The 144,179-nt window shown below is 32.0% G+C and overlaps 5 protein-coding genes across 9 annotated transcripts; 2 read left to right on the top strand and 3 right to left on the bottom strand.

Moving 5' to 3' along the window:
- Nucleotides 1-32,652: 32,652 nt before the first annotated feature.
- LOC113553145 (calcium-activated chloride channel regulator 1-like) lies at nucleotides 32,653-52,675 on the top strand. Its single transcript, XM_026956320.1, has 9 exons — nucleotides 32,653-33,246; nucleotides 47,949-48,382; nucleotides 48,459-48,656; nucleotides 48,768-48,876; nucleotides 48,970-49,203; nucleotides 49,289-49,852; nucleotides 49,946-50,222; nucleotides 50,331-50,498; nucleotides 50,576-52,675. The coding sequence occupies exons 1-9, from the start codon at nucleotides 33,082-33,084 to the stop codon at nucleotides 51,964-51,966; spliced, it is 3,540 nt and encodes a 1,179-aa protein (XP_026812121.1). The 5' UTR covers nucleotides 32,653-33,081; the 3' UTR covers nucleotides 51,967-52,675.
- A 148-nt stretch (nucleotides 52,676-52,823) lies between these two features.
- LOC113554368 lies at nucleotides 52,824-58,976 on the bottom strand. The gene is made up of 7 exons (XM_026958181.1): nucleotides 58,828-58,976; nucleotides 58,574-58,649; nucleotides 58,302-58,461; nucleotides 54,582-54,800; nucleotides 53,697-53,794; nucleotides 53,196-53,307; nucleotides 52,824-52,976 (listed from the first exon to the last, which is right to left on the bottom strand). Exons 2-7 carry the CDS (start codon nucleotides 58,631-58,633, stop codon nucleotides 52,912-52,914), a joined length of 714 nt encoding a protein of 237 aa, XP_026813982.1. The 5' UTR covers nucleotides 58,634-58,649; nucleotides 58,828-58,976; the 3' UTR covers nucleotides 52,824-52,911.
- Nucleotides 58,977-68,369: 9,393 nt separating this feature from the next.
- On the bottom strand, nucleotides 68,370-128,713 carry LOC113551904 (pro-neuregulin-3, membrane-bound isoform-like). Of its 2 annotated transcripts, none has more exons than XM_026954473.1 (7): nucleotides 128,552-128,713; nucleotides 99,813-99,959; nucleotides 75,722-75,893; nucleotides 72,496-72,557; nucleotides 70,673-70,817; nucleotides 70,465-70,561; nucleotides 68,370-69,597 (listed from the first exon to the last, which is right to left on the bottom strand). In XM_026954473.1, exons 1-7 carry the CDS (start codon nucleotides 128,676-128,678, stop codon nucleotides 69,523-69,525), a joined length of 825 nt encoding a protein of 274 aa, XP_026810274.1. In that variant the 5' UTR covers nucleotides 128,679-128,713; the 3' UTR covers nucleotides 68,370-69,522. The 2 variants fall into 2 exon arrangements, with proteins under 2 accessions (XP_026810274.1, XP_026810275.1); XM_026954474.1 differs by lacking the exon at nucleotides 128,552-128,713 and adding an exon at nucleotides 105,191-106,120.
- Nucleotides 128,714-132,148: 3,435 nt separating this feature from the next.
- LOC113551568 (CCR4-NOT transcription complex subunit 11) lies at nucleotides 132,149-134,541 on the top strand. Its single transcript, XM_026953869.1, has 9 exons — nucleotides 132,149-132,186; nucleotides 132,251-132,342; nucleotides 132,645-132,793; nucleotides 132,865-133,136; nucleotides 133,223-133,346; nucleotides 133,414-133,623; nucleotides 133,701-133,840; nucleotides 133,899-134,064; nucleotides 134,199-134,541. The coding sequence occupies exons 1-9, from the start codon at nucleotides 132,149-132,151 to the stop codon at nucleotides 134,400-134,402; spliced, it is 1,395 nt and encodes a 464-aa protein (XP_026809670.1). The 3' UTR covers nucleotides 134,403-134,541.
- Nucleotides 134,542-135,466: 925 nt separating this feature from the next.
- LOC113551569 (EF-hand calcium-binding domain-containing protein 1) lies at nucleotides 135,467-138,700 on the bottom strand. 4 transcript variants are annotated; one of them, XM_026953870.1, is made up of 5 exons: nucleotides 138,641-138,700; nucleotides 136,828-137,001; nucleotides 136,470-136,587; nucleotides 136,140-136,393; nucleotides 135,467-136,026 (listed from the first exon to the last, which is right to left on the bottom strand). In XM_026953870.1, the coding sequence occupies exons 1-5, from the start codon at nucleotides 138,682-138,684 to the stop codon at nucleotides 135,798-135,800; spliced, it is 819 nt and encodes a 272-aa protein (XP_026809671.1). In that variant the 5' UTR covers nucleotides 138,685-138,700; the 3' UTR covers nucleotides 135,467-135,797. The 4 variants fall into 4 exon arrangements, with proteins under 4 accessions (XP_026809671.1, XP_026809672.1, XP_026809675.1 ...); XM_026953871.1 differs by lacking the exon at nucleotides 138,641-138,700 and adding an exon at nucleotides 138,190-138,383; XM_026953874.1 differs by lacking the exon at nucleotides 138,641-138,700 and adding an exon at nucleotides 137,673-137,747.
- Between the last annotated feature and the right edge of the window lie 5,479 nt (nucleotides 138,701-144,179).

Below are 144,179 nucleotides of genomic sequence, written 5' to 3'. Positions count from 1 at the left end.
TATCCGATAAGGCTAACACGTGTTGGTTTGTCGGAAGATGACGGCGTCGTAGTCGGGAATCGACAAATACTGCATACGCCCACCACTGGATCCGTAGAAACGGGTTTCAGACGAATCAAATACCGGTCTTTCGGTGAACGTTTTAAGTCCTGAAAATTTTTTCGGGTCACAGGGTAAAATTTTTTGGGAACTTTTGTCCCATATAATTTTTTTAAATTTTGTTTCAGTATTTATAATAACTGATGCAAATTGTTTAAGACTTGTCAGCACACTGTCTGTTATATATTATATCTCTCTGGTCCTCGTGAAATCTTGAAAATTTAAATTCACCAATTTTGTGTTGTTAGAGTGAATTTATACTTATCATCAAACTTAAAGTCAAGTATATTATCTGCGTTTGTACGTTGAACATTTTACGGTATTTTAATTTGTATTAAAATCACAAGTATGTAAAATATTATAATACAAAATGACCATATATCGCAGAAAAATTTCAACCGTAAAAAGCCAACGTACAAGCACAAATAATGTTTTTTACTTTAAGTTTTATAATTGGTCAATTCACTGTAATAATCAAGGTATAATATAGGTTTATTATATACACAGATTAATAATACGCGATTTATTCTAATGGACACAAATCGTCTAATGTTGTGAGTGAGTCTGTATATGCAGAGAGAAAAAACAAATATTGCGCTAACATTCTCTAAGTACATATTATTATTTTGTACGTCACACACATATATATTATTCTTTATAATACTTAATATTGATTTATAGCATCCATTTTTAGTTCTATAGGGTAGGGTAATTCCTATACGAGCTACGTTAAAAGGTTACTGACACTTAACTAAAAATCAGTTGTATGACTGAAAGCAGTGAAAACCGATCCGACGTGGAGAGGCCCCTATAAGTCCTCCAATGTCACTAATAGAAATGACCGTTTCTTTCACATACTGTAATTATTTATTGACTATTATAATTTACCAATGTGTATATAGTGTATGTGTTATTTGACACATCAAATGAAAAATTTAACCACGTATTCGACATTCGTGTCATTCGCCAAATTCAAATCATTAGATGCCGTCAAACAGTGATCTTCGCTACAGTACGACGTATATATTTCTTCTTTAATATACTTTATAATATACTTAGTATTCGGTACTCATGATGATGACTTGATTTCGCTACGAATTTCCCCTAGTTTTGGTATGACGACATCGTTTATCACGGAAAACGTACACGACAAGAATATTAAATATTTTTTTGTGTATCCGGACGCAATCCGACTACCGCCGTTTCCGTCAATAACTCACAATAAATAAAACATGATCAGTGATCACCAACCATACTTACCCCCTTCCCATTTAGATGGATTATATATCAATCTATATCGCATTAATTCGATCAAATAGTGATTTTTGGAATTTTTATATATACCTAAATACTACAGAACACTATATTATCAAATACTCACATATGTTATGTACCATTTAAGTATATAAACTTGTTTTTTCAAACAAGAACTAACTTTTTTATTGCAAGTTATTAAGTAAATAATTATTTTGAATATTTGTATTTATCTAAATCAAAATTTAAATGAGTATAGGTACTTTGTATATTATTAAACATAATATGGATAATAATTCTTAAAATATATTTTACAAAAATAAAAAATAGAAAAATTAATCTAGTACTTATTACAAATTTTATATTATAATTAATCATAACATTATAAATTGTTCAAATTCCTTTAGAATCTATTATTGTAAAACCTTGATCCTTGTACATAAATTTTAATAACTCAAAAGCCAAAAGAGTTTACTTCAAAATTCTAAAAATAATGATTTGAATAAATTCATTACTGAAGAAAATTTTGGGTGAGCATGCTTGGTGAATTATACTGTGCAATAAAAGTTTTGTATACTATATATTATCCTTTAACGTTATTATGCACTTCTCGTCTGCCAGCAACAGAGCCTTTGGAAGGATGCCAAAACAGGGAGAAATAAAGTCGCATAATTGTAATTTATGTATAAGTATGTATACGAGTTGGTCACGTTGTCGTCGCATATATTTGCAATAAAAAACATAAAACATAGTACAATAATACATAATACAATAATATAATGGATTATTATCACTGTGCGGTTTTTGCAACAGACACGCGTTTAAATTATTTTGCAATAATATTATATATTTTTATATTTATATATTGTCTACGACGCGCGGCGTTATAATAATAAACATTACACCCGTGTATAATATAATATTATTTGACGCACTGACCGCAGCAGAATCTTGACTCGCGATAAATATAATACGATTATAATGCTACATCTCTAAGTACGTTTAATCTCCACACCGAGCGAGATTTTAGGATTTTCACAAATCGTACAATTTACGACTACTGCCAATGTCACGGCTGAATGTTTTACGTAGTTTTTCCTTCGTATTATAATGTGTAATTACGCGTATATACAAAAATGCAGTATGTAATGCAAACGCGGTAAAAACACTTGGCTAGTTCCGAATCCACATTATTATTTTATAATTTATAGTTATATTATTGTGTTACACGCTGAACATCATACAAAATAATTTATTTCGGAACGATACAAAATTTATTTAAACAATATCTTAGGTATGAGTTTTGCCGTATGTTTTATAAGTTTATATATATTCAATTATAAAATTTAGTTTACATTTTTAATAATATATGTAATACACAAAACATATTCTGTCAGTGTTGTTAAGTCAATTTGCCATTGATGTGTTATGTATAGTTATTACATTCTTGGATTCAGTCGTATATTCCATGTTAATGTGTTGTATTTAATGCAATTTATTAGGTACTTTGGTACTTATTACTTTTTAGATATTAATTGTTTTATTAATGATGAACATGTTCGAATATGCACTACTTCAGTCTTTGTATTATTGATATTTTTGTTAATTTAAAAAAAACTTTATGACGTGTAGAAATAAATATGAATTAATCACAACACTATGTCCATCGGCGTATAAAAAAATATATTATACAATATACTTTGTACATTTTGTGAGAAAAAAACATTTTTAAGAAAATCAATTCACGTTGCTATATTTAAAATAATGATTTGAAAATTGTGTACACGGTACTCCCATTTTGAAAACCTCTTTTTAATCCATATAACTCAGCTCGCGAGCTGTAATATTTAGTGATATATCTTAGTGTAAACACCGCAATATATACATTTTATATACGGCACGCCACTTAAAATATAATACTATATATACTTCTATCAACCTCTTGACCTTTCTGCGACCTACCATCATTCACTCGTGGACAAAAAAACTCACAGCATTACAGCAGTGCTGCAATAATACATATTTATATACATGTAGAGTAGTATAGATGTATAATATATATATATATATATATTATCTAATGTAAAAGTAAAAGGGTGAAAAACAATCAACGCGACTCGTTTCTTGATCTCATGAATGTTTAAAGACTATGTACTCTGTGTTACGTATATTATTATGAAGTCGCAATGTTTACACGCATTTCGATAAACAAATCTCGAGGTGAACACATGATATTCTAGATACTCTAATGTTTTATCATAAAAACGCGCTGTTTAATGGAATCTTTCGAGTGTTGGGTGCTCCGAATAAGTGGAATTCGGTAAGTGAGTAAAGGAAATTATTTTACTCCTTCCCGCCACAAGATATTCACAAAAAATTTAAATCTTTTTTTTATATCTTGTGAAGATTTTTAAAATATAATTTATAACATGAATTTTTTCAACATAACTAAACCCTTACGTACCTAACTCAATTATAATCACACTGCATGTAAATGCTAACAATTATTTATGTTTTAATATTTGTCATTAAAATAATATATGAATTTGATTAATAAAATACCATCTATATCTACTGGTATATTTATGGCTATTTTTTTTTATTTTAGCTGCTATCACTATTCCCTTATCGTTACTTTTTTTAAATCTTTTACACACTGTGTACTCTAATGGAGTAAAAATCACTATATTTTTTCTGGGTTAGTAGGTAATAAAAACAATGTATCACCAAAATACGACGTAAAACTGATGAGGCATAAAAAATTGTTAAAGGTATGCTTAAAAGATCGGTATGACGGTGATTCAACTGTTCACAAGTCGGTTTAGAATACGTTTGTTTATCTACCCAAAATAAAATTTAAATTTAGCTTATGTATGGGCATATGGCCCTCCGATTCGGTATGTAAACGTTCTCGTATACAAGGACGTAATATACTTGATTTTATACATGGCGACAAGCACGAATAATTACAATTCATATTATTATGTATTTATATAATATTAAAATAGCTAATATAAATAATATATTAAAATCACAATATAGGTAGACGGCCGTAATTATGTTCGGTTTTTAATCTACGCTACGCAAAAATAACGTATGGGTATTATGTGTGCATTGTAAAGCTATATATAAATTGGTTATAACGGTATTAACGGTGAACGTAGTTAAATCAGAGAGAAAAAAGCGTTCGATCGACAGCCGCATCCGAGAGACGCGTGGCGAGACGGATCCGGAGTATTAACATGATTTATTTCCCGGAAATCGCACCCATGCTATCGTCCCGCGAAAAATAATAATACCGAAAATTCATCAACCGAAACGCTACGGCGGCGACACAAACAGCGCAAATAAATTTAAAAGCATTATTATAATATATTATGCATAAGCTGTTGATGTTCTACATCCAAACCATAACAATTATTAATTCCTGTGCAAACTATCATGCAAACCATGTACATCAAAATGAAATACTAACATTATTTTAAATATTGTCAAAAAAAAAAAAACCGTTTTATTTAAAAATATGTTTGATATATTTAAGAAAAAAAATTGTATTTTAATTTATATGATTTATATTTATATATTTATTAATATTGATATGGTAAATAACTATTAAACTTATGATTTTAAGCTAACATTATATTTGGTGTGGAATGTGGATATCATAATATGAATTGTAGTTGTACGAAACGACGATAGGTTAGTTATAACTTAGGTATGAGTCTTTGAATTGAAACCATTCGTTTTAAATTCTTAAAGACAAATGAAAACCGATAAGACAATAATTAATAACATTAAAAAATATACAATCGTGAGTTCAGACTCAAGAGTCGTGACAAAAATTGCACATTAGTGTTTGACGTAATATATTTTATATTATTATATTATCGCCTACGGGCCACGATTATAGTATTGTCATTTACAAACATTACAGATACTAGCAGCAGGTGTATCTATAACCTAACCCAACAGTGAACCACAAGAAGAAAAGGTTCATTTTTTACATTTAATAAGGCTTTCGAATATCCACGAATAAGGTAATAGCGCGGCTACCGCGGATAGGTGAATTTCCGCGTTGGTATACAAAAACATGACAAAAACGGACGGTGTATTATCAACAGTATAATACGCACGGCTTTCTGGGACAAGTTTTGAGACTTGAGGTATTCTCTAAATATTCTCTGATGATTTATTGTATTTCGATTTTTATATGCAACACGCATACATAATTCTTATTACGTATTATAGCTTCGCGGATAATTGAGAGTTTACTGTACTCATATATACGAGATGGCGTAAATAGATACTGTATAGCCTATAACTACTTATTAGTATTCAGTAATATATTCGGATATAATATACGTTTTCTAATTATTTTTAAAAATTATTTTGCCAAAGACAGCAGCGCGCGCGTATAATACGTATTATAATATATATTATTATAAATATTATAATATGCCTTAGCCGCCGAATGGGACAGACTTCTGCTGCCGCGTCTGAAGAGATCAAAGTTCACGAATACGTTACTTTCCAACGACCGTGTTAGGTTCTGCACTGCGTATGCACACACACATACACATAACTTGTGTCTTGTACGTGTAATATTTGTGCGTATATGCCACGGTTGTTATTTCATTTCATTATAATAAATATACTTTCGCGCGGCCTCATGATATTTAAACGATTATAATAATATATACGCCCACGCGTGCTTATTGTACACACATACACACATATAATAATGTGAATGTATCTATAGTATATAGTCGGTATGCACATAATATCACATTGAAAATACGATATTATTATCAATGTTGTTATGACATTAACAGCTTGCGCGGGAACGGTAATGGACTTTACCGCAAATTCAAGGGCCTGTTGCTGCTGCAGTTGTCCTAATTATATTTAACTAAAATACCGTCAGATAATTGTTCAGACATAATATATATTATATTTTAGACTTAAGCGTTCGCAATAATAATGGATAAAAAAAACCAATTGTTTTTTTAATATTATATGATTAGTATATGATGTATATATATCAGCCTTATCAAAAAATTTAGAACAATATGACTATTAAACTTAAATACCTACATAAACATAAAAATAATAAACATTTCTTTTATTTACGTATTAAATTTATTTTAGGGTTTTATAATTTTAATACTAAACAGATTTCGTGTTCTGAAACGGAATATTTCATATAGTTATGCAATTTTCTAGCTATTTTGTATCTATCTCACTATATGTATAAAATACTAGACTATACTACAATATAAACAAACTAAATTTAGGTATACTTTATTAAATATAAATATTTTGTTTGACTATTTGAAAAATATTGTTTTCCATTTCACGTTGAAAAAATGACCCTACAATCATTACATCTATCGACGTCACAGACAAAAAACAGTAGATATCTCGTCGTTCATTATTTAAGAAGACGTAACTGAATACAATTTTTTTTTTGCAATGGTATATTTTTATACTCTTACACGTTTAAAAAATCCAAACTGTCAAGATTTCATAATTATATAATATAATGGCGTGTACATAAAAATATATATCACTGATGATTGTGCGTCAGCTGTTTTAGCTCATTCAACGGTTTTTTAATTTATTTATTTTTTTACTCTATAGTATATACCATCGCGGCTGCACACGCAAGTCACAACATTATTCGATTACATACATGTTTTACTCAAATTACCCACATCGGCAACATCATATATATTGTTTGCGTGGATGTGTGTTGGCTGTTGAGCGTGTGCGAACGTGGGTGATTCGCGTCGGTCGCAGTATCTTTATAATGCACATAGCGTTATGCGTTCGAAAAATATAATTAAACGGTTTTTCTAGCGGTGGCAGTGACTGTGCATGTGTTCATAGGTACAGTAATAATATAAGTTATTACACAAAATTCAGTTGTGGGTACTTGGAGAATATTGTTACATGGTGTACAGTAGTCGACCGTGTACGGCGGACCCCGAGCTTCAGTCGATAGACAGGTTTATCTTTTGCCGATTTCACAGCATACGATAATATTTACCAACGGCGATATATCTGGCCAACTGTACGCGGCACTGGGTGGTCTACGATCCGACATAACGTTTTTTTAAATGTGTTTAAAATGTTTAAATTTATAATGACTCGAGCCACTTGATTATATTGTAGGTACGTCGTATATAATATGCAGTTAACAGTGTGATATGTATATATAGTATCAGCATACTAACTATTCAGTGGCGTATCTGAACCTCCATCAAGAGAGGGGAGAGAAGGTGATTTAAATAAATATCGCGAGTCTTCGTGTGTACCAGCCCAATGACAAATTTATCTTTTAATAATTTTATCTTATTTTATAATAACAATCAAAACAAAAGAAATAATAATTTTTTAAAGTATAATAATATACATTTATTTCAATAACATATAACATCTACGATTGCTAGGACTTCCGCTTTAATATATAAACTTTCAGAAAACTACATCGGTTATACCTTACATACTAACAGTCTGAATCTCATATTTTTATCACCACTTTTTGTGAACACCGATAACAACCATCTTCATAATTTACGCCAACGGGCAATAAACTATTTATGAAATAACCACCTGTAAAAAAAATACTTCCTCAATTAACTCAACACATACGCCACTGGTTATAATCGTAATAGTTTTACATTTATATCAAATATAGTTAGTAATAATTTCTAATCTAACGAACAATATGTATAAACGTTTTGAATCCGTTCAAAACGTCACTGCCATTCATTATAGTATATATATAGTTATATAGATACTAAATACACGAAAACATTGTTTAATAAGTATACGAAATGTGTTTCAGAGTCTGTGTCACATATATATGTTGTTATCGCTTACAAATTATCATAGTAAATACTAAATAAACGTGCTATAATATTATGATAGTGCTGTTCTTTATATATATATATATATAGAATACCGGTAAAAAATAATAGTATACAGATAAACATTCACAAATTGTAAATGTGTTTTTTCTTTCGATAAATAATTCTCCGGTAGACGGTGGGGATAGACATTATTATTATTACCATTATATAACTTAGAATTGCGTGGAATAGGCTGAAAATAGGTACCTTAATAAAAATATATTTACCATAATTAATCTTTATTTTTTTTTTACTCCCGCTATAAATGCGTACACGTATAGATTGTAACCATTTTTTATTTTACGACTAACGCGCGCAACCGCAAATATAATTAATAAAATATGATATGTAATTACGAATTTTTTTTCGCGAAATTATGCGCCCGTCGTATAATAATAACTTTTCTGCGCCTGTGTTATAAGCTGTCGCCTCGCGTAAAATATTATGCTTGTCATAAAAATAACACAATATAAATAATAATAATAATAATAATAATAATAATGATAAAAATAGTAATAATATTAATAATTTTCATTGGCGGCGGCGGCAGCAAGTGATTTGTGTCCGGACAGACCGAACACGAGCAAATTATAATTGCGCGACTCGTTTCTATACACAATGATATTATACATATATATTATATACCTGTTCACGACGGCGCGCGCGGCTACCGCACTTACGTAACCTCGTCGTGTGTACAGATATAAAAAATACGACATGACGGTAATGTATTCAGATAGTGCATTTACGACGTTTCTTTCGTCTGAATGGCATACGAGCGTATATATATTACAATAACAATGTGTACCTATATATTACATTATAATATGTATATATGCGGTATACGGTACCTACTACACGTATACTTCTTTTTTATACCTATATGTACTAATTTGCACCAGTGACAAACGGTGTAAATAATATTATAATAATATATAAGCCGAGAAAGCACGCGGCATATGTTATAAATACCTATGTGCCTTTAAGCTTGGATAGACGTGCACATATTATATTAATTGTATACAGTATACACATGTATTACTCAAAGAAAATTAAAGTAATAATTACAACTCACAAAAATGATTAAATAAATATAGACAATCCACGGGTTTACAGTATAATATTACACATGCAAACAACAATAATCTAAATTGATGGTAACTGCGTTACACCGTCACTAAAAAGTAAAAATCACATAGAAATAGAATGCCATATACATTATACGATATCCGCTAACAACCCGTTACAGCAAAGGTTTTTTTAAACCGTGGCACCGCACACAGAATTACAGAACACTATGCGTGGTAGTACGACTAGTACGAGAAAAAATTATATGTAATATAATAATTATTATTATTCATAATGTTTAAATATATGCGGGCGCTGTGCATTAATTCTTGCCGCCAAACAATGAAAAGATACATTTTTTTTTATAATTCAATAACAGATATAGGACGCTTATCATATGGGTGTACATAAATAATTATAATAATATTTTAATGATTTATCATTTTCAATAGTTTTGGTTCAAGTCATTAGTGATCCGAGTGATAGTCGAAAGTAGTAAATAAACGAAGGTATAATATCATGCACGAAAAAAAGGTATGAAAATCTCTGCGTTAAACAAGAGCCTAGAACCTCATTAATACTACACAATATTATACGAGCGCTTTGAATATATATCGTCAATCGACTTATACCTATCTATACCTAACCATAATACACGCTTAACTAAAAAAAAAATTCGTGAAGAAGGGGGAGGGGGTCGGGACCTCGGGACCTTCCCAACAGTTACGGCTTTGCGCGTATGCCTTTTTAATAATATTATACTTAATATAATTCTAATACATCTCATTCAAAATTCAGGTTCCTAGTATTTTATATAAATTTATATAATATATACACACCTATAGTAAGTGTCGATATACCTACTATAGATGTACCATACATAATATGTTTATGAATTATGATATTTATGTGATGACTAATATTTCGAATTCCTGCGGCTTTTAATATACTCCCACGTATATCCTACGTCGATATAATATTACAACGTTGAAGAATATTGCACATCCACGTAGTGCATCTTTGTGCAATAGACACGTTATAATATATATATGTGTGCATAATTATAATATAAACGATATACAAATACATATGCATATGATAATCGATAATGATAGAACTACAAGGTTATTAAAAATAATTCATTCAATTTCAAATGATTATATATTTTAAACTTTTAAGTTTTATAAGTACTAATTAATGCACTAAATGAAAAAATAATACTTTAAATTTACTTTATAGTACACCTACTACACCTTATTACCTATTAGGTACTTACTTATAATTCATACGTTTTCTATATGACTTATTATCTTGGTCATTTAATCAAAAGTCAAATTCACTCCATTCTTGCTCAAGCATATACGTTGTAATTGACCACAAAATCTCTAACATAATCTCCAAATAAAGAAGTCACATGGTGTAAGATATCTAGGAGATCATGTTTCAAACAACAGATTAATTTACTTTGAAAAAAGCTGAATTAGAAACGTGCGAATCATAAACGATTATGGTGAAAATAATTGAATTCGTCGAAAACGCGCGAAACATATATATACTATATATATTTACTACATTACACGATCTTTTAAATCAATATAATATCAAATTATTTTCGGTATTCATAAATTATGTTACATTAATTGAAAACGTTTAGTACGAGATAGTAAGTATCTATATAAATAATAGCGCCCATTACCACAAATATTAATATGATATTATGTAATATAAATATTTAAAACCATATTACGCCAGCCATTCGATACGCACTGAATCCGTGTTCACGATTTTAATTCGTATCGATTTTATATGATTTATTTAATGTTTTATGGTTGTTGTCATTTTTTTTTTTTTTTTTTTTTTTTTTAATCGTATTCCCATCAAGTTTTACACTGCACTGTCGACTCGGTTGCGTATATAATTTATTACGTATACACCACAACGAACGACCAGCGGCTAAATATTATTATGTGGACAATGTGACCTTTGCCGGGAGCAATAATAACATCTCCGGCAATCCTCATATCATATTATACGCTGTTAATATTGCAGCAGCAGTAGTACTGTAGCAGAAACCAGTGTAAAGATTACACCAAGACATAACTGTCTCCACCAACGTCGCAGTCCACGTACTTACTATTCGATCGCCGCACCTATATAAGCATTATAAGCGACCAACGCATAATAAAATATAAGTAATATTATTATACTTAAACATGTCCAAACGATAGTAGTGTTGAATTCGCAAACATAATTTTATAATAGAAAATGTAATAATTTCGGTTAATTTTTTTTTTGAAAAATATAAAATTACTGAGTAATAAATGAGTGTACTTTACGGGTTAAAAAAAAAAATCAAGCAACATATATTATATATGACGCCAATATATGTATACCCGGTTAGCCATATAACTATATACGATACATTATTCAGTATAATTAGAAAGGAATTATTAAAAGAGTAATCAGGTATACAAAAGTAAAGTTTAAAAAGCTTCTAGCAGACAGCTGTTATAGTGTCCATCAAAATATTCTTCTATGATATATGTGTATTATATAAACTCTGTCGAAAGTCCAATAAAATAATTTTTTTTATATTTTATGACATGCATATATAATATCATAAACAATTCACGTTACGGAATCAGTGAAGATAGCAATCGAAATTAATGTAAATTCTATTAGGTTTATAATGCAAAATGTTTATGATTTTAAGTGTTGTGTAAATATATTATTAAATTAAAAACAATTAATTTTAATTAATCTTAGACAGTTACACGGCATCATAACTTCTCTCGCAAGAGTTTATACTATGCATAGTATATTATAGTATACAGAAATATATTTTATATAGTAGTCTTATTATTACCTACTGCAGATATTTTTCAAAATGCTACATCTGTATATAACTATCTATTGTTTGTTTACATTTTTAAAATGTCATCGTAATATACAACGTAAATAGGAGTTAAATCGAGTGCACAGATTATATATATATATATATATATATAAAATATTGCTTAATTAAATTTTTCATACAAGGCGTGACTGTATAACAATAAGCTGACTAATTTTTTAAGTATGATTTAATCATTTTTATTCATTCTTATCAATGTTTTAAAAAAAAATTTTAAATTCAAATATATAATTATTGTTAATTATATATATATTTAAAAAATGTATTGTTAATACGAAAAAAGTTATTATATATGGTCTGTTAACTAACTAATAACTGACAGTTATGGCAGTTCTTTCTTTTACACTCCGTAGGTATAATATACCTGAAATATAATAATTACTACGAGTATATTTGTTCCAGATTATAAGCACTCTATGACCTATGTGTATTATAGTACTAAATGTACCTACCTATTAAAAACCGCTGCATGACCGCAAATCAATAAAACAGTCAACTGAAATAAACACCGCAGCTATTAGAATTAGTGACTAAAAAATGTCGTATATAAAATATTAGTAGGTATAAGTGCCCAGGTTCCTATACCCATACTATGCCATTGTAGTATTAATAATAGTATCGCTGCTATTGTGTTATTTTATAAATATATACATTATACAACACACACACAGGCAAATGAACTTCCGAATCCAATAATAATGATTAGGGCGCACTTTTGATAATTTTCCTAGTGCGTAATTCGGGCTTTCTCACCTTTATGTATATTATATTATGTATAATATTGTCGCGCGATACATACCCCGAATATATAGTGTATTATACGGATATTATGTGTAATAGTTTCTGATACGTAATTGCGTATAAATATGGATTTTATTATTATTACTTACATTATTTATAGTAATTTGATCAAATATTTTTTTTTTAAATGTGCGTGAAATGAGTTTTGAGGAAGGAGGGACTTCATCACTAAATTCAGCACTTTTAGCAATATATACCAGTATGCAGCAGTGCTGCAACGATAAAATGAATAACAAAACAGAAATAGTGCATTTTAAATTCGACTAGACAAACTTGGAAGAATCAATAAGGTTGATTGCATGGTTACTTCGATTTTCTAGCAGCTGTACTTGCGTATTAATTTCTTTTATGTCATTCCCTTTCCCTATTCAATTTGTCTTAATACGCTAGTGGGGTAGTATATCCATAGGGGTAACTAAGGGGGGCTTGGGTGGGCTTTAACCCTCTCAGAATTTTTGGGTAAATGTATGTGCAAATAAACATATCATTATTAACTTTATTTTTGCCTACAATATAAAAAAAATATAATATTTCATATAAACTAATAATCATTCAAATCAGTTGTAAACACCAATAGAAACAATAAAAAATAACCAAATTAAAAAAAAATTGTTATAAAATATTTTTAGGAATTTAGCTCCCCTAACTAAAGGACTAGTTATGCCTATGAGTATATCAGTAGTATATCTACTACCTATTACTTATTTTCTAATCAATATTCAATTCACAGTAAATAATAATATAATTTTAGCAATTCATTTTTTTAAATATATAAGAAAAGATATCTCAACCTTCTTTTCATAAAACTTTTGAAACTTTTTGAAATCTACAAAGAAGGTATAATAATATACACAGACACTGTACAGAAACGTCGTCAATTGTGCACAACTCATAAGCTTTTAAAAATGGAAATTAGGTACGTGATCATGAACACTGCAGGCAAATTTAACAGCTGTTATGCTTGGGATTTTCCTTTCTAACCTTGAATATCCTATAATCAATATTATAATTTATAATACTGTACATACATATACCTATATTATATTACTGTGCCCTATAAAACTAGAAAATTAACGAGTTTTTTATGCAGCAAAGTCATACACCCTACACTAAAGTCAATAAGTATAGCGAATCCCATAATATCCAGACCTGCACATGCAGATATTAGCGCAGTGTACACACAACAACTTATAATAATTAATTGTTATCGTAGTAAGTGTATAGACGAATGCGGCAACCCACTCAGATGACCGAAAAGGGCGGATGTTTGTTTTGACACGCGCATTTATTCTGCGGCAAAACAGATAATAAAATCCGCGTGTATGCTGCGCTTATATCGTCTCTTCGTCTCTGATATTTTATGAGATATACAACTTAAGTCTTTTTTTTTCTTTTAAGAGAAAAAACTCGTTAATATATTTTATAGATCCATTTTAGTTGTATAATATTGTATTATAACATAACATTATTTCGAATACAAAACGTATAACATTAATGCGACCAACCCACAGGGCAGGCATAGGCTCTCCATTATAATATATATTATTTTCAATCGGTCTTCGCTTTTCCTTGGGTCGTCATTTCGAAATGTCACGGTTAATTGTTGTTGGAAGTCCTCGAACAGTCGAACCCAATGTCTCATCACGTCATTGTGTCACGCGTGTTTGTGAAACGAGGCACTCTTATTGATTAAAAACAGATGCATGCTTGTGTATGACCCGAATACACGTGAAGCTCTATACAGGAGAAAATAACACACGAATGATATTATTTTAACTGGCAATCTGTCGGGAGAAATAATTATATTTTCTGTTACTCTCGGGTGTTTTTAGTGGTTGTGGTATATTTTTGAAGCCAAACTGCAGTCAGCAGCATTTCCAAATGCTAAAAACCATCTGTTGTCAATAATTATTTATTACAATAATTCTCCTGTGCGTTAATGACCACGCGTTGACAAATTAATTAGATTTCGTGCATTCTGGGGTCTGAAAACGGTCGAAATAATTATAGACATGTGACATTTTCTAAAAACATTATAGTGCAATCATTCGTCACATTACACTTGCACATGATACCCCATTATACTTTTATACTACAGTAATATAATGAGAACACTCGGCCACTTTTCGTCAAAATCTCTCAACCCGGACCCAAGTAACAACCGCAACAAAATTCTAGATTGAGAAAAATTAATTAATAAAACTTATCAAACAAATATAATATAATATGTGTATTCGGGTAGGTAATTTAATATCATAATAAAATATCTATTACTAAATACTAATCATAAATAATATATTTCAAAAATATTACTTCCAATGGTCATAAATGACGTGGACAATATTTTAATAAAATAAAATATATTTAATTACACATGCAAATAATACATTTTTACTCGGTACCTTTATAGCCAAACATAGAATGTATATAAGTATATCAACACTTAATATTAATGTCATCAACTTTTATGCTGAAGAGTAATTTTATTTCCACAGCATAAATCTCCGATTTGCATTTTTCGATATAAGGTTATTATTTTACTTTTTTTTCGTTCACGTGACTATACGGCAGAGGGAGAAAAATCAAGTGTTTCAAGCCTTCAACGCCTTTATATAATAATACATAATATATGCTCGATAAAGTTCTTTAGATGTGCATTCAACGCGTGAAATAATATATCAGATGCGTTTAGTGTTTAAAATGTATTATTGATTTCATTTTAATACTATGCCCTTCGCCGTTTACAATATTATGTAGGTACGTACCTATAATATAGTATAATACCCGTTTTTCCCCTCCTTGAGTCGCGTCAATATATGAAAACGCTATGCAGTCGTCGCCGGTCTACGGGGTGCGCCGTTATACATAGTATAATATATTATTCGACTTGTGTGTACATGGTTACAAATCAGCGTAACTAAGGTCAACACAAATGTACGCTCCTGCGCCGCGATTAGCGAGTACGAAAAACCGAGCAATGACGATAACACAACATGAAAAATACACATATAACATTATATAATATATAAATTATTCACTGGAAACGGTGTTTGTTAGTTCTGGGGGAGTTTAATTTTTATTTTACTGACCGTTCGGTGGACTTCAACTAGTGCGCTGCAGAGAGGGGACAATCCAACTGCGCCGTTTTTTTCTGAAAATAAGTGCACAAATGCGTATCGTGCATATAATATTATATTATAATGCACTTGACAAAAAATCAACGTATTACATTATACACGCATCTATGTGCAATGCTGTAAAGTATGACAAGTTAACATATTTTGTTAAAATAATCAAATGAGTTTAAAAAAAAAAAATGATCAAATTGCGCGAACTAATTATTTATACAAAATATATGCACCCATTAGCAATTACTGACGTGTATTATAAAAATAATTATAGTTTTGAAACATTCTACCTGATTATTATGATCAAATGATCAATTTAACGACCAAAACCACATGAACCAACCATACCTATATATATATATATATATATATAGTATTAAACAGCTACTATAATTATAGATATGATTTTGTGGAATTGTATAATCGGACGATATGCAGTTTTGAAAGGCGCGGTGAAAAGTTTTCATTTTCGATCCTATTACATTTATCGATGATATGAAAATTAAATATATTATAAACACTTGACACAACAGACTCGGCTATTACGTCCAACAGATGCATGATAAATAACGAAAATAAAATTACGTAAAACCGCGATAGGAGCGGAAAGAGAATGTCGGTTCGCAAGACGGCTCGCGCTTATGCATAATACCATCGTAGACACTCGCGGTTGCAGTTTTCCGCGCGTCTCGTTAACTGCAACTATATAATAATAATAATAATACGCTTCGCGCAAGTACATGTTCGACCTAATGAACGTTATATATTGGTATAACTATAACCGATAGTTTATTATGCATTTAACGACTGACATATAATACCAAATAACATACTCGTCGTAGGTATGGTATTATATTACAACAAATAATATACATATACATTATACATTTATATTATTTATAATGTATATTAGGTATACTGTACGTCTTGTTGAGTACAGTATAGACAGATTTTCAGGTCTGTGCACGGTTGTAATTTGTCACGACGACAATAATATTCATATATATGAAAACGAACGCTCGTAAAATAATAGTCATCGGATGTAGGTATTACATGAAAGGTAATAACCATGAAACTGCAGTATTATTCAATATAATTATTATTTTAATATCAAAAACTCGTAATGACGAAAAAACATGAGATTAACCCAATTTTCACTTATCCGTTGCCCTTATTTTCGTAAGTGCAGAAATCAGTCAATTATTACACTTTAAAATTTAAATACATATACGTTTTTAAATTCTTTACCCATAATCCGTACCTACATAATACTTGTCTGAAAATATAAAGATGTATAAAATATTGAATGTATTTTACGAATGAACCAAAAATTATATGAGATTTTCCTTCTAGCTCTATAATCTCTATAATAAAATCAATATTATTAGAAAACTATTAATTCAATATTTATATACATATATTTTTTATTTTTTTATTTTACATTTTTTGGTGTTAAGTGCCGGGGGTGCCCCACTTTCAGATAAGGATTCAATATGTACACTATATGACAAGTTATAAAATATTAAAGGTAAATAATTTTATTAAAAAAAAAAATTTAAACATGTATATCTACAGGTAATGATTTTTTTTCATAAATTCAAATTATAGTAAATAAATTGCAAATTTTTCCAAAAATCCTAGTCCCTAAAACGTGAAACCCCCCTCTCCCACACACAACAAAACTAAAGGTAGGTATGTAAATTCTGAAAAATTGCATAGTTAACAAAATATAACTAAATATTATTTCAAGTGACTGAAAATACGGTGATGGGAACGCTTAAACGCATGCGTCATTTGTCGTGTATGGTATCATCATAAAATATATTAGTATAAATTTTGCAAACCGGCTACTGCAATGCGAATAATCTTTGCAGAAATCTTCCCGAGTTGTCGGCACCATCGCAGTCGTACGAGAATGATTAGCGGTTTGCGTAATTTCATAATAACCGCCTGAACTGAAGTTATAATTCATAATAATATATATTATAAATTACAATATACTTATGTACGTATGGCGCGATAACACCAACTTACGGCTTGTTCAATTAACGACGACATGTACCCGAGTCGTACACGGTGCCTATATGCGCCCATTATAATTATGTACCACGACTTGATATCAATACGCAGCAACGAAGAAATGTACACCGACAAATACGATTTAAGTTTGTACTAAGTACACAATATATAGGTATATCGTAACGATTGTCGTGTACTACTATTATATTAAATACGTTATAACGAGAAACGAAAACGATTAAATACCGTGTCCTCGCGTCGCATACACGACATCGTCGGAACGAATGAAAATCGATGTTTCGCAATATAACTTAGCATCCTTGGAAGTTGGAATTGTATAAAACAACAGCAGTTGCAATTGCAATTGTACAAGTCGAAACGAGCAGTGGCTTTTACGAGTAGATAACCGTTACATTCTCGAGTTTTATTATGTTTAAATATAGCTAAGTAGGTAATAAAGTACCTAATAATATATTATAATACATATATATAGTCACCGGATAGATTCAGTCGCGCGGTTAACGTTATATACTATATTATTAATATTATAAAATAAAGTGCCATTGATGGTGATTTTGTCGCTGTTAAAATCATCTACTACCAGCCTAACATATTATATATTATGTTCACATTATTCCTCATTGCTTTACTTAAAACAATATTAATCAAAACTGCAATAATTATTTACTTTACCTAATCTCTTGTACAAACTAATCAATTCTAGGTCAGTAGATCAGCTATATAAGTTCTAAGTTCAAATTTTACTCGATTCACTGCAGATATACTAAGACTGTACAAGGTTAGGTGACTACCTAGCACTGTTAACAAACAACCACGCACGTATGGTTCCCAATTGACATTTTCTTGGTTAATATTAGTACCAGAAAAAAAATATAATAGGTAAGTTGATGCAAATGAAAAACACTAATTATATCATTTTTAACTTCTAATACTCTAAATTTAGAAGTCAAATATTTAATAGGTACATTTTGTAACTATAATATGTAAGTGTCACAGGCGGTATAGCTAAATAAATATTAATTAACTAATCAAACTTAGTTTCTTGCACTTTTCAGTTAATAATATAATATTAATCAGAATACTTAACAAGACTCAGCTTACCACTTTCATAATATTATACGCAATTAATTTACTTAATTTACCTAGTCCTTTCAATAGGATATTACAACTTCAACTTACTATACAATTTAAGCTGAAGTTTTCAATGTTTATTATGCATAACTTTTTTCTTAGAATTTTAAACAGTATTTTTATTTCTGGGATTTTTCTGAATACCAAATTTTTATGAGTGTTTATATTTAAACCATAATGAAACTCAATTTCGTAATGAACACATCGAAACGCATATTGCGGGTTCACTTAAGAAGAAGTGCGCAACTTCTCGACAACTGACGTCATCGCAATACCTATAAAAATTATAAGGTAGTAACAATAACATTAAAATTTATTTGCATGTATGTAAATACGTAATTTACTTATTTAGGTTATCCTAGTTGAACGCACCCGATGGAACGATTTTTCATAAGTAATAATACATGTGCATTATTATTTTCGATATAGGCTATATATTATAATAGTATAATATAATACAAAAACATAATATTAAGACATTCATTTCCGGCGCTTTTCCAAAAGTCGCGTTCATATACGTCGTTACACAACAATCGAGTTTAGACGTTCCAATTGTGTATAATACATATAGGAATAGGAACGTTGTTCAAATATATATATATATATAAATGTATACATATAAGTACGAATACGCATAATTTTTTTTTAACGTAATCTCTGCGGTTCTTCTGAATAAAGAACAATACGTTTTTTTCGGTTGTGCACATTGTTTCTAACGACTTTTGAAAGCGGTGAAAGCAAGTACACGCAGGCGTCTCCTGCAAGAGGACTCGCAGACGAGGACGATTTAACCGACCTTAAATCCTGCGGCGAGACACGCGACACCGCAACGCTGTCGTGCAGAGCTTATATACTTCGCGCTCGCGACCTATTATTGTTTCCGATCTTTTCTCTCTCATTTCACTCTCTCTCTCTCTCTGCTCTGCGTGTTGTGTATAGGTGCGAATTCCTTTACTCGTACTTTTCCGAACCACAACATAGTTGCTTATAGATATATAATGTATTACAATGGCGTGAAAAAGTGTACAACATACAAGTGTAAATACTTACGTACGATATAGTATGTATATCCCGCGTGCATATAATATATCATAATATTATAATATAATACATATGTATATATAATTAGACGGGTACCTACTCTATTTGCAAGTGGTGGTCTCGTGAACAAGTGTGCGTTTTGTACTACGCGTATATAGCCATATAGGCCCGAGGCAATGTCTCATTGTTCGCGCGCACTGCAGCAGACCACATATGCATTCGATCGCGTGAGTGCGAGTGCGAGTGCCGACAACACACACAAACACTCACGTCAAGTCGAATAATAATAACGAAAAAAAGAAATTAAAAAAAAACAACACAACGGCCGCGAAATAAACGGAAAAAATAATATACATCAACAATTACAACGACGAGCTAGTGTATAATATTATAATATAATAAACCTCTACAGCGTGCACACAATGAAAACCGAAACGCCCGTGTAAAACACTAACAATGGTATGATATTATATATACGTGTTAATTAAATGTATCGTCGCGCACTTTTGTTTCAACAACGGTTGCGACTCCCCTGGGTAAACCACTCGAAAATAATATCGTCTATACAGAAAATTAGCGTGTTACTAAATAATAATAATATAATATACGCACTGTCCTGATTTGATTTGAGGCTTGAGCGAACACCTAGGTGACCTGCCCACGATATTTTGAAATGCCCCACAAAATGGCGTACACCTAATCGATTCTAATCATCACTTATATTATGATGTTTACAACTAATTTATGAGATATCTAAGATCTTTCTCATTACTGGCCGACAGGTGAACAGACTCAGAAACAAAACCTACTGCAACAAGTTCACCCAAAAAAATAATTTGGCTATAGTAAATAGTAGGATAATTTTTAGTTGACGAAACAATTAATTTAATTGTATCGAGAAAAGTGTTTAGTTGAGAGGACTAAAATCAATTAGTTCAAAAAATTATAGTAACACTAACTTATATTATAATAGTTTCAAGTTTCAACTATATTAAATAGTATCTAAAATTTAACTAAAATGGTTGATTTAATTTAATGGTTTATAAACATTTATTATCTACAGCAACTATCTCATGCAATACATGTTTAATAAAAGTATAATTAAATATATATTCAATGAAATATTGTGGAGTAGAATTTTATATATATTCAAAATCCCTAACTGTCTAAGGTCATATTCCTCAAATTGTAATCCTCTAGATTCATCTAGAATCATCTAGAACATCCAAACAATCAAAAGAACATTTAAATCTTCAATTTTTTTTTACACTCCTATAATATATTATATGTCCCTTCTATTTGTTCACCAATTCAAGCACTGTAAAAGTGTAAATCAATATAATATCGTATAGGCCGTATAGCTGCAGCTGTGTAGACGTGTATGTACTATAGCACAGCACACTGCAGTATGTACCTAAACACAAGACGTGACGTATCTATATGGTAAATCCGCAACGGATGTTAGATTTCCGTTTGGCGGTGCAGGTCACCGCCATCAACGGTCCGGCAAACCGACGATTGTCGTCGCGATATTGTCGAACGAGACCAAGACGTATAATATTGTGTATCGCCGACAAAAACAAACGAAATCAATCAAAGGGTGTTCACGCGCGCGATCGTCACATACAATCAGATCGACGCGCGTATATAATGTTATGCTACACCTATAGTATATATCTACACCGTCCGTGATTGGTTACGTGACTGATCGGCCGACAGCGGAATTCGTCGCGGCGGCACGTCCGTCGAACGTATATTATACCACATTATGTTCGCTGCCGTATACATATATTTATATATATTATATATAGCGTAATGTTCGTATATGTATATTATAATATACAGTGTGTAGGTATACGAATAGAGGTATAGTGGTTGGCGTAAGTGCAAGTGAAGAAATACTAGAGTGACCGTAATCAACATTTATTTTTTATAGCCCGATTATCGGAAAGAAAAAAATTCGAAATCTCTACTGAAACAACGGTTGCCGGTTTTTCGTTAAAAAAAGACGTTTTATCCGAAAATATAATATTAAGCCTGCCAACTAAAACGTAGGTAGTAGGTAGCCCCACTAGCCGCCCGCAATAGGTACGGGTAAGCGCGTAGACGAGTGAAGGTTTTTGTCTTATTATTTCACCGAATCGAATACAAACGGCAGTATAGGTACATTTGGAATTACCGACATTTTAAACAAAACAGATCCCAATATTTTTTCGGATAAATGCACACGGTTTAGGGGAGGATGGGTGAGATTTTAATAGGAAAAAGACAACCGACGATTTTTGAAGAAAAAAACTGGCCATCCGTGTAGTTCGGTCGTCCCTCTAGACCGATAATATTTTATCTCTCGGTTTCATCAAATATATATTATATTTTTAATATCAGTGTATATATCTGCAATATTTCTACCTAAAACATATTATAACGTGTATATAAAAACATAAATATTTATATATATATATATATACACTATTATATACCTGCTGTGTAGACCATTTCAAACCCTGGTCGTCAACAGTAGTGGGGGAGGAGGTGATCCCGGTGAAAATAATAATATTATAACGTTCACTTTTCATAAACCTGCCGAAAATCTCTGCGCGAAACAATGACTACTGCTACTACGACGCCTGTATACATTATTATCGTGCTACCTGTTTGCGTGCTACAATGTGTGCGTGCGTATGGCATTTGTGCGTGTTCGCAGCAGGTATGCCAGAGTCGGCAGACCCTTTTACGATTTTTTTTTCCACATGGGATTTTGCGTACAAAACTCATTTTTAACACCATCATCGAAATATAATATTGTACACACATATACGCTGCACATAGCACATGGCCATACTATAATATGTGTACGCGGTACGAATGTGACACATGTATACGCAGCACACCAAAATATCATAATACATAATAATAAATCACCGACGTATATTAATAAATATGTGTTAAAATATATTGAACAAGACCGAGACGATTTCATGTTCCAAGTATATTTGTGCATGTGTGATGATAAACGGTGGCGTCGATACTAGCGAACGTTTCGAGTAGGTACGTTAAAAATAAAATATAATAATGACTCGCGTGGATAATTGAATAACGAATCGAATTCTGATGTTGCGATGAACAATTTTATTATTACCTTTCGGTTGCGGAATAATAAAAAGTCGAACGTCAATCGTACGCAGCCTGGTACCCATGAGTCGCGTGTTCACCTGCAACGTCGACGGCTAATGAGTACGACGCGAGCGGATAACGATCGTCGACAAATAATCAGGCCCACAGGTCGCACCGACTGCTATATATAGTCGAGTAAATAATAATATTATTATCAAGTATAATATACAACTCAATTCGAAATTAACGATTTTTTTCAAATGTTCAGGTTTACGTTACATACCTATATAATAATATTATGTATACCGTGTGATTACTCGCCGCTCGTTATATAGGTATATTATCTACCGTTGCAGCAGCGGGTCTCATCGACAATCATCATCCTGCTTTAGTCGGACGGCGGCTCGTTCGTACCTACCTACGAATAATAATAATATATATATGTAATAACAGGTCGCTCCGCAGATACGCCGTCGCCTCGCCGGTGAAATGTGTGATAACTACTATATTAAAGCATATAATATATAAGTGCGTCAGTCTTCGTTTCGAAAAATATAGTAATTCCGTGCGCAAGAATCGTATTATGCACATTTACACATATTTTTTTCGTACGCGCGTATCATTATCGCGTAACGTAATTATACATACTATAAATATAGTGTTGGGTACTTGTGTGTAAACGCGCGGGCCGCACAAGCGATGGCGCGTGTAACATGGACGAATTTTATGACGATGATAATAATAATAGTCGTGACAAATTCCTACACATTATATAGTACGATCGGTACTACACACGACGTATACATCGCGGTTGTACGCGCGATAGTACCAGTTTATAATAATGATAATAATATGTACACTGTACACACACAACAGCGCCGCGGGGTGAACCCCCACAATATAGTTTCAATAACGCACTCGTACAATAATAACGGCGGCCACCGGATGTAGAGTATATACCTGCCTACGCGTATATATACATTGTCATGTGTATAAATTTAAACATATTTGTCTATATATATATACGCAGTATTATAGGTTTTATATACCTATACAACACGCATATGTTATATATGGTTTATTGTAACGGGTCGTAGAGAAACCCCTCCGATGTACGTATACAGACGACCGTCTATACTCTATACCCCCCGCGACGAGCGAACTCTGTGTTTAGATATAATATTATAATATATAATATGTGTACTGTGTGTACATTGCTACAGTACAATATATAAAATACGTATGATGACTTTATGCGGTCGTTCGGTACGCGTCAAAGTCGATTTCCAGCCCCTGCACGGTTGCACGTCACCTCTACGCGCATTGTATACTACTATATTCCCGCACGACATAAGATTATAGACGCGAGTTTTTCGAAAAACGTCAAGTGCACCGCCGCTAAGTCGATTGATTTCAGCGCGCACGAGTATTTACAATAAATAGCACGTACAACAGTGTACAATATATACAGTACAAGCTTTTATTCGAACACACATTCGCTGAAGTCTAGTTATTTTTGAAAAAAAAATACGGGGGAAAATAATTGTTATTTTTAAATCCAAAAAATGTGGAGTAAAAGATAGTTATTTTTGAAAAACACCGAAAGAAAAAAAGCTTTGCGTGTCGGATTACGGGAACAGGCACGTTAAACTCGTATTATTATAATATACCTACAGTGTCCTACACCGGTGGCGTTGCGTATTGTGTACGGCCGTGGTTGAAATATAGTTATTTCCCCCGTCAACAGTAATAATAACAATCGTACTGCCACCGCCGCATTCGTGTGTGTATATAGAAACGTCTTTTCACACGACAGTTGATTTTTTTTTTTTATTATTGTTTTCTTCTCTATCACCCTTTACGGCGTAAGAAAAAAAACTCGGACAGAAATATATTATACAGACTACAGACACAAAAATACGATCGGAACGGGGTGACACGGTACCTATATAAATGTTACCAACGAAACAGGATTATACTATTCTTAGAATCCGTGCATCCTGCTTAAAAAATAAGAATTATAGACTTAAATTTCTGTGTTTGGTTCGTTTTTCATACACACACATTTAAACAAGAAACGAGCATCGGGTCACCTGGCCCCTGCAGTAAATAGATGCACAGGGGTCGTTTTGACTTCCTTACGTATAAAAAAACCACACTTATATTTGTGTGTATGTGTCGTAAGCCGCTCGCACAACTAAGACATATTGGACGACCGCGTTAAATCCAATTACGGCACCTGGGCAATCTGCCGGGCGATTCGCATCGTCGGACCCGAACAAAAAGCGTTTAATTGAAAACGTGACCGAACACTGTTGCGTCGTGTGTATAATGTATATATATATATTCATAAACGCGCGTGCTGCGTACATACATAATATTATACAACTCGTACAAAGTTTTAGAAAAAATTCAAATACTTTTCATTGCAATTGTAGTATATACGTACTTATTAAATATACAGTATACATATTTTAATATTATATTGTATACACCGTTGTACGTGCGAATATAATAATATATTATGCACATTACAATGCACTGAGAAGGAAGTGAGAAGAGCTGATTTTTCGCTTACATACGACGGCTACAATCGACTATGGACAGAATGAACATCATCATCATCATCATCATTCATCATCATATTATTATTATAATGTACTAATATAACGTCGAAACGGTTTTTTAACAATAAAATAATGTAATATTTTTACCAGGGCAATATTTTATAATATATATTTTGAATACGTGTAATGCACGATCATAAGATTATGTTGTTTACGATACGATACAAACATGTTATATTAAGTATTTAAGTATTTTAATTATAATATTAGTGATTTCATATAATAATTTTTCCACGAGAGCTGATCAGGCAAGGACCACTTGTTTGTTATCCGACAAGTATGCTAGGTATACTACCTAAATTAATGTTTTAGAAAATTCAAATTAATTAAATTATCACTTTTATAATATATTACTTAATAGGCTATTAGGTTATTGTCAGATATTGTTTTACTGTCATATAAGTTTATATAAAATAATGTTTTATAACAAAACATTAAATCCTTGTCTTTTGGGCCAGGACACGAAAGAAATAATTGTTATTATCATACCTATTTATTAAGCTAATCACATAGAACTTAAATGAGAATTATGTTTAGGAAAGCAGCGACTGAGTTGTGAGTCGCATAAGCAAGAGTATTTGAGTATGGAAAATAGCTAAAGGAGGTAAAAAAGAATAATTAATGGAAAGTAATATCACGGCTAGCGGGGGAAACTATTTGAAATTAGTTTGGTAAATTAATATAAAAAATACTGTGGTCTGAAAAAAATAAGACAAATTTCATGCATGTTGCTAAAAATAACAAAAATGTTGCTAAATATTGATACAAATTTGGTGTTTCATATTAGTTAGAGGGCCAAGTTCATGAACACAAATTAAAATGTATGTTATATTTAATTTTTCCAAGCATGTCGTATATATGCAACCAAAATCACGTCAATAAATAATTTACTAATAATAATTAATAATTTATTATAAATCACGATGATAACAACGTGACATTACTATTTCGGAGAAATCAAATAAACCGTTTAACAATTTCTGAAAAATCAAACGACCCGTATACATAAACAATAAGAAAAACTTTGACGGCCGTTGCACATATTAATTTTATAATGAAATAATAATAATATGTATAAAGATTTAGAAAATATACGCCGACAATATTGGGTGTATTGACAGGCGGCGCGCGTGACTTAACAGCGGCGTCGTCTCAGTTCATTTGGCTTTAGGACGTGTTCGCGCGCGCCCGACGACTATACGGCGGTCGGCGAGTATACCGTTAAAACTGTCAACAAGTGCATGACAAAAATTAAAAATATTAAAAAAATGTGTTTCAAACGGGAGCATAGGATTGGCGGTGGCGGTGGAATAGGTGATAAAAAGAAATGAACGAAAAAACATCCGAAAAATAGCGACCACGTAATAATATGTTGTACATTCATAGACGTAGGTACTCGTATATAGCCCGTAATGTTACAGTAATGTACAGTCGGAACGCGTCGTGTTTCATTCGATTCACTCGCGAATTATAATACGTACAGACTATGACAACGACCACGAGCTGGCGTCCGCGACCGTGAAAATCGGTTAAATCGACGACACGACACGACACGATAATGAAGTATAAAAATAATGTGTTTTAAGATATCCACCTATACGCACATATATACATACAATGGTGAAAAGCGTACGCATACACCTGGATCGTATAGGTATAGGTCTGAACTCGTCACGGGACGGTCATTGTTTTTTTTTCGCCGCAATTACCTCCAAATGCGCATAGTGTTTGTTTTAAATCGGAAAATTCACGTTTGGCCACAGCAAAATTTTACACGCTCCAATCCCGATTTTGGGGTCGTCGAGACCAGTGCGGACGTACCGTGACAGCGTTTTAATTAAAACATAATAATATACGTCATGTCATTATAGTATCGTCCGGCGCGCGACTCGACGACTGCGAATCGCAGAAAATCGGTTTTTACCCATCCGCGAAATGATATTCGATTCAACATCGACGATGCGATGGTACGGACAATTGCATATTCTATACACGTGTATAATTTTTTTATCGTGACTCGCATTGGTCGGAAGTTACTAGGTGCAACAAAATTTTGGTATTTTTGTGCAAACGTGTTACAAAGTCATATCGCATATTTGCGCTACTTTTTTGTTTTAGTAGGAATGATAATGTCTAAAAGCGGTGGTGGATAGACAAAACAATCTCAATTGAAATTGTTAAACCGCAGTCGGTTTTCACAAAAATAATGTACCTAATCCATTCCTAAGTATATGCATCGACTCGTACAGTTGTGCACATGGCTCTAATATTTACATGTGAATAGTTTTTGACGAAACGTGTTAAGTTTTAGATTTTGAACGGAGCAATGAATGTATTGATTTTATAATGCTATGCGTTCTCACATGCAATAATTTAGCATTTTAGCATTGAATTCAAATTTAACGCGTACTTTACAGTGACATACTCAATAACTACTTTCTCCCTTTTAGGTCTCCAAACATGAGTTTAGAACCCCATTAAATCCCGCGTTGTGCCGGATCATCCGCTCGTCAGTCCATCCGAAAATTTCCGGTACTATTTTAACAGTTGACTATGAATGCTTGCAAGAAGTATGGCGTTCAAAATAATATAGACATTTGCACGTACGTGCCTCCCATCACTCACCCCACATCAAACATGTGATAATTGTTTAGTGTCGCTCTCGTTAAACGCTACTACAGAACAATACGCGACACGCAGTGTGCTACGAACGAGCGTTTTTCTATTTCCGTTTTCAGGAGTTTTTTTTTCGTCGACCGGAAGTTCGTTTTTATTGCGAGATGGGTTTTGCGCGCGCGCAGGATCGCCGTGCGGCTAATGACCGTACTCGCGACGACGGCAATCCATTATCGTGCTCGAAACCAGTTGCTGGTTGTGTATCGCATCGGTCGTCCGTTGTGCGACGAATATAATATTATCGTATAATATTATTTTATTATTTGATTTTGAGTGTGCGAGTAATTACGACATACCAACGGCTCGCAATATACTATTTCAATAATAATATTGTATAATAATATATTTTATTGAGTCGTATGTACAGTCAACCGATTACGTCGGACCATATTATTATAATAATGCGCAAGAGTTTATGCATTTTAAAATGTTGTAATTCGTAAAACTTAATACGACAAAACGGGCTCGTTATCGCTTCCGAGAGCGGTAAAAATTCAATATTTCTTTGAACAAACAAATTAAATGTTTAATATCCCCCGCACGACGGTACCTAGAATTACCGTCGGACACGAAAATACGCATGTAAATATAATATTATTATACTCATTTCGAAGAATATTATGTTTTTTGTGTGTGTACGTTTAATGGACTGCAGTAGTGACCTTATCGCACGTTAATGAATAATTCCGACTATTTTAACACTATACATTGCAACGATGTTCAGTTAATAAAAAAAAAATATTTTACGTTCTGATATTATGATGATAAATGATAATGTAAGAATAAAAAATAAGATAACTTGTGTACACTAAACTCGCGTACAAGTATATGTATATATATGCGCCAGTTTGAGACAGACTTCGCCATTAAAATACGGTATCCGCAGACTGTCCGGTAATGATTATTCTCTGTATACTATTATATTCATGATTATCTTATAGAAATATCTGTTATGCAGTATTTTGGAATCGATAAAATTTTTGGAGGTATTTTGTTTGACCTAACTATCGAAGACTCTATCTCACCCATCCCACACAATCCTGCATTATTTTATTTTTTTACTACAATATATACACAGTTAATAATTTAACACAATATATATATATATATATATTGATTTACCATACAGAAAATCTATCGGTTTAGAGATGACGAAAAAAAAATTGAAAACAGTAGAAAAACAATCAATAAACATAATGCTATAATATTATGATGTTCGTCCATAGTATCGATTGACCCATTTTCACACAACGATGGTTTTTAAAGTAAATACGGTATAACTATAGTATTTGTTATTATAATAGTATGATAGTTTAGCTGAGCTCTTAAATCATCATTTTCGCGTATATTTGCATTAGATGCATTCATTACAGTACACAATATTGTTCTACATATACACGCTAGTTCATTAGTCACCCAATAAAATGTTATACATTTTGGTAATTGGCGTGCTTGAAAAATAATCGATTTAATTCGGCAATCGCGTTACGTTATTTTTTCAACACACCCGTTGCGTATATACTTCTAACGTAAACCGTGGTTGCAAATTACAGTAGTCTGAATTATATTATGTGTTAGTTTCGCCAATAACGCGTTTTGTTGTATATGGTTCACGTCATATTTTATTTGTAACTTTGTAAATGTTTTTTTTATTCATAAAAAATCTGTATAAATTAATTATTATTATTAGAAATTGTTTTTAATTCGTCTCATCACTACACCTTTTAGTTCATAATTATGGATGTACCTAGTAGTATACAAATATGAATCAATATGCAATTTATTTAATAGTAAAGTATAATAATAATTTAATCCCGTCAAAAAAAAAAAGGCCCGTGTAGAAATTATTTGCTGAGTATTTAATTATTCGAAAATAATAGTAGCACTTTGACTTTTGAGCAGATTAAAACAGTCAGTGATATGTTATAATTTATTGCACAGAAACAAAGTTCGTTATTATTTATTTGTGTTATAAATTCTAAGAAAATTTACAATTTGTAAAATTAAAAACAATAAGTAAATTTAGTACGACATTGAATGATGTGATATTTAGGCATCCAGCTTCATTACTTCAACTTAATTGGACTAGATTATATTTTTAAAAAATCAAAATTTTTTTTGTATATTTTGAATTTTTTTAACTAAGCTAATTTTGTTGTATATAGCGATAAAGATTTGTTAAGATAACTAAAGCAGCAAAGCCTATAGAAGAAATATTAAACAGTAAGGTTTAGAGTGGAATAACAGGATAATAGCAAGTAAAAAAGAGTAGACATTTTAAGGTAGTAGTGAAGAATGCTATTTTTAACGTAGCACGAAGCTTAAGTTAATAAATTGAAAGGATTGGAAACAATTTAAATTTGAGACTACTCGTCTCTTTAATCTGGATTCCGAGTCATACAAGTTACAAGATGAATCAGTTGTTTGCAGAGAACTATTTAATTGTTAACATAATTGTTAAAATGGATGTGTCCTAAGTTATAAAATGAATTAATAGTTTAAATTAGATTGATATTTGTTTAGTTTTAATTAGGCTGGCCTAGTCCATTATTTATCCAAATCAATACTTAGATATTAAACTGCTTTATACATGGGTATTATTAATTATTAAATGTTAATGCACGACTAGTTAGTGCACAAGATAAATGTAATGGTTGATAATTAAATTAATTTTTATTGTACATTGGGTTGACCAAATTTGTTTTTCATTTAAGTGAATTTGAATATTATTAATGGTAATGGTTATTATATTTAGTTAAAAAGAATCTATACTGGTGTCAGTAGTTAGTGGTGTCACCTTCAAATATGACCATTATGATGAGATTGGTATGGAGTATGTATAAAAATACTGAATTTTTCAGTATTATGAGCATATAATGTGTTTTGAAAAAATGTGTACGGTTTAACCGAAAATAATTGGTGATCTACATTTTTCAAACAATAAAAATTAACGCACTCAGTACTATTTTCTCAATTATAACCTGACGCGTTATATTAATGACAAATTAATGGGTACCTAAGCTATCTATTCAGCACCTACCAACCAACTACTGGAAATCGAAAATAATAATACAAAGCGATAAACCGTGGAGATTAAAAACCGCGAGAAAGTGAAAATCGCGGTTCCCGAGAAACACTGTCCCTACTAAAACATAGTATAATTCAAAACCGATTAAAAAATCAAAACTAAAATTCAGAAAACTGAAACAATAGCTTATTAAGTACATACTATTGTTATTAATATATAATTATATATTATTTAAAGGTGTATTATTGGTGCGTATCACATTTTTATACAAAATCGTGAAAAGTCCGTTGACCAAAAAACTCAAGACAAAATATTATTATAATTATCATTTGTTTGGTATTGAGCCTTGTTTACTTGATTGTACAATTTTAATAAATAGTACTCAAATTCTCCGGCTGGAATGTCTCACTGTAAATCGGTAATTTATAACGATTAGTCGAAACTACTTTTTGGGAGTTGTTCGCGCACACGAAGTTGAACTTGAGATTCATTGAAGTTGTAATGAACATACTATACCACTGTCGGAGAGGACGGTGGAGGTGGTGTGCTGTCGTGGTGTCGTCGTGACAACAATAACAACAACAACGATGACAATGGAGGTAAAATAAAAAAACAATCACGTCCCAGACCTACTACACCCGCGTACAGTCGGAGCGCACGTACAACGCACACAGCAACTGCACACGCCGCCGTCGCAGCAAAAATAATAAAATTTAATACGATATACACTCTGCGCCGCGACAGCAGCGCTGCGCTACGACGGTAGACAGTACCCGCGCGCGAGCCAGGTACCTGTTCTCCCGACGGCGTACTCGATAGTTCAGTTCAGTTTTTACACTCGATTCGTTCGTTTGTCAGTCGCTGGCTGTGCAATCGTGTCGCCCCCGAGGATAATAACTCGATTTATCTTGCGACAACGTACAAATATCACGCACGTACGCGATTTTTTTTTCGTTTCGAACTACAGTGCGCGAGTTTTTCCATTGATTTTTTGCGTCTCGGCCGTGCGTTCGGAAACCGTGACAGTTTTTTTTTTCTTTTAAAATAGCTATATTTTATCGATATATACATTTATTTTACTCACTACCGTCGTCACTGTGGGCAACCGGGCCTTTTTGCGGACAATCATGTTATCGTCGTCTTCTTTTGCCGTTTGAACGGACACGCCGCGAGTGCATACTAGTCAGACCTGCCGCGATCCGACCAAACTGTGACCAGTGGTTAAGTGTGATCTCGCGCCCGAAAAATGACTGCTTACGCGTTTTTAGCGGCGGTGCTCGCGTGCACTGCCGCGGTCTCGTACGCTGGCGGTTCGGCCGTCTTCCAGTCCGGCGCTTACGACAACGTGGTGGTCGCCATCAAGGATTCCGTTCCAGTGGCAAATTGCAAAATTATCGTCAACAACGTCGAGGTGAGTGTCGAATTACATCGAATTATAGTCCTAGATCTACCTAGATCCCGTGGCCGAATAACGTAGTTTAAATATTATTTTTTTTTTTTTTTTTTAATATTCTTCGAAATACGGACGAAAAATGATTTTTCTCGATAGTAGTGATAGGTAGGTATTGTGTTTTATTTTATTATCGTCGTTGTAAACTGTTAAAATTCTCGTGTTCACTCGGTACACAATATAAATCGGCGTAGTTAAATAGTTGTACCTATAGTCTCGTAATATTTTTACCACCCGTCCGTAACTCGGGCGGCGTACGTGCAATTATAATTTTTTTCCTTTTACGACAGCGGCGATTCCGTCGAGCAATTTATCGAATCACTTTACCGTGGTCTCGGATAATTTCTTATAATATATGTACGTTTTTATCGTCTATTGTATTGTTGGCGGCTATGCACTATATAATACATAATATGTCAATGCGTAGGAAGAGAACGTCGAATAAGAAAATATCAATCGGACATTTAATAATAATAATAAAAAAAAACTAGTAGGTACGTATTTTAAAATTTCAAACCGCCAAACTCGTCTCGATGAATAGGTCGACGACGACCACGACCACGACACACTATATATATTTATATATAGATAAATATTATACATTATTACTATGTTCACCGGTTGACCGACCGACCTCCTCCGCCGCTGGCGGTCCGGCCTTCCGTTTTGGTCTGATTTCGACGTTAAACACGGTCGTGCCGGCACTCTCTCGGAAAATTATAATAATTTATATGCGTTATTTGCGCGACAAGCGGACCGCGTATACTTACACAAGCATCACCACTGCGACGGATGATCGTTTTTATTTGGTAACGTACATTTTAAGAGGTACTAAACTAATAACAATATGTGGTCATGTGGAGGTTTATTATTATCATATTTGAGATCGGATATAGTTATAACGATGGCTATACGTTTTCACGGTCTCCTCAGCTTGTGCGTCTGAAACAATAATTCGCAAAAACCGAGAATTTTCTTTAACTTTCACTATTTCGCGGTGGCGACACAAACGCTGCCATGTCGGTCGCGCACCACGCACCGCATCGATTGTCCGCAAAAATGTCTTATCGGTCAAACCGCGGACCGGCGTGTAAATACATCCGCACATAACAATCGCTGTATTAAAACCATATTTCCCCATCTGCAGAATTATTATTTTAGTTCTGTCGACCCAGTCACGCAGGTATCTATAACGTGTATACGCGGTCGAGAACAGTGTTATGAAGGAAAAAAAATACACGCATTATTTATAATATTATTATTGTCATTAAATTACGTGCGCCTGGTGAAATATAGTGCGCGAGATCGTTTTCTTCTTTCCATTATTATTACTATAATTTTGTTTGTATGCCGTGTCGTCTTGTCAAAACCCGTGTATATCATACGGGTCGTTGGTCAAAACTGGTTTAAATAGGTATACTATTATGCTATAAATATTACTTACCAAAATCAGTGGAAATTAAGATTGTGAGACAGCCTCTGGAGTGTTATAGTCAGTCGGCGTATAGAATATATAATTCATCGTCGTCGTGTGCGACGCGATAGTCCACCAAAACACAATAATATCCCGTTTGTTCTTCATACACTTTGCATACTATTCTGTGCTCATATCCGCGCACGATCAGATACGATTAATAATTGTCAATCTGGTTGATAACAAGTTGTTACAATTCAATGTAGAGCGTTGAATTCTGAGACGGCACGTGCTGCGCAAAAAAATGATCTCCGATACGGGTTACATGCACGCAGTATAAATATAAAAATAATGTTCGTTTATCGATTAAATGTAAAAACCAATGACCATAATAAATACTAAGTAGTAAGTAGTTACTAAGACGTAATCTGGACTGCCAAACAAGGCCGTAACTGGGAGGAGGGTCCAGTGGTCCGGACCCCCCCCCCCCCGAAATTTTTAAAAGTAGAAATATTTTAGTGATGAATATAGTTTATTTACTATACATTTTCAAAGTTTATATATAAAAAAATTTTGGACACCACCCCGAAATTTTTTTGTCAGTTACGGCCTTGCTGCCAAAACCCGTGAATGTATTGCGTAGATGTCATCGAAAACACGGATTTAAACGACTTTTATATGTTCAAAATGACCGCGAGGACTAATAGGATACCTATAATTATCAATAACTGTTCGTAAAAAAAAGTGAAACAAAAAAATTATAGGCTGTTATACTGTACGTATAGCGCGATGTTAAAGATTATTTATTGAACTTGAACCTGAGACCATTAAATAACGTGCTTATAAAATAATAACGGATATAATTGGTTCAATCGGATACTATATTATAGAATATAATATAATGCTCGCTGGTCGTTGGCGGTGTGTAATCAGTAATCACTATAAACATCATCGACGAAAACCTGTTAGCCGGTTTCCGATGATGATAGCAATGAGGTTACTGCAACCGGTGGAAAATAACGGATTTACTTAAGTCTCGCCACCGTATATAAAGCTGGGATAAATACGCGTTTATATTATATTATATCTTTGATAATATCTGTGCATAGAGCAGGTATCAAGTATAAGAGAATAGGTCCATAGACATTTTTGACATCGCCAAACGCATTATTCCTCTCAGTGCGAAATAATAATTTATATCACACACATAGATTTTATTTATAACTTATTCGTATCGGGTTATTTGTGAAATATCGTCTTATATGCGTGTGTCAGATATTCGAATAAATAACAAATCTCTACTATAAAAATGTGTAGTATAAAATAAAGTCATTAGGGGATATATATATATAATAAATAATATAGAGAACGGTGCAATATTATATTGTTTGTTTATTTTCTTAATTATTTTTACTATATTAAGAACTTCCTAAGTAATTTCTCATTTGTCGAGTTTTGAGTTATTCTAGTCACATTACTGCTGCATAGTAATCTAGTAAAAAATAAAATTATTGTAATTTGGCCGTTTTCGGGTCGACGGCGCCGACGACGGTATGCTCTAAAAATTATGCTTTTCCAAGTGTATGTACGCGAATAACGATGGTAGAAATTCAAAATGCGTACACTAATCAAGATATGAAAGAAAAAACAATAGTATTTTAATACACTAGTTAACGGAGTGATCGAACTTCAGTGAAGAATTGTGATAATTGCTGAAATTGATAATCATACGCCGTCATAAATAATACTAATAATACGTATGGGGAGAAGATGACGGCGGCGGTTCTCGCGTTGTCACCAAAGTGAACACCGGTAGCAGCAGTCGGCAGGCCGACCTGGGTCCCGCCCCGCGCCACGCTAATTGTTGTTGCCGCGCGATCAGTTGGACACCTCCAGCCGCGCCGCGCGTCCACTGCGACGAAAAACATGACCACGAAAAACCGGTCCAGCGCGTCGATGATCATCTTCGCCGCCCGTGGAATTCGTTACGCCACCGGACGATTTTCTTGGTCTTAGGGCCGTCCCAACCGGCGCAGGTCATTATTATTAGTATTATTATTACTTAATTCGGATTTTGTTCATGATGCATTTAATGTTGGCGTGTTCTCAATCACGGGCAATGGATAAAATTCATTCCGAACAGGAATTCAAAACAGTAGATTGACGGAGGTTAAGCAGTATGCTCTTGCTGCTGCAATCTCTCGTTTGTGTCTCTTTTTATATATTGATCGTCATCTGGGCGCGGAGTCACGCCGCGAAGGCCGCCACCTCGTTTCCACATGATTTGACGTCGAGCGGACGTCGGCGCGAATGCTCGTCGACGATGACAACATGACCTCACTTGTACTCTACTCGCGTGGATCCTTTGGCGGGGTTACTGATGTTAATTCCTAGGCACGAAATTTACTCTTTCGGTCGTCTTCGACCAACCGTTACGAGTGGGCGCACGACCTTGGACCAGCTAATAACCCATATATTTAAAGAATTTTTATTTACGCTTTTCTACAGGAAAAACGAAACTTTAAAAGCTTAATCGGCTGACTAATGTGATATATACTAATATAATTACGGAGTCCGTAGCGGCGAAACTCCTTAATCGGTCCTCTTCGTCTCTCTTCACACTCATAAGCCAATGAATCCATCATTATACACTCGAATTGCGGTCTCACACACGACGATTAACAGCGGAAAAGAGGCTTCGACGACGACGCCGTCCGGACCTACCTATTTATTATTAATCAAATGGCGTCCTCCCCCGACCGCCCTGTTTCCTTCCGTTCGTTCTTTAAACGCTCGCGCGCGACTGACAGATTTCTTTCAAACACTGTTCGAGTACGAAACGCACACGAACAATGACGATATAACGATAACGGCTTAACGCTATTTATATATTATACATATATAATACTCTCGTATATCTCTACTATAGGATGTTGTGTATGTATTATATTTTGAATACGGTGCGCTCGGCCTTTTTTCGTATATTATATACTAAAAATGATAAATGACCGCATCACGACGCCACGGTTTAATAACGAGAGAGGTGCACCATACACACTAGACACGCGGACGACCTTAAACCACCGCGATCGCAGAGCGTACAATGTAACATGCAGTTAATTATCTCCAAGTATATATAATATTGTATGCAGGTTGCGCGCACAGAGAGTGCAGAGAACATATCGTTTAGTTAAGTATTTTTCTCTGACGTCGTTTACCGATCCGGTTACTATTTATTATGTATATCAATAATATAATATTGTGTAATAGTCTGCTGTACCACAACAATAAAAACGTGTTCCATATAATAAATATTATATTATATATAACTAATACGAATGCATCTCTACATGTGTGCAGTCGCGTGCACATACTGGATTCGCAGAAAATTGTCGGTGGTCGCGGCGCCACACGTATGTATGCATTGGGCTTATATAATATCGTATGGATACGACGCGCTGCATTCTTCGTCTATTCGACGGCGCCACTGTCTCGAGTGACGCGCTCGGAATAATTTATACGAGCAAAAGGCTGCTAACTGCTAACACGATTGGAATCGTATTTAAATTATCATCATTGCTCGTAATTTATGGTAGAAAATCATCCTTAGCTCCTATCATCCCCAGTAGCAAAGTCATTACAGATCGTGTGGATCCTTTGAACAGGTAGCCTGTGATGTGTGCTGCAGCGGTATAAGTACACGCGATATTTTATAATAATACACTGTGTTCCTTAAGTTATAACTTACACGTAATAACTAATAGGTATATGCTTAGTAATAAGCATATGTGCGTGTAACAGTGAAAGTACACACATGCATTATGATGTATAGATATTGTATGAACACACTTTTCAAGTGCGCGGGCAAAAAAAGAATAAAACCAACATGACGTCTAGTGCGTTTTAAATACGTCGTCACTGCTATTATTTTTCATTTTATACACGCCTAATTATTATACACAGGTATAGACTGCAACATATTATAGGTAGATACTACTGCTGTTGCAAGTGTTTCGAAAAATCACTGGACCACAGAAAAAAAAACAATAACTTGACTTTTTACTGAACATAATAATGCAGTGAAAAAAAAATAATGTTTTCAGAACGTCCGGTAATAGAAAAATTTAAATATTATTAAAAACGATTAAAATGTATATTATATATATTTTAATATATCATCGTAACGTGTATCGACCAAAGAAATTATAATAATTACGTACCGTGTGGTGGAAATATAATAATTTGTAATTTAGTTGCGTACGACGACCGCGATAGGCAAGGGGGGGATGCGTAGTGTGGTGTATATTTTATTTTAATAATATACAGAGTGCGTTTAACAACGTTTAAAGCCCCCAAAAAAATCAAGAAAAACGCTTTTTTCTGGATGTTGTAAAGGTAATTTTAATAATACACGCACGTGTGTGCAATCTAAATAGTTATTGTCTCGCGTGGATACTATATAGTGTGTGCATAATATGTGAACGGATAACGTTACACGGCGAAGGAAACGCACTGCGTACATATATTAAATGTTCTAATGCTGTATCGTATTGGTAGATCGGCAAGTACATAAACATGTCTACTTATAAGTATCCTTGTTTAGTGTCAGCGTAACCTAATATATTTTAGAAGCAGCCGTGTGTCGGTGCAATACATATACCTTCATATATGCACAACATATTATAAACATTTACACTTGGGTTGAATCATTTAACGCACTCGTTGTGCCTCTCCGTCATCCGGCTCTTCTCTTGTGCCGCAGCACTCTTTCGCTTGAATAGCGACTATCATACAAGTGCACGCGTAATAGCATAACACGTTTACGGTAACCGTACGTCCACCTGATATTCCATTAAATGCATTTACGGCCGATTACACTAGTTTAGACGTCGAACTGTACGATGTGCGTGTATATACCTCGTCGTACGGTCGAGGCTTCGGGTTCCCCGGTGCTCAACTGCACATGACTTACACATACTTACCGGATTTTCACTTCACGAGACGCGAGTTAATAAAGCCATCGTATCCCGAATTTGTTTTATAGCCCCTAAACAGTTCTGCGGAAGTCATCCGCCGGCATCGGTCATCAGACAACATATGGTAACATGGCGTAAAAATCGGGCGCGTGTACTTCCCTCGAGAAACCCAAAAAACCATAAATTGTGGCTATATCGATTTTCTAGGTAATTTATCTAATGCATTCTGAAATTTGTATCGTATAATTAGTAGTAAGTGACGTGTCGATTATCATCTTGGCGATACTACGGTAGCATCATATGTTTTTCTCCGGAAAAGGATTACGTCCGATGGAGAATAACCCTCGTTTCCATCAGCGTCGTGTACGACCGAAACGAATCCTACGCCGTTTCTTGTACATCCCATTGTGTTATCCGCCAGCCACCGCCCGCCGTATACGATTAATAATTATTGCGGCGGCGGCGGCTCGTAATCACTGTGCGCAGCGGCAATGGTTTTTATAACAAAACCGACCAACCGTGATGTATATACGATTGACGTTTTTTTCTCTGTCTTATTATCACCGATGTCGCGTTATTAAATTATGTAAGACTTCGCGGTTTTTTCGTGAATACCGTACGCCCGGACAATATACGCATTATAATTTATAATATCGTATTATATTATGTATATATAGAAGGTCTCGCCGTGTGAATATTTAACGGTTTTCTAGTAGTGAAGAAGCGTAAAAAGGGTGTTAGGGGAGGGGGCACGTGTGCTGCAATCGCTGCTCCTAAGCATTATTACAAACGATGCCGACGAAATGTATATAATATGAGCGAGTGTGTGCATAGGAGACGAAATGGCGAACTCAGTTTATATACGTACCTACATGTAAGAAAAATACCTTCTACGGATCGTGCACAGATTTAGGTACTCTTGTTTTTATTTGTTAGAGAGAGACAACAGAAAAAAGAGAGAGAGAGAGAGAAAAAGTGGATTGAGTGAGGCAGACAGATGACCGTCGTCGACTTTATATAAATTATTATTATATATTATACTGGGATACTTGGTCGATGACGGTCGCCGTCCTCGTCGTCGTGGCGTCGGCGTCGTGCGTCCGCGTTTCGATCGTGACCAACGTCGCAGCATAATATTTTATCCTACGGTGCTAATCGACGGCCGATTGTTGTGTGTGTTCGATCGTTTTCTCCTCTCTTTCTCACTCTGATCGGATTTTTTCACCCCTCCACCTCGTCATACACATTGCACGCAAAGTATACAGAGTATATAATAATATCATATATGTGCAGAACCCATAAATCCTCCCCGTGTGAATAATATATATATTATTTTTGCGTGTGCGCGTATAATATATGTCGTGGGCGGAATTCGTTTTGAATATTATTATTGTTATATTCTTCGTCTCGCAGGTCGTAGTTTAACGTATATATCGTCGTCGTGTGCGTATACATTATTTATTATAATATACTGCACATAGTGTGAGGATGGTATGCGTAGTGTACAATCGAGTTTATTTTAACAGGCTGAATATTTTTCAATATATTATAATTTATAATATTATTGTACGTGTATAAGTGTAACGCGAACCGGTTGAGCCGTAATATCTCGCGCGAGCGCCCTCGGTAAACGTGCTAATCGCGAAAAAAAAACATTTGAACGCGCGCCACAACAATAATAATAATAATACACAAAGAGCTCTTATACTCGTATATTATATTATATCGTGCTATATTCTTACGCGCTCGGCCGTTTTTTAAACTCTTTGTGGAAATCGTGAAAACACACTGCAGTCTCCTCTTCGTCGTAGACGTGTGCAACGTGCAAGTCGTGTAAACTTCGATGTGATGTTTGCTGCAACTATGTGAATATACTCTTACTACACGTTCAGGCAAGCGAGTGATCAGCAAACGAGTATAAATCTCGATTACTATAATAATATATTTGCGACTTCGCAACGGTATGCTATATATAAATTGTAAGTCTTTCATACTTATTTCTTGTTGTGCGTAAAATATCCATGAAACATGTGACCAGGTCGTGGATCTCCAATGTTTTTTTAATTAAATTTCGCAATAATTATATCTTTAAACTTGATCGTAACTATCAAACTTTGTGTTTGTTACTTAATTATTTGGTATACCGTTCGGATCTATTCTTTGAGAAATCGTTACGATCGCGTAAACCATCTGTATCAATACTATCTAATAATATTTCCAATGCCTTGAATTACAATTATAAAACACATAATATATACTTCGACGTGCTGAGCAATATATATATAGTCCAAACTTTTACCAATCACATGGTAGACCAAAGTAAACATCGTCAGCTAATTGTATGGAAAGAAATATTATGTTAATGTATTGCTGAAATATTTCAAATGTTTATTTATTTGCAGTAATTGGATAAATAAATGATCACGTTCAATTTAAATATTTATTACTAAAATACTTAACTTTATAATTGTTTCTTTGATTTGATATTTATTATATACATTTATTTTTCTTATACAATTTTGTTAAATTACATTAAATTGGTTGTTGACTGCTGGTATAAAGTTAATCGTTACATAGAACCATAGAAGTGACCTTATACTGTTACTATATATGAACTATTTCCAAAAATGCGTAATAATTGTTTAATAAAATATAAAATACACATACTAAATTAGATGTCTAAAATATAAAAACTTAGATATACAAAATATCGTGTTTAATTTTTATGTTGATGAATAAACTGACTTAACATTAAATAATAATTATTGTTTTTAATTGGTATACACATTAAAATGTTATAAAGTTCAAATAACGTTCGATTTATATTTCTCGAACGTTACAACAATTTTATAGATTGTTGTTGTTTACTGTGAAGGTGATACACTCGGTAGTCCCTTATTTGTACGGAATAAAATACTTAATATAAAATAATAATGTCGGATATTGAAAAAATAACTGTACATAATATTCTGTTACAATTATTATGACTCCAAGGTATCCCAATTTTCGTTTAACATAATCTCGAAACATTCATAGAAGTACGCTTAATTAAAATGTTTTATATTCTAGTGTGAATATAATATACTTTTTGTCTGTACATATTGATTAAATAAGTAATATAATTATTATGATATTATCGTGTTCAGCTAATTATATATTTAATATTTAATTTACATTTAAATCGTAGAATAATTATTCTCATTTATCGACTTTTAACATACGTATACATAGATAAATTCTCGGCAATCAACTTAGGAAACATTCAATTCAATAATTTGTTTCGGAATTCATTTGTAATCTCGAGAAATTCGTTTATCGATCGCGTTATTTTGGAAAGCCAAACATCAATCGAAAATATGGAGATATATTATAATTTATAAATTATAAATTGTAACGTATAATGTGTGCGCCGTAGGGGTAGAGAAAAAATCTTCACACACACACGCGCGCGCGTAATAATTATGTGCTTACACGTGTAAAGTGTGAATATCGATGATTTTCATCGATTGCGGTGCAGACGTACAGTGCGCTAGCAAGTCGAAAAACCGCAAGACCCGACCGACCGATCGAGACGCGGTGGTAAATCCCATTTTTAACGTTTATCGTGTGTTATAGACTTGTGGCCAATACACGTCTCTTCGTACTCTCGAACACTCAATACTGTATATAAACATAAATATGAAGACGACGCGTTTCTCGTGTTTATATATATATACACATAATTTTTTTTGTTTCCACGGCCCAACAGGTAAGAGGCGTGTCGGCCGTTAATGGATCGGGTTTTTGAGATAGACGGAGAGAACGCTACGAGGATTTATATATATATATAATAATAATAATAATAATAACCGGTACTTATGGCATAGAGAGTGCATTATGAGATATTTCTTCGGACGACATTATATATACGGACGATCGTAATAAGCATTTCCATTATCCTATGTGATGGACTCCCTTCCTCCTCATATCACACACACACACACCCTGCGGTTGACGGTACGCACTTTGGAAGGATTAACATTTTTTTTCTCGTTACCATTATTCTTTTTTTAATGCACTCGGCGTCGCCGTTCGAATGACAGGCGACACACGAAAATCCCGTCTGCCAGGACAAGAGGAATTATTTTCGTCGCCATTTTCTCCAAGATACTCGCTAATGAATAACTGAAAAATTGATCAAAAACACAAAATTTCTTTTGATTTTTTTGTCGCGATGACTGCGTGTAAAAGTAAAATTACAATATTACATATAGCCAGATGTGTTTTGAAATATCATTATATTATCTGTATATCATACGATATAGTTGTAGTATAGGTACTTCGCGAGGTTAACGTTAATTAGCCATCCGATGCGTGTGTACCTCTACATCGGCACAATCGGACGCGAGCATCTGCACGAAGATTTGATGGCCGAACACTACATGGACCAACGGACGGTTGAGTGTTATTAGGTTTTTTTCCTCTCCATCTGTAATTTGCCAACGTCGTCTCGCGGCCCTCTCGGCTTAACGTGTATTTGACGTCGCAGTTCGATGTGTTTGACTCATCATCCGACAGCGCGCGCCCGCTTTGTGCTCCGGACAACTCGGCCGCCGTCAGAAGGCTAATTACCGGACGACAACAGACCGTCGACCGGTTGATGTATTATGTTTTTCGCGTACATGTAGCACATATATATACCACATCACTATATGACATGGCTAATATGATATCGTGTACACGAGAAGTAGGTAGCTGGTATAAACCAGACGTGGTATACTCGTTTCGTTACATTAATCATATTCGTATTTGACGCCTATGTACAGTTAATAAGATAAAATAAGCTTAATAAAGCTCAATTTACAACCGTCGTTGGATACAAATCGATTTTCTAACCCTTGTGCATGTCCGCTCGATGGGAGATAATGATTCTAAATACCAGGGTGGTGTTTGTGGGTGGTAGTGCGTCTCGTCCACCTGATGGGCAGCAACAGTAGTTGTAGTAAGACATCAAACCATTAACTACATCGTATAGTTGTACTTCTATTATAATAATAACGTACAGTGTAAAATGATATTGTATTGTATACAACGTTTTCTCTATTAATAAATCGTTACAAGATACGTAGGTACTATACAGGAGGAAACACGAAAAAAACTCGTCCACATAGCAGCGGCCCGCATAATAATAATATGTAACCCGTGTCCGATCGATGCGGTCGCTTACAGATTTTCCCGGCAGCAGATTGAATGAAAATAGTCATAATAATAACGAGAGTGAAAAAACTGTCTTAGTCATTTTGTGGATACGGTGCCTATTTTTTTTTTTATGTAAATCGGATCGGCGGCGACGGAGGTGTCAACCCGCATCGAATCGTAGCGCGTGTTTGCCCGCTGCCATGCGTTTGGCACCGATCGCGCGGAGACGTGTCTTATGATTGAAAAATGCGTGTATCATTATTATATTGTTATTGTGTAGCCGTGTTTGTGCCGTTGTCCGAGAATTAATTTGAAATTTTTTTTTACGCGAACAAAAAATAAAACCAATCTCTCGCATTAACTATACAGGACGTTACTCGGTAAATATGCGCTCGATAGCGTACGCCAAAATCCGAACGGATGTCGCGTACAATATTCATTAATAATAATCTATGATACTCATGATAGTATAGATAATAAAAAGGTACAGTAAGTAATAACAACCATACTAACTAACGGAGTGGCATTGTACAGGGGGTGTTCACAGTCGTGTATGCACGACATCTCTCTGTCAGTGGCATTTCCTCGGGGCGACCTATGCTCGCAGAAGGAAAAGAAATAACTGGTCTCACATTAGAGAATACACATACTATTGGAACATAGGTACTATTACCGCGGTTGGGTTTTCAATACGACAACATTGGTATTATATACGCGGTGCGTGTGTGTTGTATAATCGGCGTACCGGGCATGCAGTAATGGACCGAGAGAATTCCTAGACCGACCTCGTGAGAAAAACGTTTTAAGACTATTCGTTCGACGCCGGGTATAATAAGAGCTTCTAACAAGTATTACCATCGTTCCAGTGGTGTAGGATAAAAACAAAATAAATAATACGTCGTCATCGAATGTGACCTGTGATAAATGATGGTAACAATAAAATAGCATAATTTAACAGATTATTCGTCGATCTATCCGGCACTGTGTTTTGTTGCCGGCAAGACCAAAGTGGTGTCGAAATAATACCTTTTCGATTTTCTGATTTTGATACGTGTCACGCGCTCGCTCGCCAATTGCCAGTTTTTTATTATTAATAGTCGTCGATTGCATGCGGTTCGAGCATATTATATTTTTATATGTCCGAAAAAATAATAACCGTATAGTATATTTATGTATATTGTATATAATATATATTATGCCGCTGCCACTTTCTCCGCCGCCCGACGATTATATTTTTTATTGCTCGCATTTCGTAAAACGCGCATATATTGATAATTTTTTTCTCTATAGATTTCTCCACAATAATATGATATTATAATGTGTATTTATACGCTACATATATTTAGCGGACCGGGTGACGTACGCGAAAAAGAGCGGTCGGGTCGCAGTGATTTCAATAGTCGTTTCGATCGTAACCGATTCATATTTTTTTTCTGATGCGTGCTCTACATTCACACCTATTGTTGTTGTCTTTGTCGTCGTATGCAAATAACTCGTGCAGTGGACACTCTCGCACGGCGGATTTTCGTTGAAAATTCTTCGGCCATGCACATACACAAAACCAGTCTGATCAGGACTGGTTGCCGTCGTCATTCTTTGAAATCAACTGGCTTTAGGTTTTAGGCTTATGGTAATAATTAGACGAAATCTTGGTCAGACATTTTACCGTTTAAAATGGGATTAATTTCATAAACCAAACGAGTGTGTCTGAGATTGCTTCCGTTTTTCCGTCGAGAAAATCTTTGAATTATAATCTCGTTTCGCGCTTGTTCGTCTGGGCATAAATCACACGACAGCTGGTTGTTAAGTAATATTATAAATATTATACATTATACACATACGATTATTGGTTATGATGAGGTACAGTAGTTGTTAATTAACCAGTCGGCCACCGTTAGTGAGATTTCTCGCTAAATATTCGAATATATTTTTTCCGCTCAATTAACGCATGCATAATTTTGGGTTTTAATTAATTCGTAATGAAAACTAGGAAGAAATTGAAAAAAAAGCTTTTACTAGCCACCATTGCAGATTAATGACAAGTTGATAATTAGAAGAAGACCTACCTATAAATATACCTATTATTATATCCTATATTGTTATGCCTACCTGTACAGTTACACCGTCAGCTGCAGCGACCTATCACTTTCCCGCCGCGCGCGATTGCGTTTGTAGAAACTCTTCGTTATAATAATCGACCAATCGTTGTCGTAACAATAGGAAATGATTTCGGACGCTAACGTGAGCAATGATACCTATAACATAATCGATACCGTGTAATAATATAACCACCGCAAACGACTCGATATTCGTACCTACCTACGCAGTCTTTTATAGGTAATATGATACGTACCTACAACAACCATATTATAATACTGCACACGTTGCAGACATTTGCATACATTATGTATGTGTGTTTACGTCGGTAAACGCGCGTTTTATTTTCTCTCTTAGTTTTTGGACATTCCAACCAAGACTAATGGGCCTAGGGGAGTTCTCGGATAATTTTTTTCATACATATACACATACGACGAGTGGGTAACGGACGCGTCGTCGTCATTATTATTTTATTTTATTTTTGGTTTCGGTGCCGAAACCACTGACGGGCGGACGAATTAGCTGCCGGTGATTTATAACGTGTTCGAAATCACGACCGGTTCGACTGGCAATCAATTCTCGCCCAGGGCGCGCATGCTCACAGCTGCAGACGCGCTTGTGATAAATACGTTCCTCGCCGCTATACTTTTCCATGTACATCATGATGTATAATATATATATAATATTATACCGACGATTTTTTTTCCGTTCGTTATTATAATAATAATATTTTACACATTTTATCAACGTCGTCGTTTTCACGCCGTAGCGCGTACCGACGCCGACGGGGTAGTTTAAAGGGGTTATAGCTGATGACGAAGCCTTAGCTATGTGGCAGTGACAGCGACGCACACATAAGGTTTGACGCGATACCGGTGAAAAATAATATGCGATATGTCCGTCCCCCGGTGAGAGCGCTCAACTATACGTTATTTGTATATATATATATGTAATATACAAATGATTATTATAAAACGAATTTTTTTCTTGTGTCACAGGCGGCGTTCACCAGTGGATCGAAATCTCTGCACGAAGCACTGAGTGGCAAGGCCTATTTCCGATCGGTGACCGTGATGCTGCCGCTAAACTGGCCAGATCATTGTGTCGGTCATTTACGAGGCATTGTTAGCAGCCAGGGAGAGACACCAGACGTGCACATCGGACTCCCACATCCGGTTCATGGAGACGCCCTGTGGACTCAACAGTCGCAAGGCTGTAGCCGCCCTGGTGATGGCATATACTCTAGTTACCGGCTATTCCAAGAGCCCCGGGAACTGGGTAAAGAGCTCACCAAACAGTGGGCAAAATACCGGTATGGTGTATTCGACGAGGTTGGATACGCCGGTGATGCGGTCTACCCGTCTTGTTACGCATCCGAAACGTCTCCAGCCGAGGTCAACGGATGTTCCGACAAACCCATTTCCCAAACTAGGTACGTGTGTGATGGTGACTTGTATTTAACGAGACTTTTTTTATGAGACTAATTTTATTTATATTTTTTTTAACAGAGCTTGTGATTCCATCAACACGACAACATTAGTCCACCCAGAAGCAAAAACTTCACTTATGTTTTCCACGGCACCTCAAGTGACCAAGTTTTGCGACGCTTCCAGCCACGACCGCTACGCGCCCACCAAACAAAATGCACTTTGCGGAAGGCGGAGCATCATGGAAGTCATAAACACTCATCCGGACTTTACCAAAGGGTAAGTGATTACTGAGCTATATACACCGTAATATTTAAATACGTGTATAAATACATAATACATATATAACTTTTTTAAGAATGCTTAATATATTTTTTCCGTCGTGTTTAGTGTTAATTTGTCGGGAAATCAAAATTTGACGCCAACGTTTATTTTCAAGAAAGAAATGCTCACCAGATACGTAGTGGTAATCGAAGACACGAAAGATATGATGGAAAGGGTATGTACCGCAGAACTTTTTGCGTATAAATCATAAGACTATTATGATAATTATTTTAATATCATATTAATAATTATAATTATTAATATGCAGGAATCTTGGAGCTTTTTACGATTGGCTATTCGTAAATGGGCTGTACATGATCTTCCAGCCAACACTGAAGTTGGACTAGTATCGGCTAACGATTCTTCAGCCAATCGTCTGCACGGACTAAGTAGATTACAAACATCGGACGCCAGAGACCAAGTTGCGTCGAACATCCCATACTCTACAGGTGACTCAAGACTGCCAGCGTGTTTAGCTTGTGCGTTGAAAGAAGCTATACAGGTGATTAATCATTTCAATGAGACTTCTGTAGGACAATTCCAAAAACAAAATTCACTTATTTCTCTGCTATATTTTCTGTTTACAGATGTTAGAAACCCGTGCAAGCAATAGTGGTCCTGCCAGTTCAGTTATTGTGGTGATTGCCGCTGGAACATCTACGTACACGCCTGAATTAGTTAAACAAGTGTCCGAGGCCAGAGATAAAAATATTCGTTTGGCTACCATTACATATCCGATGATCAATCGTCTCAAATCCCTGGACTGGATGGCTGACAAGACCGGTGGTGTTTCATTCACAGTTACTGAAAACCGATACAATATGGCTACGTCGTATTTATCCACTTACTTCAAGTTGACAAATGTCATGCGCAATATAATGGAAACGTATTACCAAGGCAACAAAGGTGATTTGCCCGTGGAAATTCATAGACGTGAATTAACTGACGATGGACGGACCGTGGTAACGGGAAGCTTTGTTTTGGAGGACCACATGGGTGAACCGGCAAAGTTCACCGTTTATACGCACAATACGGAAAACCCACTAATCAGAGCCATCACCTTAACCAGTCCATCGCAACGAGTCTACTCGACTCGATCTGATTCACTGTTATCGCTTAAAATGCTCAGCGTGCCAGCGGCTATAAACGAGGTAAATACTATTATTATGATATTTATATAGTAGTTGTTGTTGTTATTAAAAGTTTTTTCAATTTTAACTGATTATATATTCGCCATTTTACAGACCGGAACGTGGACATATCATATCGAACGTTTCCAGGGAAGTCCGCAACCGCATTACGTGCAAGTGATGGCCAAACCGTTATCGAAAAATTCTCCAGTGGTCAGAGCTAGAGCTTGGACAAGTGGAACGACTAATCCATTGACGATTTACGCTGAAGTCAAACGTGGTGACTATCCGGTACTTGGTGCTAAGGTTGAAGTGTTGGTTATTCGACCTGGTTTGAATGGTTCAAACGCACATCGTGAAAAGTTTGATCTTTTGGATACCGGAAGTGGAGGTCAGTACTATTTATAAAATTTGTATTTTCTTAAGTAGTAATACTATCAAACCCACTATCAAAAAAAAAAAAAAAACATGACTTATAATTTACTGTTTTTTTCTAAAGATCCGGATATCATGAAAGGCGATGGAATTTATTCGAGATATTTCAACCCGATGATTGGTGGACTCGGAGTTTATACTTTTGAAATAACCGTTTCGGATAGTAGCAGCAATGCATATACTTGGCAACACAATACCCATCGGAACATCGAACGAAATCCCGTAAATTCTGGTTGGTATAAAAATATAATAAATTTTGTTTAATCAACTTATAAGACTTTCCTTAACGTTATATTATTGTATGTACAGAGTCTAATTGCTGCGGATCGTTTATGACATCACCATCAGTGGAACAACTGAATCCCTTTCAACGAATCATCGCTCCGCTTTCCGTTACATACACTGCCGAAGATCTGTCATCATCGTTTGTGAACGCGGGCCGAGTGGGTGATTTAAAAGCCGAGATTGTCAAGTCCGAATTAAAAGCCCGACTTACTTGGACTTCTCCGGATATGGGTGGAAACTCTGTGGCCCGGTACGAAATTCGGTATTCACAGTCACTTCGGTCCTTACTCAACGACTTCGACTCGGCACCAGTTTGGATTCATGGTGCTCCGCTACCATTGGCCCCAGGCTCAGAGACCGCATTCTCCGTGGACATGAATAAGACCCCCGAGCTTCTAGACCAGACACTTTTCTTGGCCGTCAAGGCGTACGGTCGCGTCGAGTCAGATGCGATGCCCGGACCCGTGTCTAACTGGGTCAGGGTGTTGGTGCCGTCACCACCGCCTCCGCCATCATTGATCACCACTCATTCATCAGTGTCGTCTGCTGATCCATCTTGGACATCTGCCAACCAGAACGTCATACCCGGGATCGCACGGGACTTTGAAATGAATTACGATGTATTGGTGCCCGCCGCGGGTGGCCTGATGCTACTAGCTCTACTTTTGCTCATGTACTGCGTATTTTGCGCCGTGAAACGCAACCGGAAGCCTGAGAAACAATCGCCAAAGCCAGAAAAATCGCTCAACGTGTCAGTCATACCAAATGGCAACGGCGGTGCACTGAACATTTCGTCTCCCATGAACGCCGTAAAGACTGAACTTGAATCACATTTTGAACCTTGTCTGATAGACACGGGTGATCCAAAAAAACGGTACAGCGTGGCACAATACGGACCAGCTGCGACCAACGACCATCACTACAATCTGCAACAACAACAGCAGCATCAGCAATCGCACCAACAATCAAACCAACAACCGCATCCTTACCATCACCAAAGTAATGGTCACCTCAGTGTTATTGCCGGAGCAACGTTGACCCGTGCACCGAAACCACTAAGTCCGTATCAATCGTGGACCGCTTCACAACTATTGCATGAACACGAACGCAGAACTAGTCCATACGGTCAGATCGGTGATTTCGAAAACCAATATCCGCCACCTGTTCCTCCTCTGCCGGCCTACCAACAACAGCAGCTTCAGCAACAACAACAACAGCAGCAGCAAGCCAACGCTGAAAACATATACGGAACGGCACCAGGCCATTTCCAGCAGCAGCAAAACGGACTTCCGCCACCCGGCCAGTACAACAACTATCACCGGAACAATATGATCCTGTTCAACCAGAGCCTGCAAGGTTCGCTGAGTTCGGTCAGTAGCGGTGACAAGAAAAAGCGAAACATAACCATGGTATAATTACAGAAAAAAGTGAAGAAGACGACGACGACGACGGAGCGTTGAAGTTAATAAGACTGACTACTTATTTTGTGTGACTTAGGTCTTCTCCGACGCTAATCGTACATGTGTGTACTGTACTGTCTGTTTACCGGATGTTTTTTGTTTTGCGGTTTCTAGTCAAATTCACTAATGTAGACTAAAAACCACCACACGTACAACCAAGTTATATTTTGTTTTTTGTTATGATCTCACATGTTTCTTGTAAAATACTTTTGTAATTAAATTAAAATAATTTCCCCTCTTGTATAATGATGGTAATTTATAATAATAGTTATCATTATTTTACTATTACTATTACTACTACTATACTATTACGTTCGTTAAGGACCCCAGTATAAGCCTTATTATTACGAAACTGCCTCAAATCCCTAAATAGATAGGTAAACTGACAATTATTATTATATTAATAAGTCGAGTGTTATGCACCGTTTTGTGCCTTTTTTTTGTATATTATATTATTATTATGTTAAGCGTATTGTATACACGACCAAAAAATATTATATTGTTACAATATTATGTCTAGCTATTGACTAGCTATCAGTTTTATTTTAGACTATAATAATATTTCTTTTATGTCCAAAATATTTATAAAATTATATATTTTTGTACCTAAATTTAAGTTTGTTGTAGACTACTTAGCAAGTAAGCCATTGTGTATATTCATATTGATGATTTTGTAAAAATTATATATAAATACCATATTATATTAAAAGAATAATAGTTGTTGTATTTTTTTCATTTTGACATAAAATATAACAAAATAAGTGCAATATATTTTGTTAGGTGGTGACAAACTAACAAATATATAATTATGAAATACCTAGTATTGTTTTCTAGGAAAAAAAATAGTTTTTCATGGAAAGTAGTGTAATTAATTATTGTATTGACTTATTGCTATAATTACTACTTAAATAACCTACTATTTTGAATAATTTTTTCGAATTGATTGAAAAATTCCACGAAACAACCTGTAAATGTATAATAGGAAATAATAAAATACAAATAAAAATATAAAAATAATGTATTGAATTATATACATTTAAACATCTTGCTATATTATCATAACAACTATTTTAAAACAATGTTCATAGTCATTTATTTTAATCATTGAAAATACAAGATTTTAATAGAATTGTTTGTCGATAATCACTTAAATTTATGTACAACCATTTATAGGTCTCACATACCAATAATTTTTTGAATTATATCTTCTTCCTCTTCATCGGAGTAGTCATCAAGGGCTCTTCGTTTTATTTTAGTAAAATGCTCTTGTTCTGTTTGTAAGTTGTGAACGCCATTCTACAACAATATATTAACTGAATATACTTTTCTTGAGCACATTGATATTATTTGTGAATAAAATAAATTAATATTTTAATGTAAGTCTTTGTCGGAAACCATTTGATTTTTTGAAAAAAATAATCGTTTTTACTAGTTTAGTTTTATAAATTAACTTAATGTGAACAAACTGTTAATTAATATCTTAATCACTACATGGTAAAAAATTTCTAAAATGAATGAATTATAGTTCTAAATATAATGTAATTTGAAGGGTAAGATGTATTGGTTAGTGGATATAAACATGTTACATTTTAAGTTCTATTAGATAATAAACCGTATAATTATTAGTATAGCTAAACGGTTTAGGTGTTATCTACATTTAAACTTAATATAATTATATACATTACCTCATGTGATTTCAAAGATCTCCTCCATCTATTTCCTGCCGCTTGCGACGACCATCCATCAACATTTTGAGAGTTTTTCGGTTCAAGCGTATCGTTACCTTTATTAATAATATTAGAAAAATAAAGACGTAGGTATTGACTTTACAATAATATGTGTTATTTTTGTGTTAACTCTTTATTTAAAAGAAAAACACTCTAATCACTTAAATAAACTTTGTAGGTTTATTATTTTTTAAATAACTTGTCAATAATAGTGTTGCAGACATTGACCAAGCTCACAAAATGTTTAACTCGTTAAAAAAAAACGTATTTAAATCTTTAAAATGTTGTTGAATATGTATTTTATAAAAATATGTTGCAATAATGTGATACTTACAGGGTCCTTAGACTATTTGTTAATTTCTATAAAAATGTATTAATACAATATGTCGAAATAATTATAATTATAAAGAATTATTATATGATTATTGAAATAATTATTTAATTATGTCAAAAAGTATCTTTACCTGATGTTAATAGTTTTTAAGGGGCCGAGTGATAACAACTAAGTATACATTCGTGTAACTGTGTATACTTTATATAAATATTATGTTTTATTATATACTAAAAAACTGCCATCATTTAGGGATTAATTGAATTTGTAACGTTTAAAAACTTGAACTTAAAATTTTAAAGAAATCAAATCATAATAAACAGTGCCAAATTTAGGAATTTCAGACTGCACTCTATGTACCTTGTGCGTAAATCTAGCCCTGATAAATAATAAATATATCTTTTGATTTTAAAAACTAATAATTATTATTTATTCCATTAAATACGACAGAGTTTGCCGTTAAAAAAAAAAAAACTAACAATTTTCCTAAAACATAACGTAATATTACTTACCGACTTTAAACACCCACGAGCCGTCAATGATTTGATTTTTGAATCCCCAAGATATATTGCCGTTCGGCACCACCGAAGTCATCCACCAGCTATTGGGAGGCGAGGCAAATGAAGTGTACTTCCATTTGATTGGTCCGTTCATTTCAGTTCTAAACCACCTGACCGACGCCAGTTCGTTTTCATACTGATCAGAATACGAGAATCCACCACCAGTTATTTCTGTTCAAAGTTATAATTGACATTTATTTTACTATTTGAATAAATATTATCTTATTAAAAATTTTGTGTAAAGCTTCAATTTTCTCGAACTTAATTTTAAGAAATTATTAAAAATTAAAAATTTACATTCTTTGACTGCGATGGATAAAATAGAAACTAAAAAGATTGGTGTTGCGTTATATAAATAATGTCAGTCCGTGACGGATAGAAAATTCAGAATTAGTACACTACTCGTAAACCTAATGTGGTAATATTTTTAGTTTATTGATAAATGAACAATGAGTAATTTAAATATTTTTATCAACTTAAACTCCATTAAAATATTCTAAAAGTAATCCATGGTTTATAATTGGCTTCGGAAAGTCTTTTTTCTATTATAATATAATGTCATAATAATAATTACGTAGACAAACAATTTTATATTTCGTCTTCTTAATGTGATAATTTTATTTGTATTGCAGAGTCAACATCCATTAAGATTGCAACAAATGAGTGTTGTATGTTTTATTCTCGACCACATATACAAACACACATTATGTATGAACTGGCAATCGCCATTTAGGTTTATTGTTTATTATTAATATTTTGACAAAAAATTAATGAATGAACAAAGAAATGTCACTAACCCTCATCAGAGATAAATGATAATTCACTTATTTTTTTCCTTACCAGTAACGAGTAAAAACTCTATTCATTTAATAATGGACATTAAATAACATAATATTTCTACATAAAAATTAATGTATACGACTTCATAATATAACGATCACACCTATTTTATTTATTATGATAATCTAAACACGCAATCAACATTGTACCCTATTGGTCAAAGTCATTTACAAATATGAAAGTATGACCAGTTAATGGTTTTATATATATAAAAAAAAGTTTTGGATTTAACATTACATTTTACTTAGTGTATGCAAATTAGCAAAATAATAAGTACTGCACATTCAAAAATATTAAAAATGATTATTTAGATTTTAAATGAAACTATTAGTGCTATAGATAAAATTATAAATTTGAATATGACATATCGGCATGAGAGACAAGTACTGCAATTTTCTATTTTACTCAAAGTGGTGTAGTTATTTTTTGTGGCCTTGTACATAGATTCCCTGCTATTATGAAATAAATTATATTGTATTTTATACATTGTGGATTACTCAGATTAATTTTGCGTACGTTTTCGTTTGTTAATAATATTATACCTACAGGCTACAAGAGTACCTACACGAAAAACGAAAATTAATAAAATACAATTTTAAGTTATTTACAAATAGTGAAGAGTTCAAAGATCTATACAATATGTATCATACTCAGTACACAGTACATCAAATATTGTTCAATTAATCATATTCTAATAAATGTTTTATACATATTATGTATTATAAATTATACATTATGGAACCTGTAGTATTAAATTACTAAATGGTAGATACCAGGTTGTATAAAGTAAATAGATAAAACAATTTTACTATATTCGGAAAAAAATATACAATTTTGGAAAGGTATTGATTATAATGGCCACAAATGTATAGACATTTGATTTATATCAAGTTATTTGCACGTATCGAAAAAATAATAACTATACAAACTAATATGCTATAATTATAGGCTACCTATATGTTGGTAGTCATATATTACCAGTCAATGATGCGTCCTAATGTTACTTTAAAAATTATCATTTTTTATTAATTTCTTTTAGTGGGAGAATTCTTTATTCCATGAAATCTAAAATTTGGTTCTAATCCACACATATACTATATACATAATGATAAATCATTTCATACTAAAGCTTTTCTTTGCAGAGACAGTTTGTGTCAGTCAATTTTTCTAAGAATATTTATTATTAGTAGTAATTTATTTTTAGTTCTTACATTAGTAATACGATATGTTTTCTTGAACTACTTTCTGACAATAAAATCACGTAAGTACCTATATATTAAAATATTAACTAAAAAATTGTATACAATGATAATGTCTATTATGTTTGTTAAAAAGTGTTCATTTAAATATATATACATAGGTTTTACATAATTATTATTTATTTTTGAATTCAAGAAAAAAAGTAATGAGGAGTTTTGTATATACATCTCGAATGTCTATTTTAGTACAAAAAAGTCTACGGTTCTTCATTCATAATTACAAAAAACATAAAACATAAAATCATTATTTTATATAACCGGTTTTGCACAAATGTTTCCGTTTTTCTTTATTTTTAATTTGCCATAATAAATCACTTGGTTACAATTTTAAAGCTCCTGAAAGGTTATGGTAGAAGCAAAAAAAAAACAACACATTATTGTAATAAATCGTTAATAAATCGTTCTGTTAAGAATCTAAGTATATAAATCTATTTATTTATTAATGAAAAAAAAATTTTTTTTTAGTTTTTACATACATATAGAATATTCAATTTATATCAATGTTATGTAATATGTCTTTTAAGTTCATTGCTATTCTATCACACATTGGTTGTACTATTGTGGTGTGATTAAACTAATTTATGATAATGATACTTTAAACGTTATGTTAACCACATAATATAAAAATATTGTTAGGTGCATATTGTAATCTAATTCGTTTTATACGTCTCCGTTAGTTGTGACAAACTATAAAATGATTAATTTAATAACAATAATTGTGCTGTATGGCGTATGTTGTAATATATTAACATTTAAAAAAATAATAATATTATAATGCATCATAAAATTAAATTTTTCATAAAAATAATAATAATAGTTTTTAATGTCCTATTGTCTAGACATGGTCATTTTTATATTATTTACGAGTATAAAATTTTCATAACATAAAAATATTGTTTCGTTTTTCGCTATCATTTCTACCAAACATACGTACTATTATTTTATATAAACTTAATCAAACTGTCGGGTATAGATTTACAAGATATAAAGAAAAATACTAATGTACATATTTCATATATATATACGTATCTATATAAATGCACAATAAATATGCATCGATAAGATGACTAAATACGTAATCTGCACTGTAATTTATCAACATGCAATTTATATTTCAAAATAACCGGAACAGTTTTATTTTTTTAATGATACTTTGAGTTGAAGGTTAATAAAAACGTTCAATGGCATATAAATATTTATGGTTGGAGATTTCCAGTAAAAAAAAAAAAAAATCGTAGTTAGATTAATTTATACATGAATAATATTATACTCGGTAATTTTAACCCCAAACTTTGTAAAATTAAAAATATCATACCTATACATGGTAGTCGTTATAATAATTATACATGTATGTATGTACAGTCGCTTGGAATGAAAATTAGTGGGAATGACTTATTATAGTTTTAAAAATTTACTAAAACTTAACGAAGTATTTAAGTATATGTATAGTGTTATATATTATACTAAATATTATTATAAAATTAACCTTGAAGTTATTAAATTGAGTTCCTACTATTACTTATTAAAATATGTAGTCGTGTTATATAAAATATATAAGATCATTATTACTCACCTTCTTTATTAAGCGTTACTCTTAATCTGGTATCCCAGAAGCCGCTTGCCGAGTCCCTCCAGGTCCATCTTACCATCATGTACGAGTCAGTGACAGTATTGTTGAAGAACGACACACCACCACTACCAGGGTCAGCTCTGTTGAGCACCCAAGGAGGCGACTAAAACATTGTAATTCTTTATTTAAAGTCATTTTTTTTTTTTGTTTGTTTAAGTTTAGTTTAAAACCAATTAAATTTACTATATTAACATTTAAAATAATACATTACGCACTTGGCTACCAAAAACCACGCCGAATAAAAAGAGCAACACCAATGGAAATGTGTTCGTCATCGTGGCTAAATTAACTCTAAAATAACATTATTATTACTATTACTATTAGTAGAAACAGTGTATTGTATATTATGACTTTAATGGTAGTGTTGGGGGGAAAATCGAACCTTGGAATAGTAATAATTTATATCGTATGTTTTGTTTGTTTTATTATTATAGTTGTTATTATTATTTTAAAGAATCAGATAATATACCTGGGTCATTTGTAGATTCAGATCCATCGATTTGATAATATTATAATAGGTACCATACTATGTAATAGCCACTGATTATATTTTTTTTAAATTTACAATGCCAAAACTCTGAACGGTTCAGTTACCATAAACAGCTAGCGCATGCAGCATATGGACAGTAGACCATTATGTAAGTTATTTTTATGATTAAATTAATAAATTAATTTACCATGTATAGTTTTGGGCTATTAATTATTATTATGGCATATAACTTGTGAAATACAACACCAAACTTGATATACAACAATAAAGTTATGTTACGGTCGGTCAATTTTTATCAATCATACTACAAAATACGTTACACCACGCAACTTATACATGCGTCATTGTGAAAATTGTCAATTATATCATACTTATTATGCTTTAAATGTGTGGTTACTGGATATCATATTTATTTAGAGGTTATAACAAAAATGTATTTATATTTTTCCTTATCAATAAACTCCATAATTATTTAATCTAATACTTTGTAAATGTAATAACCATAAAAAGTATTTGAGAAATACACGTAAAAAAAGGTTTTTAATTAAGTAAAAATGTTTGATATCTTAATAATATATATAAAAAGTAAACACGAAAACTATATGATTAAACTATTTAAACTGTACTTGGTGATTCACTATTTCACCAAGAATATCCACCTCCATTATTTTTCTTAAATAATGAATTTATTAAATGTTTTTGAAATTTTTTAATAAACTTGAATGAGTACTATATTTTTAAATTAAATATTGAGACTTTTTATACAACTTAAGCAATATCCTGTGGTAATACAACCTTATATTTTTTAAGTGAGATCCCCATTTTTTCTGTGAATTATTTAGTAAAGTAGTTGAGTATTTTTCAGTTATTAAAATGTTTATATTATACATAGTAGTACTTAAAAATGGTTTTCAAAAATATAAAGTAAATATAATATCGGATATACTAAATATTTAATATTTATTATATTTTATATAATTTTGATAAATTAAAATAAATTACTATAATGTTCAAATTATGATACCTATAACCCCCGTATCTTCCAAACCCATTATCATGATTCTATTATCAAATTATTACTAAATATTAATACATAATCATTGAAGTAAAAAAGGAGTGGGCATATTTGGTGAATCGTCCTGTATACATCATTATGCATTATTATATCATACTTTATTTTAAAACATCACAATGGTGAAATATTTAAAAATATTTTTTTTAAATATTTAAAAAAAAAAATCGATGGTAAGAATTTTACTTAGATCCAGATTACGACAAAATTAAACTAAAATTTATCTAAAGAAGTCTTGAAATTTGATATTATCACAATTGTAACATAATGTTTAATCTTTTTTATGGGATATCTAACTTATTTTCTCCATCTTAGTAATAATATGTATACACTATAGTCTATATAATAAAAGTAAATGTATAGCTTAACTATAGTAATTATAATAAATAAGTAACAAAATACTACTTAATCATAAATTAAATATATTTCAATGAACTGTGATCAAATTACAAAAATACATAATTTTTCTAGAAATTTCGGTATCGATATAATATAATATGATACACCACATGCTGTGTCTCAGTGGTGCGAATAATGTTTTAAATTGAATAAGCTTTAATAAAAATAGATTATTCGAATAGAGTTTATACTTGCTATTCTACCGCGTGCCTTTACCTGGTATCTAGAGGTTATGTTTGGTTTGGATAATAATATACCTTGAAAATATACATATTACATACTTACAGCTTAGGAACTTGTCACGACCCTATTGTGAGTTGTGACTAACTATTATTGTATTAAAAAATAAGAATTATAATGCGATAAGTAAAATTTAAGTGAAAAAGTACGTCTCTGGTATCGAGGGGTCGTCAAGATAAGACGCATCATGTCACCTATATAATATAGTCAATATAGGTATTTATATATAATATATATAGGGAAATAATATTGGTATATGGTATATATTTATTTCATAGGTTCCTTGGAGGCATAGATAAAAATTATGGTTATACGCTTTTTTACTGTTAATACGAGTAAGAATGATTAAAAAATAATCTATAGTATCATAATTTAAAAAAATTAATAAGGGTTAAAATGTTAAATAATAAATTTATTATATTATTCATCATTCAATTATATTTATAACAATATATCATATATTCAAGTATAAAAACGGTATGAAAACGGGATGTGTATAAAACTATCTTGATTCCTGGGTAATCACTAGTATAAATACAATACTGAATACGTTTGTAATATTATTATGAAGACTATGCCAGGCTATGCATATTTCAAATATATAATCTTTTAAAATTTAATACATCAATGTATTAAATTGTAAAAGAATGCTCATTTTTTATCATTAAAAATTAGAAGTGTGACCAATTAGGATGTGGAGTTAGTAGCTGTTTTTTTATGATAAAACAATGGATGAACGTTGCTTATATTTTAATAAAACTGTTTTAAAAATTATAATTTATTATATAAACAAAATTATACCTAATTGAAATTAATGTTGCCATAAAATATTAATAGGTACTACGCTGATTATTCCATTAGTAACGTTAACGGATTCAATCGTAAGACAGTAATAAACTGCAAAATAATATAAGAATATATTATTTACTACTTTCGCCTTACTATAATACTTACTCCTTTATGACACATGTGTACCAGAATAGTCTATCCGTAACGCCGTCTCACTATAATTATTATACTATTAAAAATTTTAAAATATACATTAATATTAATTTTGATAACAGATAGTATTATATTATTAAAGTGTCATCAGAAGTAGATTAAATAAATTATGTAATAAAAAATTAAATAATATGGCATTGCACAATTATTAAACATTGTTCTTTATGAGGCAAGTGAATAAAAAAACCGAAATAAATTTTATCATATCTATACAATGATATAAGATCAATAACTACTTAATCATTTTATTGCAAAATAAGTATGTGAATACCATATGCGGATAATACGTAAGAAAATAAAATTTTGTTATCTGCTCCTTACCGATACAAAAGAATAATTTAAAAATATTATTATGTTCTATATAAACAGTCTAATATCATCTATTCAATTCATATATTTTTTTATAAGATTAATCCAATAAAATGTATCAGAATATCCTAGACAAATATATATACGTACAAATGTACAAATTTCAAACATCGTTTGCACAAGTATTAAATTAAGAATTTTTCTGTGAACAATTTATTTTTGTTTCTTCAAAAATGTAACTATAATATTTAACAATATATTTAATTTCATTTGAGATAAAACCATGAGAATTGAAAGACAATGAAAAATATTATTGTCGTTGTAGTTTGAAATATTTTGAATGTTGGTAACGCAAGATGGCCGAGTTCGGAATCATACGTGGGAAGTAATATAATACCTACACTTCACCTAGACAAAATATTTCAATATAGACCATCGGTGTATTAAGTACGTCAGGTATTTATCGTTTGTAACTGTATCACACATGTTTCGTGTAATATATGCACATAGTAGGTACAATAGTACATACACATAATGTACGCTAATATTTAAACGTATAGTATAATAACTATACACATCATAATATATCTATTGTATAACTATTCATATTATGTACTCTCAAATATAAAATCATTTCTAATACACTCGTCAATCAAGGGAAATTTCTCAGAATGCAGATCGATAGGAGCTCCGAACTTTCCACGTGCACATCACATAATAACACGTCGTAATTTATAAATTGTTATTAACGTTCATATTATATAGACATAATATCTGCTCGAAAAAATATATAGACATCTTTAAAATAAATAGGTATACATACGGCGTGCTTCTGTGCCCTATAAATATGATGGCTGCATATATTATAAATGCATATATACGTATAATACGGGATAAAAACTAAAAAAACGTCAATTCGCGCAATGTCATGTATATATTTAGGTACAATACGAGTTTCGAGCACTCCGAGTACCTATATAATATTATTATAATATCTGTATAGGTACAGTGCGTATGTATTCTGACGTCGTCGTTTTTGCGCAATATTGTCATACCTGCGTTTTACCAAAGTCGACATACATTTTTTTCTGCCGGTTTATTTATTTTTTTTTATTATTATTACAGGTCGTTTTTTTCTTTATTTTACGTCCCATTAAACTCGCGTATATTATATTTACTCAGGTATAATACGCATATATAGGCGTACACGTGCAATATGCGCTCATAAAAAAAATTAATAAACAGCGTGTGTAGGTATACATTTTATATTAGGTACTGCAGCAGTCATACACGTTACCAGATACCCTCCTATTCGTATAGATATACGCTGCGACGACTCGGAATATCACGGTGACAATAGTATACGTGTACATTTGATGTGTTTACAATATACGCACATAATAATAATAATAATAATAATAATAATAATGTATTTAAGTGTATGTATGCACATTGCACGTATAGTATACACTGTATTATGTGTTATGTGCATTATTTACAACGAATTACGACTCGCGGAAACAAATCGTTTGAAATTTAACGACGGTCGTCGCGGTTTAATATTATAATATACTGTATATTAGGTTTATATTATATATACGACGTGTATATAGGTATAGGTAGGTACGTTGTCATTACGATGTGCTGTTTCATATTTTAATGAACCATTCATTTTTAAACACGCAAAGCGTACGACGTATAATTAACTGCGGGTCGATTTATTATAATCATAATATAGTATACATTATACCTATATGTATATAATGTACTAAAAATTATGTGTACGCTAATTTTTCACGTTGACACATAAACGACGCGAAAAACTCATTGTGGTAAAAACCAGAAATAATACAATGCATTAGTAATAACTAATATTTACAATAGGTACATATTTTTATAAATAAGAGATTGTAGATGTTAGCACCGTGAAGGTAATAGTCGTATTATGGAATTCCTTTGCATAGCTGCAAAACCACCACCTTGCAAACAAGAAAGTTTGAATTTTCAACAGACGGGATCAGTCGAGTAACAGACACATTTTTTTATGTTCTACGACTTTTTGGGTTTTGTTATGATAATTATTCGTGAAATGTTAATACGAATCGTCGAAAATATCAATTGAAACCGTCGAATCTATGCACCTCCTAAAACTGAAATGCAAAATATCCCACTGTTATAATATAATAGAGAGGGAGATTGAGCTGCAAACAATAAGCAGAATACTTTAAGTTATCTGCTAGTAATTTAAATATACCTACAATGATCGATATAACAAAGGTTTTTTATTTTTATTTTTTGTTTTTAATTTAAGCATGACCTTATAATTGCTCCATCAACACCTAACACTAATGTATTGCGAGACTACAGCGAAAAATACGCGTTGATGGCGCGACATAATTACACCCGATCACATAATAGTAGCTGGTAACCTTACCCGAACCCTAGTCCCGGATTAGTAAAATTGCGAGCCGATAAAATGTGACCAAACATAATATAATAATCACTACATTCACGCGCGTCTATCATGTACGCTTTTCACATTATTTTTATTTTTATTTTACACGTGTTTTCTGTACACCCATATAGATATAATATACATATAATATGACGTCGAACACCGCGCAAACGTGCGCCCGGCCGTTCACTTTCGTTTAGTCGTAAAAATCGTTTCTTGTATATTGCCCGCACGGGATCGTAATATTATATAGGTATTTATAGGTATTGCAGGGCGAGGTACGCCTAACCAGCTCTTTAATACACACACACACACACACATAATATACCTGCCAGCCAGTATTGTATTATTATATATATATATATAGTCTATATTATATTATAGTGCCTGCCCATGTACGTGCGCCAATTTATTATAGCGAACACGCGCGCTGAAGGTTAACACGCGATTACCGGCAATAGAGTTTTGACGGCGGCGAAACGGGCGCGCGACCGCGGTTCTCAAAAATCACGTGAGTCCGATTCCGCACGGACGTATCTACGTGGGTACAAAAACAACCAACGGCGGTCGATAGCCTCTAAATTATCGAAATCACCTGTATAATTTTATATATATATATAGTATGATTCGTCAAGCATACTCACCCCTATTTATTCTTTTAAATTAAAATTCCTTAAAATTCTGATTTTTGGAATTTTTAAATAAACGTTAAGATCATATTTTAAAACTTTTTACATTTTTATATTGCTTAAAGAGTGTCCTTTGGCGATACAAAATTTTATATTTCTAACGAGGGGGAGGGTCCTATTTTTACTGTAAACTACCTACATTATATGGATAATTTTATGATTAGATTATTTAGTTATTAAAATGTTTATTTTAAGGATAATAGTCCTTAACTATGGGCATACTAAAATTAAAAAAAAATGTAATATTGATATAATATTCATTATATTTGAGTCATTATTACAAATTATAAATGTTATTAATTAATATAAATTACTAGTCATTACCCATATCTTCCAAACTCATTATGGTGAACTTGTAATTATCACAAACATTAGTCGTTAAAATTATCAACTAAATAATTACTGTAAAAAAGAGGAACTTCATGTTTAAAAAAAAAAGCTTATCCCCACAGGACAGATAGTATAAAATATCTTCTTAGTATATAATATGATATCTATTTATAAGTACACATAATATAATGATTGTCTAACGATAATGACCAACTAAATATTATAGTCCATTGTTCAAGAATTTTTATTTTACTTTATATTTGATCCGTTCATTTTGGACTTTGACAACTTTACAATATTATAGCAGCGCCCAGTACTTACGCTCACGTACTTAAAATAGTACATTTGAGATTTGAACCACATAATATGTGAGTGGGTGTGTAAAAATAATTTACCGAATAATACAAATAGTATCAATTTATTTAGTTAAGATATCATGTTATAATATTTTGACGTCACGGTTTCTATTAACTTAATAATTAACCATCCGATATTTCGTATTCGGTATTCATTTCATAGTAAAAATCATAAAATTCATTATCATTACGAGTACTAAAACATTGTTTGGTGTATGCTGTAGATTATTATAGTGTATTTCATTAAAATATTTCATATTTCCTCACTACCTTTACTCGTTAAATGACAATAGCGCACCAATCTATATGTCTATTTTAGATGAAGTATTGTTGAATGTGGTGTATTTCTTAGTTGTGATGTCTGATGTCCTCGAGTAGGCTTAATCCGCATAGAAGAGAATGGGCGAAATTCGGCAAAGGCAATGATGTAAACCGCAGTTTTATCAAACTGTACACATTTTTTTAAATCTAAAACAGTATTAGAAATACCAATATCCAATATTGGTTTAAATTGACTTTAAGAGTGCGTCTCTTAAGTCTGATATAAATGTTTCCACCATCGCGCGTGACATGATTGAATTCTAAAGGTGTATATCGTTATAGTGTGCAAAGAAAACTGAAATAACTAGAATATTAATAGTCAATTTAATAAAATAACTTTAAATTCTTAGTCCACATATACATGGATATTGGATTTATCTGTGTGTACTGAATTCACCACTGATTGTAAACACATATAGTATCGAATATGTCAACCTGAATTGCAGAGGGCTATGTGGTGCATGATCCCGAAGTCAATCATTTTCCATATACCCATTGTATTTTGACAAATTACACATTCAAAAATAATTACAAAAAAATGTTTGTTTAACATATACTTACAATTTAAAAAAGTTTACGGATTGTTTTATAACCTAAATTATGACATAATATTAACGTACTTATATAGTGTTGTTTATTTATTTTTAATATTTGTTCTGCCCTCCAAATGAGGGGTAGGTAATAGATATACTAATACAACAGTAATAATATATTTTTCGCTACATCATCACTGGGTTGTGGAATGTACGACAGTTGGAAATCTGAATTATTGGATATACGATAATATGGTTTTTTTTTTTTTTTTAATAATAATAGCTTTATTGTAACAATAGCATTCATAGTATCGTAGTTAAATACATATGATGATGAAATTGCAGCGGCGCGAAACATCATAAAATAAAGATTTATCATTCGTGGTTGATTAAGTTTATGTTCAAGTATCACATCATAATGTTTCTTACTATCTTAAAACGCTTCCAAACAGTGCAAGATAACCCGATGAAAAGGATTAATTTCATAAATTTACTTTTAATACAAAAAAGTCACCAACAGCCATTTAACCACTCAATCATAAAATAAGTATTTTCAAATACAACAATACAACTTTTAAAATCTAATCGTCATCTTATTTCTAATTCAAATAAAAACGGTCAGGAATATACATAATGCGTTTAGATAATTTATAGTATTTCTATCGAAATGATTAAACAAATGGAAAATCAGAAAAAGATTTAAGATGCTTAATATTAAAGTACTTCAAATTATCAATACATTATGTACCTATACATATCGCTAATTATAATTAAAATTCAAAAATTATCACTTTTATTATCAATAAAGTCTAAAGACCTCAAAAAGTTATTATTTTCGTGTTAGAAAAAAGTATACCATTTTAATAACAAATCGTTAAGTATAAAGAGCACCGATGTGGATGAAAATGCCACCCAAACAACATGCAACTGACACCCCTGCCGACGGAAACCTCGAATAATAATAAGTTTTTTTTTATTCGATTTGAACTTTTGTATTTTCAAGTCGCACGGGAAAGACATTTGCGAGTAGGAAATGAATAATAGTTCAAATAAAATATATGTCAAAAGAATCGGCCAGTCGCCAGCCGCGAAGTCTTACGAAAAAATATTTGTTTTATACATATAACAAATACGTTGAATAATTTATTGAAAACGCCTACCCAGCACCCACTGTCTCACGCTTGGATGTATACAGTGTAAACACTATAATAATATACATCATACAAATATATATAGTAAAAAAAAGTGTTTGGTATATATTTTGAGTTTATTTTTATTTACAATAACTAAAAAATATCGTAAATTTACTATAGCATTTTTTTTACCATTGTTATTATTAATATTAAATTATTACAATAAAAAAATTAGGAACTGGTAGATTTCTCTGTTTTTTTTTGTTTTTGTAAAAACTTTTTTTTACAACAGTTATAATAAAATTATTCATGTATATATTTATATACATATATATATATATATATGTATGATATACTATACTGCAAAAAAGGATTTTTATTTTAGCGTATCTAAAATTCATTATACACATAAATACAACTACACACTGACTGGAGGGACGAGGGGGGGGCACAGAGCAGTAAGCTTAATTTGATAACAACAAACTGGTAGTAGGTGTGCTCGAAGAAACAATAATACAAATCTACTTTTTCAACAGAGAATAACAGCAATAATTTACATTAAAAATAATAATAAATAAATAACTATAATAATATAAAATATAAAAACGCATAAATTTCAAGTTTACCACTTTACACAATTTTTTTTTATATATAAATCGAAAAGACATTTTGTTTTTTTTAAAAAATATTCACAATTCCTCGTTTTCAAAATACAATTGGTTTTTTAGTTATAATTTTTTTTTATGCATTATTAAGCATTGGGGAAAAAATGGTAACCCACTATTAATAATAATAAGATGGGAGGAGGAAAAAAACAAAACAGTTTAAAACAATGATTCTAAAAATTATAAAAAAAAAAAATAATATCTATATATATATATTATGATGGAGATACACATAGAGATAGGTTCGCAGAATTATATATATATATATAAATATGTATACATATACATTTATTTATATATGTATATATATATACACATATACATACATTTACAGACATATGTGGAGATTGTGGGCCATTATGGAGACAACTAGTTAAAGTCTTGTCACGCGGACTTGTTTTGTTTTTCGTTGATATCGAAATCAAAACACAAATCACTACCTATATTATATATATTATATATAATATATGCATATATGTACCTATAAATTATATATATATATATATATTGGCTCAGACGATTTTTTTTATATATTAATATATACGTTTGAGGTTAAAAATGTCACGAAAATTACGATTTTATACAATATAAAACACTATAACATGATCAATTTCGAGTGCGTTTCCTATTATAGCGGCACGTATTTGCGTTAATAATATTTGGAACAAAACAACGGGTAAATGAAAAAAACGCGATAGTGACATCACGCCAGAGGGATCGATGACGACGATGGTAAAAATTAATATAATCAAAAATGTACAACAAAACTAGTTGAATTATGTCAATTAGTGTCATCGATTATATACCACGGCGACGATCACGACATATCATCGTACACGATACACTAAAGTTGCAAAAATCCGTTTAAAAACAATTTTTTTTAAATTTTATTACATTCGATTTTGTATTTCTTAACTCCAAATTTTGCGCGCGTCGTGTTTAAAACCCTTAACGTGGCTCTTTGACGTCGTCGGGGCGTGACATTGATATTGTGTGTTTGCGTTGTAATTTGTGTGTCTAGCTGCTGACTGACTGTTGTGCCATATGTAGTGGTGGTATATCCGCGGCGTCACGCTGACACAAAATATTGATCTCCATGTGAAAAAAAATCGTCATCTGTCGTCCGCACGGATCGTGCTGAATATAATAACTTTGGAATTAGCAGTCGTCTCATACGATCAAAGGTTCTTGTCGCGAACTCTCGTCCGAGCGGCGGCTATCGCCGGAGGATCGCGTCGACTGTTCCTGCGAGAAAAAAAAACGTAATTCGTTAAAAATCTTATTTTTATTTTAAGTACCTATACAATATATTTTAACAATATTGTTTCTCATATTATACTGTCGTAGTAGTAAGTTTATAATAACGCGCGTCTATTTTTTTTTATTTTTTTTTTTATATATAACTCGGACATTAACATAATATATTATAACCAACCTCACGTCTCAATTACAATGATTTCGCCCACGATTTGTACTTAAATTACCACGGTAGAGGATACAATATAGTTATAATAACAATGATAATATATACGCACACGATGTTTTCTTTCCCTCCCGACGTTATAAAAAAAGGTTTCAATGAGTATATGTTTTATACGCGCCGCCGCTGCCGCCGTATATATTTTCTTTCTTCGTAAAGAATAGAACGCCGACGACTAGTATATAAAAAGATCGTAAAAAACCATATATTAACGTATAGATCAAATTCGCATCCGACTCCTCTATATACATGTAATATGTGTGTGTTCCGTGCTGCTTAGCATACCCGCCTGTACCATATTTGGACAAACTATACGGTGGTGGTTGTGTGAGTATATGTTGGCTTTAAGGCGCACAGAGTGTATTATTATCATTATTATTAGTTTCCTTCTTCTTTTTTTTTTTTTTTTAATTAAACGAGATGCGGCGGCATTTAAATTATTACGTATTCACGAGTGCAGCAACAATAATCGTCGACGATCGTCGACCTAAATGATTAAAACCGAAAAATAAAATAAACGCGTGGGTTTTATTCGTAAAAAATATAATCCGTTTTTGTCCAATAGAATACCGAGCTAGTATTTAGTATTATACTTATGTATGAATGTAAGTATGTGTTTAATATACACTCACTGTGATAACTGTCTTTAGAGGAATTGTGATGATCGTGTGCTTCGGACGATACGAAAACGGCCGCTTTTCCGCATCCGTCCAGTTGCCGTCTACCATTCTGTAAACAAGATAAAAAAAACATACGTATTTAGATGATACTATTATATATATGTTTGTATGGATGATAATGAGCATAATGCTGTGACAACTCTACAGCTGGCTAACTTACGAGACGTCGGCTGCGTTCAACTTGAGTTTCCGCTGTCTCTTGGACCTGACGTAAAACGTGGTGCAGATTATGAACACCAATAGTACCGCCACGCTGACTCCCGATGCTATGCTGGCCGATTCGAGCATCACTTGTCGCCGGGCAGCTGTAGAAAGTCAAAAATCGAAATAGTTAAAAACACGAACGACCACTATTATAATACCTGTACGTAGATATAATAGCATAAGACATATTTTAAACACACACATACACATGTATACCTACATAGCAACAATAGTTTAGGTCAAACTTTACCGTCGTGTAACACACTATATGTATATATATTTATACATGCCTATTGGCTATTATTATAATAAGTATGCGTTTACTTTGTACGCTTTTATTATCTTATCGTTATTTTCATAATGGACCTAGTAATATCGTTTACTATTTATGTATATATAGCATATATACCTATACATGTGTAATCGAGCGGTGTCGTTTTCTTTTTTATTATTATTATTTTAATAACGCGACGGGCGCTGCAACGGAGGAGGGATGATGGCGCATACCTATAGTAGGTAAATCATTAGTATGCCGGACTGAGCGCGGGTTTGGTATGCGGTCTCGTTTCTTCTTTGCCTCCCCCTACACCTGTGCGCACATATAAGTCTACACACAATGTTATATAAGTGCGCGCACACACACGTACATGTATATGCTAACGCAAGTATAAATCTACATTATTATTACACACGTGATTTTGTGTATGTGTGTATGTGTGTGCGCGCACCAGTGTCCCCACGGCCCATTCATGCGTCCGATGCAGTTTGTACGGTCAAGTCTCTCTCGCCTCGTCGGTGAATTTTCGTCATCGTCTCGACGTGATGGCGCGCGAGCAGTAGTATACATCGTTAAAATAATAATAATAATATTAAATCAAATCGAAATGTGGCAAACTCGAATGACGGCGGCTGTAGCGACGGAGACGACGAGGTCGCGGAGAGACGACGGTCGGGTCGCCTTCAAAAAATAAAAATAAAAAAATAACTCACACAATGTAACCTCCTCGTCCTCCTCCTCCACCACCACCTTTACCACCGCCTTCGCGCTGCCGACGGATTTGTTGTTTCGTTTAATATATTGTAGCAGCGGCGGTAATAAGAGATCGCGGCGGACGGCAATCAATCGATTTCGTCAAAAGCTATATTATACGCTGCGCAGGTCCCCACCCCTCTCGGCCACCCAAGTAACACGACATCGGTTTTTATTGTTTTTGGTTTTTAGTTTATTTTTCTTCTTTTTTTTTCTTGTTCGTTCGTTTTACAATTTGGAAATAGCGCACAGATGATTGTGTGCACCGTTTGAGTGGTGTACTCGACGGTTTTAATAAACCGCCGTCTTTTCTTGGACGGCGCCCAAAATCGCGGTCGTAATAATAAAAAGAAAAAAAAATGTAAATCGGTAGGCTTTGCGTGTTGATTTACTCGTACACAGATTTTTATTGTCATCTCCGCCGCTACCGAGCAGTAATTATTTTCGGAGGAAAAAATCCCGTTTGTAAAAATAACGACGTCCATCAACCACTCGCGCATATTATATACATCATGTATATATATCTACGTATAATATGACGTGGGGATTGGGGTTTAGTCCATCAAACCGCTTTGTATGCATATATGTGTATGTATGTTTTTTTAATTTTTATATACGACGCATTATATACACACCAGAGTTCTCTGTAACTCGGTATCATATAATAATAGTATAATATAATGATAGATGAATGTGTGTATATAAGACACATAATATACGTGTAATATCATACATATTATACTACTTACTCGTATACGAGCCGTCCAAATTTTTGAACTCACATCTCTGTCCCATGAAACCGTCGGTACATCTGAAACACGAAAAGCACATTATATTATCACGAAACGGGCCAAATAATATATCATATCATAATGTTATTATAAATGTATAATATTATAAATTTATAACAGTAGGTAATAATAATAAAATTATAGTTGTGTGTTCTCTGTGTTGCGTGCGTATGCATGGTAAGGCGCGGAGTTCTAATCGCCCGGCACAAATTAAGTAACAATTAAAACGTTATCGCTATAAAATTCGTATTTCCGTCTAGTACTATAGTATTCAAGTATGTACAATGTATTTATTATATTTCATATTTATATTTATATATACAAGCACTAATACACTGCAAGTCAGCACAATATAAATATATATATATATATATATATGTATAATACATATTATGTGCCTGTGTTTGTGTGTATATATTATTTAGTTAAATTCGCATTCTGCGCCAAAAGCACTCCTTAGAAAATTACGATGCCCGTTGCAACAGTAAGTATTGCTGTGTGTCTCGACCTTGTTCCGAATTGATTTTTATCAACAACAAGTCACTTCGTTTGTGTAACGGCCGCGGGTGTAATAATTTCTGTTTCAAAGGCCGTTTGTGCGTGTCTCGTTAATCCAATTCTTTTTAAACATATATATAAGTAATATAATGCTAGTTCCAAGTAAACAAATTTCGTAAACGTGTACAATTTTCGAACATTGTCTGAAGATTTATGGAACCGTTTCCTTCTCTCTCTATAAAATATACATACATACATACATATATATATATATTTTGGTATATACGTACACTATAAAATCGTTTCTCAACGCACAAGAAACCCACGTTCCATATATATACGCGTAAAGTGTATAGTGCATGTGTATTCAGTATACCTCTCTCCGACTGAAATATGTTTATGCATGAGTAATTCAAATGGATTTTTCCTTTTTCAGCGTCATCGTAATTAATAAGTAAATGATTTCTCCGTGGAAAGTTACGTTTTATTTCTTCGTTAATATTCAAATTAAATTAGAAACAAAAAAAAATCGTAAATAGATGCATATATATATATACAGCGTGCACACGATTATTATTATACTTGGAGATTTATACAAAAAACGAAAAACGTCAGAAAATGTTCCATTACAATATTTTCCATTTACAAATGAACAGACTTATCACAATAGAAAACGTCGAACGCGGTAGCTAGGTAAATGTGGTATATGAATATATGTATGTATATATATATAATGTCTATCTCTATATGCATATATGTAATACGCGGTGTATTTCGCACGTTTATTTTTAACATCTAATCGCCCGAATCGACCGTTTCGGAACGTTAAACTCCAAAGTTTAATCTCGTACGTTACCTATGTATATATCTATACTCATGCATATACACTAATAATATATTCCCTTCCAACAGCAGCTCGTGAAACGTTCGATCGGACAAACGACGCGCACGAAAACGATTGCCACGCATACGTAAATTTAAATATTATATTTGACAAAAATCGGATATATGTGCCGATGACATAAAACAACATATAATGATAATAATAGTAACAATAAATAATAATACATAATATGTATAATATATAGTGATGATAGTGAAAGCGACGGAAATTTCCGGTCCCCAGTGTTCTACGCGCATATATATTATACGACGATATATTCGGGGTATTCGCGAGATCAAAAACCTAAAAAATATGTTCAGATCGCGAATTGCCTAGCCACGATGTCGCGGTTTGTACGAAGGTAATATAAGCGCGACTGTGGTAAATACCGCTCTATTATATTATATTATTAAACATACCTACGTTATTATTATTATTATTATATACTCATACTATAGAGTTTTCCAAACGTCGCTGAGGCCGTGCAGCTGCAGCGGACAGTTTTCGGGTGTGCGATAGGAATTTTTGAAATATTTGCGACCCCGGCGTACTGCTGCGCGCGACTCGCACGGTGGTGGTACGGGAACGAGAGAGCGAGAAAGAGATCCGAAGGATATCCGTGCTCGGGCATTAAACAGATACGTGACCCGCAATGCGGCCTGGGGATTATGTGTGTACACAAACGCATTTAATAACGCCTGTCTATATATATAATAGTGTGCAGCGTGTGTGAGTGCAGTGCGTACACCTCTCTGTCCTACCGCCGCTGTATTCACATAATATATTGTAACCCGTCCACCACCGCCGCCCCAAACCCCGTTCGTTGGTATAATTCATATATATATATATACAAGATATAGGTACGTGCATATGGGTACGTAAGTATAATGTATACTTAGGTACGTGTACGGGAGGTGCTTGTGTGTGTGCTCGCGTAGCGCCGGCGGTCGACAAAACGCGATACACTTATACAAGTATAGCTGGTATTTCGATGTAATAATTATATTATTACAGTGGCACAATCAGAATATTTTAAGGGGAGTGGGGAGTGCGAGAAAAATGTTAGAAAATTATTTTAATCATCGTTGCACAAGTAAAAATTATTTTATAATCTAGGTATACTACAAATCTAATCAATATTTTCTGATATGTTTATTACTTTTAATTTTTAATGTAGAACAGCCAATGTTTTGAATTAATATTACAGTAATTGTCAATCTATAATGTTTATCGGTAAAAGCTCATTAAAAAAAAAAAGAATTAAATTAATAAGAACGTAAATAGTATCCATCTTAACTGATCAACCCTTTTGATATAAACATTTTCACAATTAATTAAATAAATTGTCTATTATTATACATGGAATCGATAGAAAAAATGTTAAGCAAATCACACCAAATTTTATTAGAAAATGTTAATTTCTAATAAAATTAAAATAATTTAATATTTTACACGTTGCACTAATAAGGGGAGGGTGTCCAGATTCAAAGTCGAACCCTCTTGGATACACCACTGAAATTATATATTATATACACATAGAGAAAAGTAAATGATTCAATGGTTAAAAATCATTTATAAATACTTTTGTAAATGATATACGCTAGATAACGATATATTTATTTGTTTAATGTTTACAATCATCATTACTTTTGTATGCAAATGTAATCGTGGAAGAAATTCGGTACACTAAAAGAGGTACTCGTAGTATGTTTATTCTTCGACAAAATGTGCTTTGCTTTTGCTTTACGCGCAATCGCTTGTGTGTGGAGGTATACTTGTAAAATTCTATAAAATTATACTCACTCGCAGTTGTACAGCACCGATTCACCGATTTCGATGGCGAAACACGTGGCGTCATTGAGACAATACCATTTGGCGTACACGTTTGGACAGGGGGTAGTGTGGAAGGTGATATTCGGCCGTTCCGTTGGCTGCAACGGTCGTGGCTTCGGCGTCGACCTACTCGAACACGCGTCTGTAACACATATAATAAAACAAAAATTAATAACCAAAACAATAAATAACCATTATTTCAAAGTGTAAAATACACAACGTGATTGGGCGATGGTGCAGCAGCAACGAGACACCTATCCAGGACCAGACTTAAGGGTCCTAACTCCTAGTGCAGAAAAGATTTTGGGGCTAAAATTACAAACTTATCCTAATAGCCAGGTATAATGAAATAAAAAATGAATTATTATGAAATGAAAAGTTCGAAATACCTAAACAAATTTTTAACTGTAAAGTGTCATCCACATTAATAGATATACAAGAAAATCAACAAAACGATAAGACGTATACCTATGTCCAGATGTCCCATATAGTTGTCATCTTAACGCTATCACGATATATTTTATAACTTAGTCACTACTCGTAATATATGTGTATTGTGTACAATTATATAATGTTTTAAATCGACATTTTTTATTTAAGAATACCAATAGTTTTTTCTTAAATAAATACTTATATGACCCAAACTATACAATTTCTCATGTTTCAAGCCCAGGACTCAGGAGCCCCTAAGAAGGACGCAAGGTCCTGAGCAGGTGCCCTTAATGACATCCGTAAAATCCGGTCATGCACCTATCTACACGATACATCGTGATATATTATAATAATAATATAGGTATATCATGACGGAAAAAACATGTGTGATGAGTAAGACGTCTCTATATACTATAATAATATATTATGCACTCTAGTCGTAGAAGAACAATGGCCGCGAGTAATACAACACACCTATATAGAAGGGACCTACCGCACGACGAGCCCGGACATCCGATATCTTTCGGAGCGCTTGGCGCGTGATAACGGTATAGGCACTATACTATACGAAAACGTAGCCGGAAGGGACTATCTATATTATAATGTATTATTATTATGACGATGTATAATAGCGTGCCACTGTCACAGTTGCGATGTGCTGTATGCTGTTATGTACATGTGCATGTCACACCCCGCCTGTCTGCCGCTGCATAGGTTTAAGCACACGCGCGCATACAATGGTTTTGCCGGTATCGAGACGCAGCGGCGACGATGACGACAACGTGGAGGGTACGACGACCACGAACTACGACGATATTTTAACGCGCCGGGAGACCCGAAACGGATGTACGATTTGTATTCATTTCGAGATCATCGCGTCTACAAACACACACGCGTGCGCACGCAGTTTTTTTGTTTATCGTTTTATATCATGTCTATATAATACTATATACCTCTTGAAGTGAGTGGTGCATGTGTGGTGGTTTTTCTTATTATTTTATGTACACGCGCGACAAAATTACGAACTTTTTTCTCTGGAATATAGCTAAATATTTCTACTTTATTTTCAAGCGGACTCACGCTAATCAAATGTACAAATATTTGATTGAAAAAATAATTAAATAGTTTAAAATTAATCAGGAAATAGATTTAATTACCTTGATATTTTTTTTATCAATTTTTATATTAATTTTTCCGGCATTTTTAAAATATTTGTGGATCATATTTATAATTTTTTACAGTCACCGACTTCCCAGTTCTAATCTTAATGTATTTCTTATACAATGATTTACCTAAAAACTGTGTTTAAAAGAAAGTTATATTTGCTGTTTAAGTTGGAATCAAATACGCTTTTATAAAATGTATAGAAAAAATCAAATACCTACTCAATTATCAAAATAATGAGCCATAAATTATGATACCTAGATGTACATCTACAAAATATGTATTAATCGTCTTATCCGTGGCAGTTGTTTGCAATATTGCGATAAATTGATAATATTACATAACAAGCTTAGCAAAATTCAAGTTTCTATCATTACTCTTATCGTCATGTTCTACATACAAATATATTATAGGTATGTGTGTGTGTGTGTGTGTGTGTGTGTGTTAAATTGTATTAATATTTTGTGATTGTCAACGTTTGATCATTAGCCACACGTGAAGTCGGACAATGTTTATAAATGGTGGTTAAAGTCTGATTTCAAATGTCATTAGCGATTAGCCAAAAGTCACGATAGTTAAACTTGACATTAGTCAAACATTGAACATAACTCGTCACATAATATAGGTAGGTACATGCACGAGCTGTGTAGTCGAAAAACTAACGTCGAAACTTATCAGCACTACAATTATTACATTACTACTGTTATCGTCTGGTTTAAAATTTATGATTAAATGAAAACGCTCAAACGATATTCGAGTACATAAAAAAAAACTTTTTTATGCGTAAGTATGTATATTGCTATATTGGATATGTAAGTATATTATTTTATCAACAACGATTGATAAGGTTTTCGGACAAAATCACTAAATATACCGTACCATTCACGGGGCCCAATCGACTGCTAAGAACATACATTTTCGAGATGAGTCACTGAAGTACGTGCCGACAACAATTTAAAACATTATATTACATATTTATAATATTAAATCTTTAATAATTACGGTCATCTCAAATGTCGGTACCTACTTACACAATAATACATATTGTTATGCACGTATATATAGGCACATATATGAAGTTACTAGCTTTGTAGAGCAAGAATACTTATCTAGATGTTATTTTAAATATAAAGATGAAATATGTAATAAATGAACTAAAAAGTAAATTTAAAATAAAGAATACAATTTAAAAAGAAAAAATTCACAATTATAATTATATAAAATATCATTTAGTAATTGAATATTTAGGATTTTTTTAGGATATAAAGTGTATCATACTTATGCACATATATACTGCAGGGTATTTGAAAAATGTTTGAGGAAAATGAAATAGGTAGGTATACCTATTAGGTTTAATACGGATAACGTTCCGTGTTTTTCCCTATTACGGTAAACGCGTGTTCGTGCGTGCGTGTAGTACATTATAAGTATAATCGACAAGAACACGGTGACGGTCGGTAAAACGCGCGTAGTGGTACCTATATAAATAAATGTTCATAATATTATACGTATACACAATATACAATATATCTATATATATATATATAGGTATATATTGTGTCATGCAATAGTAATTTTCGGAGGGAAATGTCGTTAAGTGTTTATCCGCATTTTTGTTCATATCAATTTCTTATAATATTATTAATATACGGTAATTTATTTAAAACTGGATTTATTATGTTTTACCACAGTGAACGGTGTTTTTTTTTTCTCGTCCATGGGAAATATCATATTATATATGTATTTGTACTATAAAAACTACTTGCTCTATACGCGCGTACATAGAAACCGCCAATTAACCGAGTTTTGGTATTTTTCGAATTACAGCACCTGTTTATTATTATTACTATTATTATTATCATTATCATTATTATTACAGGCGAACGGATGAATTATAATAACTCACTACGAGTATCCGTAATTCATATACATGTGTATAGGAAAAAAAATATCAAGTATAGAAGAAACTTAAATTCCGCTTCATGATGAGATCGGGGCTCGCGTCAGGGGCGACATCATGCGCTATGAGGAGATATATAGCCGTGAAATAATACGACGTGTAAACTACGCGTGACAAGTGACCTCCTCGCCGGTGCCTCTGCATCAGTGCCGACGGGCAACATCACATTATGAATATACGTGTGGGCTATGTGGGAAAAAGGAGCGAAAAGTATTGTAATAACAACAAGGGACGAAGCTGTCTATACACACACTGGCCGGTGGGAGCGAAGATACGTGCCGCCGACAAACGGTCTCTGCGAAAATTGCGGTGGTCTCTTCTCCGCGGTATACTCCGCCCAGCTACGCACGCACACATTATATTACACCTATATTATGATGGGTAGGCAGGTAAGATATAAAAATAATTGTGTTGTCAAGAGGGAGACGACGGCCGGTGGTCGTAAAAGTCAGACCGTCGGCGGCGGTGGTTAGGTCTTCTAGTTATGTATTATAAAGATTCTCCTCTCCTCTCTTTCTCGCCATCACGCCTTGTCATAATCTCGACGTTGTCGGTACGTTTAAAAAAAAACGACGATTTTCTTTTCGTACACAAACTTATTATATTGCAGTAACACTGCGGCAGGTACGATATTCGCGCTAATGTAATGTTATTACTTATTATATATTATATAAAAACGTAATACTAATAAAAGCTGGCGAAAAAAAAAATAAATACAAACACGGATAAAAAAATCGGACCGCCCAGAGTATAATATAGAGTGGTGTACTAAAACGCACACCGCCACTGGTAGTCGAACCTGTGGTGTGTGTGTGTATGTGTGTGTTTTTTATATATATACGCGCGCGGCGTATGGCGTGCGGGTCAAATAATGTAATTAGTGGGCGGTGGCTGTGGCGGCGGTAACCGGCGAGAGAAGCGCATCGTCGTCGTTCGGCGGCAGCAGGAAAACGCCACTCTATATACTGCGCCGAACGAGATTTACGAGGATAAAACAATAAATATAATTAGAGAGGCTTATTGCATCGGCAACAGTATAATAGGTACAACGCGTATAGTTACCGCCGGCCATAGGTATATAGGTATATACCTATAATATATTTATAATGTTCGCACAGTGTACTGCACCCGTGTGATGTGTATAGGACATATAACATGTGTGCGCGCGCGCGAGTACCTATTTACGCGTATATAATAAATAATAATATAATAATAGTGCAATATCGTATTTTTGGCCACGACCTACCACACGACAGTGGTGGCGGTCGGAAGGCGGTGCAGTGGCATTTTTTTCTTTTACTTTTTTACTTCTCTTCTTGCCCCACGACGTATCGTCATCGTCGTCAGGAGCAAGGTCGTGCGTATCGCGTGATTAGCGTGAAAAAGACCGCCGCCAAAAGTAAACACTGTGCTGCGACATAACGCGTAGGTACATTTACCTACCTACCTACCTACCTACCTACCTATAAACACACGACGCTTTTGAACTCCCCCCCCCCGGAAAACGCGGCAGTCAGCTCTGTAATTACGAAGGCGGCACTTTCTTACAGATCGGTCGGTGGCGGCACAAATGGACAAATCGAAAATTGTTTTTTTCTCTTCATCTCCTTTCGGTTAATAATCTGGGAAAACGCACCGCGGTCGTCTAAATAGAGATACCGCTGCACGGGCGGCGATCATGCGACTCACCAACAAGGCATAAGTGTGCGTACCTACTTCACGTGTGTGTTTTTGTTGTCATTACTCATTATCCAACCAGCCGACCCCCCCCAACCCCCAAACGTGTGTTTAACTCGCGCGCACAGCGTGTGTGTGTAAAATTATTAGATCCCCAGAGATTATGTGGTTATATCATAGTAGTTGTTTGTTGTCTTTCCATCGTCGACACGGCGGTCACACGACGATTTTTACCCGTAATTCGAAATAAATAACAAATATACCAAGTCACCACCACTATGTCGTACTAGTATTATACTTTGCGGTCATTGTATATACACCTACATACAACACACGCTCCGACACTCGTCTCCAAAACGTTTCCCATCAACCTAACCTAAATCGAATATATTATATCGAATGATATATATAATATAACATACACATAATAACATCAGTTCAAAATGAGACTAGGCAGCAGAATTTTTTAAACGAAATAACCGATTCGCACACAAAATATAATAATACCCAATGCAAAGTAAATGTCCTCTTTATTTCAAAAAATTTAGTTAGAAAGATAAAAAAAAAATTGATCAAAAAACATAATATAATTAAAAATTACCTTTCTCAAAAAAAATATAATAATAATAAAGAAAAAAAATTATATAATATATATTATATATCTTGTTTTCGTAGGTGTTATTATAACAGATTAGCATATCCCCTCTTCTCTCATACCTACGTGTATATTTATTTCTGTTAATTATCCATGTAATTTAACTATTGTGTTATTTTAAGTATAGATTGTAAATATTCTTTTAAATAAAAAAAAAAACCCGAAAATATTATAAAATATTATATTATAAATTATAATACGGTTTAATTATTTTTTTACTCGCTCGAATGCCATTATTATAAGATAAAATAATAACATGCGAGAGTATATAATATTATAAGTCTTGCCTATTTAAATATAGAATTATTTTAATAATATACTAATTACAGAAAACGATAAACTACTAATATGTCCGTAACTATAATATTGTGTACAGTCAACGTATTTTTCGTATTATTTATTGAGTTTAAAAACTCAATAATAAATAATGAAATATATGATATTATTGTATGTTATACACTAAAAATGTTTAATAAGAAAATATGTTTATTATCGTAGTCGAATATCAATTTATTACGATAGCTTTTTTTATGCTTTATGTTATGCTCTTTTCATTTTCGTTTATTTAACCGTAAAAAATACGTATGTTAATGTTGTATGTATTAAAAAAATAATATTTTCCATTCAATAATAAATGGTCTCTGAGAACTAAAATACAGAACATTTTTAACCGAGTATAGTTTTATTGTATATATATATATGTTTATACTCTTTATACATTGTTAAGTATAATAATTTTATTTTATGTCGTCTAGAAATATATTACATAAAAGACTACTTTCGGTCGAAAGAAAACGCACTATTTATTATACTATATTATGTATACGATGCGAGATAACGTTATATACCTAAACCACAAAATAATAATGATATTTTAGATAAAGTGCGCATAAAAAGACACGTAGACTGCCACACACATAATCTACATGTTGCTCATAGCTTCTATAAAATATAAGGCCGACGGGGAACCTTTTCGCGGCGTATAGATAAGATTGCTAAACCATATCTATCCACAATACCACACTATATATACTACAAAACTTGGGGTTCGCCATTAAATTATATAGGCTATAAAGGCTATAAAGAGAGAAATAGAGAGAAAGAGAGACAGATAAACAGAGATAAAGTGTGAGTAATAGAGGGAGTGCGAGTGTTAGAATGGTGCGGGGGGGGACAGCATAATGAATAAACAATTTTTTATTACCAAACTACCATTAATAAATTACTTATTAATGGTTAGGTCAAAGAAATTTGTTGCTTTCATCCGACAGTATAATATTATAAAATAGGTACAACATAATATATTTTATTTATTTGAACAAAAATGATTATTTGTTCAAAAACATTTCACTTACCAGTCCTGTTAATACCTACTCACGGTTTATACGGTTATAGCTTATAGCCGCTTCGCCCTTCTTTCATGAAGTTAACATCGAAAATACAATTCTTAAAGTTCTGCAGAAAAGTGGGGTGGTAAATATCGAGTTACATACTTACACGCAACGATGACGTTAAAACCATCATTGTACTGCGTAGTGTTAACGCTCTCGGAATACATATTATAAAAGAAATAAAAAGCTTGACCTACAAATCTCTGTTCTCTGCAGTTGGTAGGCCTCAAACCGACAATTATTTGTTTTAATTCGGCAAAAACACTGCAGCAGCATAGCTATTATTGCCGTGGGCTTACTAAACGCGCTATTACGTCAACGACTGACTGATCATATTGGATACGATTAAATTTAGAATTTTTTTCAATGGTACGCGCAGACTTTCGATGTTTCACATGTGATAAACAGTATACACTGATGGAACTTTAATCGAACAGATACGTTAAATACCGCTACAATCGTCAACGGCATACATTATAATTTATAATACATAATAATAAAGAATTATATAGAGCGTTATGATATTAAACAACACATCATCGTAGAAGCTATAAAAATAAATAATTTAATTGGATTTCTGTATAGTGGCGTAGTTGATAACGCACGTACAAGTCGCGTATACGTTATGAAGAAAAATAAAATGACGATTAACACACATTTTTATGGTAATTAAATGCTGACACACTCTACGCGGTGTTTGTGCGTTTATTTGAATTTCAAATTACCGCGTCGGATTCTGATGCAAAAGTGCAATCTATAAAATATAATAGAATACAAAAACTTGTATGTGCACACGTACACCATTTGTGAAACCAACAGTCCGCTAAATATATTAAGCCTACTTAACGACATGCCAATATGAAATACGTATTACTGTTGTTAAAAATAAATATAATAGAGATTTCAAAATCAAAAAGGACGTAAACCGTATCAATAGATTGCGCCGCGTGTGTGCGGTGTGGAAAAATACAATTTGTTCTACTCGGACAATATTATACTATATATTATGTAAGACACCTACAAATGCGTAAAAAGTATATATCGTCACACCTATATTACATATACATTATACACTATACTCGCAACATCACGTCGCACGCAGGGTCACCGCTTGTGAATAAACGGTGGCAGCGAACCGTGTATAAAATGTCATGTACACACTGCATATATCCGCAATGGTCACGAGCAGCAAGTGTTTTGATAAATGATTGTGGGAGATTATAATTTTTGGACGATTTCCGAACGGAACACGGATATGATTTCCAAAAGACATAGCACGGTACAGCAGGTGGCGCGGTAACGATATGAACTCTGTACGACCAACAATAATATTATAATGCACTGTGACGCATTTTGTTCAAAGTAAAAAAAAATCAATCTATATATAAAAATGACTAAAACATTTTTTACGCAGGTATACGAAAAATGTATGTAGGTACATGGAGGTCTGTAATAAATATAATCTAAGGACGTGTCAGTACAGGAATTTCAATTGAGAAGACACGCCAGCGGCAACGGCTGCAGCGCAACGAAGGTTCCATTGATACAAACGATATTTTTTTCCAACACCGTCCCCTTTGCGAGAGACGCAACACACACGCGGTGGTGCCTGATTCCTATACGCATAATAATGTATATAGGTACGCATGTTATATTATTATAATAATATGTATATTGTGCACAACAGTGGCGGCAGCTTCGGTGTCGGCGGTGCAGATTAAAAAAAAATATATTTATTTGGTTTTCTACGTGTGCGATACTACAACTACCCCAACAGCGACGTCGACGACTAGCAATGACGACGTGCCGAAAAAGGAAAATAATAATAATACATACATACATAACGTAAAATATCGGTTTTCTACGTTTTTCGTATAGAATGAACGACGGCGGTGGTGGGTGGGATAAAGAGAGCAATAAAAAGTAAGTTGAATACAATCATATTATTATTGTTGTTGTCATCAGAGGGTGGAGGCGGAGACGACTGTCGCGTCCAGCTGCGAGTCGTACACACACACACACACACACACACACACACACTCACACGCATACAAAAATACACAAACCAACTGAACGTAAGCCGACGGTGGCGGCGTATGTGTGTGTGTTGATTACGAATAATATATACGACGGCGGGCGGGTGTGGTACTCACTACTATAAGGATTCGGATTGTGTGGCCCAATGTATATTTGGTAGACGGGTGACAAATGACTAATGTCTCCGTATATGTTTCATACGTCTCCGCCGTCTCTCTACCTCCGTATAATATATAATATATATATATAAATTATTAAATCGGTGGTGTCCGACGATATTTCTATTACCGCGGGATTTGTGTGTGTGTGGGAACTCCCGCTGATTATTATTTACCTTACCCAAGCGAAGAGCGTGAGCCGAAATATATATATATATATGACTCGACGTAGAGACTGTAAGTACGAAATGGGTGGGGGTAGAACAAGTTGTTAGTGTGGTGGTGTTGGGGAGGACGGCGAGGATACGCAGGTTCGACCGGTGGCGGCGGCACAGGACAGTTTCGGAGTGACGGACACAGTGGCGGCGAAGGACCTCCTCCACCAGGAGCCGGGGGGTCCATGTGTACAAACAAGCCGCCTCTTTTTGCCGGCTTTTCGGCCCTATTAATCATGACCGTTAATCGGTTGACGTCTGAAATTATTATTATATCGTACATAAAAGTAAAATAATAAATAATAATAAAAGAAACCCACGCTACGCGCGCACCGTGTGAAAATCGTCATTATTTTGTCGATTATTATTATTTTTTTTTTTACGATTCCATAAAACATTGGTTACATCATTATAATATACACAGTAGGATAGACGAAAAAAGTATAGTAGTAGTAATAGTAGTAGTTGTAATGTTAATAGTACTTGTATCTCTACTAAAAGTTAACTATAGAAAAAACAGGATATAGATAATGCATCTGATGCTATATGTCTATATTTTTTAATAAATTGTTGTGAAATAAGTATAATAATAATATTAAACACACAACAACGATGACGATGACTGTTTTATATAGAGGAGAATTTCACTGCTGTCCATATAACACACACACACACACGAATAACACTTAATATATTATGTATATTTTTCTCCTCTAATTATTCGCTTCGGATGGTCCGAGAGACTACTTCTCGTTAACACGCGCGCCGGCACAGTTATAAATCACGAGTTAAAAAAAAAAACATATTATAATATACGCGTATAATAATGATAATGAAAAGCACTACGGACGGCGAGAGAGCGTGTGTGTGCGTGTCCGTGTACACAATCCAAGAAAAAGAGAACAGCGCACAATTTGAATAAATAAAAAGCGTATATAATAAAAATAATAATAATATATAATATATACGGTCCCAGCGAGTGTCAGCATACCAGTTCGGTAATAAATATCACCTGGGCCGTTTTTCGGCAGCCTTTATGTATACCTACACACAAACGTACCCCACAGCCCGCGTATGTGTATAATATTATAATACTCGGGCGACATACGAAGCGTTTGAAACGCGCCGCCGTCCGTCATGACACACACACGCACAGACAGGCACAAAATCGTATATACTACGCGTACAATGCCCTCAACGTCGCCACTGCTTTTCGTCGGTGGCGACGGTGGTGACGATGACGACGATGACGACGACGACGACGGTTGCGCGCAGGGGAGTGTCGACGGGGAGAGATTGAGATTATTATTATTATTATTATTTGAGATTGTCAGACTCGAGAGAGGAAATCCTGTCCTATTTAAACAATGTCGCGCACAAACACCAGATAACCGCGGCGGCCATAGTATATTTAGTATCACCTGCGCGGTGTTTCGGGGTTCGGCACGTTCCCGGGGCACTTGCAGCAACCACACGGCGCGCGAGCGCACACACGTGCATGTTTGTTGTGAGTGTAGAAAGTCAGAGATAATGTCGTACATCGCTCGCGCCAGTCGGATTATTACATTATAATATTAAACACACGCGGTGATCCTTTAGACTGTAAGCCCGATTAAAACGATTTCGTCGTCATCGCATAATAATATAAAATAATATATTATTTATCATACACCGTATATTTAATGTACTGCACATATTATACGAAACGCATAGCGCCAGAACGGCTTAATCCATGAAAAATTAATTCAATATTAATTTATTACATTAAACATTCTGGAATAATAGACAACTATTACACAGAGTGTAACATATAGACTTGATAAAAAAAAAAAATATTATGCTACTTAAATGTATGACAAAAATGGTTAATATTATATGATAAATAAATAATTTAAGAAATATACTCATGTTAACAAATTCTCAAAAATCATATTTTTAAAAAAGTTATAACGTTCCAAATAAATTTAATCAAAAATTATTGATATTTAAAAAAAAATTCTAAGAAATAAACTACCTAACTTAGATAAATCTTTTTACCATCAAAACTGTTCTTATAATCAGATTCACAAATTGATTATTTTAAATATATCCAAAAAAATTTAAATCAAATTAAAATTTTTTTTTACTATCAGTACTAAAAAATAAACATAAAAATATTAATTAGAACATAAGTTATTCCAAAAGTCAGTTCTATCTGTTATGCCTTGTATATTAATATAATATTACAAAGTCGTATTGGCGCAAACCTATAAAAATTATCCGCTAGACTGCTAGAGGATGGCTTAAGCGGAAACTTATTTATTCTTTTCGGCAGTCGGCATTGACATAGAAATAATTTATTTTAGAACAAGAGTATAGGATTATTAACTCCATATGAACAGTGCAGGATTAGGCTATATGTTTTATTATTAATCCATTGCCATTATTTATTGCTATAAAAACTGACAATATTTTAAAAAAAAGCACATCATATTTAAATAACATTTTATAGTTATACTTATTATTAATTTATAATAATAATTAGTAAAATATTGGATTTACGGAGCAAGTTACGATTCTGGTGCTATAGGCCTTAAATATGAAGTCATAGTCGCATTTCAATGCTATAGTATACTATAATATTATTGTCTCGTTAGTCGAAAATATAGATGCCAGTCATATTAAATGTGGTATCGTTATACCCTGGTGGGAAGTTAATTATAATATTAAAATCTTTATTAAATTATTATTATACACTCTTTAATCACGTATACGACATATGTTTCGTTAATATCATATTGGATAATAACGAGCGCGCCTATATCGACTATTAAAACGTGTACTGTTATATATAATAATTAACCTAACCTATAACTCATCAAAACCATTAATTAATTGGCACTTAATAATCGACGACGTTTTCTGACTATTATTATCGGTATCGATTTCTATTTCATAGATGAGTGGCTATAGAGGGAGATAGTGAGCGGGAATTGAAAGATAGCGAAAGAGAGAGAGAGTAAATGAATGTCTGTGAATAAGAGTGAGTAAGAGAGATAGCAGTGATGGATTAATGAGAACCGTTTAAACAGTACGCATATAAAACTCTTGAAGAAAATACGATAATGATTACGGGTTTCTATTATACTTCAATAGATACTTTTTTATACTTTATTAATCTCATCGTTAATATAATATTATACATACATTTTTAATCATAATATTTATTTATATTATACACAACGATGTCAGATTTGGCACATGCAGTCAAATTCAACGTAAAAAAACTAAAGAGAAAAAAGAGTGAAATAACTGTTTGAAGTTATATTATTTTTCCACGTTTATCTGTTTGGAACGTTCGCAGCAACTTCGCAAATAAAAGTCCAAGTTCTACGCAATTGTTTCTACTATTTGCAAAGAACGTTTTTTAGTTGGGGCGTCAGCCGTCCTGGTTATAATTTTTACTGTGACATTTTTTTTAGCTTTATTTATGTACATTTATACATAAAATATGGGGAAAATATTATCGGGCGAAATAAATTTACAGAAATGACGTATAAGTGATTGTTTTCACATTTTACAGCCGGAAATGAAACGCGCAAAGTCGTTTCTCGGTAAACGCCTAAAGTTATGAGGCCAACAGTCGAACTTGTTTCGAACCTGATACGGTCATATTATACAATATAGTAGCAGTACACTGGTGGCTGTGACAGCGTTCGATCGATTTTTGGTCGCTGAATGAGAAAGACAATAACGCGTCTGTTTAATCATAAGATATTAATTAGTTGTTAAGATGTTTATTGTTTATAAATTACTTTTACATATGTTTTTTTAGTCGTATAAAAGATATTGCATTACATTTTATTTTGCATATTTTTAATTTATAAAAGCATTTTTCCAAAAATTTTGATTTATTATATTTATCCCTGCAAGCATGTCACACTCATAGTATCTTTAATATTGTTAGTGACAAATCTATTGTGTATGAATGCGTAATATGTGGACATATAGTTTCTACTAATAATGTATTAAACATTTATAGTGTACTTTGAATGTGAATAATATATTTTTTTAACGTATTTAATTTCTTCAGATTCGATTATTTTAAGAATAAAATACATAAACTGCATAATCTGCAATAGCGTTTATATACGTATATTATTTAGAGTTTATAAACTTAATAGCCTAATAGAATAAATTGATATAATCTGTTATTATTATCATACGTTAATGGGTTAATCTAAAATACTTTGATATAAATTATAAGCATCATGTGTGTGCCAATGCCAAAGATTAACGGAAAACCGACATGTTATACATAACGCGATCGTTCGTAGTTAAAAAAGCTTTTTTGATCACGTTTATCTCTCTGTTTACCTAACTTACGTCATCCGTCATTTAGGTATGAGATATGTTTCGATTGATTTTTTTTTTCGTTGAATTAAATTCTTAATTATTATTATTTTTATTCATTGAATTTATTTCAAATTAAATGCGGTCACGTTGTGCGCGATTAGCGATATTAATATTCACCTCCGGTAAACCGGTAATCGTACAGATAAACCTGCCGTGCTGCAGAAGCGATTGTTTTCGTACGATTTCTTCGATTGATCGCAGTCGTGTTTTTTTAGTACGTAATTTTCGGAAACGTTTCCGGATCGACTATATTTATTACAATACCAGATATGAATACTAATGATGAGCAGACGGTCACGACGCGTTAAAAAAAAATAAAAAAAAAAATATTGACATATAATGGTATAATACAATTTCGGTCTTGCACTCTTGCGGAATAGTTTCATATTATAAGTATGACATGGTATGACATGCGCAGCCGCAGGCATATTAAATTTTTTGCAATTTTGCACTACCATTACTTCTACAAACATCATACAAGCGTGCACCAGCGTACCACTATTACAAGGCGCGCATAACCCTTAAAAAAATTTAATTTTATTTAATTACATATTAAACATTGTAATGATTCAAACTCAAATTGGTTCAAACCTTAAAAAAGTTTACCGGTAAATAACAAAAGTTTCTCACGATGGTAAGTATAAAGGTCGATAGCAAGATACTATTCTTCTATGATAGTGGTGGATACGGCCATTTTTACCGCTATAACTTAATATATTATTAAAAATTCCATTGCCACGAGTATAGCAATTTACAACGACCGCCATTATTAAAAAAAACATATTTAAACGATATATTATACAACTATGCTTACTATATTAGTGCTTACTAATAATTATTAAAAAAAAAAAAATCCTAAAAATATGCAAAACTTGTATTGTAGGCTTTCTCTTAAAATAATGGATTTGCAGAATAACCTCAGTTCTGGATTACCTCCACTACCACTGCCGTCATCGTTTCGGCGGTGCAGGAGGTACATGTTGGTTTGGTATAATGGTGGCAGTGGCGGCGTACAAGTGTCATAACCCCGCTTCGTCACAAGCAAGTTCTTACGTTACACAAGTTAACCGTACACCGCCGCTTGTGCATGGCTTCGGGTTTTTCGGTGCGGCGGGCGCGACACACTACTTTCAGCGACCCGCTGTTATTGCGAACGTGCGTGCGTGTGTGCGCACGCTCTCATATTATATATATTCCGCGACAGGTCTGTAGCTCGTTGTACCGCCGCCGGTGCGAAACGGTACCGGCGTGGAGTGCGGGGCGCTCTTCTTATTGCTCGCATGAGCTAGCCAAACTATTCGCGCTCTGAATACACGCACACACGCTGCACGGCCCGGTGCAATAACGGATTGCCGGTAGTCTCTTCGCGGCCAATGCGCAACAATATTGTTATGCTGTTCAATTAATACCGTATAGAGCAAATTGACCTATCATATCAAACTTAGAGTTGACAAAGTAATATCATTGATTCGTACGTTGGCTTAATAGTTTTTTACGTTATTTAAATTTTTGAATAGAAGTTATGAGAGGAGGTAAGTAAAAATGTTCGTCAATCGCAGAGAAACTGAAATATCGTAAATACCAACGTATTTATCTACAAATATATAGACAATGTTTTCAAATTTATAAATTTTGATGATTTCGTCAACGTTCAACTCTAATAGGTATTTAGCCAAACAGTGAACTGTTCGGTTCTGCAGCAGAACGCGAATCGTTGCACGTTAATCGACGAGGGAAAGCAAATGGTTATGGTATACTCGTATGCGTTGACATCTTATTAAACGACTAAGTCGATTACTACGTTAACGTAACCATCACTATCTACGTTTATTACACAAATGTACCAGCTATACCGTACACAACGACGATATACCGTTTACGTTATAAGGTCGGTGACCATCTTCTTCACTACTCCTCCTACAAATCTAACAACTATACATCTAAAATATATACTACTACTCCGATAGAAGTGTAGTTATTGTGGTGTGTCATATTTATTGCGAGTCCGCATCGCGTAGGAAACGAGAGAGAAATCACTGACGACTTTGGTTTTCATTGACGGTGGACCAACAACAATGGACGTGATACGGGAGACGAGCATCCGCGAACCTGCAGCGGTCCCGGGGGAGACGATGACACGTCCACGCGGCGACCAATCAACACGTCTGCGTGTACAGACACACACATATTTAAATGGGAGAAGGCCGCCGTATTATTATATATCATTTACACGTGTGTACATTATATGTACATAGTAAAGCACTCGGTCACGCCTGATGTTAGGTTGGCATACGTGGGGCCGCGGCGGCCGCCAAACGTGCCGCTTCCTGTGCGCTCAGTTGCCGCCTCCGACGACGACGACCGCGCGACGATACCGGAAACGACGGCGCATATGACGTCGACGTCTTATACGTTTTAATATTATTACATTACTATTATTATTAACACTTAGACCCCTCATCCAGCCAACACAAACGATTTCATAGTAAAATCCATTTATTCGGTGATACTCAAACTTTACCACTCGACGCGTATTCTTATCTGACTAGTCCATTTCCCGACTAGATTATCGTATATTTTCCTGCTATGTCGATTCGCTATGTCAAGTGTTCTTCAGAAAGATTAATAATTAAACGGTGGAAAAAGTCAAAATGAGGCAACCCACGTTGCAAGGAGACAGAGGTCTTAACCAATACTGATAGAGTCGCAACCCTCAAATCGCTTCTATTGTTTTTAAGAAAACTTTAAGAGAGAGAAAAAAATTTAACAGGCTCTTGTGCAAATTATTTTTTAACTAATCTGTAAACACTTAACTCGCTACTACACTATCCTCTTTTCCTCCGTCCGAATTATAATAACGCATATGCCAAAACTGGTCTTGTAGTGCAGTGCTTTTCTAATCGAAAAAAAAGTTGAAACTGAGCGGTCGTTCGCAACGCGTAATATTCTTTTCGTACCTATAGTCCATAACAACATAATCGCTGTTGCTGGTGCTGCTGTTACGTATGTAATAGATATATTATATTTTGTTCAGGGAACTCGCTTATGAGTCACGTATTATATTCCAAATAAATTTCAATATGGGTCTTCATCGATTGTTTGTCGTATTATACCTACAGCAGCTACTACTATGTCGTACGCTGTCGGCTGCCCATACGCACGTCACAGAAAGCTATATCGACAACGACGATTATTATTATTATTATTATTATTATTATAAGGTGCGTATTGTTGTATTTTACACCTCGTGTCGGTGTTTTTTTTTTTTATACGCGATTAGCGCACATGAATAATAAACAACACGAACAGAATAGTGTAAAACATGAAAAATAATAATAATACTTTAGTTATAACGTTTTTTTTTGTTAAGAATAATCGAATTTTTTGGCGAGACATTCAAGCGTTCAAAAATTAATTATATATAATTTTGATACAAACACGTTAAACCTTAGTTATTTTTGCAGTAAATAGGTATAGGTGATGTATTAATAATTCCTAAAAGAACGAAAACAAAAAAGACGGTAAATAGCAGCTGTACTTAAAATATTATTATTCTTCTAGACACATGTGGCAACCAACGCTTTGAATAGAATAAAAATGTTGTTTTATAAATGTTTCCTTAGTGTTATTAAACGGAAGTATAATAATATAATATTAAATAGCAGGTAATTATGGCGGTACACTGTCTGATACATGTCGTCCCTAGGAAACATCGTCGCATAATACTCGTATGAACCTAGCTCGGCGATATTCGCGAGAAATGAGTTGGCCATCACAATTGTTATTTCCCTTCACTCAGTGGAATCCACTGTAAAGGGAATAAAAAATCATCGGTCATGTGATCAGCCGTTTTACTGCACTGCAAGTTCAACGCGCCCATCGTACAAACAATATTATTTCGACACGCATTAATAACTTCAAAAAAATCGGAGAAACTTATTTACGGGCGACGAAAAGTATATAATGATACATACCGAATACCGATTATACAGTTTAAACTTTGGCGATATTATTATTATAAAATGTGCATTGATATATTTATTTATACATCACTATGTCGTTGTAAATTATAAAATAAAATAAAAATATGAAACAAGTCGTATCTTGCGGACTCGGAATCGTTTTTATTTATTTATTATTATTATTATTATTGTTATTTATTTTTATCGGACATTACGGCGCGAACCTACACACAAACGACGACCTCGAAATCCTTCTCCTCCTCGGCTCGACCGCATACTATTACTATTACAATATTGTGTTATACAGTTTCCACGATAATAATTAAATAATAACATTATTACGCGCGTATTTCGGATAAGGCCACGGAGAGAAAACGTGTACCTGCGCGACGCGCGCGGGCATGCCGCCCACCGCCGCCGTCGCACATTATTGCGGCGGACAATAAAAATAAAAATACGACGTTCCTTATTATGTCGGCGGTTGCCACTTGAGCGCCGGGGCGTTCGCACGGGGTTTTTATTATTATTATTATTCGTTTTTGTTTGATTGAACGGTCGCGTCTTGCGTTCTTCCTTTTGTGACGGCGGCGACCGGACCGACGCACAACAATAATAATAATAATATAATATAATAAAACCGAACCGACGACTTCACCAGGAGGTAGGTACCTACAACACTATATCTATGCCGATCTCTTAACGACGTCGACGACGGATTGTTTTCACGATTCGGTTGTTTGGGCGGTGTGCAAAACACCGCCGCCGCTGGTAAAACACCGACCGGACCGCGGTAGCCTCATCGTCGTCAATCGAGTTTTTCCGTAACGTTGCGTTTTCGATTGTGGTTTGCCATTTTTCGGTCCTTGTCTTTCACGGACCGAATATAATAATAATAATAATAATAATAATAATAATATATAAGCCGATGAGAACTGACACGGTCTGTACGCCGTCGTAATCGATTTGTCAGTGTATACGCACTTTATAGTTTGTATATAATACATATAAATACACGTTGCCGCAGTCGTCGTGTCGTATGAAAAAACCGATTATCCCGTATTATGTATTTTATTCTTATTAAACCTATTTTTCCTCCGACCACTAACGGTTTACGCGTCGTCTCACATACACAGTGCTGTAGGTACCTCATGTATATAATACAAAGGTACACGTAGACATTATTAATATTATTACACGAGACGTATACAGCCGCATTCCTAATTATTATACAATATACGTAATGTAATATTAATAGTAATAATAATACATAATATAATCGTCGGATATATAATAATAATCGATACTTGGGCGCGCGCGCGTTGACCGTGGTATAATAATGTGGTATCGGCGGTAGTGGCGCGGTGACGATGGCGTGCATGGTGTTTGGGGGTCATAAACGGGTTATAATTCCGTGTGAGGTCTCGCGGACCCCTCGACCCGTCGTCCTATCATCTTCGTCATAGGCGTAGTCCGGCCGACCGCCACACAATCATCCCGAAAAGCCCCGCGTGTGTCAGCCGGTCGGTGGGAACGCTGCGGCGGCGACGGTGGCGTTTGACAGGTTACAACTAGCTTTGGTGGTTAATGATGATGTTGTTATATTATAGCGCCACAAGGACGACTCGCGCGATGGGATTCGGCGGCATCGTGGTATATACCTGTCACATAGGTAGATAGAGGTACCTATAAAATATAATATATATATAGAAGCAACACCCATATAACAAAAACAGAACGACGACCAACACCGCCGCGGAGGAGGTCGCGTCGTCTCCGTCTGTTGATGTTGATGTTGTTGTTGTTATTATTATTATTTTATTAATTTCTTCGACTAGAGTGACAGCTACAGCAGCATCGGTGACGGCGGCGGAGTTTTATATAATAATGACGATTTAATAAAGCCCGTTTATACTGTCGTCGCCGCCGCCGCCACAACCCCCGCGGATCGTGAGAATATGCGCGCGGGCGGGCCGCCTCACTAATACCTATGTACAAACCACAGTCGCTGGACTCGGTATGTTACTTACCGGTGCCGCTGACCACCGGTGTCCCCGCGAAAATATGTCAAAACGTGTTTTTGCAACGGGCCGACAGATTTTACGGACGATTTTTTTTTTTCGAAATCCTTTCGGCTCCAGGCGGCTGCTGCAGCTGTGTTGACAATGACACTCGAAATATTTCGAAATCCATTATTTAATCCGATTTGCGATATGCGTACAATGTAATAATAATATTATGTGCGCGCGTGTGTGTGTGTTCTGTGTATGCGGCCGCGTAAACCTATTGGTCCGTTTATTAACGGCGACCCGACAAACCTATTTACGTGACATACGTCGTTGAAAGGATTAAAAGTTCCACTCAAGCACATAACGGAAGATTTAAATCTGATTTATTTTCCATGCACGAATTTGCTGTGATAACATTTCGTGGGCGTGTTAAAATGTAATTATTATTATAATAATAATAATATATAGGTACAAACATCAATAATACCGTACGGTAAATAAATAAAAATACTTCGCGAATTCGGTCTATTGTTTTATTGATTACATATAGTAATATTATAGTTTATTATTATTTTATAGTTCACATATACATATTATACATGAACTCTTCGTTCCTAAACTAAAATATTATTTTTATTAATCACGAATTTTCTAAAAAAAGAGTATTGCCAAGAAACTAAAAGCTATATTTATGCGTATTACATCACTCAACCCACAGGAAAAAGTATTTTATTATACCGAGAATCAAACACGCATACATACGTCTTATTGTACACTCATATATTGTTATACTGGATTATAAAAAATACTTCCGTCAAAATTACATTATTTGTATTAAACGGTTTTTTGGAGACTTTCAAAAACAGGTAGTCAATCGTTTTTTCCAAATTCCAGCACTTTTACTTAATGTTTAGGATCTATTGTTATAAGGTTTAAAAAATTGCCAACGAATACAATGTTTATAACAACAGAAAAGATAATGCATACAAAAGACATTTCAAATTTATTGTTACGCCCATAAATCGTTTTAAGTATATCTCTTTATGTTATTTTTCAATTGACATTAGAGGGCTTTCATTAAAAACCAATATAATATAATATACCTCTTACCTACTGCGGTTTTGCATCTGAAGATTTTTTTTCTACGAAAATCGATCAAATAAAAGCGAAATGTATATAGGTAGAGGTCTCTAATCCGATTCGACATGCTCAAAGGTCAGGTTAATTCGTAAAGTAATACTTACTACAATATACTAAAGAGAGGTAATTCGGTTAAATACTTGTCACATATACTAAAATTTTTCACGTATTTTTTTTAAGTCAACCTACCTAAACTACCACCTACCTACCCGTATATAATGACAACTATGGCTTTTTTTATTCACACTGTTTCGTCTATTTTGGGGCTCGTAATTCGAAAACGTCCTCAAACCATGTTTACCGATCTATTATATACATGAAAACGTATATAAATTATATATATATATACATACAGCTAACACTGCACGCACCACACACGTGCGTTCCCGTATTCTATTGCCCGGTGGCGCCTAAGTCTTGGTCGCTGTATATTTTAGAGTAGGTATAAAATATTATAAACTATAATAACCATTATAATACTTGTGTTGCAGCGACTAGGGAGTCGAGTAGGCGCGCGTAGGACGAACGCCATCGCGGATACGCGTTGGCGAAACTGGTCTCCGCAGCAATGTACACACGTAATAATATTATTATATACAATATTATTGCATTATTAAAGGTACTCGTGTTGTGCAACGGGCGACGCGTTACAGTGATAATATTACACGATGCAGCAAAACGGCCGATACCGCCAGCAACCAAATATAATAATATAGGAAATGCGACTTACCCCCGTCGTATTATTTTAATATTATATGATATTAATGATATTATGTTTGATATGTAATACATATAATATACGTTACACATTATACCGGACCTAACCGCGATATCGCTATATAGGCTTATGATAAAACAAAAACGAAAACGAAAATAGGGTTACGTATGCACTGCAGCAACACGAACGCGCGACCGCGACCCACCCTATTTGAAGACAGTTCGGTATACCTATTATACGTATATAAGTGTATAAATTATTATAGTATAGGTACCTACGTGTTTACCACACACACAGGAGCATATCAATCAAAATGCGCGGCGTTCGATCGATTTATCGATTTGTCCGTGCGTTCGATCTCGTCGACTTTGTGACCAAGTTTACTGGGTGGGAATAGGGGGGCGGGAAATGCCGAGAGATAATTTAATGCTCCGAACGGCGTCAGGGATTTCTTCGAGTGAAGAGAAAGATATATAGAGAGAGCTATTGGAAATAAAATAAAATAACCGTCCCGACGAATACTACATATACGTATATATATATATAAGTATATGCCTATAATGTATTATTGGATATATACGATACGATATATTATAATATACAATATTATGTATATATTATATATATTATTATAATATACGACGATAACTGCTGGAGGATTTTGTAGCCCGGGCCGGCCTGCACAGATCGGTATCTCGTCCAGACCGCTAATGACGCCATACGCGCGCGTTTAGATAATCTTATTATATTGTTATAATGCGAGTGTGTGCGTGTGTGTATACGACTAGAAGCACGCACACACGGCGCATACCCGACGAATCTTTATTAGCGCCGCCGCCGCCGCCGCCGTCGAGACCACCTACACAACCAACGACGATATATACATATAATACGTGTTATATCGTATACACTATACGTAATATATAATAGGACGACCGTGTGTCACCTCCGAGATGGGCAATTAATAATCCGATTTCGATTAATATATATGGGTACCGGGTACCTCGCCAGCGTGCGCCGATGTCGAGGGGTGCTGCGGTCGTCGTTATCGTTAAAACAAAACGAAAAAAACTTATTCTCAATAATATTATTGACGTCACATTTTGATTGAAAAAAAAAAATGAAATCCGTGTGTTTATATTATATACATATATATATACGTTATCGGTAGACTACTACTGAGTAGGCGTAATTTGGGTCTTTAAGTTAGGTGGTGTACTGGTGTGCTAAATAAAGTCCTAACATTTTTTGATAGGACGGAATCGCCCTAACACGATTAAACCACTATATATTATTAAACATTTTTTTTGTGTTGGTTATTTATAACGAATGTATTAGAAATTGTACCTAACAAAGTCCACAACAGTATGTAAGTTTACATCGCGTATTTAGCCTAAACAAATCAGAGTGTGGTTCAAACGATATTGCCCTAATTGATACACCTGATGTAATGTATACAGACTATAGAGATATAAAAAAAGAGGGCTTTGATATTGACTCAAGATTGAGATTGCTATAGTCTTCAGGGTCTCTTATACAATCTCGACGGTAGCAACAGCAGCAGCACCGGCGGCAGTCGCGCGGGCTCCATTCCGCCGCTGCCGACCGGAAACATGCCCAGACGCCGGCACTCTGGCAGCGTGTCAACATACCACGACGTCTAGTGCCTAACCCTCTGTACGGCCGCCGTGAACGCCGCCGCGTCTAGCCCACGCGGCCGCCAACTTTAGCCCACATTGTCGCCGCGACGCCGTTTCCAATTTCTTCTCTCTCCTGCAGCGCCGCCGCCGATGTGGTCTGCTCGCACTACCGCAACTACACGTCGCGTGACCTATCGCTTTAGCCACCGTCGCGATTCGCGCGGTCTTTCGTCACGACTGTACGTATTGTAACAAGAAGACGCACACGACGTATACGACGAACGACGATATTATTTTGACATTACTATAATGACAAATATAACGAAAAAAGTGCGCGACAAAACAACGCGGAACGCGATGTAATGATGTCTACGCGAACAAAATATAAAACTATATTCGAGTTCGATACGATCGGGACGTTGATATAATAATATTACGATGCTACATAACTATCATGTACATATATATTTTGTATACAGGCGATGAATTGTATTTAAGAAAGTGTACTCACGTGTGGTTGACGAAAGGCATACAGAGACTAGCAGGAGGAAATTGAACATGGTGAACGTGGCGGCGCGGTGCAGGCTTTGTGACGACCCGCCGCTGCCGCCGCCTTGCCGCCTCACTGCCTCTTCGGATTCCGCTGTGCGTCTCCGACCTGTGAGCAAAAACACAAACACATTAATTCATTAAACGCCACTCGCGTACTATGATGAAATATTAGTTTTAATTTGTTGATATTAGATAATAATATAATATTAAATAATAACATCTTATAGTAGCACGACATACGCATATATAACAAACGTGAACTTTCGGGCCATCGAAATCGGGGGCCGATGATGGGTATAGACTACAGGTATCTATATAAAATACGAGCGCGCGCGCGAAGATATTAATATAATATAATATAATAATATTATGGTGCGCGGCGGCCGCCGGCGATGTTTTTAAAAGGTACGTCGAATTAACCGAGTGAAGATAATTGAGGTGCCCGCCGTCACCGTTGCTTTGGATTACACCACACTTCCTTTTTATGCTCATTGTCAGTGAAAGCATGTATAATATAATATTATTAAACATCATGTTTTTATCGGAAACGTCACGCTCGTAAATGATTATCACAGTTTGTAAGTACTGATATTAAATTATAAATTATAATATACACCGCCGCCGCCGCCGAAAACGTCATCGATACGCATTTTTCTCGTCTCCCGGAGGGCCAGCCATACGAAAATGTAAAGGGGGGGGGCGATTTACTTTTCGTTTATTATTATATTATATTATTGTTTTCTTTCTATCTGCATCGGTGCGGAGAACAAACGTGAAAACTCGGAGATATTGACCGGACGCACACTAGCGTGATTTCCACGAGTTTTCTGGGTCGGTAACACGACAACGACGTCAACACGCGTCGTCGTAGTTTATTGTAATATGGGTTATGAGCGCGGCATGGAATCCGGCATGAAATTTGCGCGCGTTCCGGTTTGCCCTCCCGATATATTATATTATCGCGTTCGGCAGTGTGCTGAGAGTGTAAAATACCATATGCACGCGCGCGTGTGTGTGTGTGTGTGTGTGTACTGTGTGTAGTGTATAATATCATGTGTCCAACACTATAATACGCGTACCAGCGGCAGACAGACGGGCACGTGATTACAATCGGGTCATAACAAGTCTACGACCGACGCCGCGCACCACCACCGATCGTGTGCCAACGCTTACATTAAGTCTTCGTACGGTATACTAAATACATTATTATTAGGATATATATATCATACTTATTATAATATAGAATTCGATTACTCTCTCCTCTCACCAAAGTTCGATATCGGCGTGTTCCGTGTCTATCGCTGCAGTTCGCTACACAATGTTATTATTTCTAATATTCAATTTTAAAATCCATCGATCTTCTTCACGCGCAGTCTAAAACGACAAAACACCGAATGTACTCGCGATTTTGAAATGATTCATCAACGATAGAGGTCGGGAGAAGAATCTCCGGGCTGAAGAATCTATAGGAGACATTGAACGGCATACGTCGGGGATAGGTAGTAGTAAAAAAAAAACCGAAGTCTACTTCCTTTTGTTTCTTTTTACCCCCACAGCGGCTGTTTGCTGGTTGTTTTGTACGGATTCGTTATATAGAAAAATAACATGGTTATAATACGCACATGTACATAGGTATATGCACAGGCACACACATACACACATATAAATACAGTTGTATACACGCGCACACGGACGCACACACAATATCGAAGATGAAAAATGGTGACGGACGACAGCTGTCTTGCGTGGGAAATTAAATACCTGAGGAAAGGAAGGTTAATTGACCCTGGCCAAAGGTGCAACGAACCCCCACCACCGCCACGGCAGCTATCACCCAAGCACTACGACATCACACTACAATATAATAATAATAATAGGTATAGATAAAATATAAAAAGAATACACAATACCGCGACTACTCGGATAAAAACACTGCAAATGATTATTTGGCGGGTTATTGCGGACCTATCCCCCAGAGTCTGCACACCACTTTAATATGTATATATATATATATAGTCGCATAGTGTTCGTCCCACAACCAAGACAGTCGTGACGACACGGTCCGGTTGACAATTTCAGTAATATAGTAATGGTGCGCCGAGTTCATCTTTTGCCTGGTGTTTTGTCGCAGTTGTACTTTTTATATTTTTTTTAATAATAATACAGATGTATTTACGAATTCTTTTTATGTATATACATATATTTTTTTATATTTATTTATTTTTGGTTCACCATCCGTGACGCTACCGCCGATGGACCTGCCAGTGGCGTAGCAACGGCAGTGGCAGTTCTTGTCCCGCGACCCGTGCCGGTTATCTCTCATAGTTTGGTTTAAAACATAGAAACGGCGAGAGAGACAGAACAAACGCAGAAGTCGTATTATATATTCACACAATCTGGCGACAATGATGAAACAAAAAGGACCATTTAATTTACAAAAAAATAGTCGAGGTCAATAGTCTTTTTCAAACGTTTAAAAATCGTGCAATTATTTAATTTGGAAATACTAGCGTTTACATTTGTTTAGCGCACATCACGTACTTATGTACTTATAATATACACACAGTAGAAACATGTCATAAATGAGAACTAATAACTCTCTCGGTTATACCATTGATTGACTGCGTTGGAGGTCCGTTGACCTTGAACCCGTTCCACCGAGAAGTCTTCCTTTAACAGAATTTCCTATATAATCGCCGTGTCCATTGTAAAACTGTTTAACGTTGCCATTTTTTCTTTTTGAAAATATCGCTCTCTCTTCGTAGTAAACTTTACCAATCAATAAGTCATTAAAACACAAAAATGCAATAAAATAATTCATTGCACCATTATTTATTTTCTCCAGTCGTTACTCCACTCACACATCTTATAAACGGCTATACATAGGCGTGCGCACGGGGGGTTCCGGGTGTGCCTGGGCACCCCCCGACATTTAATTGGGGCCCTAAAATTTAAGTCCTATAGCATATATATGGGTCCGTATTTTAACTAGTGTTGCTAGAATAAAAATTATATTTTTTCTAAAATATGTTGAAAAAAATTATGTTTTGGGATAAAAAAAAACAATACAACTTAAAATATTTTAAATTTGCGTGGTAAAACTTATTATGATTATAGCAGCTAGATTTTATTAACTACAAAAGTAAAAATAATAAATAAAATATATTGCAATTATCTTGAAAATAGATTTTTAGATCCAACTATCTAATGAAATATTATATAACTTGGTACTAGTAATAGTAGTAGTACTACTAATTATTATGTGATATAATGTAATTAATGTTTATTCACGCATTATAATTTATTAAAATATGTACATGTCTTGTTAAGCGAGGGCCCGAAAAAATTGTAAACACCCCCTGAAATTCAGGTCTGCGCACGCCTATGCGGCTATATAATATATATGCACACCCGATTCGATTGTAAATTCATACACTTGTTCAAACATTTTTAAATTAATATTTATAAAAACAAGAGGAACAGTTTAAACAGCACAAAACCTATTGTCGAAAATACATTCTAAATCGAGAGTCCGTAATCGGAAATCGCGAGACTACGTGCTCAGCTGTTGATTAAAGCTCTCATTGTCAAAACATTTTGTGTACCGGATACTTCACATAAAATCTAAGTACAATAGAAACTATAGTATGAATCTTGTCTTGATGAATCATACATGACTGTAGATACCGGACATATTTCACTATTTTTGGTATACTAATAAAACTTATTATATTATTATCCATAATATTTAACATATAATGCCATAAAATAAAAAATAAAATTATTCACGAATTACGATATAAAAATTAGTTTTAAAATAATAACGATAAAATTCTATTCGCAACTCTCATTATTCTTTATAACTCATACGTATGTATCGCAAATAATATTGCCAATTGTTTATTATCGTTCCTTTCGTATCGAACCATTTCATTCGATAAAAATATAATTTCCATTTATACTGTTGTTTATTACAATGGATTCACAATATCATTACAGCGTTTATTGAACATTTTGAAAAGATTAAACCAAGCGTTTACACGCTTAGTTTTTATAAAATTAATTACGATGTTCAGCAGTAATAATATATGTATTTAATTGTAAACTTTCTAAAACTAAAAAAAATATACAAAATTCCAGGAATTTCTTATTATGTAATAGTTATTATACATACTTTGAGTCTTATACTTTACGTTAAGTTAATTTACACAGGACATATAAGAGTTTACGACATAATATTATGAATAACATGACTCATAAAATGTAAAGGATTTTTCTTAAACATATTAGCAATCAACATGTAATAACTTACTATTATCTTGAACAATTTCGTAATAACCTTGACATATGAAAATGTACGTCAAGTTACACATATATTATATAGTCTTATAACACTACTCAGTTAAACAGATGTGGTCCATACATTTCGAGTGTACCGACTATATGTTCATAATTAAGCTAGATATCAATAGATCTAATTACGGGGACGCAAAAATACTTTCTCCGCGGGAATAATAAAATGTCTAGCAATGCGGAAACCAGTCAGTGAATCACATACGTGTGTGCCAATAAGAATTTTAAAACACCAGAATATTTTTATACAAATGACTATTGTTTTAGGCCCTTCAAAAATGAAAAACAACCCTTCTAGTAAAAAAATTTCCGGTCAAATTAGCCCCGTTCACATTAAAGTCGTTATTCGATTTCGGCGGTTCGTTTATTATTTTCGGTTGACATCATTGTTTTTCCCCTTGGCACAGCATCACCCCATTACTTTATTATACGTGTGCAATATATGTATAATTTATATAGGTGTATACACTATATTCGTATATATATATATATATATATTATGTAGGTATTAACCAACCGCAAGCGGCTGGTATTTCGCTGATATTGCTTCATATTAAATATTTCAATGAACGAAATATTATCCAAATCTAACGCAATAAACGATTTCGGTAAAAATACTTTACATTTTATCGAGACGAGAAATATTGATAAAATTGCAGTTTATAAAAATAAATATGTTATCGATTATCATGCGTTTTCAATTACTAACGTCGATTAAGGTACTTAAAATGGTTTTTATAACAGTGAATGGAAATAAAGCCCACACAACGAAATATCTCTGCGAATAATAATAATAATTTAAATAAAAAATGCATATATGAATAAGCAATATCGGTACGTACATATACGTCGAACAGAAAATTAAAATGCACACATCGGGTCACATGCACACAACAGTACATACACCATGATCTCCCACTCTTTTCATAATTAATTAAATTAACGCCGGCGTGTTTATCAAAATAATGTATATTATGTGATTACCTGAATGCCTGGCGAGAAATAAATAAAAGCCAGAATACACCGTAGACCAACAGGAGCCTTGTGGCATATTACAATCCGTTTCGTTTTCGATTCGCTCTACCATCGTCGATTTTCGAAATCTTGTCGTCTCGGTTCAGACTTAGGTTTCTCAGCGTCTTTTTCGACGTTCAGGAATCTAGTCCTGTGATAGAAAGAACGTGTTCTAACATCGTATCAGACGCAATTACATCGTAACGACAAACACGCAAATCTTACGCACTACATCACTGTACATACGCCACTGACTGTATTTTTGAGAATGGTAACACTATGTTTTAATATTATATAGTATAAGACGACAGTAATACGACAGTGTATAATATTGAAATGCCGTTGAAGTAAAACTGACACAGAGTAAAAATACGCACTACTCACAAAGAACGATATGATTTCACAAAATTAAACGTAAGAGCAATATAATTCACTGACTATAGATAATTACAAAAAGTAAGTTGAAAAATGGTTTAAAAAAAGCAATTAAAAGAAAATTTTTGCGTTTTACAATTCATTAAAAAAACACTAAATCACAAGCGGAGACCACCGACACACGTCTTCCGCAAAAATATACGTTTTCAAGAATAGCTCGTTTCGCTCGCACCACGAACTTACCGAATCGGGGTTTTCACTCGGGCGTGAGGTGATAACGACAGAACCCAAATAGACCCGATTACGATGTACATCATATTTTTAATATGATTATTATACCACACATAGAATGTGTTACCGACGCACGTGGGTGTGTGTGATAAAAAATTTTTAATAAATGAATAAGTAAATAAATATAATAATAATATCATACACGACACCTGAACCAGATAAGATTACGCGGACAGAGAGAGACGACGAACGGCCGACCGAGCAACGAACCTTCGACTGACGTGCGTGCGTGTGTGTGTAGTCGTGTGTACAGGAGGGACGGTGCCGCCGCCGCCACCGCCGTCGACGCCGCCAGCCGTCGGGCCAACCGGCTCACGACCGCCGACGACCATACCCGAACCGGATACGCACCGCCGGGCCATGCCTCGTTTTTACTACCCGCACACAACCGCACTGGTGGTTATGATATTATATTATTATACATACACACATAAATCAACCCTTCAGGAATGTGCGAATCACCGGTAAATTATTATTATTATTCAAATATCTTACATAACATAAATTGTATAATCAAATTTGTATGGTATAACAATACACATCCCCGAGACTGTTTACTCTCGACTGCAATGAGCGGCGTGTCAAATTGTATCGGAATATAATAAGTTACCCATAATATATTTTACAAATATCGTAGCTAGTTCGATTAAAAAAAAAAAAAATTTATGATGTTAACGTTATACAATACAGTATTCATTAAGTTTAGTATTTTTTATAGACATAGAAAATAGTATAGGTTAGTAGTTTTAAATAAATATATATTTTATACACCAAAAAATAACTAGGTATAATTTAAAACAAAAGTAACTCGTTAGCCATTAGGAAACTCAATTAAAATTAACTTAATTTTTTAACTGGATAATGTCCCCGCCCAGTGTATACTTAAACGAGTATAATCTATACTATAGAAAATAATATGATAACAAATCGTTTTGTTTCATAGATATAGAGGCACGAGCGCGCGCAGTAAACAACGATTAGTCGCATCAAGTTTTACTAAACATAATTAATAACTGTTGTCATTACTCATACGATAAAATTAAAATCGTTTTATATGTGTTTTAATCAATTTATTATAAGTATATGGAAAAAATAAAAACACGAAACAGCACTAAAGAAAACGTGTAAAAATTAAATACGGAATTCGATTACAATCGTCCGCCGACGGCCAGGCTTGGCGGCTAACGATTAACTTGTTTAGACCAGTAATGACGAGATAATCCTCGATAAACGTTATATAAGTAGTTATTACTACTTAGTACTTACTAGGATGGGTGACCGTCTAGGATTTTTTATCTGATACTGTGCCTTCTATCATATACTAATATATTAACCAATTATAACAGTTTACTGTTTACAGTTGATAAATAGTAATTAAACAGATGTTCTAAATTGGTAATTATTTAAAACCGTTGAAAACAAATAGCTAGCACAAATACATGGTTACACAAATTATCGATAATTATGTGACAAATGTTAAATATTTTAAACTGTTAACTCCTACAATAATGAATAATATGTTACAGATATATTTAAACAAATATGACTGACCATACGCAAAAAAAATATAATAATTGTTGTTTTTAATGTTTTATAACTAATAAAATAAATAAAATCACCTATTTTATCGCCATCCATGTGTTTTAAATTTATGTGCATATCAATCGTTAACACTATAATATTACACATTAAACTTATAATTTACGTCGAAGAATCACGATAAATAATACGAATCATAGAAAGAAACATTCGTAACTGTTGTTAATCGGAAACTGAACTGATATCTCTTTTTTAAGAATTTCCCCAAACGTCCTGCGCATTTTGACATCCCACCACACACGATTTATATGATTCAATAGAAGAAGAAAAAAAATGAACAAATATGCGACCCAAGACCTCGACCATAGTTTGTGGGTTTCGTAAAAAAACTTCCTTCACAGCTTGACCACCACATTCATCCCTAATGACATGCGGTAAACCTATATACTTATACCAGCGACGAAACTATTTGCAAATAATAACTTATGTAATAATATTTATCAATCTATTATAATGATTCCAGGAATTCGGCATATAGTAAATTTAAATTAAGTACTCAACACAGTGGTGATGCAATTGAAAATAAATAATCCTATTTGGTCTTTCGTCCGGAATATACGATCGTATGTTTAAATTACTTAAATAGAAGTCAATGACGACAATAACGATAACAATATATACTAAAATAAATATATATACATATACTATATAGAGTACAAATGTTATTATATCACATAAAAAAGGTACATTATTCCACAATAACATATCATCATTTTCTCTTTAAAAAATTACCCATGGAGATATTTATATGACACTTTAAAAATAATCCAAACATCTCTCTGTTGTCAATAATATAATATAAAAGGTATTTTGCACCCCCGCACATTATTTATGTTCAAATTAAAAAATCCTACTGTTATACCTATTTACTGTATTGATAATAATAAAAAGCAGAAATACTTCTTACCATTATTGTTAATATTTTTTTTGTGCTCAAGCCCCATGTCAATAATACCGTTTCGTGTCCACGATCTAATGATCCGGACACAGCATCTGCTTTTATTTCTATCGTCTGGACACGCATCAAATGAAATTGGACTATTATACAAATCTCGTACGCGCGGCAATATTATCAAATACCAGTGTTCACTCTAGTGAGTAGTTTCATCGATTATTGTGCCTGCAGTCTCGTATAATATTATGTACTCGTTTGTAATAAGGCACCATGTGTGATTATTGAAACATAACGAAATTTCATGTATGAACGAACTCGTGGTTAAAGCAAAGCAAATTAATATTTCTGACTCATAGTAGCACGATTGTATATTATACGTACAATATTTTAACAAATTCAATCGTTTTATCATAACATACTCTTGATTAATATACAATGTATTATATATTCAACACTAATGTTTATAGTTTATTAGGTGCATATTTTCTATTAAGGTTATACAACGCTATAATAAATTACTTTAAAAAAAAAATAATTACACATGCATATAATTAAATAGATTGTAATTACAGTTTTATATATGCATATATTATAGGTAAGTAAACCACGGAAAATTATTGATTATTATGATTTCTAATATTCCACAATATTATTCTAGAATACCAACAATATTTAATTAAAACTGCATACGTGGACTACACAAAATAACGATCTGTGCTGGAAAATTATACCATGACATCAATTTACAACAACATCGTTAAAAATTGTAACAACTAAGTTAAGACAATTTCATGTAAGTGATTAAACGAAATTTATTTTTAACATCAGGCGCTAATAATATTATTGTTAAAGAATATAAATCCAAAATGATTGGGTGTCACGTTTTGTATCGGTAGGTGTACAACAGTCAACAACACCAATATATAGTAAAACATACATGATCTAAAGTATGAGTAACAACAATTGCAATAACAAATATTCTATATATATATAGTTACACATATGGCAATTAATAACTGTATAAATGTAATTTAGTTTTACAAGCTCCCACGTTACAGCATATAGAATTTACGTGTCTGAATTGCGACACTTATAATAATATACTTGTGTGTCACATAGACTTTGTTAAATTGATAATTTCCGGAGAGAGGAAGAAGTTTATGCGCCACTTGTGTACGTCTGAGTTTGTATTTTACTGAGTACTCGATAAGCATTGGTTATTGAATAAGTATAGATGTCAACGACGCTAATATTAATATATCAATAATTTAATTCAACCAAAGCTGACAAGTAGGCGGTGCACTAAATAGAATAATATATTATTAATTTATTATATATTTAAACAAGATTATAGCGGCGTTATGGAGGTTATGATCATAACCTATATATCAGCTCAATATGTAAGACTAAAAAGCAGACGGCACGGCGGTGGCTCTAGACAAACGACCGTTTTACTATTTTTTCTATGGCTGCTTTCGATTAACACGCGCTTACAGCAAGTAAGTCGCGTAAAAGGTTCGATTTCGTTGTATTCATTTATACGTATAATGTGCGGTCGGAACACACATTCGATTCGTTACTTATCCTTTATACGTACAATCTTAAACACGCGTATAAGAACGAAACAAAATGAATGCATAGAATTATTTTGAAATATATCATAATAGATTAAATTTGTACGAAAATGTTCTCAATGTGTATTATTATACACACATATATAGCAGCTACCTCTTATATAAATACTCGTCGCCACAATTTTGAGACATTTTATTCGTGTGCTCGTCTAGACGCAGCGCGCGCGTCGCTATTATTGATACCGTTCCAAATTCGTCTGCGTTACGAAACTCTGAATTGTTTATGGGCCGTATTATGCGATATTTTATGAGAATTCGACTAGAGGACTAACCTTACCCAACGGAAAACGGCTCACGATTCGGGAGACATTGGCGCCATCCGAACGACCGTAGACTTCCATTTATGTATAATACGGGGAAAACTTTGGTGGACGAGACAAACGCTTTAAGGGAGGGGCTGTAGGATGGAAAAAAAGGAAAAGAAATAGTCTCCGAAAATGTATACGGTTTTATTGCTTTAGCTGGCTTTTAACAATACATCGGCACAGCTTTCATATATTTGTAAGTAAACGATTTCGGACCGGAGCTTTGCAAGACGAAACCAAAAGTGGAGCAACGGGGGAAGAAGACGCAAACTATACTTATTGAGCAATATATTATATTTCAAAAGTGATAGAAAATAAAAATTATTTATATTTTATAATGATATAATTGAAATATCTCTATATTGTAACAATTGTAACATATACATATGACGCAATGTATCATATACTGCAGCGTCAATATTAACTGTTTTAATAGAAAAATTGTCAAAGAATGACCAGATAAACATTTATAATATCATCAGGTATTATGTATATTAGTAGATATTATAACGATGAAAAGATCACTATGGAGAAGTTAATACAGTGGCAGACATTGGTTTAAAACTTTGTTTCCAATAAGTCAGATGTAAAAGATAATTACAAACGTTTAAACTACAAACGAGGACGGAATAAAATGTCAACTTTTGGTAAATAAGTTTCAAAATAAACTATAGTAAATGTACAGAACTAGGCGCCATTAAACTTGCTCTCATACAGTAAGGCGCATTGAATAGGCAATATTATTGATTCGATGCTCTTTGATATACGATACTATATATAATGATTCTTCACTAGATTTTAAGTAAAACATATCGCATAAATAATACATCTATGTAAGCCTTGTAGTATATGGTGAAAATGCATAGATGTATTGGACTTGTGTAGACTTAAAGTATATTATAAAAACACATTAGCAATGATATAATATTCCTATAAAAACCTATAAAAATACTGAATTAATTATATTTTATTTAATAAATTGCGTCTAGAATGTATTTGTACAATAAATTATTCTCATATCGGTTTTGTTTTGAAAAACCTACTATAAAACTTATACACTCACTGTTCTAAAATAGTTAAATATTTAAATTGAATTCATATTATATTGAATCTGGAAAGTTATCAGCGGAGATGAAGGTGGCATTCAGATAATAACTTTTAACTAACATGATAATACTTAAACTCTAATTTTTATATTTAATTGTATAAAAATGAAATTGATTTACTTTTATACAAACATTTAAAAAATATATAAACGTATATAATATTTGTTATTTTTAATTGATTCTTTAATTTATGTTTAATATTACTTAATTACTTCAATATACATATTAACTATTATCAAACAGTACCAATGTTGTGAAATATTTGAAAGACGATTGTTTGCATAAAACAAATTAATTTTTTTCACTTTATTATCATAAAAAGGTAGCTAAGAATTTAATTTATAAAATGGTCTTACAACAATTATGATCACAGTAGAAAAGTTATAAAAATTCGATATGTCAAAAGTGTAACCAATTACATAAAACAATTAATGCATACATTTATTAAGTCGATACTTAGATAATTAGAATTGATCAAGTACCATATTGCCATACATATATTATGATTTATGATCTAAATAAACATTTTTACTTATTAAATGTTTTTATTTTACTGACATATAACATATTTATTTGTAGATTTGTAAAAACCAAGTAAAAGTAGAACGCAATGCTTAGCATAATAATGTTTTTTATTTTTCACTGACATACGCATTTATGCGAGCGTTCAGTAAGTACCACCTATAAAAGTTGCCATCGAAAGCTATTATCGTACGCAATTCGAATGAGGCATTTTATCGGTAACGTCAACAAAATCGGTATCAGAACGAATAGATACATTTATAGTCCTCCCTCCTTATTTTTTTTTTAAATATAAAAATAAATTATTTATTTATATTTATATATTGAGTTCATCCTACCCCGGAAATTTGTGTAGGGATGTCACTCAAATTTAATAATTATTATTTATCAGACTTTTATTCAATGAATAAAAAAATGTAATTTTTTATGCTTTATATGAATAGAATTTAAAATTTAAGAAAAAAACATTTTATTATTATAGTTTTATATTTTATAAAATACATATTTTAAGCATTTTCAGTGAGATTTGTTAAATGTTTATCGGGAAAGAATGATCTATTTTCCAGGCATTGACATTATATTATACTATAGATATAATATACATGTATATACAATAATATGAACATTTTTTGAAACCATTAGTAAACAAATAAAATGTGATTCAATTTTTATGGCATTCCGTTTTGCTGCCAATGGCATAGTCATGAGTCATGACTGGAGAACATTAAAAGTCATACAGACGTCTGGAAAACAACCATACACGAACCAATGGCTCATTGGAAAAACAGCAATTTCCTTATTATGCTTTTTTATTGATGATATATATATACACAAAACACATGAAAACGCGTTTATAAAGCAATGTATTTGGCACGCGATCCCAGCCATACAAAGACCCTATATATTAAAAACATAATATGTACGTGTATACATATATTATTATCAAACGAACGTCCCATGTACGTCAAATTATCCTATACATCATTCATTTTATTTCACTTTCTCTTGATATACGGTCTCGACATGCATCGTAAAACGTAATGCAGAGGTATAATGCACGAGACACACGAACGTGAGTGAGAAAACACATACCCTTAAGCACTATTACACGCGTATAAATATACAACCAACATGTTGACTGTGCGCGTAAAGCACGGTGTTTGTTCCATTGAACCGGTTTTCACCTTAGGGTATACCGTATACATGCATATATATATAAATAACGAGGCGTTTAACCCCGTTTTCCGTTCCTTACGCGAAGAAATATACGCGTATGTTTCCAGAAATAAAATGTTCAATTTATATACGTCCCGTGGGTAAGAAACTTCATTTTTTCTCCCGGTACGCGCTCCCCCATTAAAAAGTCCGTTCTTTTTCGCACTGTAATTTATTGCGAGCGTCACAAACTAATTCTATTCCCCGGACGAGAGGAAAGACACCCTTTTCCGTGAGATAACGAACTAGCTTGGAAAGACGACGAATGCGCGAAGGCGTTACAAATTCGTTTTTTTACATTCCATCCGACGTATACCTATTACTCCTATACGCACTATATCACTATACTAAACATATATAATCATTATATACAGTCATTATTGCATCTCTTTGGGACACCCAACGTTGTTTATATACATTATAAATTGGTATTTTACATAAAATACATGTATATATATCCACGTTACGAATCGATTTACAGATATTTCATCTGCATCAGCATACAAATTGCGCGTATATGTATGAAATTACTCAAGAGATTTTACACTTATAGGTAGGTATATCACGAACAATAATAGAACAGCATTCAGTACCACCGACCTACTGCAGCAATGTGCATCGTGCTGAACTGCAGACTCGGGTCACGACGACCTTTTGAGACAGTTTATTATTATACACTTCGTCCACAGTTCATTACCGCGACTCTTGGTAATGAAGCTATTACATACATTATACACATAGAATATATATATATATATATATATATATATACATTATATTATAAGACGTGTGCCTGTGCGTAAATGGGTGGTGGGCGGGATGAGGAGTTCAAATGTGCCATATGGCCATCGACGTGTACAGGAAGAGGAAAAACAGAGAGTGTATAGGTAACCGCGATACGTTTATATATATATATAATATATTTAAGGGGGTTGTTGTCGTCGTCGTCGTCATCGTCGTCATCGTCGTGTGTCGGGAGCGAGCGTGCGCGCCCCGTACAAGAATCTGCACGCGTCGAGAACCTGTGCAACGCTCTGCTCCACATCTGCCGCGGCGACGAGACGATAGAATCGAGAGAGAGACTGAGAAGGAGAGACGAACGAGAGAGGTCCCATCTGCCCCTGGTCGCCGCGTGTGCCGGCGTTTCTATATTTAAAGAATATATATGCGCCGCACACGGGGCACGGCGGCACACGTGTCCCAGCATCCTGTTACCGGCCCAGACACCTCAGCTTGCCCCCATTTGTCCTGCAACAACAGCCCCGTTAGCGCCGTGCTCGCGATATTCAATTAGTAACGATATAAAGAAAAAAAACCTAACAAACAAAAAACAAATATATAGGTCGTCTCTTCTCCTCTCATTAACACGCGTTGACCTTTCAAATTGTTTTCTCGGGTTTTTTCTCTCCTAAACGTAGTCATGACTCTCGAGACACGCAGTTATTTTTTGCGATACCTGTGTGACTATGTTTATTATATGTGTCCCGGCTCGTAGAAAACGAAATGATAACGATGAGACGAATTTTATAGTTATGTGTACAATGATTTTCGACACGCATACAGTCTGTTGGTCACACACTCTTGTGGACGGACGGCACATATTGTATTATAATATGACGTATTTTATACTTATTATAGTTATATAATATTATTTATTAATATTATACGAATATAACCGTACGGTTCAGTGGACACGGCGTGCGGCCGACGTAACACGATCTCCCTCGCGCTCGGCCAAATAGAACATACGTATAGGTATACACATATTATTATTATATAAATACAAATAAACGGCGCGCGTATGGTGCAGGGCGGACTGACGGACCACGGACGACCAGCCATACAGCCGCACAGGTATATAATATTATACATATTATATGAGTATACCCGGCGACGGATCTAGACCTTTAAAAACACACACACACAAGGAGAAGAGAACGGGTGTTTTGGATAAAATATAAAATAAAATACATATACATAATATATATATCGAAAGCAAAAGCACCCGGTGCTGGCGGTATCAGGTTGCAGCGGTCGTGTGCCATTTGGTGTCTCGGCATCTCTCTTGTCTCACATCTGTCCGCCGTTATTGTGGCACGTACCTTAACGGTATGGTTCAACCCTTCGGGTCCACATATACATGCACACAATACCGACGAAATTTACCGAGCGCGAGTATTATGAGTATAGTATTCATTATCCATATAATATATTATACAAATAATAATAATAATATTTTTTTCGAATAGACATACGTGCGCATAATACCGTACGTGTTCAATTTCAGTCGCTTGTTTTCAATGTATAATATTATATATATTGTGCATTAATACGTAATATAGTATACATTATAGGTATACTGTCGTTTACACCTTACCTTGTATACTTATTCCCGAGGATCTATCATACACGTTATACATACCTATCTACGAGTATCACGGGGTAGTATTATTGTATATGTTTATTGTTTAACCAATACTCAAGATGGGTACAAGCACAAGTAGTTATATGTTTTTCATTCACGGCAATACGACGTATACATAACAATTTTACACGTCACATTTTACGTAACTGGTGCACATATATTATGTTTATATATATATATATATATATAAATATCTCCACTAAACTGCATAGTTTGCGAGTATACATTATGTTTGAAAGGAAGATGTGTATATGTAGAGTACCTACCTATGTGTATGCGTATAATAATCGCCAGGGGTTGTTGGCATAATACATAGCAACACGTGGCTTACGGTGGCGGCGACGGCGGACTGTTTAGCCACCACCATCTGCCCGTCAGATTGTTGCAAACTCCCTTTTAACAAGTTTTAATTTAATTCCTCCCACAACGCGTTTACTCTTACCTATGTACGCGATAGAGTGAACGCGCTCCCGCGCACGGTACTTAGCAGGGTCCTCAGCGGCGAGGGCAGGGGACGCGAGCCGTCTGCTCTTCCGATAGCTGCTGCTACTGTGACTGACGCGCGCGCCGCGAGTTTGCCAAATGTTACTCTATCGGGTTCCCATGTTTGCGCGCCCAGCACGAGCCCTTCTGTTTGGGGTGGTATTTTTTTCTTTCCTTATTTTCTCGTAAACAACTACCGAAAATCGCAAAATCATTACGGTATTATACACCTTTACGCGCGTCGTGGCATGTGCGAACACGTCTAATTGGGCAGTTGCCGCCGCCACCCACAATACGAAATCGCACAATGGGCCAACACCGTGATCAAAAGTATGACGATGGATTTTCATTATTTCACCATTATCGTGTTCTATTTAATACTACGTATATGATTGATTTAATCCCAATTCATCAACTTCCGGCATCATATTATACAATACAAAATATATTATAATACATATAATAACTAATAAGTATAATATATATATATATACTATATCTACAAACTATTATAAAAACAATGATTTGATGCTTTAATAAGTTTTTATATGCACTTGGCATATGCATGGATATACTCCATAAATTATTAAATTATGAAAAATTACTAAATAACTTAAAACAAGTTAATTGTTACATTGATATTAACGAAATTGGTAATCGATAATCGATTTCCAATCGTAGTATTTTGCAAACACAAATTATACAGTTATACATAGAAAACTTATCACAATGGTTTATATGCTTAAAACTTAAAATTTTAAAGTGTTAATTAATCTATTCTAATTAGGAATTACTTAATTACTTTTTATCATAGTAAAAAAAAAACAATATCTGGTTGCAAATAGCTATATTGTCAATTATATTACTTTCAACTGTAAAACATGATTATAATACTAGCTCAATAAAACGTTCAAAAAATATTTTACACATCTTATTATATTATAAGATAATAAAGTTATAGGTATATAGGTAAATAACTAATAACAACACTTAAAATATTTTTTAGTTAAGATAAGTATGTTATAGTAATTGGAGTATTACAACTTTAACTAATCAGTTTACAGTTTACACTTACCTAGATAGGTTACAACAATTATTTATTATAACTATAAACGTGTTTAATTTATTACCGGATGAGATAGGACAACCTAGATATATATTACTTTTCAACTCTTTAGCCTACCTATTATGCATAACTACCCTTAACAACAATTTATACAAACAAAATAAAATATTATATATTCTAAGGTATATAATTATTTTGGATAATTGTACACTCTCAAACTTACGTATTTTACCATTTGTATTACTGTATTATTATTATAATTTCTATACATTTATTTTAACATAATTAATTAAAATAAAGGAAAAACCAAATTTATTGAAAATCGATGATTTAAAAATATATTTAATAATTTTTTGTTTGATATTTTTATACCATGGATAATTGAGCTACTTATATCTCACTAAAAAATAAAATGCAAATGCTATTTTGACAATTATATGTGTCGCTTATTCCTATAAATAGTTATTACAAAATTAGAAAATGTTATAAAAAATAGCTGGGTATGCATAAGAAATTACGAAATAAAATATATTTTAATAAAGTAAAAAAGATTCTCGAATTTTAAAATACTGTGAACAGTGTGGACTGTTAAACCATTCGGAACCAGTGAACTCGTTAAAACTGTTTTGAATTTCTTATTATGTATTGCACGACTTTAAAGGTTGAAAGTGGCACGGGCCAAATCGAGTGGCGGCGGTAGTTTCCAGCTGCAGGTTCTTAATATGAAGGGTAATAGTACACACACATACAAATAAACCCCGAGAAACATGAACCCGCTCTTCCATCACAACCCCTCGGACGGTCTTAGGTAATTCTAGACGGGCGCCTACTGCAGTTTATTTAACCGGTTGTTTCAAATACTCTCTAGAAATGAACATAAAAAATACTTTTTTTTAACTTTAATTTTTAAGAGATTAATTAAAAAAACGCTTCATTATAAAACATAGTAATTTGAAAAATAAAACGAACATCTAAAACGGTCCTAACATTAACTTTATCATAAAAATCATTAAAATACTTTATAAAAACGAATTCAAAAAACTGACATAGGTATTTTTATATTTTAATATAATGAATTAATGAATAACTATTAAATGTTTAAAAACTTCTTCGTAAATATTTTAAATATAATAAATAAAATACACTTAAAATACCTGCTGTATATATTAAATGCCAACATTAAAATGTCATAATTATACTTTTACATTTCCAATAACTTTTTATAATTTTAATTTAGTCATTAACTTTTAAATTTTGAATCATATAGAAATAACTTTTTATAATATAAAGTTTATAACTTATATTTTAAAATGTCTATAATTTAATTATATAAAATTGTTTTATCATTATGTGTAAAATATGATCAAAAAATATTTTCAATTATATTTACCTCTATTTCAAATAATATGCATCTAATTTAATCCTTTAATTTTTAATATTCTAATACAAATTAACATGTTCAATATTCACCTACCTAAACAATTAATGTTAGTACATTACAAACCATGATATTTGTACATAAATACAAGTTAAAAAATACACTGGCGTTGTTTACATCGGAAATGTCAGTAACATTACATTCAAGAAAATAAAATGAAAGGTAAATTCATTTCTACAAACTGGAATCGATTTTCTGTCAATGAACAATACCTTTTAATATTTACTAACGATGTATTTTGTAAAAAATTTTACCCGGCGATATTTCTATTCAATATGGAAAATGACGTATACAGAGAAATGGACTATTCCTATACCAATACAATAAAATGTAAAATTTTAATATCGCAGGGAATATTTCAAACGTATAGTAAGAAAAAAACAATAATATAAATTTGGATATTAGAAATAATAATAATATTGTGCTACAGAAAATCATCAGTTGATGGCATATGAGAAATAAGAATGCTCATCCTAATTCGTCGTGACATTACCAACAACAAAAATTTGAGCAAACTCAACAAACTATTTGTCTTTCATCACTAGTAGCCATATTGAAAATGATGCGTATAGATTTTATACACATTTAAATTATTATCTGAATATTAAATTACGATAGAATTTTATAGAGTAAAAAACTATCAAGTACGTGACTGAGAACATGCGTGACCTACACAATTAGTTATGTATATTCAGCAAGCACGCGCTATATATCGCATATCACGTGTTTGTAGTGTTATTATTTTTTGGATATCTTAAACTTAAATCAATAAAGGAAAACAGTATCATGAACGTACATTTTTAAATAACAGTTTTCAAAAATAACGAAAGATATACGTAGATTGACTATCTTACAAGTTACATGCAGTATTCGTGTTATCGATGGGGAACAACAGGCGTGATTGCAGGGAGATTGCTAAGGGTTTAAACTCCCTCCGAAATATCGGGACTAAAAATAAATTTCCTGACCTACAAATGGTTAGTATGATATTTATGAAAAATTTTTCAACCCCCCCCCTCCTGAATTTTTTTTCTGCGTTCGCGCCTGAGAAACAATATTGACTTCACCAAACGATATTTTGGATACCTACTGAAATGGTACCCAAATGTTACCAATCGCCATTTTATAACAGCTAATGACAAAATGACAAAGGAATGGTTAAATGTTACATTCGCGATCAAACAATGATCGGCATATTTAAAAGCAAATATTATATACATTTTCCTCACAATGCACTTATTTAGTTTTCAGAATTTATCGAACTGTATAGAAATAATCAAAATAAAACCACGATTTACTTCATAATATCCTTAATCCAATCTAGTAATCTTTGAGCACGCGCATGACAAATTCCATACACATTAAAGTCGGCATATTACAATATCGGTGAGTAATGTATATTAATAGTGAAAAAACAACTGGCGCCGAAAAACCGGTTCAGCCGAGAAACGTTTGATAATACAAAAATAATTCCAAAGCTATTTAAACAGGGCACGCGATATTTAAAAAAATCCCTTGTTGGAATTTAGAATAATACGTAAATACAAGCACCTGGTGAGACTTCAGTGCACGCCCAAAATCCAACATACGACATCGTAATGTCGATATAGGGTCTTTTTTTTCACTCTCAGAGGTCGTCAGCTTCCTTGTTTTTGTGCACCAGGAAACTGAGGAACCTGAGTACTTCACAAACAAAACACAACGATTACTATTTTCTTTATAGGCAATACCATGCGATAAATAAAAACTTCCACAGCCGATATATATTATGTTACCGAAACCACGCCTACAGATGGGTACATCGAGAAATGGTTTATTATATTCAACGTGAGAGACACGTACCAAGTTTATTTGACATAAATACGCGAACCACTGCATACGTGACCTTACATAAAATGTGCAACATTAAAAATTTCTGATAGAAAACGTTTTTTTTTTCTCATCACATATTTTAGTTTCGATTTAATATTGTAATACTTTAGGATAACATAAGTTATAACAATAACAAACGTTACGACTTACGGGAGGTTTTCTATAAATGCATTTCTTACTTTCTTAGAATGATATGTCTTTACTTTTTAAAATATAACATTAATCAAAAATGAGATATGAGAAATCTTATATTTTACAAATTAAAATTATTTATGTTTAAAATGAAAATCATGAAAATAATTAGATTCAATACTAATAATTATTAATTTTACATAAAGTTAAGTACAATAGAAATATACTATATGCATATCATTTCTATTTGAATTAGTAAGCACTTATCTGTTATACCTTAAAATTTTAAGAAAGTAATTACAAAATGTATCATGCCTTAACCATATGAATCGTATTTAAATATATAAATTGATTTATTATGGGTTATCATCAAACTATTTTTTAAATATAATAATTTATACAGTTATGTTTTTTAAGTTAAAAAAATATTACTCTAAACAGTCTAAACCCTTCTTAATACATGTTAAAAAAACACTTCATTCAGATTTTAGGGTGCAGTAACTTACGGATATATATATACACACGCAATATTCAAAAAGGGTGAATAAATTGTCTCAAAACAAATAAACGATGAATAAAAAAAAAGTAACAAGTTCTCAAAGGATAGTTTTAATAATAATAAAATAATTTAGTTATAAATTGAATTTATTTAATATTTTTATTACATATACGATATACCTTAATATTAGTAATTATATACTAAGGAAATGTTTATTTAATTAGCCTAATATACATGTATATTTTATTTTAAAGTCAGTTTTTAAAAATAATTTTATAATTTAAATTAAATTATATTATATTATAACACACGATAAAAAAACTATACATTCAAATTATTTTATTAAAAAATAATAAAAATACATATTATTTATAAGTCTTTGTATCATTTTTTTAGGCGTAATGCATAGGCAATATTATTTCGCCTGTTTAGTTAAGATTATTTTAATATAATCGTATTTATATTATTATTATTATTATTATTATTATTATTATTATTATACAATAAACATTCATTACACTTTGGCTTGGTTTTTTAATTGGCATAATAACTGCCAGTTAGTTAACCATCAGATTAATTAAACTATCATTTAAAATGCTGGTTAAATAGCGCACTGTTTATCAAGTAAAATTAAAATGAAAGTATACACAAAAAATAATTTTTACAACAATTAATACAATTTATTAGTAAAATAAATATGCAATTTATTGAATTTATACGAATTGGTTGTAATTATATTATATTTCAAATTAACACAAACACATATTCGTATTCATATTTTAATAGGTTAAAATAAAATTACGATTTTTAATTTATAGAAAACCACTGTAAATGTCTAAATATGACCAATTTGTGTTAAATTTTCTATATCTATGTAAATATAAATAAAAAGTTCCATAAAAAGCTATATAAATCTATGTGAATGCCTACAAACCTTTATATTCGAAAAAAAGTGATAAGTAGAGCACGGATGTTGTAGTACTAAAAAACTAGTAAAACTGATTGCAGTATTACACTAAAAAATACCAAAAATTGCACTAAAAAATAACAGCGTTTTGTTATACATGTTTTAAATTTACTGCTTTAATCTAAAATTTTACCAAAAATATAAAAATAATTCAGTATCCTATTCAAAGTAACTGAAGAACAAATTATAACAATATGACGCATAATTGTCAAATAGTTATATTTCATAAATTATTTTAGTGCTGTATTCAATACTTACCAACTTGAAACTATGTTTATTTTATAAGATAACGTAGATGTTACAACGGTTGAGTGTTGTTTATATAACTAAAATAGTTGGCGAGTGAATAAATTCAATAAAATTAGAAAAAACATCCAAAAATTACACTTAAGACTTTTAGATTTTAATTCGCACTTACATGACACGCATTTAAAACGTACTTAGCAATAAATTGAAAAATTAAAAAAAAGTTGCAAATGCAAGAACATTGTGTCGTGCCACTAGTGATGAGTATTTAATTAATCAATTATTACATTTCTATACCTAAAATAATTTAATACATAATTTTAATACAATAAAGTTAAAGACATATCCAATGCTTGAAGTTATCGCTATTTAATATTATACTACGACTTTATAGGAGCCGAACAAAAAGAAAAAAGTCAGAATGAACGCTAAGCAAAAATATAGTAATAAAGCAGTTAGGCGATGCTACGCTATAAGTAGAGGACCGACAATGTCGACAATGTCAGTTAATGATTAATTAAGTTTTAAAATTATGGTGAAATTGTATTTTTCACACGCAGATGGAATAAAAACTTTAATGTAAATTAAACTAAATAAATGTGTAAAATATAATTATATTATCGTATTGAAAATAAAATCAAAATTTATCTTAAATCTTTTCTTTTTTTAAAAATTATATTTAAATATTATTATAAAATAAAATAGTTTTGACTTTTATTATTAAAGTTAATATTTAAGTAAACAATAGATTGTTGGTTTTAACCAAATCGTAACAAATGTAAGAACAGATAAGATTTTAAACTTAAAATAACATTTAAATCTACATAAAAAAAAAATAGTAAGAAGTACCCACAATGAACTATATTTTAATGGGTCAATAGTTCGTGACAAAAGTCAAAGAAACATTAGATTTAAAACGCGCTTTTGACCTACTTTTTATGAAGTGAGTAATATATTATTTATGTATATTAACGCCGGAAATTAAAATATACATTAAGTTATTAAACTATTAAGTCTTTGTATCGTGTTTTAAATTGAATGATTGATAAACTCAAGTGTGATTCATATTCATTGTATGTGCAATACTTTTATTGACGGCAAATAAAATTAGATAATAACTTGAAAATTAGTTCTATCAAACAAGAATATAATATCACGGTGATCTCTATATAATATACATCATATGTGATATATATTAGAAACAGCAATCACAACTAATGTAATAAATTTAAAAACACTTATTCTATTTTAGACCAATACCTTTTTTTTTTATTTTTTCATTGAACTTAAAGTTGTCATATTTATAAAAATATACATTTTGTTCAATATTAAAACATTCAAAATAAAGTATACATTTTTCTTGTCTAAAACTATTTCTCTTAATTAATTATAATTGTAAACTATAATACATACCAAAAATGAAAAAACCTTTTAATCTTAATAATAAAACTTAAAATATTTTATACTCTGAGTATAGGTTTAAGGTTATAATGGTACCATGCCAATTACTATCTAATAATTGTTATTAATTGTTAAACTACAATACTGTTATATAGTGAAAGCTAATAATAATAATAATTATAAATACAATTAAGAATCACCATAAATCGTATTCAAAATATGGCAATAACTTTTATGCTGGTCTTTAGTTATATTATGTCCTAAAACAATTTGTTTTTCGCAAAAATAATATATCGATCTATTATTCGTAACTTATTAGTTTTCCAAATGTTTAAATTTAACTATTTATCGGAACTTTTAAAAATAATGAAAAATACAATAAAATGTATTTAAAAATTATAATATTCTTATAAGATATTTTGAATTAAGTATTTTTAACATTAATTGAAGTATTTAAATAATATACAAAATTTTACGAAATATAAAAATAATATTTTTTAATTTAATAATAGATATTAGCATATTATACATTGATTATCATTTATCAATAAACATTAACAAACAACATACTATATGATAAATTATAAGCATAGCATTTAGTATTTTTATATATGTACACATACATAAATATTAAATATATACAATAATTATTAACCAATTTATATTTACAATTATACTAAAAATGATAATATATTTTATGGAACATTAAAATTATAAAAGTTTAAACCACTTAACCACAATTGTATGTTTATAATTTATTATAATTTAAACCTTTAATTTTAATAACTCATGTAGTCATGCTACAACTCTCAATTAATTTTTACTTAAACATTTAAATATATAGCTACATGTTATAATACAAGGTGTCTCATCAGTTATCGTGTTAGACTTCGTACATAAACTTATAAGTTAATTGTATACACTTGATACTTATTTAAACTTAAAAATTTACATAAGTACTCAAATAATTCACTTTTAAATATTTAAATATAAATTAGAAACAGAAATAGAATATATAAATAGACTATATTCGATGTTTATAGTTTATGTTTAGGACGATTAGGCAAAGCAAAATGCGAAAAATCCAAGAAACCTCTCTGCAGTATACATTAATTTCGAGTGTACATCGTTATTCAGTATAGGTCATTTTAACAGTTAGTTAAATTTGAATTCAGTGATAACCATCAAATTAAAAAAAAAAAACACGTTTCTGAATTGATACAGTAAGTCAGCATCTAATTCTAATGATATTTGATCATTTATTTATATATTTATATTTTATTAGTAAAATCAGTCATTTATTTTGTGTTTTAGTTATGCAACATTGAACTAACTCTTTTCAACAAAATTGCATATTATATTATTTCTAAAATTGAATTTCAAACTATACTTATAAACAAAATTGGGCTCATGTATTTTAATATTTTTTACGATGAGTAAAAACAACTTAATATGAAGAATATTGTATTAAAATAAAAAACTTATCATACATAAATCTAAAAAACAGTAGTAAGTTACAAATATCAGTTAATAATACAATAAGAGCTTTTGAAAAAAATTTTTAAGAAAATTATGTCATATCTAGAAAATTCTAATATGAGTATTTAATGAAAATTTCAAATATTTACAATTTTTTATTTTTAAATTATAATATAAACACAGTGTTTTAAACACTAGTTATAGAAAACTTGTTTACCGCAAATTTGTCCGTAGTTTTGTAATTTTTTTCTAGTTTTAGTCAATTCTTCTTTTACTTTAGATGCATCTAAAGTATACCAATTCGATTCAATTTTCTATCAAAAAATACCCTCAAATTTAAGACTTTAAACATTGTTATTGCTTTTGAACACAAATACGTGATGAAGGACAAAAAAAAACACGCATAAAATTATACTATAAAATATTACAATTTATAATTATTATAATTGCTGTGTAACTAATTTACAATATCAAAAATATTGAGTAAAAAAGTTATTAACAGACAAATATAGTAAAACACCCGGTATATAATACAGATGTATAACGCTGTACGTTATCTTAATAACTTGACCATTTAAGACGGTCATGCTCCTAGAAAGTTCAAGTTACCTATGAAACGGTTTACGTATGGATACGTATATGTGTGTACTGGCCTGTATTATTATGTAACGGACGAATAGATCCAGAGGTTTTACGGGTGAGTTACTGGAAAAGAGAGAACGCGCGATGCTCTACGAGGAAAAAAACAGAAGCCAGGTGGTATGGACAGCGCCATAACTGCTCTGCACCTGGCAAGACATTTCATATATATACACCGAGCGTTATGTATAACTTATTACAAACGGGGAAATGACGCGCTTCCTCCCGTCCTATCGCTCTTCCCTCACCGTCATCCTAAGGTCCTTGATACTTCCAGGCTCCAATGATTTTGGACACTTCACGCACTACTACCAAGGTCACCAAACTCGGTTTCGGGTCTCAACGAAGAGATCAGTTACAATTGTAAAAAAATAAAAAGCAATTATCTATCAACTCTTTTTGGCAGTATCTTTTGTCTTTTATCTATAGATATACATTAAATTATGAAAAGAATACGAGTATACAATTTTATGTGAGCATTATAATAATGTAAACGACTTAGACGCGTAGAAATTTAAAAATATCCTTTTCAATCTTAATAGTTCACAAATCTTAAAAGCTACTTAATTTTAATTTCCAACCAAGAAACATTTTAGAATCGAAAAACATATAACATATAAAAGTACTTAATGATAAATAATAATTTATAATCAATAGTTTGATGGTAATACAAATTATTAAAACACAAGGACAACTATAACCTAGATTAGAATATCGAATATGCATAGACCATTACTTTTAGTTCAAATTACTACAATAGTAAAAAACAATTATTCTAAAGGAACTTAATTGCTAAGTTCTTATGTGTTTATCCAACTTTTTCAAATTTTAAGTTATGATTAAAAATTAATTTCACTATTTACATACATCTATCATCATATCATCGTTTAACTGTTTTTCCCGTGGGCGTAATCGTCATTTATGATGAAATAAAAAAAAAATTGAATACCTACTGCAATTTATGGATTATATAGAGTCTAATCCAAGCGGAACTGTAGGTGTACTCAAAGTCTAAATTACTAAGATACATATACATTAAATTACACAGTTTTCACAACTTAAATCAAAAATTATCATCAGCTATAAAGTTCTAAAATTTACATTTTTAAAGAATAATCTATTCAAAAAAAAACTTATTAACTACGTTTACGAAAAAAAAATAGATAGTTGGATACAATTCAGAAATATAAAAACAAAACAAACATTGCTTTGTAAAAATTTTAAGTGATTAACAATAATATCAATTTTAAAATTGTAAATTATAGTTTGAGTTTGATAAAATTAATTAAAGGTATACCTATAATAGTATCCATTCCATTCACCAGATTTTAGAACACTATCAGAGATTTATACACTGTTTATCACTAATAGTTTCCCCTCCAGAATTAATCTTGTAATATATCAAAACCTTATACAGCTACAAATTCTATCAAAATATATTAGTTCAAGCATACTAAACAGTACATTTAATACATAGTTTAATTGTTTAATAATGTAATTACTTAAACACCAAAGTAAGTGAAACGGTATAAAAAGTATCATAAAAATATATTATGGATGAAATGAAATAAATCCAATAATAAGTCACGAAAATCTTTTTGAGTATCGTAAATGTGAAATTATGCGCCAAATATTACCTGTATCAATATGATATATTATGATAGTAATAACTAATGGCTAACGAGTAACCTTGAATTTTTTATCTTGTAAACACTAACGAACTAATTCTATGGACTATGGCAATTTTTTCTGCGTTGTATTTCCAAAATATAAGTTATATTGGTTAAGGTCTTGGATGTCTCAAATTAATGATATTCATTGTGTAATAACAACGATAGCAATCAATCTCTTACGACCCGCTGAGAAATGGCATTATTTTATTATTAAACATAATATTATATTAAACAACATTTGGGGGGAAATGACATTATTAAACAAATTTACGAATTTCGGATTTTTAACATGTGATATTAAATATATTTATTATACTCCATATAGTCTATTTATAATAAAATACCTACCAACCTATTCAATTCAATAAACCTATAATTATTTGTATTAAATAACACTTCCCTCCAACTCTGGTTAATAACAATTTCCCCTTCCACTGTTTAAACAAAACAAGTTCATGACAACAAATCAATAGTTTCTTAACTTTCAAATTTTAATAGACAATTAATAATCATTACATAATATCTACATGTTATTATTAATTATTCCGCAGTTACTGTTATTAGACGTGTGGGGAGAACTGGAGAAGGAGAACTATTAAAAAAAAGAACGAAAAAATATTTGACGTACCTACCAACCTATACTTTTTTTTTTTGTTTATTTTATTTACTAAATCAATAAAAAATTGTTAAACACTAAATTTGTGTAGGAAAGAAAATATTTTTAATTATATTTATGTCATTAACTGATTTAAAATTTATCAATAATTTTACTCTGTAATTTAATTATTATTATTTAAATATACATTTTAAATTATATTTAATACAACAACAAAACATATTAGGTTACATATTAGACCTTACAATATTATCATCAAATTATTTGGTTTAGTTATTAATAGTTGTATGTATTTTCGATATCCTCTCTCGAGAAAACAGCATCTACATAACTGTTACCTAAATAGTTGAGCAAAATTCGAAAATACCTACTAAACACTAACTAGTATTTTATTACGAAACATCAAAAACCTAACAATTCTTAAAATTCAATTATTACATCATATTGTCTTACCTTTGCATGCTAGGTAAATCCGTGGAGTGATATTTTTCTTAATAATGGTTTCATTATAATATCCAATTGAGAAAATAGGCAAAAATTTGAAATGGCGGGATAATTTGATTACGCGCTGTGATTGCATTAAGTAGAGTAAACATGCGATTTAAATAAAAATGTATAAAACATCGTTCGATAATAATAAATTAGTTATTGTGGAAATTTGTAAAAATAATTAAAAATTCTTAATAATTTTTTGGTTTAAAAAGTATAGACTAACAATTTGTGAATATTGGAAATGATAATAAATTTATTATGATAAGAATTGTGTTTAGGTACCTGGTAACTACATACATGAAAATTTCAGATGACCCCATAGATAGTATAGATAGTAGACACTGTAACCACGGTTTTGAAAAATGATAACATTAATTTTTAATAAGTACCATAGAGCTTGCATATACATTATTATATAATTATTTCTTTAAATCTGAATATTTTAGCAAAGGAACATATTATTTGATTTATATAAACGAAAAATCTGATAATAATTATTAACTAAATAAATAAAGTAATTAATACAAAAATATAATAATAAAATACTATTATAATTTATAATCGCATTTATTATTTTTATCTTGTTATTAAATTCAGAAAATTGTATTTAAATTTAAATTATTCTTATGAGGACTTTATACTTGCATGTGTTGTTTCTATCTAACTAACGTACTACGTAAATAGTACATCATAGCAAATTTGCGTTCAGCAGAATTAGTTTTGTAATATTAGCTAAATATTAAGGTAAATTTACCTACCATAAACTATAATGTTAAAAATATTATTTAAGAAATGTAATTTGCTTTTATTAATTTCGTTTTAAAGTGAGTTATAGGCCCTAGTTTATAGTTACCTATATAACCTAGGCTTATAACTACAGATCTGAGGTTATAGCTATGTAAAATATTACAACTTGAAATGTTCATAACTCACTTTAAAATGATAATATCAATAAAAACATATGATATGACATTTCCTAAATAATATTCTTAACATATTCTAATATTAAAATGTAAAGCTAACATCACAAAATGAATTCTGCTGAACGAAAATTGTCCATATATTATATGTATGTAAGACAGAGACAACACATGCGGGTAAAACATCCTCTTAAAATTTTACTTGTTAAAATATTGTCATTGATAAGTATTATTCAATATTATTCGTATATTTAATCGATGTTATTGACTATTGACTATTATAAATTATACTTGATTATTAATAATTAATGTAACCATTTACTGAAACAAACAATTACAATTATTGTCGTTTCGTTTTTATTTAAGATAAAAAAAAATATATTTCATATTAAATATAAAGGTAAATTAATAATTTCTATTTGAAGACAAATAATTCATACAATTCATTTTTTAATTGTTTTTTGTTTAAGTTTAATTATGGACTGTGGTAGGTACCTACTATATATTATATACGTTTAAAAATTAATTGAATTTTTCTTTAAATAAATTATAAATATATTAGATGTTTGGACAATATACTCGTAAGTAGGTGTTAACAATTTTTTTTTAAATTCAACTGTACCTTTTAAAGCTATTTTAATCTTATTCTCATATAAATTGGTAATTGACCATTAGTAATTACTAATTAAGTATCACCTATTACCTACTTACATATATCTAAATTCTTATAAGTAAATATAATAGTATTATAAAAATATTAGTATGTATATTATATATAAACATATATTATATTAATTATTATATCTACCTAGTACCTACCTATAAAACTATACACATATATATTAATTATTATTATAATTGATTCACAAAACTAAAAGTATTTAATTGTTATATAATAATAATTAATAAACTCAAATCCAGAAAATCTACAAAAGTACGTAACTATAATATGTACACAGCTACATAGCCGAATTAAGAAGAGAGGCCTAAACAAGCTATATCCTAGAGCGCCCCCCCCCCCCCGAAAAATATATTTTGCATTATGTTCTTATGAGTTTGCAGCTTTTTTACAATTATAGATCTACAATTAAAAAAAAAAAATTATTTTAACAATATTTATTTAAAGTTATATTCATATCAATCATTTAAAATAATTGTCTGCAGTGATAACTATATTGTGTCCATATTATTGAATTAGATATTTACATACAACACGAAATATATTGTGTTATTTCGTTTTATATTATAACTTCAAATAAAAGGTTTAATTACATGAAAATAAACTTAACATTACAATCATTTAATAACTAAACCCACATTAATATATCATGTATATGGACTTTGATCTTTTTAGTTACCTTTTTCCGTTGAACATAATTCATTGTACCATATTCATTATTTCTTACGTATTTACACTCAGTCATTTTTAATTTGAATAACACAACGTCAGTCCCGTCATGTTATAAATTTATTTTAAAATATCAGCTAATTATTTAATAATTTTAAAATAATATTAATAAAATTCAATGTCTTCAAGAAAGTATATCTGTCTAGCTGTCTGGTAGAAAAACGAAAATTAAAACAACACAAAGAAAATAAACGTATTAACAATTATGTCAATTGAAAATGACATGTAAAAAAAAACTATTTTATTAGGTTTTAGATACTTTTGCATCAAGTAAATCTAGAAAAAAATATTTTAAATGATTATTTGTTTATATTTTTATATTATTACCATAATTTTCATATTTTAATAGTTAATTAAATTGTATTTTCAATAAGTTAACCATGTAATGTAAGTTTTCTCTTTGGAGGAAAATATTTTTTTTTTATTTAATTAATAAATATATATCAATTGATATATTTTTGTAAAAACATTTTTTGTAAAATGAGGGTCACCAAAAAAAAATTAGTCCATTAATCCGGATCTTAAATCTTAATACGTATATTTGTGTAGTGCTGAAAGAATAAAATGTGCATATAATTGTTATTTTTAGTCAAAAAAAATATTTCAAAAAAAAAACAAAATATTACATTACTTTAAGTTAAAACTTAAAACCTTTATTTGATGACTGAAATACACCAAAATCCTCAATTACATTACAATTTAAAGCACATTAATTTAAAAATTATATTATAAAGATACAAATTATTAATTTAATTAGAATAATTACTAACCTTATATAATATAAACCTACTTTCCTTAATTGACCTAATTAGTAATTACTAAATATTTATTTTAAAAAATTGTTGTTAATTATAATAAATAGGTACAGTAAGTAGTTGTTCAAATAAGTTTTTCCGGGCATTTCAAATATCAAATCTTTTGCTTAATATGTTCTCTTTGGAATATTTTTACAAGCAGGTAGATTGTGTGATATAAATTTATATTTTATGTTGGCAACAATGGATAATCAATTCTTATCAAATGATTAGTCAAATGTTTACATATTTACACTATTTAAAACTTATAATTAAAAATTATTATTTGTCTTTTTTATAAATAATAAACATTGTAACAATCTAATTTATTAATTTTCTTTATTCAAGTTACAACATAATTTTACTGTAAAATTTACTTTAGTATCTTTATTGAATAAATAAGCTTAATTTAGTTACCACCATTTGTACCTACAAAATGTATCTCTCTGTTAACCAATTATCTACTCTCATGAGGTATGAATAAAAAACGTTTAACATTAATTGAATTAATTTCATAAAAAATTATTTATTTTTATAGTATACTCAGTGAAGAAACTGTTGAAAATCAAACACTTGAATATCTTGTTTCACAACTACACCAATTTTTCAAACGAGAAGATAATTTTAAAGGTAAATGATTAAACATATAATTAAGATAATATTAAATGTATGTAATTTATGTTCTTCTCATGGTAATAATTTTGTTCTATTATCTTTCATTACTATTCTAGAAAGTAATAAACATGAATGTATGTCTTCTATTAATCTTGTAGAATTTTATGTATTCATATTTAAGGTATACTACTCCTTTTTTACCATTAAACCTTTTTAAAATTCATAATTAACTGCTTTAAAGGTTATTTTTTAATATTTATTTTAGTTTTGATTTTAATTTATCTATAATTATTAAATGTTTATATTATTCACTATAGTTGGTTGTACTTTACTTATGCTGATTCAACATTCTGATTTTTTACTCAATCAAACACAAAAATTTGCTGCTATAATCTTATGTTATGAATTATACCGAAATGAACCGATTGCAACTAATCCTTTAGCACCTATTTTTATGCATCTCTTGGTAAGATATTATTTTGAATGTTATTATGTTAATGATAAATATTAATGATATTTACTACATTTTATTTACAGCATAAAAAAGTTGGCAAAAATGAATATGTTGGTGATTTGCCGGTTTTAACTATGCCTGTTAAAATATTTCTTTCCAATTTAATTATGTCTCAAAATTCTAAAGAGTTATTACGAAAATCTGCTAAACAAGTATTAACAGCACGCAGTGATCCTAGTAAACCTGTAGTAAATACAGCAACAATTCTTAATACAATTAAAGATCGTCGAAAAAATCTTCCACGGACAGCAAAAAGCTCCCTTCCGGTTATTATACCGGATCCTCAAAAAACTGAGTAGGATATTAAATATTTAATTATCTGTGTAATTAAATGTTTTTTTAAACTTATATTATATAATATATTACATTTTTATGTTATAGATCAAAAGAAGGAGCAAAACAAGTTTTAGAAATGTTAATTAGTGGACCAAAATCATATGTTTCACACAATTTTAAACCAGAAATGATGCGACTTGTACCACCATTGTATGTGTGCAAAGAAGAAGTAAGAACTAAATAATAAATTAGAAAATAAATAATATATTTATTATTGTGAAAAAATATTTTCATAGATGGTATGGATGAACATGAGTAGTCGATCAAATCATCAGATTATGTATGATAAAACAATGTGTGTATCTACTAGTGCTGCTACTGAAGCACGAGAACTTATGACTAAAGCTCTCAAAACACCTTTAACCTTACAGCAACAACAACATCTTTTAGCAGAACTTGGAAATGATCCAAAACTAGTTTATCATATTGGTCTTACACCTTGTAAAGTAAGCCAAATTACATACAATTTTTTGATGCTTATGTACTATATTATAACTTATTTTTTTGAATTTGAATTTTTAAGTTGCCAGATTTAGTTGAAAATAATCCTCTAATAGCTATTGAAGTATTACTAAAACTAATGCAATCACATTGCATTACTGATTACTTCTCCGTCTTAGTTAATATGGAAATGTCTTTACACTCAATGGAAGTAGTTAATCGGTATGTCATTATTGTTATTATTATTATTTTTTTTTAATAATTTTGTGTTATTTATTAGATTAACTACTACTGTAGAACTTCCAACTGAATTTGTACATCTATACATATCAAATTGTATTGTAGCATGTGAAACTATTAAGGATCAATATATGCAAAACCGATTAGTTCGTTTAGTATGTGTTTTTCTGCAATCTCTCATTAGAAACAAAATAATCAATGTGCAGGTAACAACAAATTTATAAATAAATATTTTATTCATTTTAAAAGTTTTAATTAACTTTTAAGTGAATTATTGTAATTTAAAATTATATTTGTTCATTAGCAATGAATTTTCACAAATTACTTTTATTTCTTATAGGAATTATTTATTGAAGTCCAAGCATTTTGTATTGATTTTATTCAAATTCGAGAAGCATCAGCCCTGTTTCGTCTATTAAAACAACTAGAAACAGGAGATACTTGTAGTATTGGTAATATAGCTGCTGCTGCTGGTATTACACCTAGTACAATTGCTGCTGCTAAAGATAAAGATAAAGATAAAATTGTGCCAAAAGAAAAATAGTTTTAATATGGTCGTTAATTGAATTAAAATGACATCTAATAGAAAATAACTATTAATTTTTACTTTTATGATAAGTGAGACTGTAAAGTGGAAATATAAGTTTAATAATTTATTATAATATGTTTTATATTTACTTTTGCAAATTCATAATGGTTGCATTTTTTTAATTTATATATATATATATCAAAATAATAAAACAATAATTATACATTAAAATATTATATAGTTATATTATTATTGTATTTTATGAATGAAAAATATTTTTAATTTGTATTTCTGTTTTAATGCATAGTATTAATGTATTAACATAATTTCAATATTTATAGGTTTAAAAATTAAAAAGCAGTACTAAATTCTTATAATTGTAATTAAAAAAATTCCTTCTGGTAGGAAATTCATTTCATATACAAACTTAAATACAATTTTTTAATAACAATGTAAATTTTATTGTGCTAATAAAATATTAGACATTTGAGTAAGCAGACATATTTTCTTAATCAAGAATACACAACTGATATATGTTATAGTTTATCCACATAATATAAGATTATCTTTAAGCTAATTTATGGTTTAGCAAAGAATATCATTTATATAATTATTGTGCTATTCCATAATTATCTAAAATTTTAATACAGAAATCTGCCAGTATTACCAAAATTAGCAATAATGGTGAATATAATTTATATACTATTTATTTAAGTTGAGTTAATGAGTCATTATAATAACTAGTTTATATTTTCATTTGTAGTAGTAAGATTAATTGATATTATATCATGCTATAAAATATGATTTAAATAGTTTAAAATGTAGAATTTAGAAAAATAATTTTTAAAACTTCACTAGATTTATAACATAACTCATACGTATATACACTATATAATATAAAACATATAACATATTTTGTTATAGTTAATTTCTTTTATATTTTATATGTATATATTTTTGTTATGCTTGTTTAAGTTGTAAGTACGAACAAATTAAAAATACATTTTAAATGAGTATTTATTTATTTAAATAAATAATAGTATTAATAAAGTAAATAAATACATTGTATGTTAAAAAATAATAGGAATATGATCTCTTAGTTTTTATGTAAAGTTTTTTCTAGGAAAACATATTTCTTTTCCTTAAAGGCTGAGACTAAAAATGTATAAAACATATTTTGATCACTTGGAAAAAAATGTACGTTATCTTATATGATGCAGTTTTATCGTCTACTTGAATAGATTTTAATAATTTTATATAACTTGATCTATGTTAACTATTAATAACTAATAAGATTGTTTTGATTATAATATAAAAAATATTTGATAATAATAGTGTACAGCTAAACAAGTTTTCTAAATAATTAAATAGTTCTTGTTGGTTACTTGTTGAAACCATCATATCAAATATTTACTGCACACTATGAATAGAATTTAAAAAGTTCTCTGAAATTTCTCTGGATGGTAAACATTGTCCAAAAGCTTCAAGCAATAATGGTTGTTTGAAGACAGACTTAGAAAAATCTTCAAACGAAAGTTTTGTATCGTTGTCACAATCCATTTTTCGCAATACAATGTCAACAAGTTCGCGTACTCCTTCATCTGGATCCTCGTCCTGTGGATGTTTGACCAAACAGTTCCTGAAACACAAAATCCTATTAATTTATTAACTACTGAATAACTACCTGTGTGATATTTTAACAATTTTTAGATAATGTTTAAACTATAATAATGTACAGCCAGGTTCTTAAACCTTAACAGACTAAAAATCTCTTCTTTCGTTATAAATCCATCGTTATTTAGGTCGTATATAGTGAATGTGTATTTAATCCGTTCGTCTTGAGTGCCTTTTAGCAACACCGACAACCCAGTTATCCATTCGTCTTCGTGTATGACGCCGTCATTTCGTTGATCAAAAAAACAAAATATGCGATCTGTCAAGATTTCCTCAGTTGTAATTTCGAATTCATTTTGCAAGAATTCTCTGAACATTAACCGGTCGAAGCCCTAAATAAAAACAATATTATGAATGAGAAAAAATATAATATATTTTAACACAATGTATGAATGTATAACAAATAACCTGCGTTGGAATCGTTATTAAAGCAACTGAACTCATTGCCGCTACCGAAGACGTTGATTCAGCACCATAAATAGCAACGAGTTTTTTAAATAGTTTGCATAATCCAACAATTTCTTTCCTAAAATATTACAAATAATTGTACGAAACACAAAAATGTCACAGTATAAGTAAACTTACTTTTTAATACTTATATTATTGTAATTTAAAAAAATGTACAATGTACGGAAATTAGACTATAAGACGGGTAATTCTTGATATGTTTATAATTTTAAATTTTAATAAACCTAATACTAAAATATAAGGAAGAAAATACATAATATATTGTATTTATACCTTAAAAATTACAATAAGTACTTACTTTGTAAATCTTGTTTGCTTAAATAAATTGTCTACAAAGTTTGGAGGGATAATATGTTTTACTTTTGACATTGACTTGGTTGAACAAAGTTCAGATAATTGCTTACGTTTTGAATTTACTGTTTTTGCTGGTGGCCATTGTTTAGAACCTCTTATAATTTTAGTTCCTGATTTCCTACAGATAAAATTTCAATAATAAATTATTGTATTATTATTTATTGCTAAATAAATATTATTATAAAAATATTATATTATATTATATTAATATTATTTATTAATAAATAATTTATCCTCAGTACATTACATTATAAATTCTCGAGAAATACATATTTGCGTTATTTTTCCACCAATCATTATAAAATAGGAAAAATGATACATGCTTAACATTCTTAATAATTATAACTTAAAATATTCAAAAATTCATATTACTAGAGGCAGACTGAATGTGGTGTATACTGGTGTACTTGTATAGCGCCCTGGGCAGTGGGCATAGACATTATTACTGTAGATATTATCATTGATTTTATTACATATTATAAAATCAATGGTACTATCTAATGTGATCAATTATTTTCCTGTTTTTACAACTTCAACATTGCTATAAATTGTTTAATAAATACATTTAAAAGAAAAAGATGTTAAAATGTTCATGTGTTATACTGTTATATAAAATATCTTTATCGGCATATTACGTAATTATAATAAAAGTACAACATAATATCAAGTATTGTATTTTTTTCACTGTACTTCCTACATTTGATAGTATGTATTTATAGTTATTAATTAAAAAATAAATTATAATATGATATTTTGCATTTATAAAAAAATACAGTAGTTAATAAATACCTAGCAAAAAAAATTTATATTTTCATTGAGTAAATAGTAAACAATTGTTAGGACTATTAGAATTTATTATATACAACTAGTAGTTCTAAGTATTATAAGCATTAATAATAGAATAGACTATTCTATTATCAATTAGGTCAGGGGCGGCTTTAGTTCTTTACCTGGGGGGGGGCAATATTTTTTTTACATTAATGTTATACAAATTATACACAATTAAATCAATGAAAATATTTGACAAAATAAAGAGTAAGATTTCTTGGGGAGCCATGGCCTCTATGTCCCCACTAAAAGCCTCCCCTGAATTAGGTATATAAATTATAAATGTATAATACATAATATACCTATTATTAATTATTATAGTCTAGTAGTCTAAGTAGTCTACCTACTATAAAGTACATGTAAACGTTATATTATGTCCACCTATTGCATAAAATTGGATTAGCTATTCCTATTTGCACCTATATTGAATAGGTATTGACTACTGAGTAGTGAGTACTGACTACTTCAACAAACTCACCTTATAATCTGATAAGATAAGCAACCTACTGTGGACCCGCGGATAATATAATGAATTATAATTATATTATATTATATTATCCGTGGTGTGGATCTACTGCTAGTGCGTATTACAGTAACAACAAAATATTTTTTAAATGAATTTCACTACAACTACACAACGCACAAGACTAAACTCCAATAATGGCAATAATATACTTAAATATTGCACTTCGGCTTAGTACATCAAAAACTGTCACCAACATTATTCAATTCATTTTTGTTATTTACTAAAAACACGCTATTTTTGGCATATACGCCGTAAATATTATACAAATATACCTATGTATAAATTACACATCACGCAATACAAAAAAAAAAACATTGTTGTTTATAAAAATATTTATTTTTTTTCATGCTTTCTATACACGTATATAAGTACACAAATAAATAAAACTACCCGTAATACTTACAAGTTTGACTTTTTTGTCATTGCCTTTTGAGTTACAGCGTCCATTTTCAGTGCGCGTATAATAAGCCACATATAAGTAGATACTATATTAATGACAATATTATTGATCAAACATTTTTATACACACAATCGTCTATCACACGCATATATTATACATATGAATATACATAAACGATATACCTATCAACTATCATTTATATATATATATTTATTATTATAGATTACTGGTATTTAGTATTTATTAGCCTAAGCAATAGGATATTTCAAAATATTAAGATTTAAAATACATGATAGACACAAGAAGCATATGACTTATGATTTTATGAATCATCATACAATATGGCGATAATTATTTACATTTTATTTTAATTATGCAATGACACAATTTTAACCATAGCTCATATATTAATATGCATAACATAATATTATTTAAAATATAGGTACCTATAACTATACCAAGTATAGGTTATAACCTGAACTACCTACAGGGCCTAACTTAAGTGTCTCAGGGGCCAGGGCCTCAAGGCAGCTACTAAAGAAGGGCCCTTTTAAATATATATTAATAAAAACTGCTTTTAATAATTTGTATATATTCAACATACTTGGATAAAACAAATATTATACATATATCATTATCATAATTATTATAAAATAAATATATGTATATACATTAAACATATAAGAACAGATTTATAAAAAAATAATTAACACATTTTTAAACGACGAGCTTTTTGTTCTGCGAAGGGACGTATCAATTCACTGCAGTCCATTCCCTGCATTATCTTCTGACTCAATGTATAACAAGGCGAGTGAAGTAAGTCTTTTTAGTTTTTTCCTCTGTATTTGATCTTAAATAATTTTTAATTTTTTAAGAGCCGAAAATGACCGTTCTGCTGAATAGTTTGATAAAGGGGTACTCAACAGCATCCTATAAGCGATATTCCTATATTTGGATAAATGTCTAAAAAGCAAAGGGAGTGCTTGGTCCTCCAACCTCCCCTGAAAATCAACTTTTAAATAAAATTTGCTAATTTAAAAAAACTGTATATTAAAGTTGTATAAGAAGTTGCATGGTATTGTTCTATATTGTATCATATTATATTATATTGTATTATTTTATTATTATCATTTACTGAAATTAATTACTAATTCCTGCCTATAATACTTGTGTATTTGACGTTATATAATCCATGATTATTATGAAAAATTTTGAAATTTTGCCCCCTCATCCAACTAAAATTTTTAGCTACACCATTGTATACGTTTATAAAAATATTGTGAATATACATTTTTTTATATTTTTAATGAGTAAATTTACAACTTAATAAGAAATTATTAATTCAATTTTCAAGGATTTTGACCCATTTATTAATTTTTGCTATTAAAAAACACTAATAAAGCATGCAAATATAATTGTCTATAAAGAGCTTAAAATGAATTACAATTATTTAAAAATTATACCATTTATAGAAAAAATGATAATATAAATACTTAGTAAACATTTTAAATTTTACGACTATTCGTTTTTGAATTTTAAGAAAATAAAAAATCTTTTTTTTTTGAAAACCGGTTAGCGTAAAAGATTAAGAACATAATGATTTTAGAGGAATTGTAGCTTATAGTTAATAAAATCCAAATGTATAAAATCACATGTTCACATGCAAACATTTGTGTTTTATTATAAGACACAAATACCTACGTAACCAATGCGTCAGTAAATTAGTAAAATATGAAGTTTCAAATTTACATGAAATAAAAATAAAATCATTAATAAAATACACAATAATCAGTTAATAAAAATATGTGTAAATTCAATGTTTTAAGTAAAGTAATAGATACATACAATATTTCTGGCAATATTAAACTTGACCCGCTTTTGTTAGTGTCTTTGTAAAATAAGAACTAAAATAATAACTACTTGGAGTTTTTTTGTAACAAGTCAAAGAATATTTTTTTTTTTCTCAAAACTGTTTTATTGTAATACTTTATAAAACGTTAATACTTCTCGTTTCTTGATATAAATAACTATTTAATTGGTATTTAATAAAAAAAATGTATGCAAAGTAACTATAAGATAAGAAATTTGTAATTTTCCACACCACCTTTATTATTAAACGACGCACAATAACATTGTCCGTATTGTTTAATAACTTTATGAGGTATTACACGAGGCGCGTTTTTTTATTGTGGTGTCCCCAGTAGGCCTAATCCACATTGTAAGTGAGAACGCATCATATGCAGGGGCGTATTTAGGTAGGGGCTTTGGGTACCGTCACAACAAATGTGTGCCATAGAGTTATAGAATACTATAGTATTTTTATAACACGGTGTTCTATGGTATTAAAAATTTCACCATTGCGCGGTGTAGAAGTTTTTTAGTTTTTTTTTCTAGGGTAGAGGCGGCAATATATGTCTTGTCCTTATTCTAAAATTCCTAAATACGCCACTGATCATATGAATGCATTCAAATAATAAAAAAAAAATATACAATAACTTAAACTATGTAGATATCAATAATACTATAAGGAAACCTAGGAATAAAAATATGATTATCGCTATTGTACATGCTACAAAAACGGGTAATGTGTATAATATGTGTGTTGCCGGCCGGCGATAGTCAATGTGTTGGATGAGAGATGAGCGCTGACGCGTAAGGGGACAACTAAATAAAAATTATTATAATATAATAATATAATAACCTAACTTAACCTATACTATAATACAAACACATCCTGGCAACACTTGATATCAAGATGAGCTGCCGATCTTCCTCCGGGTTGAAACGAAGCAGAGTGCCGACACATTTCCCATCAGCTTTGTGACAAATTCTTCTTCACTAATAAATATAAATATTATATATTTATATATAGTATACTGTAACTACTACGATTCTAAAAATTATTATATAATAGTATAATACAAACAAATCCTTTCGACAGTTGATTATCAGCTGAATTTCTTTTTGCTGCTGCCAAACGTCCTCCGTGTTGAAATACAACAATCAACTTTGCTGCCAATCTTCCTCCGGGTTGAAACGAAGCAGAGTGCCGACACATTTCCCATCAGCTTGGTGACAAATTCTTCTTCACTAATAAATATAAATTTTATATATTTATATACAGTATACTGTACCTACTATGATTCTAAAAATTATTAAATAATACAAACAATTCCTTTCGACAGTTGATTATCAGTTGAATTTCTTTTTGCCGCTGCCAAGTGTTCTCCGTGTTGAAACGAAGCCCAATGCCGACACATTTTCCATCAGCTCAATGACAAATTCATCGTCGGTGAGTAGTCCATGATCCAGCTAAATGTTTGGTTCCTATAAAACTACAAACTAATGTGCAGATTAAATGTAATAGAAAAAACAATTTTAATATTTCAAAAATATGTGTTGGTGTTCTTTTATTTTTGAATTTAAATTAATTTTAAATTTTATATTCATAATTTATCAGTTAAAAATGTAAAAAAGAACTAAGAAGATTATAGTATATTGCCGTTTAACTTTCTGTTCGGTGGCCACCTTTTAAATTCCTCATTCTCTTTTATAAGAAAGTTAAACAGCACAATAACTATAAAAAATATAAATTTAAACTTACACAAAGACGAACTAGCTATGTGATAAGAAAAAAAATTGGTAATTTATTAACGTATTATTAAAATAAAAAGAACACCTAAAACCGTAGTACAGTATATTATCTGAAGAAAAAAAAAACCATAAAAGTTAAATATAATTTAAGTGAATATTCATAATATACTGTACTACTGTTCGAAAAATTATAATATTAAGCAAACACAGCCTTGCGACACTTGTTATTCAGATGAGCTTCTTATTGATGCTGCCAATCGTCCTCCGGGTTGAAATTATACAAGGATATAGCGTAATTATTTCACTTTTTTTGTTTTTCCGATATTATGGCAAGATCTGAAATGTTTTGTTTAATTTTACTATTTACCACCCAAAGTAACAAATAGATCATACTTGCTACAAGAATTCATGACAAACAGAAAATAAACTACATAATTGTAAAATCATTATACATTTTTCGCTACGCCCAGGATCTAAGGTGTACTTAACGACTTTATTTTATTCTTGGCAATTTCATAATTAATGCATGGTCGGTAACCTTTTTGAACTCTCAGGCCACATTCACAAATTAAAAACAGTTTGCGGACCAGATAAAAATAAAAATTTTATTTTCTTAAATTATTTACTATGGAAAAAAATATTGTCTAGAATTTTAAAATAATAAAATATAAATAAAAAAAAAATGTCAGTGTTTTAGAATTTAAAACAATAACCCGCCGGTTGCTGACCACTTCATTGGACTGGACGATCGGAAATAAAATATAGGTCTGTCATCGAGGTAATAGCTTGTAGAAGTCAATAAACATTTATTTTATGTATAAATAGTAAATTTATTACTACCCCAAAATTATAGGACATAAGTATCCTTCGACGCTTTTCGGCGAAATCAAGCTGTGCCATATTAAAGTTCAAACGTGCAGCGTCACCGAAGAAACAGCTAGTTTATTTCTTCATTCGTCTTCTTTACGCTTTGGAATGAAATCATTGAAATTTTTTATGAAAATGAGAGTACTTGTCATGTACTGAAGGCTGTTGTTTGACGACTGTTCAATAAAATTATTAGAAGTGTTAATCGTCTCCTACAAATGACAATCGTTGTCGTTTGCCATGGATGATAAATATTATAATAATGTTTTTTTGTAGAACTCAATTTGATACTCAATAGGTCATAAAATATTGAACTTCAGTCATAAAAAATAATGTGACTTTCTAGGAAACCTTTTATATTTGTTTTATTTAAAAAAACTAATGAGAATTACTGTATTCAATTTGTATATAAAAAGACAATATTAAATGAATATCTGATGAAAAAATAATTTGAAAATTGTATAGATTTAGACAAAATTTGTCAACATTTTGATTTTAAACGTTCATAAAAATTTATCGTGACTATACATTTTTTATTATAATAATTTAGTGACTGATGGGAACACTGAATTAAATTTTAAATCATATTTGCTATCAATAATTTTTATCGGCTTAAAAAAAAATGTTTAATTATTTAAAATTGTTAAAACGCTTTTATAATTATACAATGTATAGGAAATCATAATGTAGACAGTTGGTAAAATTTTCAACATTCTATGATTAGCATTTTTGAATTAAAACTTGGTAAACGAATTAATTTTGTTGAAATTATACAAGTATATAGTGTAATGGTTCCAGTTTTTCCGATATCATGACAAGATCTGAACTTTTTTATTTTATTTTACTATTAACCACCCAAAGTACTAAATATATCATATTTGCTACAAGAATTCATAACAGAAAGAAAAAAAAACTAAATAATTTTAAAATCAATACGCATTCATTGCTACGTCCAGGATCCAAGGTATAATAGACGAATTTATTTTATTCTTGGCTATTTTTTAAATTTGACCTTTTAAAACTCTCATGTTTGCAAACACTTTGCGGACCAGACAAAAATAAAAATTTTTTATTCTTAAAT

The sequence above is a fragment of the Rhopalosiphum maidis genome, chromosome 2 (assembly GCF_003676215.2).
Source record: "Rhopalosiphum maidis isolate BTI-1 chromosome 2, ASM367621v3, whole genome shotgun sequence".
NCBI lineage: Eukaryota > Metazoa > Arthropoda > Insecta > Hemiptera > Aphididae > Rhopalosiphum > Rhopalosiphum maidis.
Note: the sequence above shows the minus strand (reverse complement) of the source record. Positions and strands in the feature narration are given on the sequence as shown.

Excerpts from the sequence above, each read along its gene's own strand:
- LOC113551568 (XM_026953869.1), top strand. The coding sequence starts at position 132,149 with ATGTATCTCTCTGTTAACCAATTATCTACTCTCATGAG. Across the intron at positions 133,137-133,222 it reads CCGGATCCTCAAAAAACTGA|ATCAAAAGAAGGAGCAAAAC; the intron begins GTAGGATATTAA and ends TTTATGTTATAG. Across the intron at positions 134,065-134,198 it reads ACAAAATAATCAATGTGCAG|GAATTATTTATTGAAGTCCA; the intron begins GTAACAACAAAT and ends TATTTCTTATAG.
- LOC113551569 (XM_026953870.1), bottom strand. The coding sequence starts at position 138,684 with ATGGACGCTGTAACTCAAAAGGCAATGACAAAAAAGTCAAACTT. Across the intron at positions 137,002-138,640 it reads ATGACAAAAAAGTCAAACTT|GAAATCAGGAACTAAAATTA; the intron begins GTAAGTATTACG and ends TTTTATCTGTAG. Across the intron at positions 136,394-136,469 it reads TAATAACGATTCCAACGCAG|GGCTTCGACCGGTTAATGTT; the intron begins GTTATTTGTTAT and ends GTTTTTATTTAG.
- LOC113553145 (XM_026956320.1), top strand. The coding sequence starts at position 33,082 with ATGACTGCTTACGCGTTTTTAGCGGCGGTGCTCGCGTGCACTGCCGCG. Across the intron at positions 49,204-49,288 it reads CGTTGAAAGAAGCTATACAG|ATGTTAGAAACCCGTGCAAG; the intron begins GTGATTAATCAT and ends TTCTGTTTACAG. Across the intron at positions 50,223-50,330 it reads TTTGGATACCGGAAGTGGAG|ATCCGGATATCATGAAAGGC; the intron begins GTCAGTACTATT and ends TTTTTTCTAAAG.
- LOC113554368 (XM_026958181.1), bottom strand. The coding sequence starts at position 58,633 with ATGACGAACACATTTCCATTGGTGTTGCTCTTTTTATTCGGCGTGGTT. Across the intron at positions 53,795-54,581 it reads CTCGTGGGTGTTTAAAGTCG|GTAACGATACGCTTGAACCG; the intron begins GTAAGTAATATT and ends TTATTAATAAAG. Across the intron at positions 52,977-53,195 it reads TATAATTCAAAAAATTATTG|GTTGTTTCGTGGAATTTTTC; the intron begins GTATGTGAGACC and ends ATACATTTACAG.
- LOC113551904 (XM_026954473.1), bottom strand. The coding sequence starts at position 128,678 with ATGCAATCACAGCGCGTAATCAAATTATCCCGCCATTTCAAATTTTTG. Across the intron at positions 99,960-128,551 it reads GATTTACCTAGCATGCAAAG|GTCGGAGACGCACAGCGGAA; the intron begins GTAAGACAATAT and ends TTTTGCTCACAG. Across the intron at positions 72,558-75,721 it reads TCGGTGCTGTACAACTGCGA|ATGTACCGACGGTTTCATGG; the intron begins GTGAGTATAATT and ends TTCGTGTTTCAG.